Genomic DNA, 144,179 nt, shown 5'->3' on the forward strand with positions numbered 1-144,179 from the left:
TTATGTCTATTGCTTTAGAAAGCGCTAGATTGCGGCGAATTCATTGCGATTGATGGTTTAGTCGGTAATAGCAAACACACAAAGCAACTGAGCACCGCGACGATCGAATTTGACATTGTTTTATAGGCACCATCAGATGGTAGCGTCAGCTGCGTTAGGGGGGGGGGGATGTGGTGTATAAAACGGGAAAGGGGGTTTAATGGGTATGCGAAATGCTATTCTCCAGGAAGGGAAAAGACTCGCATAGCCAAAGGGGAGAGGGAGGGAAAGATGTGGATTGAGATGGGTTGAATAAAATATTTTAGCAGTTACTAGGGGAAAGCGCCAATCAAATCATTTGTAGGGTAGAGAGAGGGGGGGAGAGCAAAGCGTTGCTAACACACGGCTAAAACATTGTTCAAAGTAAAGGTTCAATAAAACGCTCAAGTGCCAACAGTCGCTCAATCGCTCTCAACATTCGGTCAATTGCACAAGTACAGCTCGTCGCCGCTTCGCGGCGACGAGCTGAACCTGTGTAACATGTCGCGCCGCCGCGAAGCGGCGGCGAGACTTGTGTTTTACAGCCGCAGTTCCGCAGTTCTGCCACAACACAGTTACGTTCACTGGGGTTTTGCATCATTGTCATGTCGCAAACGTGTGACTAGATCTTTACCGGTTTCCGAATTGCGCGCGGCACTTAGAGGCGGTCTGAAATCTCAGTCACATGCGCAAACTCGAGCACTGCACGGAATATGACCCGCGCCCGTTGCTTGCCACCAGTAGGAAATAGCAGTTCCTTTGTCGTGGACGCCTGTGCCCCTGTCGCCCTTACCGAAGCTAGTAATGTTTTCCGTGCTTTCTCGTATTCCGGGCAGTGCCATAGTTTGTGATCGATGTCTTCAACGTCCCCGCACGCAGTGCAGTCAGCACTGCTTCTCTGAGACGTCCTTCCAAAGCGATGCAATGTCTTCCTCGTGAACGCGCTATTAGTTCGGAGGCGATGCAAAAACGTTGCGTCTTTCCGCGTCAGTTTAGAGGTTGGGACTGGTACAGGACCTTCTCCATTGACTGTTCCGGGATCGGGGTGTCTTTTCCTGAGATCGCGTGCGATGAGAAGGCGCGCCTCGTGGAAGCGTCGCAGGTTGTGCGTGGTAGTCGATATGCTGTGTGCCCTTGTTGCCAGGGTATCTGCACGTTCATTTCCAAGAATTCCGCTGTGGGATGGCACCCACTGAAATACCAGTCTCCATCCGTTGTCCTCTAGCTTTGTTGCTATGTGTGCAGCCTCCTGGGCGATCAAGGGAGCGTGCTCGGGGTTGGCGATGTGAACTAGCGCACTTCGAGAATCGGTTAGTATCACAGCCTTACCGATTTCAGGACATTCCTGCAGTGCCGTAAGTGCCAGAAGAATCGCAACCGTCTCCGCTGTTGTAGAGGACGTCTCGATGTTTAAGAGAACCGCACTTTCAGTTGATATTGCGGGGATCGTGTATGCCGCGGTTGCAGTTCCTCTCTTCTTGTCAACTGAGCCGTCTGTGTAGACCTCAAGATGTTCAACGTATTCATTTTCGAGAGCCACTGCGACAGCTGTGCGGGCGACAGTTGGGTGAATATCTTTTTTCCGAGGCAGGTCTGGAAGTGTTTCACGCACGTCTAGCGGTGAGCGTATGGAGTGTGGGACGTGAAGAATATAAAACTGCAGGGCTTCCGATGTTACGCTGAAATTGTGCAGCTAGTTGACCAAGATGCGACGATGGTGGTTTCAGCAGGTTGGCAAGAAGGTACTGTGCCGACGGGGTCGTGTGCATTCGCACTAGGGAATGCGTTGCCACTCTTTCCTCTCGTAGGATGATTAGCTCTTCTTGTGCCTCCGCGAGCGTTGCCACGTTTTTCGCGTATGGGGGAAGTCCCAAACAGAGTCGTAAAGCGACACGGTGAAAACGTTCGAGCGCGTCTAGCTGGGGTCGCCTGATACTGACGAACGGTAGTGCGTATAGGAGTTTCGATTGGAGAAGACCTTTGTAGAGTGTCAGCAAACCATCCGGTGGGATACCTCTCTGGCCGTATGCACGGAAACTCCGGAGGACGCCCAAGAGCTGTCGACACTGTCCTAAGAGTCTTTTCACTGCCGGCCGCCATGTCGCGAGGTCATCGATTAAAAGGCCCAGGTAGAGGTGGGACCTACTCCTTGCGATTTCTACGCCGTCGAGTGTAATTTTGACGGTCTGTCGCCTGCTCCTGTTGGTGTAGAGGAGAGCGGTCTTTGAAGCAGATAATGTCAGTCCCAGACGAGAAATTTCTTTTGCTGTTTTATCCAGAGCAAACTGAAGAATTTGCCCAGTCATCTGTGCCTGATTGCTTAACCCAACCGTCCAAATTGCGACATCATCCGCATAAATGGCGATGCTTGTCCGCGGCGTAAGTGGATATGTCATTGGCGGAAGCACAGCAGGTAGTGACGCCATTGCCAAATTGAAAAGAAAAGGACTTATCACGCTGCCCTGCGGTACTCCTTGGGTCACATGTCTTGGGGCACTTGTTGTTCCCCGGACGTTTACAATAAGGGTCCTGTTTTGAAGAAATGCACGGATGTAAGCGTAAGCTCTACCTGCGATGCCGAAGAGAGTGAGTTGGTGGAGGATGGTGGCATGAGGTAGAGCGTCGAAAGCCTTGTGGATGTCCAAGAACGCACAGTACATCGTTTTCCCAGCAGCCCGCGCTTCTTCGAAAGATGTTGCTACTTCTCCTATGGCGTCGACCGTAGAGCGATGTGCCCCGAAACCAGACAGTTGGTCAGGAAGTGTCTTGTTGGTGCCAAGTTGCCACGTGAGACGGCGAAGAACGAGGCGCTCAAGGAGTTTACCGACGCAACTTGTCAAAGAGATAGGCCTGTACGATGACAGCAACGCGTGAGGTTTACCAGGCTTCGGGATCGGAATCACATGGGAGACTTTCCAGACATCCGGGAGTTCTGCGGTGCGCCACCCCTTGTTTAGTGCCTCCAGGAGGGCGGGATGGTGACTCTTATCTAAGTTTCGCAGTGCCTGATATGTCACTCCATCAGGTCCAGGAGCGCTGCGCTTCGTGCACTTCCGTAGCGCGTATTCTAGTTCGCCTCTGGTGCAGTCGTTATCTAGCTGCATGGGGGCGCAGGCATCAGACGGGCGAGTTTCTGGCTCTTGGTACCCTGGGGGTAGCGGAATAGCTTTTGAAAATTCATCCGCCAATAGTTCCACCGTTTCCTGCAGAGGCTTTTGAAGTGCAACGGCGAGTCCGGATATGGGGTCTTGAATCTGCTTTGCGGAAGACAACGCCTTTGCTATTTTCCATGCTTTAGAAAGGCCGCCAGACGATCCGAAGGAGGCGCAGAGTTGTCCCCATTGCTTTCGCTGAAGACGAATTGTATGTCGACGAAATTTGGCATCAATCTTGTGGTGAGTATTCCAATCTTTTGTATCTTTTGTTCTTCGTGCCTTTCGTTGAGCTCTCCGGCGCGCGGCGCGGAGGTTCAAGTATACCAGGTCTGGCGCTGGCCTCCAGAGTGGCACCTTTATCGTCCTTGTCGAGAGACTAAGAGCATTGGCGATTGCTATGATTGGATCCTTCAGAGGACCTGCTGCTAGGGCTCTGTCAAGGTGCCGTCGGTACATGTCCCAGTTTGTGACCCTGCATCGTCTGTACTTCGGTTTACTAGCGTTGGGAGATACAATGTTGATAGGAATATGGTCACTGCCCCATGAGTCGGGTTGTCGAGTCCAGTTTGCAGCCACATCCGGTGGGGCAAAGGATAGATCAAGAACACTGTCGTTTACACCTCGGCGAACATATGTTTCTGTGCCGTCGTTTAATGCTTCTAGGTGAAGCGAAGACGTGACACACTCGAGAGATCTGCCTCTTGCAGTAGTTCGCCTGTCACCCCAGGCAGAGTTATGTGCGTTAAAATCACCGCAGAGCATCAAATCGCCAGGGCATTTAAGCGCTACCTTATTTAAATCTCCCGCGTCCCAGCTGTTAGCACGCCCAGGAGCGACATATGCAGAAATTATAGTGAAGAGCTCGCCTCGGACTTCAATCGTGGCAGCTGCAAATTCTGCTTTCTCTGTGGTGAACGATGAAAGATCAACCGGGTTGTGTGCTAGTCCTGCGGTCACAAGGAGCGCTGCTCGAGAACGACCTCCCTTTCGCGCTGGCGTACTGTGGTGAATGACGTAAAGGGAAAACCTGAAATCGCCCGGTCGCGTCATCGGTTCTTGAATGGCCAGGACGTCAGCAGGAGAATGAATCAGGTGCTGTCGTAGGTCGGGAAGACGCCTTCGAAGGCCACGCGCGTTCCATTGGAGGATGGATGGACAGGTTAGGTGGGTATTTCTTCGTCCTTGACGTGCAGCACGCACAGACACTGCCGGGGTCGCTCTGATCGAGTCTTGTGCATGAGAGGACGATGGCACTAACATCCTTCAAAAAGGGGAAGCAGAGCTTGTATCATGGTAGTTAGTGTCGTTGCCCAGGATGTCTTGAGGCTTCTAAGCAGGGTGAGAGCGATATTGACTGCTGCCTTGACTAAAGGAATACATCCTGCAGAGTCCCCGGAACTTGACGGCTTCGCATCCGCCTCCCTTACTTGACGGCGCTGGCGCACAGTTGATAGCTGCAAATCAGACTGAGGTGTCTCGGGGGGTGGTGCTTCCGACACAGCAGGCATTTGTATACCCTGTGATGTTGATCCTTGTCGAACTCCTTGAGATTTTGGTGCCTTGGGCTTAGTTGCCTTGAGAACCGACGCATATGGTGTTGCCAAAGCTGTCTGCTTTTTCGAGTGTTCGTTCTTGTTCCCTGCAATGTCCTTGAAGCCAGAAGCACCAGCCAGCTCTTTCGTAACACTGCTGTCAGCAGGAGTGAACTCAAGCGCCGGAAAAAGTTCCTCGTGTTCTAAGGCTGTCTTGGCAGCGTGAAAGTCCACCGAGTTTGCCTTCGAGTAGGTTTGAATCGTTTCAACCTCTCTTCCTTTCGGACAGGACCGTGCTGTGGCCTCGTGGTTTTGCCCACAGTTCACACATTTCGCCGACAATGACAGACACGTGCTGTCCGTTTGGTCGTGATGTTGTGCGCAGTGTCTACATGTTTTCGGGCGTTTGCAAGCCACATGTTTGTGACCAAAACCAAAGCAATTAAAGCATTGGATTGGTCGGGCCTTGAACGGAGACACCGGGTGGCGCAGATGCCCTAGAAGAACGTAGGATAGGAGTCGGTTTCCACGGAACGTAACTTTTACAGAGCTGGTGTTTCCGAGCCGTCGTACGCTGCCGATCTCTGCATCCGCCCTCAAACTTGAGGTGATACCTTCAATAGAAAGTTCCTTGTCGACGCTATGAATCAGTCCGACAACAGTTGGTCCAGCCAAGGGAGAATAGGAAAGTACAGGAATGCTGCAGAGTGTTGTCATGCTTTGTAACTTCTTGACAGCTTCTCCATTCAGCGCATCAACTGCAATGAGGTTTAGTCGATGGTTAAACCGAACCTCGCGAACGCATTTGGGGAATTCTTTGTCTAGTGCATTTGATACGTTCAGGCTACTGAGATCAGTAAGCACTGTTTCGGCTTTCCCAGGAGCGAATATTACCGTGAGCTCCTCTTTGTCAGGTTTTGGCCGTATAATCGTGTCCGAGCTCGAAGCAGACAGGCTGTTTGTGAGTCGCGTTCTTTTTCTGGTTCGAACTTCGTGCCATATGCCTCCAGCGTCGTTTTCGTGGTCCATGTCGTCAATTTCAGTTGAGGACGATGTCCCCGATAGATCAGAAGAACCAGGTTGTCCTTCCATTGGTGTAATTGAGGGCGCTCCATCTGTTGCATGCTGTGCAGGTGTTATGCTAAGCGCCATATTTTCGACGTCGGTGACGTTTCCTTGGGCCGATGTCATGCCCGGTCACATCTATGGGGAGCAGCGATGGAAGGCTGCAATTCCTTCGAGGTGCGTCTGCTTCTATACGTCGTTTGGGACACTGATATATATATATATATATATATATATATATATATATATATATATATATATATATATATACCTCGTTCGCAAATATTTATAGGTATCTGGAGACTACAAGGCAAAAGAATTATCGAAATTACCGGGAGCGGAAGATTTGGCGTTCCTCATACAAAACACTTCATCGTCGTCGTTTGGGCTGCGTTATGGCTTGAAGAAAAAGGGAGTATAGTCGCACGAACAGCGCGGTAGTGAAAGCAGCGACAACTGATCTCAATGACAACTGCTGGATCGCATTTGCCCGCTCTGCGAATGCGGTCACTGGCGGCCATCTTTAGGTAGAGTTATATTACCTCTAGCCACAGAATAGTACTATGGTGGCGCAATCTACCACCCGTCAGATTGCTGGCGTCGCCACAATCATCCATCTATGCCAGACAGCGTTATGGCAGTTATGGTCGCAGGCTGCCGTGAAAATAGCCGTGGGTGATATTTCGTGCTCGTTTGAAATTGTTCGACGAAACGTATTGTTGAAACCCAGTGTGAACGTTAGCCCGATTTTTGAGGACTCAGCGAAAGTTTCACGAAATCGCAGCACCGGGTAAAAGCAGTACAGCTCGCATCGAAAGCGGATTTGGGCGATGGCGGGGCGCACACACGCTTTTGCGTAGGTTCGGCTCCTCGTGTCTCGTAGCACTAGCAGCACTAGTGCGCCTACGGCAAAGGGGCCCCCCTTTATCGATAGGCCATGCACATCTGCTGGCACGCCTGTGGACAACAGCAGGTTTGTCAAGCCTCGCTGTCGGCCATTACCCGCTCGCTCTATCCACCGTCAGCCGTATCTCACCTGGCTCCTTCTCATCGCCGGGGACGTGCCAACACCACGTACCCCCCAATCCCGGCGCGCGGCCCACCTGCCTCCGCTGTTCCCGCTCGGCGTATGATAATTTGGCGGCATTGCAGTGTGACGGGGGCAATGCATGGCACCACCGCAAATGCGAGGATGTGTCTTTCGCAATGTATTGACGCCTCTCCTCATCAACATCGGAGTGGTTCTGTGCTGCATGCCATCTCTCCAGAGTTGAAGAAACATTAAACGCCGTGCGCGAATGAGCACCTCCGTGGTGCGATTATGTGTTGACAGGTGGTGGTGTGATATTGGTGGTGGTGAAGTTTTGTGCTCCCGAATGCTTAGATACGGATCAAGAGATGCCGTGGATGTGCCCGCGATCATTTGGGGGATTCTCGCGGGTTATTGCTAATCATGAGCAATGTTATTTTTATTTTACAATAGCGGCTCTCACAGGCCGCCAGAAAAAAAAAATTCAGAACAAAAGCTTCAATGGGTTGTGAGATGCGAGTCGTTTCGACGGAAAATAGTAGGGTGTGAACTTCTCGTTCTGGCAATGTTACCACTTGTGCGGCCGAGCCACCGAATCACATTCAAAACAAGCAGGCAGGAACAAGTACCAGCTCAAAGTATAACTGAAATTGTTTAATTGGTTTTAACAAACAGCTAAATTAATAAATTATAATTTATACAGTGCGATCACTAATCACATGTAATAAGGTAGATAAAATCTTGACTAGACTTCTCACTGGCCCAGTAAAATAAATCAGCGTGCGCAACAGAACAAAGTAAATAAAATCTTGACTAGACTTCTCACTGGCCCAGTAAAATCACAGTACGCAAGTTCTTTGACCTGATTTTTGGACCCACACTCTTTTCTGTTAATCGCCTCGCTTGGTGGTGTAGCCTGATCTTCAGGTAGCATGAGGCCGTGAGCTTGGTCAGTCGAACGACACAGTTGTTGTCTGGTTCAGTGTCATACATGTGTTCATCGAGGCCTTTGAAGACCTCTGTCCTCTCTTCAGCAAAGTTGTGAAGAACCGCACATACAATGGCAGCTTCCAGGCGTGGTTGCTGAACCAGCTCCTTGGAGGCGTTGTTGCCGGGTTCCAGTCTCCTGACACACTTCTCTGCACTTTTGCAGATGGCCTGCACACTAGACGAAGGCACGAGCAGTCCGCCCCGGTTTTTTCTTCTCAGGAGCTGGCCACCAGTTCCGCTTTGTTCTTGCAGGGCAGCCAGGCAGTTTGGGCAGGCTACATTTTTTCGCAACATGCGGACAACATAGCCGGCGATGTACTCCACGACATTCTCCACATACAAGGACAGAGTTGTGGCGTTTGAGATGTAAACATAGTCGTGGTCCTCTTCCCCGGGTGAGATCACTAAGCCAAAGCGAGGAGCTACTGCATAGTCCTCCAGCGTTCCTTCATGGTTAGTGCCATCACAGTGGGTTGCCTTCGTGCTCACATGCAATAAGCTGGTCTCATCCTGCACAGTGGAGTTACCCTTCACCGGTTGCACCTCATGGCGCACAAGGAGCCTTTTGTAAGCAGCCCTAAACTGCAGAACCGTGGGATTGTTGTTCCAGCCTCCCTTGCTCCTGATGGCACCAAAAAAAAGTTCAAGGTGATCCTGGCTGCACTTGTAGGTGAGCAGGTACCTCATGAGGGGTTCCGGACCACCCAGCAGTGTCTCCCGGAGGCCTTCAAAGGTTTTCATGGCCACAAGAAATCCCACGAAGGCAGTCTTCCGTCTGGTGAGATAGAGCAGCTGACCTCGAACGTCTTTCAAGCCAAGGATGTACCTGGCTGCTTCTTCGAATGAGGGCTTCCATAGATGCTGTCTACTCATCTTCAAGGGTGCTTTAAAGTTCTTGGCCAGAGGATTTCTCGAATTTATCATGTCAAACAGCTTGTCAAAGATCCTGATGAACTTCATTGTTGCCTCACTGTCGGTGAAGGTTTGGCCCGTGAGATCAGTGCTGCAGAATTCTAAGGCATCAGAAACGCTTGAACTGATCACTTGAGCTGCAAGATTCACCTTCATCTTTTGGCGGTCCCACTCCATATGGGCTGGTCACAGCATGTTGCCGCCCCTCAGACCTTGTTCCTCCTGAAGTTTGTTCAGGCGCTCTATTTACAACGACCTGATGAAGCGTCCATCGGGATCCTTGATCACTTGTTGGGATGCTAGTCCATTACGCAGCAGCTTGAGCATATGACAAATGTCCATTAGAATAAAGACTCTCTGGTCGCTGCTGGCAGGATGTGGGAACCAGGGCCTCATTTCTTCCGGATCTTCCAGCTCAGCCCCGAGTGTTCTGAACATAGTCCAGTTGGATTGGAGCCCGTCACATGTCAAGCAGTAAACAATGACACCGATGTCATGAAGCTTCATTAGGCAAATGTTTACTAAGTTGGCCTTCTCTGCTCCACTCATTCCATTGACCAGGAAATACCCGCAGGGCACCTTCCAGTGGTTGTTTAGAAAAACAATCATCAGCACAAGAGCTTCAGTGGCTTGAGGGCGAACATCCTTACGGGTGTCGCTGCTCTCCTCTGCACCGCCGTCACAGTTCTCATTGTTGTCCCCTGCGATCCCGACGTCTACAAATCCTCTCATCTTTTTCCCATCCCACTGCATGTGCTTTCGGATGCTCATCTCATCCATGAGCAGGGCATAGATAACTTCGTTGCCTTTCTTTGCATTTTCTCTAACAGTGAGCTGCAGAGATTTGAACGCTTCAGCGGTGAACCCAGGCTCGGCATCAATTGAGCTGTACCATGACCGGATTGAAGACGAGTGGGGAAGTGCCAGCTGGAAAGTGTTTCTCGCATACTCGTATACCTTGGTCCAATAGAACTGCAGCGTAAGAGCGAAACTCCTTAGCTCTGGAGGGTACTTTTCTCTAGTCTTCTTCCCCTTGCTGTTTTTCAGCATTCGGACCCGAAGGAAAAATCCATCAATGTAACCCTGTTTGGCAGTCAATGTTTTCTAGTGGACCGCTGACTGTGCCTGACTGTACGTCAAGCATGTCTGATTGGCCAACAGGTTACTCTGACCGACAGTCAAACTCCAGTCAGACCCCGCTTGTCGGCTTTCTGATGGTTTCCTGGTGGCAATCGGCCGCCGCGAAATGCCATCAGGATGTCCTGGTGGTGATTCTGACTGTACATCGATTGTCTCTGACTGTACGTCAGAAAGCTTTGACGTGCAGACAGACGTACGGTCAAAGGACGTAAAGTTCGTTCGGATACCACTATTTCGTCAAATCTATGAATACGAAAAGTAATCTATGCACGAGAAAACGATTTCGGGACGTGAGCCCATAAAACCGCTGACGTTAGAGATATTACACGGAACCGACCGACAACCTTGATCAGAAGCCCGCCGAAGCGCCGTAACCGACACTTCGCACTTCGCTTCGCCCATAGAGGCTTCGCCGAGCTTTCATAAACGATCGCTCTCGACTCGTTTTGTTTGCCCGCTTGCTCCAACCTGTCCATCCTGCCCGGGCTCTACAATGTCTTATGTTTTAGTAGAATTTCTACTCGACAAGACCCAGTCTGTTGTGAGTTCCGACGATGTAAAGGACTTTAGCGGTGTAGTTGAAGACGACAAGGTGTACCAGGTCTACTGGGCCGGTGACGCACGAACAAAAGGATCGTTCTACGACGCGAAAGTGCTCTACATGGCAGGTGAGTAGAACTGAAGTACGTCGAGTGATGTACGAGTGCTTTGCATAACATGCTGAAGTCTTAACTGCATTTGCAACCGAAGAATCTCGTATAAAACGGATGGTGAAATCTAGTTCTCAAGAAGCGGCTTAGCATAGCGGTTAGAGTATCCGATTTGTACGCAAGTGGTCGCGGGTTCGATCCACGGTGGTCCTGCTTTTTTTTTTTCTTTTTTTTTTCTCGAACATTTTGTTTTATTGAGGCATTTGGCGATATTTATGAGTGCGTATAGCTTTACTCTTATATAAATGCTGCCCTTGTTGATGAAATTCCCTTGGCAGTGGCAGTCAGACGTCATCTGATGGACCATCAGATGACGTCTGATGGTCCATCACGTTCCACCAAGGCTGCTGACTGGCAGTCAGTGTCCCAAATTACGTACCTTGATGGAATTTTCAATAGGGGAGGCAGAGTTCCAGTGTGGTGCTTGAAAATGTCGAACGAAGAACATTGGTAGCATCGTTGCTGATGAGCTGCTGCCTCTAGAGGTCCTGGAGGATTTCTTCCCCTTGGGAGACTTTTTGCTTTAACCGCCTTGTAACTTCTTGCGAGTACATTAGTTTTTTTGTCTTTTTTTACAGCCTCGATATGACAAACAATGTCTTCCATCTTTTGCTTTAAGCTGTGTGGACTTCGTACGGCCGCAATGCTCCGATGTCGACGTCGCTGGTTGTACGACGAGGGTGGCGCATGTCGTACCACTAATGCCAGCACCTTCGTCATTTCCGGTTGCACTTGCAGTTTGCTTTGGCCGCCTTTTGGCTTGAGTTTGCTGAGAAAACGTCAAACAACGAATAGGTTTAGTGATTCGAGCATCTTTGAGATGACATGCATGCTTGGTGTTCTATTCTGGTGAAGAAAGCAGATATTTCAATTTGGAATATTTGTGGCAAAATCCCATGTTAGCGATAGCAAGCGTGTAAGGAGACTGGAGCCCGGCAGCAACGCCTCCAAGGGGTTGGTTCAGCAACCACGCCTGGAAGCTGCCATTGTGTCTGTGGTTCTTCACAACCTTGCTGAAGAGAGGACCCAGGTAGGGGTTTCCCCAAGAATAGGTGAGCGGCGTTTAACAACTTCCGGTTCCTTAAGAAATTTTGTTTCACCAGTGACAAGCACAACAATGAGCTGGAAGCCTGTGCACGCATAATTTTGAAACCTCCAGACTGTAGTTTTCAGAACCATGCTTAGACAGGCTTGCAGATTATCGTCGCCGCTTGTCAACAGCTAAACAAAATGTTCTAAGGAACGTGAAGTTGCCAAACGCCGTTCACCTATCGAAATTAGGGGGTGTCTAAATATTTAGGGGGGGAGGGGATTAGGGGGGCCGCATTGAGAATATAGGAATTATTGCAAATTTTAATGGATGGCTTTGTGGTCAACATACCGAGAGGCATTCTTTGCTGACACACTTGTTATTTACATAATTTACAGATAGATATTTACAAACGGGCCAGTCCGAGGGAATGTCTATGTCGGATAAGACGAGCCTGGGTTCCAGCCGGCGTATTCCATCGGAGCTCTGTCTCTTGTGTGTGTGTCGCTCGTGGTGCGAGGCTCCTGCCACGTTCGCTGTGCGTTCGTTGGTGCACGTTGCTGTACGGTGTAGATGGTGTCGCCCGCTTGTTCGCTACATGGGCTCCTCCCCTAGCGAAATAGCGGTGAAAGACGCTGTTTGCGCGCTAGTTGTTAGTGTTTTGGAGAGTGAAGCGGACGTTGCGGGGACAGGCTTGATCGGGTTGAGTTGGATGCGTGATGTCCATCGTGGCAAAGCATCCCACATTCGCAGTGCACGTTGTGCGGCTGTCCGTGTCGTCCGAGCTCAGGATATACGCAGGCTTCAGTCGGTCGATTGAGACATGGTCTTCGCGGTTCGGGTAAGCCAGGGTAAAGTGCTTTTCAACTCTTCCAAGGACCTTGTACGGACCGTCGTATGCTGGTTGTAGGGAGCGTCGCGCAGCATCGTGGCGCACGAAGACGTGAGTGGTGGTTGAAAGGTCGGGGCTCACAAAGAGACTTTGTTGCCGGGTTCGACGTGTGGGTGAAGGACGGAGGGTGGCCATGTGGGAACGGAGCCTTTCCACGTAGTCGAGGGGGTTAGGCAGAGAGCTGGATGGTGAAGCACAGAAAAAGTCGCTTGGTAGGCGAAGCGGGGTGCCGTAAACCAGCTCTGCTGCGCTGCATCCAAGGTCGATCTTAAGCGCAGCTCTGATTCCCAACATGGCGAGCGGAAGATACTCACTCCATGTGGATGGCGTCGTGGCAGTGATAGCTGTTTTGAGCTGCCGATGAAATCTCTCGACGAGTCCATTCGCGCTCGGATGGTATGACGTCGTTGAGATGTGATGGAAACTAAGCAGTTTTGATAGCGTTGCGAACAGGTTGGATTGAAACTGTCTTCCGCGGTCTGTGGTTACAGTTGTAGGAATTCCGAATCTTGCAACCCGAGAAGTGAGGAATGCGTGTGCAACGGCTTCAGCAGTGACATCTGTTAGGGGTAACGCCTCAGGCCATCTGGTGAAGCGATCGATGACGGTGAAGATGTACCGATAACCTTGAGATGGTGGAAGGGGGCCAACGATGTCCATGTGGAGGTGGCTGAACCGTCCGTGGGGAAGCTGAAATGTCGCAGACGGTGAGACAGTATGGCGATGGACTTTGGTTCTCTGGCAGTTGATGCAGGCTCGTGTCCAGCGTCGGACGTCGGAGTTCATTCCAGGCCATACATACCGAGATGAAACAAGTCTTTGTGTTGACTTGATACCAGGGTGTGCCAGGGAATGAAGTATGTTGAAGGCTTGACTTCGAAAATCTCTAGTGAGGTAAGGACGTGGCTGACCGGTTGAAACGTCGCATACCAGTGTTGGTGATGATAAGTCTGTCTGGACGTCCTGGAGCTTCAGTGATTTGGAGGAGGAGCTGAGCAGCGTCTGGAGTTCAGAATCATTTTTCTGGGAAGCTGAGAGGGACGAGTAGTCCAGAGGTGAATGTTCCACAAAAGAGGCATCGATGTGAACGCGGGAAAGAGTATCGGCTACAATGTTTTCTTCTCCTTTGATGACCTGATGTCCGTTGTAAATTCTGATATGAATGCCAGCTGACGAATTTCTCTTGGGGAGTGCGCAGCACTGCGAGAGGCAATGGCGCACGTCAGCGGCTTGTGATCTGTGAGTATGAAGAATCGTCTCCCTTCCAGAAAGTGACGAAAGTGCTTGACAGCGGAGTAGGTGGCAAGTAACTCACGTCCAAAGGTACTGTACTTCACCTTTGTAGGGGACAGTGATTTTGAGTAGAATGCGACGGGGCACCAGCATCCATCAGTCAATTGCTGACAAACTGCGCCGATCGTTGTGTCCGAGGCATTGACCATGATGGAAGTCGGAGCGTCCGATCTGGGATGCGTCAGGAGTACCACGTTGGCTAACTGGTTCTTGATTCTGACAAAGGCTTCCTCGGCTGCGGGGTTCCAGGCTAGGGGTGAAGTCTTCGCCTTGACTCCCGCGAGAAAAGCATTCAGTGGGTGAAGTACAGCAGCGCATCCTTGGAGAAAGCGATGGTAGAAATTGATAAGTCCCAGGAATTCTCTGAGTTATCGCACATTGGTTGGTCGTGGAAAATCTTGGATCGCTTGGACTTTCGACGACAGAGGTTGAATGCCGTCCTTGTCGAGATGGTGTCCCAGAAAGTCCAGTTCGGACACGCCGAATGTGCATTTTTGCACATTGATGGTGACACCGAATTCGTCTAGACGTTCGAAGATCGTTCGGAGATGACATTGGTGCTCTTCAGATGTCTTGCTAAACACCAAAATGTCATCCAAATATGCGAAACAGAATGGAAGGTTTCGCAGTACTTGGTCCATAAAACGCTGGAATGTTTGAGCGGCGTTTCTTAGGCCGAATGGCATCCGCACATATTCAAACAATCCAAAAGGTGTCACAATCGCTGCCTTAGGAATGTCTTCTGGCGCAATTGGGATGTGATGGTAGGCCTTCACGAGATCAAGCTTGGTGAAAATGGCTGCCCCTGCAGTGGCCCCGGAGAAATCCTGAATATGGGGGATGGGATACCGGTCTGGTACCGTGACTTTGTTCAGTGCACGGTAGTCGCCGCATGGACTCCAATCTCGTTTTCTTTTGGACCATGTGCAAGGGGGACGACCAGCTGCTTAATGAAGGCCGGACAATACCAAGCTCGATCATGTGTTCGAACTCGTTCTTTGGGATTGCTAGCTTCTCGGGAGCTAGTCGCCGGGGTCGTGCGAAGACGGGTGGTCCGGTAGTTTCAATGGAGTGGGTAATGGTGTGCTGCGTGGATGCAGCATGGAACGATGGTCGTGTTAGTCTCGGGAAGTGATAGAGAAGGGCTTCCCATTGTGTCGAGGCTGAGGGACATGGCTGGTGAAGTTGAATCTTTTGGTCTCGGACTTCTATTCCCTGGACGTGTAGATGCGTCTGACCATCGCGAAGCTGGTACTGACGCATGTCTACGGTTAGGTTGAAGAACTGTCAGAAGTCCGTGCCAAGGATAGGGTACTTGACATCCGCGACTATGAATATCCATCGGAAAGTCCGTCTTAATCCGAGATCGAGAGTGATGAATTTCTCGCCATAGGTGTTAATAGCTGAGCCATTGGCCGCTGCTAGAGATGTCAAAGGCTGACGGTGTCGGCGCTCCTCCGGAGTTGAAGGATAAACGCAGGTTTCCGCGCCGGTGTCCACGAGGTATCGAATTTTAGTGGTTTTGTCAGTGATGAAGAAAAGACGGCTCTTTTCTGGGATCACCACATTGGCCGTCTTTAACGTGGTGTTCTCGCGTTTCCCATAGAGCAGGGTGGCGAGCAGCTGTTTGCCGCATCACCGAAGTTTTGGTGGTACCAGCAGATGTGGTGTGTTGGGTTTGGAGAGCTTCTGCGTCCAGTGGTTCGGAAGAGCGAGAACGAGGACGAAAGGTGGTCGACGCTCGTAGTTCGGCAATCTGAACCGATAGTTGGTCGACTTTTGATGAGACACGATGGATGATCTCAAAAAGCTTTATGTCGGTGGGGAGAGGTGGAACCTGCTGCATGGGACGCACTTGTTGGGTGGCGTAGAGAGCTGGGGAACCAACCTCCATGATCTTGTCCGCCATGCGTGCTAGCGCTTCCAAGGAGGTTGTGTCGGATGTTGTAAGGATCATGCGCACGTTATTGGAAAGCCTTTGGAGAAAGAGATCGGATGAGTGAATTATCCAGGTTGTCGGCTCTATCTCCTAGCAGCTGCTGCATGCGGCGAAGAAGTTGGGACGGCTTGCGGTCGCCTAGTTCTTCGGCGGTCAGCAACTGTTAAAGCCGTTTCTGCTTGGAGGCGGTAGTACGCTGAATCAACGCGTTCCTTAGGCCATCATAAGGATTTTCTGGAGGAGTGCGAATGAGATCTCTTACGATTCATGTGGTCGCCTGGGGCAGGGCCGTCACGACATAATCAAATTTGGTTCGCTGAGAACTGATGCGGTTGTTGCGGAAAAAGGCGTCCGCGTGAAGGAACCAAAGTTCTGCATCATTTGTCCAAAAATCGGGCAGCTACAGGTGGATGGCGGTAGCGTGTTAAGAAGCGGTAGCAGACCCGGCCGCTGCCTCGCCATCTGATGTTCCGTGGCCGTCGGGGTGGGACATCTCGGAGTCGGAGGAACGTAGTCCAAGGTATCTGGCAGTCCGGGTCACCAATTTGTGGTCAACATACCGAGAGGCATTCTTTGCTGACACACTTGTTATTTACATAATTTACAGATAGATATTTACAAACGGGCCAGTCCGAGAGAATGTCTATGTCGGATAACTCTAGCCTGGGTTCCAGCCGGCGTATTCCATCGGAGCTCTGTCTCATGTGTGTGTCGCTCGTGGTGCGAGGCTCCTGCCACGTTCGCTGTGCGTTCGTTGGTGCACGTTGCTGTACGGTGTAGATGGTGTCGCCCGCTTGTTCGCTACACCTTCATAAAAAATAAGAGGGGGGGTGGTGTACACCCCCCTTAGGGGGTGTGTAGGGAAATCACTGGACCCAGGTCTTCAGAGGCCTCGATGACCACATGTTTGACCCTGAACCAGACAAGAACCATGTCGTCCGACTGACCGACCTCACGGCCTCATGCTACTTGAAGATGAGGCTACACCATCAAGCGAGGCGATTAACAGAACAGAGTGCGGGTCCAAAGATCAGGTCAAAGAACTTGCGCACTGTGATTTTACTGGGCCGTTCAGAAGTTCAGTGAAGATTTTATTTACTTTATTTATTCTGTTCGAATTACACGCGATAAGGGATCGGACTGTATACATTACAATTTACTGGTTTAACTGTTTGTATTGTTCATTAAAACCAATTAAACAATTTATATACTGTTATACTTTGAGCTGCTGCTTGTTCCTGCCTGCCCTGACCCCCCGCCCTCTAAGCGACTGGTAAACCAATTCTACATTCGCAGAAAAATACTCCTATTTTATTGTATTTGTCCCTTTGTCGTCTTAGGTGGGAAGCAGCTGCAACCAATTTCGATATAGCCGGTCGGGTAATTGTTACGCTTGACAACCAACCAAGCTCCTCTTTGGAGGTCGTGATTCAGAGACCATCCTTACTAACTGGACAGTTCAACTATACCAAGGATAATGGCGTGTGCCATTATATTTGAAAGAAACTCTTCAATATATCACTTGATTTTGGACTTGGAGAAAAACTCCTCATATATGGCGTGGAGCCAACAAGGACTGAACGAGAGCCCTTTAGCTTAAGTGATGGGCTCAGCGAGTACACACAATAACTGGACAATTAAGTAACGCATTCATCCATACATATGCTTATTGTGCTGAATCAGCACACTGTACTCCTGTTTGAACAACTTTTCCTGTGAGTAAATACGAATGTTTTGCTGTTACACAAACCTCAAATCTCCCGTTGAATTAGTGACTTTCTGCTACTAAATTTGTTTCACATGAAAGCTCTATTCCCTCTGTGCTGGAGCATGCAAATGCAGTGTGAGAACCATGGTCACAAATGAGCATTGATGCGTTAAACATTGTTAAAAAAAGTCCTTTGATTCATCTACAACTGATATGGCAGGTGGTCATCCATAATGAAGTTGTACCAGGGACAGACTAAAATTGTGTTACCTGCTAATCAATTGCATGAATAGTTTGGACATTGGCGAAAGATATGTCTGAGACAGTGGCATAGCCAGGAATATTTTTAGAGCGCAGCTCTTAGGGGCCCGTTTCCAGCCTGAGCGGCGTCGCCGTTGGCGTCGGCGTCGCCGTCGGCGTCGGCGTCGGCGTCGGCGTCGGCGTCGGCGTCGGCGTAACCGCGCCCCTCCCCCTCCTCCTCCTCCCCCTCCTCCTCCCCACCTCCTCCTCTTCCTCCCCCTCCTTCTCCTCCTCCCCTCATTGTGTAGTATAGTCCGGGTGGGTCACGTGACCTCGGCGGGAGGGGGTCACATGACCCGTTTCCAGCCTCTGCGGCGTCGGCGTCGCCCCTCGTCCTCCTCCCTCTCCACTCCTCCTCCTCCCCCCTCCCCCCCGCCAAGGTCACGTGACCCCGGGGGGTGACTCCCCTCCCCCCGCCGAAGTCACGTGACGGCCCGCCCAAGGTCATGTGATCCCGTCCCCTCGACGTCACGTGACCTCCCGGACCTCCGCCCTCCTCCTCCTCCCCCTCCTCCCCCTCCCCTCATTGTCTCGTATGGTTCGGGAGGGGGTCCACTTGACCGCCTCCCGAACCAAATTATTCCCCCTCCAAATTATTTGTCCTGACTCTATATTTCAGAGCACAGCTCTTACGCGACCCTTTCCGGCTTGAGCGGCAAGGAGGAAAGCAGTACGAAGGTGGAGGACGGGGGGAGGAGAGACGAGGAGGCGGAGGCGAGGGGAAGGGAGGACCTTAAGGACGAGGAGGTGGTAAAGGAGAGGGAGGGGGAGCAGGAGGGGAGGAGGACTAGCAGGCATGATCACGAGGGAGGAGGAGGAATATACCCTCCACTCCTCCTCCTCAAGAGCTGCGCTCCAATTCGGCGTTACAGGAAGTTGTAAACGGCTTTCACTTTTTTTTCTTTTTTTTTGGGGGGGGGGGGGGTGACGGCTGGGATGTCCATGACTTGGGGTGTGGAGAGGGGAAGGGGGTGTCAAAATGCATGTATATATTATAGGGGCAGCTGGATTTCGGGGAGAGGGGGGGGGGGGGGGCTGAAGCCCATTGGCTACGCCCCTGGTCTGCGAGTAGCTTCTTTCAACCCACAGTCACAGAGTGAAACAGGCTTTTTTCAGAGCTCGCTAACCTAGACTTCATAGAAAAGTCTTGTCAGCACACAGTCACTCCTCCCCAATGCGACGTAAAGATTAATTCATTCATATCATCTGCACTCACAAATTTTCATTATTAGTCATTATTCAAACTTGTCCTTATCTCGTTGTATCTTACTAATATATATATTTTTTTATTCTCTATGGTCACGTTGTATGTATGTGGCTTTAAGCTACTGCACACTTACCAAGCTGTTCAATTTATGTTTCGCCTTCGAATGTGCTAGAAGTACTTGAGTGTTGCCATGGCCTCTGTATACATGGCTTGGTTTAGCGTTATAGTCATGTCTCGTTTATATAGACGCTTCCGCCCCCCCCCCCCCCCAAAAAAAGATAAAAAAATAAAATAAAATATATATATATATATATATGTTTTAATAATGAATGTTGTTACTAGTAATGAATCTTTGTAAAAAAAAAACATTATTTAACAACCGTAGCAAAACAAGTACTTCACATTAACGTATTGGGATTTAAAGATTATATTTTTCGAAGCAGGGGTACTATATTACCTTGACGAGGTCTGTAGGCTGGTTGAAGATAGTGGGTATTGCACCTTCCCTTAGGCGCACAGTTTTCCCCGTCCTATCGAAGCATTGTTCTTCAAAGTGGTCAGAGCAGACCACGCTTGTCTCTGAAGGCTCACAGTTCAACCTGCCGACGTTTTCCACCCACAGCTGAAGGGTCGCGGGGTGACTTCGTGGAAACCTTGGGAACAAATGAATATATATATATATATATATATATATATATATATATATATATATTTCTTTTTAAAGAACATATCGCTGCGCGCCAGGATGGCCACAAAACACTGAATACTTACCGACGGTAAGTTCTCGCTTTTTCGCTGTCCAGGTGATTGGAGCAGTGCGCCGCACATGACGGCATAGTCGACCGCGCTCTGAGGGCGATTCCCGCGTCTTCATTTGTACGATGACAGCTGGTTGCACACGACACCAGCTAATACACGGCTCGGAAGTTCCCGCGTTTTGCAATGCACGATTACGATTGGCCAACTAATTGCACACGACACCAGTTGACAAAAAGCTGATTTCGCAAGACACTGACGACGTCCTGTGTGCGCTCTCTGGGTCGAGCGGAGGACGCTCTGGACCTCTGGATTTGACCAGTATGATCCGGAAGAGACATCAATTCACTTCGTTAAACGCATTTTATTCAGAACGCCATAGGCGAATATATCAATCACTCACGGGCACACCGGCACACTAGTTTGTAGAGTGACCCCGCTAAATACAAACACTCGCGAGAATTCCCCAAATGATCGCGAGCACATCCAGGGCTTCTCTTGTCCCGTATCCAATCGTTCGGGATCGCAAGACTTCACCACCAACGAAATCACACCACCAACGATCAACGACGTCGAACCGCGGAGGTTCCCATTCCCGGTACGGCGTCTGCTTTCGATGCGAGCTGCGCTGCTTTCCCCCGGTGCTGCGCTTTCGTGAAACTTTCGCCGGGTCCTCGAAAATGGGGCTACCGTTCACGACGGGTTTCAAGAATCTGCTTCGTCGAACAACTTCAATCAAGCACAAAAAATCACCCACGGCACAACGGCACTGTATACCAAGGTTACCTGTGTACTAAAGTGAAGTTACATTGTACTAGACCCACGGCTATATTTATGGCAGCCTGCCGCCATTGCGCTGTCCGTTATATTACTATGATGGCTAGAGATGATATAACTCTACCTAAAGTTGGCCGCCAGTGACCGCATTCCGGTCCATAGGAGGAGCTGGTCAAACGCGATCCGGCAAATAGACATAGAGATCAGTGGCTGCGACCGTGTGGTAGCTCAAAGCTCTGGTGACGTAACGTATGCACAGGGTGTCTCCTAAAATAATGAGTTTTTTTTCAGAAAGAAAAGGACGGGAACCAGGCCTCACTGAGCGCTCATTATCCGTCGAAATGTAGCGCTAGTGGTCCCAATCAGATGCCGAATTTTCGGAACTAACCGTAACGTTCTAAAGTTCAGTGATTTTCCGTTTTATCGGTAGAATCGGTTTCGGCAGGAATTTCGGATACAACGACCTCAATAGCGCAAGTAACTTAGAATGGGCCCATATTCCCATTGACATTTCCAACAAATCACTTAAAAATTTTCAATAAAAAAACACTTAGCTCTAAAACCTTGGCGTCTGATTCGAACGGCTAATGTTACCTCCGGACGGAGAATTAGAAATTGCACTCCTGGAACGACTTTGAATGTCCCATACGGGGAGCTTATGTACATTAGCTTGTTGTAAAAAAGATATAAAGAGTTGTTTTTTTTTGTTTTTTTTTTTGTACAAGTGGCACTTTTCACTTTACTGCGAAGTTTGAGAACATAGTGATACTGAGGTAAAAGGCAGTCGTGGCATCTGGTGCAATTGCTGTCGGAAAATAGTATGCGACGCATGCTTCAAGGGAACAGTAGAGCTTCGTTGTAATGTTCACGCTTGAGAAAAAATATTGCCGAAATAGTTGCACAGATTGTTGTTGAAGTGCGATAGCATCTCACACTGCCTTGTTTCGCGTAAGCGTTTTTTTTTTCTTTTTCTGAATAATCTGCCTGGGAAGTGCCGTTCAGATTTTAATACCTTCCAACGACGTTCAGGATTTAGTCGGTCGCATTTAAATTCAATTTCACATAGTTTCAACTATATTCTAAAAAAACAAAACAATAATGACCGCCTCCGAAAGCCACATTACAACATCCCCACCTTCGTGCGATAAACTCGTAAAACCTAAACGCCTGTCACAGTATTAAAAAAAAAAAAGAAGGAAATATTGAATGCCGCATAGGTTAGGAGCTCTCATTATTCGTATTATCTTTTATCCGTTGATAACACTATTTTTATAGACAGAATAAAAATGTGGAACATGCCGCTTTCATAATCGTTTTTCGTTTTGTTTGAAATAATGATTGCGTGTGCAAGACAATCTCAACTATGTTCAAAATAACTTGAAATTTCTATTGTAGCCAAAACGAATTTTGCACACGTACATTACGGATGTTCTTTAAACACGAAAAAGAAATAGCGGAGGTTGTCAAGGGGCTAAAAAAAGTCAATCGGGTAGGAATAACCTTAATTCTTCTTCGGCGATATTGTGTGGGCGGGACATGCTGAATAGCATCCTTTAACTTATTATTTCAGGAACTTTATCGAAGTAAAACTATCGTTTTATGGCGAGCTGCTCCTTTCACCACGTTTAATCGCTCTGGAACACCATCATTCGACAAACCTGCAATACTCCAAGACGTAAATTAGCATAAAACACGGTTATTTATAATTACCGAGAAAATCTAATTTTCTCTCCATTCCACACTGACAGGTTGTATTCCCGGTGCTCGCTGAAAGAAAACTATCGGAACATCCAACGTGTGCCCCCGAACCCGGGTGAAGCCTTTTAAGTGATCGCATAAATCATCATTTGGCGGCAGCAGCGGCAGTCGACAGCTGTACTTACTCTGCACTCTTCAACATAGATTCCACAACTTCGGACCTGCCAGGACCCTTTTCGGCAATCAAGATCTCGCCGCGGGACTACGTTTGCTTCGCCGCACGTGTACCATCATCCTAGGCTGCTGACGTGGCTTTTGCGGTGACGTCTGTGTCCCAAGAACTGTGGTTGGCTAATCCACCAGCGCGCCGGCTTCATAAGCGGTGCCCTCAACCACCGGGTCTTCATATATATAATCGCCCCTGATGTTCGGTGAGCGCATTGTGGACGAGATTCTTTCTTCGGCGTCCGAAGTGGACGGTTGCCGCTGAGCTGCGTCCGCTGTCGTCTCGAAGCACGCTGTGTTGTTCCTACTGTCACATCTAACGCCGAAAACCTCGCCAGTACGAGCGTTGAACTTCAGCCTTTTTTTCTGGGGCCTTCTGGGAGACGCCGAACATCGCCCGGTGGCCCGGTCTACCGCAAGCAAGCGCCGCGGGGGGCTCGTGCAGAGCCAACCTCAGCCCCTTGCCGACGACGGAATGTCTGCTGGCCAACCTTCATCCCAAGTTGACAGGCCCACCTACCACCTGGAGCCGGAGCACGTGCCGTCGGGGACTCGTCCGTCTCCCCGACAAGCTCATGAGGTAGCCGAATCTTCGGAGGACGACTCTACCTTCAAGGAAGGCATCTCCGATATGGACGACTCTGAAGGGTCCCAAGACTGGACCGAATCGCGAGGCAAAAAGCGCCGACGGAAAAGTGGCGGCTCGGGCACGTCCGGGACTACTAGCCACAGGCTACTTGAAGAGGGGTTCACCGTCTTGTTCGCCCCCACCACCTCCGACTCGGTTGCGTCGCTCAGTCCATTCAAGTTTACAGAATACGTCGAATGTGCTGCGCCAGGTGCCGTCAAAGAAGTCCGCGTCAACAAGGCAAGGAACTTAATCGCGGTCGAAGCACGGACACCCAAGCTCAAGGGAGTACTCCTGGACCTCAAGGTACTCTGCACCACTCCTGTCCGAGCATTCCTCCCCAGTCCCCCGAACACCTGCATCGGGCTTATCAGGGACGTGGCACTCGGCCTTTCTGACGCTGACATCCGGAACCAGATACGGGCTCCAGTCAAGATCTGGGACGTGCGGCGACTTGGGGAGAAGTCTAAACTCGTGAAGATTGTCTTCCTCGGGAAGACGCGGCCCGACTCCCTCCTCTACGGACTAGTTCGAACTCCGGTCCTGCCTTTCAAGGTAAAAGCCCTGCAGTGTCGGCGGTGCCTCCGTTACGGCCATATATCCGCGGTCTGCAATCGTCCCCAGGCATGCGCACGATGCGGCGCCTCGCACGACGGCGGGTGCGAATCACCCGAACCAAAGTGCATCAACTGTCGTCAGAGCCATGAGGCCACGTCCTCGTCCTGCCCAACCCGACGTCGAGAGGTCGCCATCTCGCGTTACCGCTCAGAAAACAACGCAACGTTCCGGGATGCTCGCGAAGCACTCCGCAACTCCTCATCAGCCAAGTCAGACAAGAATTCACGCAGTGAGCAGGGTAGCACCCCCTCAGACAAGAATGTACCCCAAGACGCGCGTCCTTCCCCGACTGACACTCATGCACCGGCGGTATCATCCCCTACCTGCCAAGAAACCGATGCCACTCCCGGCACCAGCCTCTCAGCCTCCAGCACCACGGTAAAACAGACCTGGGCAGAAACTGTCAAAAGCTCGAAACCATCCAAAGGCCGCGACACCCGAGCTTCTCGACAAGGCGCACCTGTGCCGCCATCTTCAGGCCACACCGAAGCCGCCGCCCCCTTCTCGCCGCATCCCTTCAAGTCCATTGTAACCATGATCTTTGGCGCCGTGCGTGACCTAATCCACATCCTGCCAACATCCTCGTTCCGTAAGTTCCTGGAAGCCGTCCTAGCGCTCGAGGGCATCATAGGGGCGCTGCTCTGAAGCTCGACTGACAGCGGTACCCTTAGCCCCGCTGATGCCTCCCTCAGTGCATCAGTCCCCTGCTAGAGGGCGACGACAGACCCCTGTGGCTCTACAGTGGAACTGTGCAGGTCTGCTGACCAGACTGGTAGATTTGTCCCTCTACCTTCAACAATGGAAGATACCCATTTTAGCTCTTTGCGAAGCTGGTCTCCCAGGAAATCGCAGTATCCCTGGGTATTTTGCTTATAAAAACCCGTCCATACCAAGCTTTCCAAACGGCAGCGCTGCAATTTATATCCAAAAAGCTATCCCTCACCATGTCGTGGATGTCTCTGACCTCTGCACTGTTAACCGGGACCTCGTTGCGGTGCGTGCTGAGATCGCCGGGCGGCGCCTCACTATTATCTCAATTTATGTCCGCCCAGGAGGGGGCGCTGTGGAGGTCGCCGGCTTGGTGGATTCCCTGCGCACCAGGATCACCGATCCGGTTGTGATCTGTGGGGACTGGAACGCTCATCATGCTCTATGGGGTGACACCAGAGAAGATGCAAGGGGCAGGATGCTGGCAGAACAGTTTGTAGAACACAACCTTGTTGTGGCCAACGACGGCTCCCCGACATTTTTCCGGCCACCCTGCACTTTCAGTGCCATCGACGTCACAGCCCATTCACCGGAGATCCCACTGTCTTGGCGGGTTGCAGCCGACACCATGGGCAGTGATCACTTCCCAGTCTTCATCGACATCATAAGCCTACAACGTCCTGGGGTCCACGAGATCTCCGTTATTCACTGGGACCGGTTCCGAGACAACCTAGGGCGATCTACACGACCCCTCCTGGAGGCCATCAGCGACGCGGCGAAAGAAGCCACAATCAAGGCATCCGTACCTACATCCTTCCCTGCACCCGACCTGACCCTTCTAAACCTGTGTGCAGCAAGACGGAGGGCCCAGAGACTTCTGCAACGTAAGGGTGGCGTGACCTTTAAGACCCTCTTTAACAGGATTGACGCTGCCCTACGACGCTATGCCAAAAAATGCTTCAAGCGGCAGTGGGATTTGATCTGCTCTTCGGTGGATGCAACCACACCAGCCCGGCGTATCTGGAGGCTTATGGACAGTCTGTCCGGGAAAAGAATGTACAGCCTCCCATTCGCTTCTCTGGCCCTATGCACGGGAAAGCTACAAGCGGCCCTGGCCGAAGACTTTGCTACTCTCTATGCCGCGGCCGTTTCCCAGCCAAAGCCGCGCTGCCATGCGGATAAAACACCTTTCTGCATGGATGCCCCTTTTACGGAATCCGAACTGAGATCCGCACTGAGAGCCTCCAAGAGACGAAGGGCACCGGGACCAGACGGGGTCACGACGCAAATGTTACAGAACCTGCCAGATTCACGCTTACAGGAACTTCTTTCGTCGTTCAATGATATCTGGGCCTCATCAGAATCTCCAGCGGTTTGGCGACTGGCATGGGTGGTCCCTGTACTCAAGAGTGGCAAACCTGCAGGAGACTTATCGTCCTACCGGCCGGTGTCCCTCACCTCATGCGTTGCCAAGCTCTTCGAGCGGCTGGTACACGCCCGCTTGATCTGGTGGCTGGAGGAACACAACCTACTCCCGTCAAATATAACTGGGTTCAGGTCCCGTCTCTCCGCACAAGACAGTATCCTGGACATTGTCAGTGCAGTGCAGCATGCAGCAGCTAGCCGTAAGTCTACCGTGGCGGCATTCTTCGATATTCAGGCTGCATTCGACAATGTGGAACCGGCATCAGTCCTGGCCCAACTAACCTCTTGGGGTATCACGGGAAGAGTTCAGGGCTTCCTCGAGGGTTTTCTTTCGGACAGATCAATCCAAGTCAAACTGAGCAACACACTCAGCCAGTCAAGACCGGTGCAACGCGGTCTACCCCAGGGCAGCGTCCTGTCGCCTCTACTCTTTAACATCGCCATTGCGGGCCTCCCAGCCGCTCTTCCCAACTCAAGGATCCCGATTGGCATTTCTATGTACGCGGACGACTTATGCATCTGGGTCTCTGGCTTCCGACACCCAACCTTGAGAGCCATAATGCAATCCGCCATAAACAAGATCCAGGCCTTCCTCGAGAACCAAGGTCTTTCAATTTCCGGTCACAAGGCAGCAGCCATGGTCTTCCCAGGAAGGAACCGCCGGTTGCGGGAGGTCAAGCTCCAACTGGACTCGCAGCCCCTGCGCCTTGTATCAAAGCACCGCTTCCTCGGCATTACTCTTCAGAACCGCTGCAAGTGGCACGACCAGATAAAGGCCGTCACGGCTTCCACCATCTCTTCCCGGAACGCTGTGCGCCGGGTCGGAGGGCAGAACTGGGGCAACTCTCCCCGATCCATGCTGACCCTTCATTCTTCTTTGGTGGTGAGCCGACTCATGTATAGCTTACCATACATGGACCTCCTGCCCAGTCAGGCCGACAAACTCGAACGGCTACACCGTGCGGGCCTGCGAACATCGCTAGGCGTTCCCAGAAGCGCCAAAAACGAGAGGGTGTATGAGGAGGCCCGGTCGCTTCCTTTGCACCTCCAAGCCTCCCAACGCCTTTTGCTGCAAGTCATTCGTCTAGGGGAGACTCATCCTGGCCAGTCCCTGATCAAGAGGCTCAGGACCCGAACTCAATCCAAACTCAGCCTCGCCACCAAGACCCTTGCCGCACTTGGATGGGAACCCCCCCAGATAATCAACCCGCACGGCAGGACACGCCCTTGGGAGGCAGGCCTGCAGTTAGCCGAACTCCTACCCGGCGTCCGCAAGAAGGCCAACACGCCCCCTCTGGTTCTCAAAGCAGCTGCACAAGAACAGCTAGCAGCAAGGTACCCTCGGCATCTACACATATACACGGACGGTTCGGTGGACAGGTCTCGGCAAAGCAGCACGGCAGCCTACCACATCCCGGACTTACAAAAAGACTGGAGCGCCCGCACTACTCACATGGTGTCGTCCACGACCGCCGAGCTGCTGGCGATCGCAGAAGCCCTGACTGCGACGAAGTCGCTGCCTCCACAACAAATCGTTGTCCTCACGGACTCACGTGGAGGAATTCAGCGCATACGCAAACCTGGTCCATGCCCCACTGCCAACGAGGTGAGACGGGTAGTCCGCCAGCTTGAAGAACATGGACACTGCATCTCGCTCCAGTGGGTCCCATCCCATGTGGGCCTCCGCGGAAACGAGATTGTGGACCGCATAGCCTTACGTGCCCACGACCTCTCTCCTACACTAAGGGCGCCTCCTAATCCCAAGCGCTACCAGCAAGCCATCCAGGCTTTCTTCTCGGATATTTCCCCCTGGAGCAGCTCAAAGCGGCCACCTTGCCTGACCCAGGGGTTAAAACGGTCCGACGCGACGCTGCTTTTCCGACTTAGAACAGGGAGCGCATACACAGGGAAGCTCCTCCACCGGTTTGGACGCAGAGACACTCCGCTCTGTCAGCGGTGTGCGGTCACAGAGGACGAGGTTCACATAGTCTGGGGCTGCCCTCTTCACGAGGAAGCTCGAAGGACGTTTCTCTCCGCCCTATCCTCACAACACATCCGACCGATGACAGCATCAGACGTAGTTTTCCCTTAAGGTCCCAGGCATAGAAGACGGATCATACAGTCCCTCCTACTGGGTTTCCTACGAGAGACCGGTCTAGCAGAACAACTATGACGCCCTCCTGCTCTTCCGCTAAGTGCCACTAGCCCAGCCCGGACTCGCTAACTGGCTCACTGAGACATGAATGCTGCTGGTTCATTTTGCCTTCCCCCCCCCTCCCCCCCTACTCACCTAGGTCCCATCTTTTCCCCTCCTCCTATCCCAGGGCGGAACAACGCTTGCACTTTTGGCAAAGCTAACCCTGCCTTCCCCACATCACGACACCCCCCCCACCGGGTCTTCATTTGGCGGCAGCAGCGGCAGTCGACAGCTGTACTTACTCTGCACTCTTCAACACAGGTTGGTGCATTAGCTCCTTGCTCTAATTCTCTTTTTCTTGTTTTCCCGCTGCTGCTGCCACAGTGAAATTACATGTCCGCTTTCGAGATGCCTTTCGAAATCGCAAAATTTTTAAAGGACTTCAGGCAAGAAATGCGCGACATGAAGGCAATAATGGAGAAAGAACTTAAAAAAAGAGTACAAGGACCTGAAGAGCTCGATAGTCTTTGTAAATGAGCAGTTTGACGAAATGTCAAAGCGTTGCACAAAAATCGAGAGGGAAAACGCGGCACTAAAGAAAGCAAACGCTGCACTTTCTACGGAAAATGCTGCGCTTTTTGAGGAGTCTGCATCGCTCAAGCAACAAGTGGTTGGCTTAGAGCAAAGACTAACTAATCTCGTACAGTATTCGAGGAACCGAAACATTGAGATCAAGGGCCTTCCACTTGCTGAAAACGAAAATCTACCCAAAATCCTAAAACAACTCGGCGATGTCGTCAGCGAACAGGTCGCTGACACTGACATCGACGCTTGCCATCGCTTTCTGAGGAAAGACGGAGGCTGCCCGAACCTTGTCGTTCAATTTCATTCGCGAGCAAAACGGGACGCGTTGATCGAAAAGGCTCGAAAAAAGCGAGTTTCTACCTCTGACTTAGGCCTCTCAGGCCGGTCTCCCGTCTACGTAAATGACCACCTATGCCCTGTTATCAAACAACTGCTCGGTCAGACCATCGCACGAAAGAACGAGAAACACTGGAAGTACGCCTGGTCAGGGAACGGCCAGGTCTTTGCAAGGAAAACAGACACATCACGTGTACTACGTGTCACTTGCGTTCAGGATCTAGATAAGATTGAGTAGATGTTGGCCTCAAACATCGTCCTTGATGCGGTGAACTGATATGTCTGACAGTGTGCTATCCCCATCTGACGTAACGGATCTCTATCGATCTAAGAAAAAGTGCACATCTTTTTTTCATTTGAACGCACAGTCTGCTCGCAGTAAGGGCGATGACTTGCAGGCACTGTTTTCTTGTTTTGGTTTTTGTTTTGACGTTGTGATGCTATCCGAAACGTTGTATCAGCAGGACTCTGAATTTATTAAGATACCTGGTTACGATACCCAATGCCTGAACCGCTTTGTCAAGAGGGGTGGTGGTGTACTACTGTTGATAAAAGATACTTTACGCTTCGACATAGTTCAAGATTTCACCAAAATAACAGATGATTTTGAAATCTTAACCGTTATTTGCGATCGAAATGTATTTGCTGTACTATACCGCCCCCCCCCCCCCCCCCCCCGGAAGACTCGTATCTACTTTTCTGGCATTTCTGGATGACTTCTTGACTTGGGTTAATCAAAATAACTACAATGTGGTTTTAGGTGGCGATATTAACATTAACATGTTGGACGCGACAACATCACAGTGTGAACTGGTAAGATTATTAGAGTCAAATGCTTGCATTAGAACCATTAGAGCGCCCACTCGCATTCAGAATGGTTCCGCGACGCTGCTTGACGTTTGTATTACAAACATAGATGCTGAGAAAGTGCTCTCCGGTGTGATAGCTGCTGATGTCAGTGATCACTTGCCCATTTTTGTTATAACGTATCAGGATTCAATAATAAAATCATCTAAAGAAATTCACCACGTGACATTTCAAGATATCAATCCACTTACATTAGACAAATTTTGCAACGAGCTATCACACACTCTTAGAAAAAAGGGTCAGTATAGTCCTCCCTAAAGGGAGGAACGCTCTTGACACATATGTTCCTTCAGAAAGGGAGAAACTTTCGTCCCTTAAGCAGGGGAAGAAAAGTTCCTCCGTCGACTGCATCTCATTATGGCGACCACGAATCGAGCAAATCGAGCTCGGTAAGGCTTAACGAGAACACTAAGTCTATTGCACGAAGCGAGAGGAGGAGGAAATAAAAACGTAACACGAGCTTTCCGCGAACTGTATTTATTTCCGAAATTTCTTTACCCCTGCAGGTAAAGAAACTTACGTTTCGAAAGCATGCAGTCACTCAGTCTTCTCATCGTCAGCACTGCGATGCTCAACGGAGACAACCGGCACTCAGTTCGCACACTTTATGTCCTACCTTTGCTATTCCTCGAGCCACAATTCCTTCGTCAACCGTTGCGTCAACCGCACATCACGGAGGAGTGAAAATCATTCGCCCGCAAAACCAAAAGCCGCTCTCAAAAAAAAAAAGCAAATCCGAAGCAACCTCTTGGCTTATCTCACTCAGCACGGTAACACGAAATTATGGCGTAGCCGCGTAGCGTAAAAGGATGTTAAATCGCTTGCCACCAGATGGCAGGGTCAAGCAGAGTAATCGCACGTAGCTAGGCTGGGTGGCGCTAGGTACCGCCCAATTCATGTTTTACAAAAAATATCTTTATTTCCTTACGCCACAATTGCGTTTCCTTTTCTTCGGACCTCTAACACATGTAGACACGTTGCGCACACTACAAACATCAGGTCAACATATATTGAACGCATACACAGGCATCGCACATACTAACATCAATACAACAGCACACTACCCCGATCACTGCTACCGAGCCCTGCGTTTCCGTCTTTTATAGTGGTCGTTTTGAACGTACGGAATTTTTCGGTGACTCCCTAAGCAAAAAAAAATATTCCGAACATGTTCATTTTTTTTTAGCAATGTCATACATCTGAGGCTATCTTTAATGGCTCAGGGGATGAATCTCTTATTAAAAAGAAGACGCTCGATCATGCCATAATTATTTGAAAGCCAATAAATCGAGCCGCTCCAATGTGGTTCCAAGCCATGAGTTTGTTTTCCCGCATGGCCCTTCGTAGCCAGTATTTATATTGTAGTGTTCGTTTTTCTATTTGTGCTGTTCGCTCAAAGCTGCAATTGCCGTCTTGAATTAATCTCTGTAGAGCGGATATCCACTCAGCTGGAAGTGATGCTTCACGGGCACAGAAATCGCTTTTCGATCAACTTGAATGCAGTCAAAGCCACGACTTCCGACAACTGTTAAGTGTACGGAGCTGCGCCGTTGCGAGCTCGAAAACTTCTAGCGCTCATCCCAGCGCGCCACTTAGAGGGCAGTTTCTACAGGAACCGTAATATATTTAAACAGTAAAATAAAGAATAGCGTTTTTGTTTTTTTTCGATTTTGCCTGTCTTTTTTTTTTTTTTTTGCTAATCTTCTATTATAAATATACGTACTTTCCGTCATACTTTCGTAGTGTTGTCTTTTCCCCAGAGCGCAATCGCTCTCGGGGACCGACAGTCACATTGGCCACTGTACGATAGGAGCTTACCTTTCAGACCAGCGTTCCAACATGACTATCCACACGTCGATCGACTGCACCTAATTCCTCAAGTGGTTTTAAACTCTTTAATGTAAAGCGGAATGTCATCCTGCGACACCCCGGCCTTTCCGATAACGGCCCGACCAGCGGCATCAATGCCCCACAGTTTACGTCATCTCATCTTGTTGTTACACCACTGATACGCGAACACACGGTCACATCGGCGATAATTCCAGACTTCTGTTCACAACCCACAACAGTGCCATCACGATGTCGCTGACACGGAGAAATACAGAACCACTTTGACGATGTTGCTGACACGCAGAAGAATCACGTTGAACGCCGGTTGGCACTCGGCACGGGACAACGGAACCGAACTCAGCACGGAAGGCACCCAGGCAGCCGGCAGGAAAACCTGCCTTCCTTGGACGCAGTTCCCGCGATTTCCATAACGTCGAAAACGTCGACACAGTTCCTCGTGGTTTCGCTGCTGTAGTTCCGTGTGTGTCCCGCAAATTGGAGACGGCCGTCTTACCCAGTGTATGTAGCGCTGCTGGCACTGCTCCGGAACTTCGCTGTTTCTAGCGGCTTCGTTAGCTCGTTTGATAAAATTAGTGGTAAAAACGTCAATGCAACCGAAATGTTCTGCACGTTTGGACTAGAAGACGGAATTACAGGCGGCCTTCGGTGCCGCTGATGCTCAATCAACTCAACATTAATTTATTAAACAACGTGCGCGATGTGCTCGAAAAACGAAACCGAAAGAAGATGGGTCGGGAGGGCGAAAGCTTCCTCCGGTCTGCCTGGAGGAGGAAAACGTCTCGGAGAATAATAAGGACTTTAATTTTCCCTTCATCGGTCTGGGTTTGTTTATGTGTGTTTTGGTAAACAAAAAAAAAAAAAAAAAAAACTTTACAAAAAAGAAAAAAAAGATTAGCTGGGAAGTACTATATAGCAAAAATAACCCTGAGGACGCCTACGACACGTTTTTTTCTTTATTTAAGCCAGCTTATATGAAGTTATTTCGGTACAAAACATCAAAAAATAAAAAGGCGCGAAAGCCTTGGATAACAAATAATTTATTAAAACTTATAAAACAAAAAGATGCACTTTTCAAACGATTTTTAGAGACAAGAAGTTCAGAGGATCTACATGCATTTAAAGTGTTTCGAAATAAAGTGACTGGTTTCGTCAGACACGCTAAAAGAAATTATTTTCATTACCTTTTCAACGCCGAAATAATGAAACGTAGTGATGTTATGTGGCAAAGACCCCCCCCCCCCTCCAAAAAAAAAAAAAAAAAAGAAGAAAAAAAAAATTATTTGACTAAAACTAAACAAAACTGGTATTCTCTACTCTGCACACAACTCTGGTCTGCTAACCGCGCACCCTCGGGCTTGCGCAACAACCGAAAGATGGCAGCAGCCCGGTCGGCGGCTAACGGCAGCTCCGCAACCACCCGGTCGCTTCAAAAGACGACAACTTTTTCTTTTTTTTAATAATAAACGGCGCGCCCTTTTTGGTGCTGCAATGATCAGTGCATGCTTTCTTTTTGTTACCAATAAAACCCATTAAATAGACACAACATAAAAATGCGATAGTTCGTGGAGTAATCTCAGCTAATAGTTGTCTGCTTTTGGTGCGACCATGCGGCTGCTGAGCTGAAGCCGCCGTAGGAAAGGCTCCGTAAGCAGCCGGGGTCGCTGCCACCTTCTGTCGGTTGTTGCGCCAGTCGGAGAGTGTGCGGTTAGCGGCCGTGCGTCGTAGGCAGCAAACACACCCAGTTATGGTGTTTATTCTTACTCCTATTTATTCAGGCAGGTTCTTTTTTTTTTATTTTTTGTTCAGTGCGTCTATCACCTTTAGGCACCACTGTGGTAAATTATAGCACGATACGTTGGCAAACCGATTTATGCGGTCACTTTAAATGGTTCACTTTAATTCAAAAACACGCAATACATCCAAGCACATAAAACAAAAGAGCATTGTGCCAGTTTAGGAAATATGAAATGCCTCAACAGTCTACAGCCTTCCACTTCTGGAGTGCATTGCCCTAAAGAGCCTGGGTGATAAAAGAAACGAATCTTGGAGACAAAACGGCAGGAGTATTTATCTTCTGTATCCGTTATTACATAAGAAAATGTTAGAGAAATCTTAGCGATACAAAACTATGTTTGCAACTTGGCAACGATTCGAGTAAGCCACGTGCTGAATTTATACATAAGAATAGACAACTCAAAGACTACTTTGAAGTATTCAATAACCGAACCTGTCGTAATTAACTACGTATTTTAATGTTGTACGAAATATTCGCGATAAAGCAATCCGAGCAGCTCCAACTTATTTGGGTGGCGACGAATCCTTACCGAATCAATATCTAGTTGCATTAATAACTTGAAAGAAGGAAGGAATGTCCCACTTTCTTGTCGTATATTTGTCACAGGGCTTCACCGAAAAAATGCAATTGAAGCCCTATTGAAAAAGGCCAATATGAAGTCGGCTTATTGGAAATATTGTATTCCAATGAAGATGATGGAAACCAATAAAAACGTATTGTTATCCGATTAACCCAATAAGCACGATGGGAATTCATATCGGAGCGCAATATCCCGATATAGTATGCGGTTATTGGTATACAACAGGATATTGGAGCACAATATCCCGATATAACTTGCGGTTATTGGTATACAACACGACATCGGAGCACAATAACCCGATATAATACACGGTTATTGGAATAGAATACGACATCGCGTGCATATTGGTGACCGACATGGACATACTGTACGGCCACACGATATACAAATATCGGTCGTCGATCATGGGACCAAAGGAGAATACAATATGATATCGTGCGCAAAAATCTCAGAACGCGGATACCAAGTTACCTACATGAATTACGTTGGCATATCCACACGGCAATACGCGAGAAATATATTGGGTGTGGATACACACATAGTATAAACGTTCTGCGTTGCGAACACATTAACATTGATCGACAGTGCAAGTATATACAGCTGTTAGTACGGCACACAGTACACACAGCCTCGCGCGTTTGAAACTAGACAACCACCAAACCATTCAGAATAACTATAGCCGGAACACCCGCCGCGACCTACCTTTTAATGGCAAAGCCCAATAACGACGTGCTCATTGGAGTGATTGTTTTCCAAAAAATGTTTATTGCAGTTGTAATGCAACAAAAGTTGATCGCCAAACGATAAACCCAACGTACCGGGATACAATTCGATGTTGCAACACAACATCGCAATACAACAAGAAACCATCGGTGTTGAGACACAACCACCAGACCGAATACGATATCAATACGAAGTTACCGACGGCGAGAAACACAACATCAAACACGATATGTTCGAAGTTACCGGTGTTGGGACCGAATCGAACACGATACGTGGCAATGTCGGTTCGCACGATAAAATAATGAGCGTGAATAGGTTTGACAGGTCACGTGCATGTAGTTGCTTCTTACGCGCACATTTATCGATATTGACCCACCTTTCTGGGTAATCCTACGTGGTACACAAAATCCACGACGACATGCGAGCACATTTCACCCACCACTTTTCGTCGCCTGTTTCGCGAGATTCACACACTGTACAAAAAACGATGTGAAAAATACGTGCATTTGCGCCATCAAACGATACGTTACAGCCTCGTTTTTCGAGAAGATAGTTTCCATCGCCAACCCGCGCGCGCGCGCGCAAGCTCGCGCTTTGGAAGCAGTTTGAACTTCGAACTGTTCGAACTGTTCGAACTTCAAAGGGAGCGAGCCCGGCGAGCCTGGCGAGCCCGCGAGTCGGCGTGCTGCCGAGCCAGCAGAGCGGCCGAGAGAGCTGAGAGAGCCGAGAAGCCGAGCATGCGCAGTGCGCAGCGGGCGGGCTGGGCGGGCGTCGGTTGCGCGACCCGGCTGACCCGGCGACCCGGCCAGCCGACGCCGTCGCGCTGCCGGCGGGATTGGCGTTCGTCGCACTCTATGCTCGTGGGCATCGAGCGAAACCTACACACTTTCAATTGCTTCGAAAGGTACGTATACACGACTTTATTACTTGCAGCATTTAGTGCTTTGGTGTACGCGGATCAAAGTAAACACCGAAGGACAGAAAGGAGACGTGAAGTTTTTAAATTGCGGCCTTTTTGAACGCATGTGTCCCCTGTTGAAAACCTCTAGCTGTGCTCTGTTGCAGGCGTCATTTCGACTGCGTGTGCTCCAGTGTAACGTCAGTCACTGTTCACACTCGGCTAGCTTTGCCAGTTTGTTATCTCATGTGCGAAATAGACGTAGAAACCAGCGCCGCGTCTCTTTCGGATACTCAGCCTCCAGCCCCCTTCCTTCCGGCGTGCCAGGCGTGCTTTCTGCCGCGACCGTTCGGCGCATTGGATTCGCGGGCGCGTCAGGCTCGTTCGAAGCTGGTTCGAAGAGGCGTTGTTTGAAGCTGACGAGTCGCCGAAGTGTTACCGGAGTTTCTCTTTAGGAAAGTCGCAATCGACGCTCGGCGGCTCGGCTCTGAGCTCGTACTTTTCTCCTCCCGGGTAGACCATGAGTGCCGATGAACGAATTTGAAAAAAGCGCTAGCGAGTGACTTTGTGACGCCGCCCAACTGTGCTTCTATCAACGGCGCAAAGCAAATAATGTACAGAAAAAACACACAAAAAAAAAACGCGTTTTTTATATTTTGTTGGCCATGTTTCACCTCAACGCAAAGTGAATCGCGGCTGAACGTCGGTTGACTCATTACTGTGCCTAGATTGTAACGGAACCTTTTTGGTGTGATCTTATTCTGATATCGTTATATCTCGCCTTTTCATCTTGGCTGCACATTTCTAGACGACATTCTACACATTGCACTCCTTGTCGACATGTCGCTGGTGCTTGAGACTAATTGGAAGTCACTGTTTGCTCACTCCTTGGTGCACATATTTTATGTTCAACATCAGTTATCTGAAGGAGGCTCCATGAAACCCTGGAATTTGTTTAGAGGTACCTCTACATACTGTATTAGAGTGCTGTTTTGTGTGTTGTAGGTTCGTACAAAACCAAATTGCACTTTGTAATATACCTTATGACTGTTTACTACAATTAAAGTTGCAATGAAGCATTGGCCACGAGGGGTAACTCGGCCAACGTGGCCGACAAATTCCTCGCATAATTTTCTCCGTGGGTCATTTTGGATGTTGACAAATTTTCTTGTGAATAATGAGTGTTATGCACATATGTTTCTTCTACTTTTCAGACAGGTACATCAGTTAGATAAACCCCAGCAAAGGCAGCAAGAGAGTCTCATAGGGTCACACCTAGGATAACGGCATTCTCGTCTGAGTCCTGGGTCTTCTCACCGAACTTCACTGAACATAATGGTACATTTCCTTTCCTTAACTTTCTGGGAGCCAAGGGTGAAAGACTAGGCAGAGGGCATGACAGGCGGTCGGCGGAGAAGTCACGAGCTGGAGCGAGACAGTGCGTGCTGAGCGAGGCTGGAGCTGGGCAGGAACATCGGAGCCGGGCTGCCTGGCCTGGCCCATGCCGAACCCTGGAGCGGTCCACCAGCGAGGTTCGAAGTCCGGCCCGGTAGAAACGGCGAGTCCTGGCCATCTAGCCTAGGCCATGACGATGCCGGGGTGATTCCACAGCGAGACTCGGGCAGTGATAGCCCGGGACAGCCAGTCTACGCAGCGCTGGCGTGGAAAGGACGATCCGCAGGCCTGTACACTGACTCCGACTGTGAGCTCTGATCGACGGGCGACAACAAGGGTCGGCGTGCCTGGACTGCCGGCTCCGAACGACGGGCAACCGTGAGGTACAGTCAACTTATTCGCTGTCTTCTCGTTGCTGTATGTCACTCCCTGGGTGACAGACGGAGCGCATACCTATTGGGCGGTGATTATTAGTCGCTAAGCGAACTCCATAAAGAAACCAACATTAAAATGGAAAATCCAACGTGGGGCTCGTTCGCTATGCCTCTGCTTCTAGTCGTCCCCAGGGAGTCTCACGGATTCGTTAAGCGGGTTGTTCACTAACGCTAACGATGCCCGTTGAGACAAATATGTTGGAATTTTGGCGACTTGTCTCACGGCAGAGCTCAGCAGGTGTCTCCTCGAATCGAGTACCTAAAGGGCTCGAAGAACGAGGTTGCAGACCCGCTTTCTCGGGTACCCCAGATTAGCGGTTGGAAAGAGACGGGGAGCGCGTTTAAGATGTAAGAAAGTTGTCCTCAGAGGCAGAGGAGAGTCACGGCATGTTCGCTGGAAGGCAGGATAACGAGTGGCTGGAGGGGAAACAGCCAGGACTCATTGCAGATTTAGGATTTAGGCTTGGGGTGATGCGGTAGGCACGTAAGCGCTTGTCGAGGCCTGGAGTACAGATGGGTTTTTGTCAGTGGGTGTTGGAAAGATTGCAGAAATGGCAGTTGACACTGGGAACACTGGCAGACAAGATTGTCAGCGGGTGTCGGGTAAACTGGCGGAAATTGCGGTTGGCACCTGGAATGCTGGCAGGCGAGTTAATGAGCACTATTATTTGTAACTGCTGGGCCAAGACGGCTAGTTGCTTTGCGTCAGTCCGACAATCGACGAAGGGCGGAGGGACGACTCTCCCTTGAGGGGGGTCGTTCCAAGAAAGCTACGAAATGATTTATAAGATTCTTTCTCGACTTCACTCTGGCCGGTCGTGGCAGTGACAGCAAGACTTTTAATAAGTTATGTCGCGTCACGACCTGGCCGGGGATGCGGCGGTAGACATTTAGGTGGCTTGTAGCTGTCCAGCTTTCCTTGAGGTGTGAACGGTTGAAGCAGGCTTGCTCGCTGAGCGTGAGCGGTGGAAGCGAGCCTAAGGCCCACTTCAGGCGGGGCAATTTCCCCCAACAACTTAACGTCGCAACACCAGCAACACGGGCCGCCTGCGTTCACACGCTGCAACTGAATTGCTATGACTTGCCATCATCATGAATTTGGATTTTTCTTGCACTATATAGACGCACAACTACGTGCTAAAAACGTGTTTTTATATCTTTGAGTGGCGTTGAGAATACTCACTCATGTTTCTGAAAAAGTTTATTTCCAAAATGATCCATTTCAAACCAGGACCAAGTCTTCAGCTGTCATCCTCACCACCACAGGGGTGTCATGTGAAAATATTGCGTCCCTGATTGGCTGCTGCCGCTGCAAACTTCTCCAGTTTGTTAGAGTTGCTTGTCTGTTTTGAGCCGAACCTGATCTCAGAAATTCGTGCTGATCTGGGAAAACCTAGGGAACAACCCGCCAGCAACCTCAAAATTTCTAGAAACGTTGCCCCGTCTGAAGTGGTCCTTAGGGAACTGAAATCAAGGGCAGTGGAGCTCTGGGTTCAAACCCACCTGGAGATGTTTCTTTTCTTTTTGCCTTTTTTTAGTATACTGTTAACGGCTTCATTTTCGCGGGCTCTAATTTTTGCGATCGGGCCAAAGCTGAAAATTTGAAATTATTCGCGGGTTCTAATTTTCGCGAACCGAGCTTAGCTTCCGTAGTGTTCACGTATTGCTCAAGTTGTTCGCGGGACGTATTTTTCGCATTTGTAGGCGATTCGCGAAATTCGCGAAAATTAGTTTCTCGGAAAAATTTAGTCGTTTACAGTATATATATATATATATATATATATATATATATATATATTTATTTATTTATATTTATAAATAATACTTTTTTTTAAGTTTTAACGTATAGACGCATAATTTACACACTAAGTCACATTCAGAAGTGCTTTTATTCACACACTGGCTCCCTAGTGCTTGCAATAGCTTCTTGCTGAGCTATTGCAAGCTCTGCAAGGGGAGGGGCATCTTCCCACCGTTTGCAGGCTGTAAAGCTGTGGCTTGCACAGCTCAAGCAGGTCGCAGCTCGCACACTGGCTCCATCATCAAGCATAGGGGCTGCATGAGTTGCGCCACACCGTAAGGCTATATACGGTCGGGTCACAGCACCTGGCACCATTCGTCCCTGTGCTCGGCTATGGTATGGTAGCATGGTCAGGGCATGAAGCAGTGGTACAACTTGGAAATGCTCATCTTCATCACATTTGAAGCACATTTTTTTATTACTTTTGTGTCGAGTTGTCAGCATTTTAAGGGTGAGGAAGCAAGCAGCAGCGAGAGCAAGAAAAGAATTGAAAGCCGCTCTTCATGAGAACTTATTACGAGCACTATTAAGCCGTGGAGTATTCTTAAAACGCTTCTAAAGTTGAATTAGCATATAAATTATGTGCTAGTGCCTCAAAAAAAAAAGTTAACTAAAATTAATAAGGATAAAAATATACACCAGGAGGACTTAAACTAGAACTACACAGTCTGTAAATTTGAAATTTGACACCATAAACCACTTGGCCACCACACAATTTTATTTTTAGGTCGTTTATCGAGGTATATAAATTTCGTTTGCAGCTGTCGGCTGCAAAAGAGATAGCCTTATTTTCATTTACTTTACTATTCCCATCAAATATGGCAAGTGACCAAGAATAGAAACTCATTTGTCGGCCGAGGCACTGTACTTGCATCAAGGCAAACTAGTCTGGCTTGGTAGGCTTATATTTTGTTTCATCACCCGTTTAGGATTCTGTTGTCGCTCATCAAAAGAAAAAAAACTAAGTCTGACTTATTCTGGTTTGCAGGTACCCTTGGCAGTAAACTCTGCTAAGTGGGGCAAAATATGTATTATACATTTTTTAGCAAATATGCATTGTTTTAGCAAAATGAGCTACACTTTTTGACTAAGGTGAAACAGAACGAGCCTCTCCACCTCGGTCTGTTTTCATCTCTCGCAGACACTATTTCCTGCCCTTTGTGGTTTGTATCAGACTTTTGTGTCTCTGTCCGGCCAAAGCATCTGTGTTAGACTCAGACTGGTTTCTTTAGGATATGTGCAGGTAATCTTCGCAGCAAATGGCTGCCAATCAGGAACACAAGTTTGTTCTCGGCCACCAAGAGCAAGTATATTCAAGGTGAGCTATTACCCGCCTGTATGAGTTTTGTGTTTCATTCCTCTTGGATGTCATTTCCTATGTGTTCTGGTCTTGCATTATACTTCGTTTCAGCTTCCGTCCGAGCGCAGCCAAAGGCTGAGGGACGGTTCGCAACTTCGAGAAGAGCATTCCTACGCACTACAAAGTAGTTCTCAAAAATAATTTCTTTTAAAATAACTGTTTGGGCGTAAAAACTGCACAATGTTCCAGATGTGTACTGCTGAAAATGATTTGCAACTAAAGGAATCAAATCCCTGAAGTTTATGTTTCTATTAATATATGTAAATGCATGTGGTTTGGGGAAAACATGTATATCCGCTGGCAACACGGCTGCAGCGCCCGGTTTTTCTCTGATTTCGTTCCCGTAATCGCGGAATCATGTGCTTCGCTGCTTTCCTCATCGATGATCAAATCGCTTCAAAACGCCCTTCGCAAAGGCACGTTTGGGCGTCAGGCGCGAGAAGTCGTGCTGAATGTCTACTTTCGAATTCGGCAGGAGGCTCCGGCCGCGTTGTACCGCGAATGCGTTGTAAACAAGCAAAGCGTCCGGGCCACAACAATTCAGATATGCGGCGAAATCAGGGCACCCCTTTACCTGCCGATCACATTGAACGCCGAGAAGCTGGTGCAAATGACTGCGCCTCGAGCCCTGGTATATCCAAACAATGCAAGGAAACGTCAAAGGCCGTGTCATCGGGGACCTTGCAACGTGTACTCACACTCGAAACTATGCCGAACAGGTGGAAAGCTCGGACACAAATGCCAGCGGCCAGCCTACGTACTGACATCCCCTGTGACTAAGTTTCAGAACGTGAAAAGGCACTTTTTAAACCGTCGCAGACTATACAGTTGGTACACCCGTAGCAGACGAAATACTCGGCGAGAGCGGGCGGCGCGGCGCGGCCGACCGGCGGCGCAGCGGAGTGATACAAAAGTGCAGGCGAGATCGCGTGACCTCTTGCCGGCGTGTGATTGGCTCCGGCCACACGTAGCTTTGGCTGCGCTCGGACGGAAGCTGAAACAAAGTATAGTATTTTGTTGTGTCTCTTCTGCAAAAACACCCAAATTTGACTAAGACCGGGTCTTTCTTATACATGCAGGTCTTGGTGGCGAGCACCAGCCAATCAAGGCCAGAAGTTTGCTCTTTGCCGCTCATGGCAAATGTTTTCAAGGTGAGTGATTGATGCCTATCTGAGTTGTGTGTTTTATTCCTCACAGACACTCTATTTCCTGTCTTTATAGTGGTCTTGTGTCAGGCTTTTGCGTCTCTGTCTTTTCCAAAGCATGTGTGTTAGACTAAGACTGGGTTCTTTAGGATATGTGCAGGTATTCTTCGCAGCAAATGGCTGCCAATCAGGAACACGAGTTTGTTCTCGGCCACCAAGAGCAAGTATTTTCAAGGCGAGCTATTGCCCGCCTATATCAGTGATGTGATGGCTGCGCCAATTGCGCCAAACTGCGCCAAGGGGCTAACCCTGCTACATCCTGCTACATTTTGCCAAAATATGGGTAATCTGCGCCAAAGGACCAATTTTGGTCGCTTTTCAAAACTGAAACTAAACTAAGTACCGTAACTGAGCATGCATGAGCTAGGCGGCGCAAACGGCCGCCCGACACAAAATACCCTGCATCAATCGTCCATGGTTTTTTGCATGGTTTTTTCCGCCATGCCGTCTCTCCTTTCATGTCTCGTCGTCTCGTAAACGTAAGTCTCGTCTCGCTTTTTTTTTTAACGATAGTTGTCGGCGTGTGTGTGTGTGCTGCGACGCTAGCGCGCTGGGTACCAGCCATGACGTGACGCTGTGAAACGAAACTATGTTTCGGCGCGGCGGGAGTTACTTTTTGAGCTGAAGCTCTCGCTCCTGAAATCAACGGCCGCAAGACGTTGGAGATATGGAGCTTCCTAAACTGAAACATAAGGACCGCCGCATGTTCATCAAGGTTCATGTTCTTGTTTAAAACATACGCTGCTACAAAATCCCTCTCTAGCTCAAAGACTGCTGTGTCGAAGTATTGATTACCTAGGTTTCTCTTGGTGGGCTTTCTTTCGAGAGGGACCCCGGTACGTGAAAAATGTGTCGCGAAGAAAAGTTGAAGTGAGCTGAAGCAAAGAAGGGAATGTCTTCACGCTGAACCCACAGAGCGCGCTTGTTTGTCTCGAGTTCAGTCGTTGTACAAAGCGACCCTGGCTCGCGATGTCTTGCATCAATGCGCTCAGGTTCTTTTTTTCTGTGTTTATCTCATACCTCACCTGCCGGCCTTGCAAGCACGCGGCGCTGGACTCTTTTTTGTCGCATGCTGTGCAGTTACATTTTGCATAGACTTTTGGCAACCAGTTGGCGGCAGAGCGGAGAGGCATGGTTTCGGTTTCGATCGAACAGCCGTTTCGCTCGCGCGACGAAGCAAGTGACCTGCAAGCCTGCAGGAGTTGCCCTCACGTGCATGTGAACCAACGATGCGAACATAATTGCACAACAGAGGCACCAGCCGGGACGCTTGCAATTCATTGTTTTACATTTAATTAGTTTTGACGAAAATCTGGCAGTCGGCAACTAGTAAAAAGGTGGCAAGCAGTTTTTCGGAATTGCTTGGCAATGCCTACAGCACTGTACACTTGTGGGATGTCGCAATATTTCTTTGGAGACATAGAAATTGGACATTCATTACTACCCTAAACTAAAGCAAAGCTTGCTCCAGCCTTGCAGAAGGTTTCGAAAAGCAAAAAGAAATGTGTCATGTCATTGGCATTTCAGTTACATCTTGAAATACTCCCAGGTGGCCGAACTTCACCATAATTGGTTTATTTCGGCGAGCATGATTCTCTTCGCATGTCCAGCATTTAAAACAAATATTTTTATTTTTATTAGAATATCTGCTTTAAAAGCTACTTCTGCTGCTCCAAAACACTGTTTTGGCTGCTCCAAAGGCCACTTTTTCTGCTCCAAAACGGCTTAGGCCAATCACATCACTGCTATATGAGTTTCAGCATTTGTCAAGGAGCGCAAAAATCACAACCCGGGGGTTGGCCATTGCAAAAATGTTGACTCAGAAGCGCATAGGGAGGAAGCTTTACAAAGGTATCCACCTGCCTCTACAAGTGAAACCGAAACTAAGAATCTGGGTTCCATTTGAAAAAAAAATTGTCAGCCCGAATTAACTCAAGGCGGCACGGAGCAAACAAGCCATGGTACGAGTAGGCTTGGTTCAGGCTTTTGTAGGGGTGGTCGATGACTTGGTGTTCTCTAAAAAGTTATCTTTTTCTAAAAGTGTGGTGGCCGAATATTCGGGGATGGGCATTGAGTCAGGATCTTAAGGTAAAAATTTCATCCACATGCCGGGATTCATGTGCCTTGTCCCCCTAGCTAGGGGGACAAGGCCTTCAAAATTTTAGGTTCGCAAAAGGGGCGCGTCAGTATTGACGTCTCATTTTACGTCAGGCCTTTCATTTTAAAACTCCCTATGAATGACATGGCTAAAATTCGTTTGGGTGCACTTCCTCCCAGCAAGAATATGGTTCTGTCTCTAAAGGTCTAATCTGATGTTGACTGCACCTCAGGTCTCCACCGACGATTCATCAGGACGAGACCCAACCGGGACACTAGGGAGGAACGGCTTAAGCGAGGGAGGCTACATATACGACAGCTTCTTGCGGACAAGAAACGAAAATAGATAGATGGTAAGTGTTTCAATTGCTAAGCCTTTTGGCGTGCACATTATGTTTGTTATGATTGAAGATTCCTGCAGAGTTCAATTTCAACTATTGTTAAATACCGAGCATGCGCTCAGATCGCAGAAGCACCTACCATCTGATTCGAAACGATCCGCAACTAATCAAAGGGCATACCAGACACCCATCCATCTGTTTTCAGCAATGCTCAAAATATTAAAAGAGCACATCAAGCACCAGGTGCTTTAGCGTCTTTGCCACAATGGTTCCAGTTGCAGAGCTGACAGACCTGTGACTGGCACAAGCCATGGCATGGCCTTTGGGAACCAGGGAATCGAGATTAAAGAAGTAGCGCAGAAATTGGAGGCGGGTGGTGAAGGTGAGCAGAGTTAATGGAAAACAAGGATGAAGGGGGTCCGTCGCATGAGGCATCTATGTCCCGTGCATGTAATTTGAATGTGCTGTAGGCAACTACTCGAAAAAAATTGTTACTTGTACCTAACTAATCAAAAATCTCACTTGCAGTTTCCACGGCCCACAAGCCAGCAGGTGCCAGTTCGCTCTTGTTCAAAGGTGAGGATTCCAAATTTTCTAGTTTGCTCTGAAGCAGCAATACTGAAGCCAAACAAGCGGTACGGCATATTTAATTGACGGAACTTAGAACGACTGGGGACGCTTTCACTGAAGCTTGTTTTGCTGCAATACACACTTGTATTGCAGCAAAACAAGCTTCAGTGAAAGCGTCCCCAGTCGTTCTGAGCTCCGTCAATTAAATATGCCGTATCGCTTGTCTGTCTGGCTTCAGTGTTGCTGTAGGCGACAAAACATGTGCCCAGTTTTGTCAGTCACAAGAGGCATATTATGTCACGCACATGTAATTTTGATTTTATCTGGCTTAGTGTGCTGTAGGTGGCTGGTCAAAGAAATTGGTACTTGGACGCAGCTAATCGCAAATCTTTCTGACAGTTTCAAAGGCTTAAGAGCCAGCAGGTCCCAGTTTGCTTCTCCTCAGAGGTGAGAATTCCAGATTCCCGAAGCAGGAATACTGAAGCCAGACGACCGGTACAGCATTTTTAATTGACAGAGCTCGGAACGACTGGGGGCTCGTGCATTGAAGCTTATTTTTCTGTAATACACGCAAGCGACATTGACGTATGCCCAGTTACGTTGCAAGAGGTTATCTATGTCCTGCGCATGTAATTGTTTTAATCTTTTCGACTTAGTGTACTTGGCTTATTGCGGAGAAGGCGCCGTGTAACCGAGCTTTCGGTTGGACATCAAAAGATCCCCAGGTGGTCGAAATTAATCCTCAGTCCTTCGCTGGGGCGTGCCAGATGCCCGTCGTAGGTTTGGCACGTAAAACCCCCAAATTTGACTTTTAGTGTACTTTAAGGGGCTACTCAATGTAATTGCTACTTGAACGCAACTAATCGCAAATCTCTCTTTCAGTTCCCATGGCCTACAAGCAAGCAAGCACCAGTTTGTTTTTCCTCAAAGCTGAGTATTCCAGATACTTTAGTTAGGTGCAAAGCAGGAACTGTGAAGCCAGACGAGCCGATAGGGTTATTTAATTGACGGAGCTCAGAATGATCCGTGGCAGTGGAATGGAAGCTTATTTTTCCACAATCAAACGCAGACATAATTTTGAATCTATCCGGCTTAGTGAAGGATTGCTACTTGTTGCGAACTAATCACAAATTTTTATTTTGCAGTTTCTATATTGCTACAGCTAGCAGGTGCTGCTTTCATTAAAAGGTGAGGATTTCACATTCTGTTTTCAAACAGCAAGTTTTTGAATGAGGGTCCTCAACAATTAACTTTTTTTTGCAGTAAATGCCAGATCCTCCAGTTCAGGAATATGTTAAATATATTTGGTATGGATAAGCCCAGTGTTTTGCTTCTTTATTCATAATTTGGCAACAAGAACACTTTTTATTTTATCACTCAGAAATACACACAAGAAGAGACTGCGTTGCAAAGAAATGTCGTGCTGAACGTGATATTCCAACTCGCATATAGTTTTATTGGTAGCCGATATAATATATTGGATTCCAATATCCATAATACGCTGAGTATATTGGAATCGTAAACCCTTATTGGATCCCCATACGACACATGGGGATCCAATAAGGGTTTATACGGTATTGGATTCCAATATTTTTAGCGTATTATGGATATTGGAATCCCATAACAAATCCTTATTGTAATACAATACAATAGATGTAATGTTTTCCAATACACTGTCTATATTGTATTGCAATACAATAAAAAGATATTGTTTACCAATATCCATAATACGCTGTTTATATTGGGGTTTTCCAATAGGGGGTGCTCAAAACGTTTACTTAGATATTACACGCGGTACATCGGCAGAAGTTTTAATGTTTCTTGAAGGGATCCAGTTTCAGAGTCACGCTTTAAAAAAAAGTCGAAACAAATGATCGTTTAATAATTCATCACAAGTTCTCTCTTTTATTAGTTTTATTGATAAACCTAGTCGCGAACAATGATTATTTTAAACACTGAAACTGCAATATGACGTAGCAATAAGGTGATTGGTAGGAAAATTAGTCAAGTTGCGTTGATTAGTATATTTATTGTAGCGCTTACCCCCATGTAATTTCCGCCGTGAAACAAAACTATGGCAAAAGAAGGAATTGATATAAACAGATTTTTTCAGTATGTTTTAGTTAAAAAATAAGACAAGTTATAAATAAAATGCACAGAGGGAACATTTCATTGAAATTTATTTACTAATTGCAGAAGCTCATTAGTGTTTATTTACGGAATCCTCCATACCCATTAATTAATCTGTCACCACATCATATTTATTTTTTCGTATTTGTGGCTGTATATTAGATAGAAAGCACTCGTCACAAACATTTACTTATGTCTGTGTACCTCCGGTATCGTCAATAGAAGCTCCGGTCATGTAGGACGTTTTAGGGCTGCACATGAAAAGAATTGTTTCCGAGATTTCGACTGGCTCTGCGATACGCCGCATGGGAATCAGTGCCGCTAGCCTATTGATTATAGTTTCGTTTCCGTACTTCTTAATCATGGGAGTGTTGGTAAGGCCGGGCAGAATCGCGTTGACCCGAATTCCCTTGGTCGCCAGCTCAAGGGCGACGGACTTGGTGAACGCAATGACACCACCCTTGGAGGCTGTGTAGGCTCCGAGTCCTGGAAAGCCACCCTTGCCAAGTATGCTCGCAATGTTCACAATAGCTGCTCCTGTTACATTCCGTGATAGCATGTGCCTCACCGCTTCTTTGGTCACCAAAAATGTACCCTGCAAGCAAAAAAGGCTGCATTCGATTCTGCGGTTGCCATGCGATGAAACAAGTCTATTACGACCTATTTTTACTTTAACAGCCAGGCATATTACGAGTATTAATATGTGTTTATGTATATAAAAAATAGAAATGAAGCAAAATAAATGATATCACTAAACACATCCCGATACAGTACAATTTAACAGCCTTAATATTTTTATCTCCAGATTTATCTCCTCGCTAGCAAGCTATCTCACGACAGCAAAAATATATAGTGTATTCACCTTGTTTTGGAGTCGCGCGCAAAAAATAATTATAGTACGATAACCCTCCATTTGATATATATAAGTTTATTTATTCATTGCTGATAACTACTCAAGATCTGCGACAGCTACGCGATGATATTAAAGACGATCTAAATAAATATTCGTCAGTGCTGTGGGATTTAACTATGAACACCTATATACGTACCTACTCAAGACTCTAAAAAAAAAAAGAAAGGTTTATTAGAAACAAACGAAAATTAGTCAATGGTTGTTCAGAACAGAAAGACATTGTATATACTATTTCTGATAAATGTGTGATAAAGGGTTGTGTGAAGATTAGGGGCAAAACGAGCGTGGTGGTAACAGTAATTAAACATGAGGAAGATGTATAGAAAGGGGGGACGACAGCAAAAGGGGGGGAGGGACAACGTTGTCCGTCCCGCCTTTCTATGTATCTTCCTCATGTTTAAATAGTTGTGTGAAGATCTGGGAAATTTATCTTAAATTTGCGTCACCCGCTTTTTATTTCATCCGTTTAGCCTAAAAAATACGGTTGACCTACAAAAGAAAAAGACTGAAACTCCCTTGTTATTAACAAGATTATATCTGAATTTCTAAAAAAAAGACATTCCCAAAAAATTAAAATATATTTCTACCTTTGTAAGGATATCTGGTCGTAAGAATTACTGCATATGACCGGGAAATAGGTGGGATTATGTCTCACTACTGTGTCACACATATTACTTCACATACCCGTTTGGTTAACCGACTTTCCTCCTAAGAGTTCACAGTGCACACTATTTATTCTGATGCAGTCAGTGTTACTCAATTCATTAATTATTTGATTAATACAAGTTTGCAATATACGAAAGGAAAATTTTATAAACTTTCTAGACTCAAACGTCGAGACAAGCCTGGATATATAATACAGAAATGTCAAAAAGGGTCTGCAATTGCTCGTGCTGTCAGCACTCATGGTGAGTCAATCGAAGCAAACGCAGAATAAAATATTATAAAACTTGTAAAGCAGCTCGACGTCAATATGGGTAAGTTATGAAAACTTTATCATAACATGCCGGATGTCATTCAACATCAAGCTGGGGCTTCATCTTGTTTGCATTCATCAATTACATGCCTTTTATAGACGTTTTACCCAACAGTTCGCTTGGTGGATGATTTTGTAGTATCAAATTACTAACCCCTGGCATTAAGCCTACTCCAAGGGCGAGTAAACATGTCTCAGTTTCATCGCTGTGATAGCAATATATGTCATGGACAAAAGCATTGCCAGGATTGAGGGACGCGTTTTAATCATTAAGTTACGTACTCGGTTGCTTAACTCTCGGAAACTCACAAGATTTGCATGCATGTTTTGGTCAAGAAAAGTTAGACAAAAAAAAATATGCAGGGTTTCCAAAAAGAAAGTTCAGTCGCTATGCCTCTATCGCTGTATTTCTGCCCTTAACAAATGTTAAGGTAAGACGCACCTGTCGTTACAAAATAGGGCGGATTATGATAAGACGTGCAATTAAAGTTGCTTCCTGCTCTTATCCACTCGAGGCGCATGTTCAACATTGATCTACAGGGTCGAGAAAGGTAAACACTGCTTTTTAGCCCGCATGAAAAACTACGCATCGCGGAAAGCTTAATGTTCTCTAGAATGTGACGCAAGAAATATAGGCCAGATTGAAAACGTTTGAGATAATGAAATTGCGTGGATCAAAAGATAAAATAAATAAGTACTGATTTCTACGAACCGACCACTCCGGAGAAATTGGGAACAATCGCGTCTGCTTTGCGTCGCATCACACAGATGGCGCATCACTCCGTCAGTGTCAGAGCCGTTTATACAGAGAGTTTGGCCTTCCTAACGAGGTTTTTACAGCCTGGTAACCACACCCGCCTAGTCTGGCAACAGGGGGATGACTACTTTGGTCCGCCATTTTGTGACTCTGATTAATAGCAACCCTATGCGATTTCTGAGGAATAAGGAAGACGAAGAAGTAACGCCATTCTATATTATTCAAAATCCGCTGATTCTAGCGCGCAAACAGCTCCGCCCCATTAGCAAAACTCTCTCAGTATACACGGCTCTGGTCCGTTTCCGAGGTCAGTGTCGGAATCGCTGGTTTTGGTTTTGACGCCAAGATGTAATCATTGTCCAATACGTATCACGTATAGAACAACGTTTTCGTTTCACCGCCAATACCACAGCTAAACCCAATGGCTCTGACTCACACGAAGTCGTGGCGCCATCTATCAAATGCGATGCGAAGCAGCCGCGATTGTTCCACTTTTCTCCGAGGTCGTCGCCTGCTCGTAAAGATAACTCCTGATTTTTTTTATCCCTTTTGAAGTTGATGATATCAAACTTTCTCCATCTGGATTATATTACTCGCGTCTCCTTCTGGCGAACTTTGAGCTTTCTGCCTTTCTGCACGCGTAGTTTATTCATGCGGCCTGAATATCCGGGCTTACCTTTCTCGATCGAACCCTGCATACCTGGCAGGAGCAGGCGGAGAGTATTCTTATACAAAATGTAATTGTAAGGAAAACGTTAATTCCAAAATGATTTGTTTGAAATAAGAGAATATTCAATGTACAGAGCACGACACTGTTAGCGCGAACAAGCGATCGCCGGTTTTTCTCGTTTTTCCACGGAAAGAGCTCACTTAGTTCCATATTGTAAGCGATAAAATTTCGTGCTCCCTAATACTATTTAAAACTAAAATTAAAAAATGCGCCGATGTAGTGTTTGCGCTAACAGTGTCGCGATGTGTACATTTAGTGTAGATACAAAAGACAAGGATCTGACAAATTAACCGCATAGAACATCATTGTTATAAGGACTGAAGGCTTATTTTCGCTAGCGAACATGATTCGATATTGATGGAGTACCGTTGAAAGATCAGAACGATGTAACGTTAACAGTACTCGAAGCACAACAGGTGAAGTCCGGCACAAAGGAACGTTTCTATAAATGTAGTTCCCATAAAAATTTGATTTAGTAACCACCCCTGATTTTACCTAAAACGTAGTTGTATGGAGTATAGTAAACATGTTTGAAACAGTGCACTCTATCTACAGCGCTAATAAACCAGATTTGATGGCTAATTGAAAGAACCAAATAATACGGGGTTTGAACGTAACAAGCTCAGATTTTGTACAAATGTCGCCGTAGAATGCGTATCAGCTGCATATAAATCACATTGCATAAACTTACGCGAGTAAAAAGTTAGTAATCACGAACTTCAAATCTCTACCTACGGGGTCCGTAGGTAAATAGGGACAGGCGGCGAAACATAAGATTGAAGGTGGCTACTACGGGCGCTTCTCTTAAACTTGCTTATATTGAGTTTTAGTACCGAGTTTTGTTATTTGGTATAGAGCGAACGCGAGCGCTATGCATTTGGGTTAGAATTTTGTGCTCCTCGCTGCGCGCGCACGTCGTTGCTACTCGCCAATCCAAGACCGCGTTCCAAGAGCGCACGTGCTGTGCGGAACACAACCCCGACGCAAACTCACACTTCTTGCGTTCGCGTGTATATACAGTGCTAAATCTAATCTTCCGTACACAAGCAAACGCAGGCGCTGTCCGTTTGCGATGCGTGTTCCTCATCGCGCATGCCCGGAGCTGAAATTGCGTTTTGAATTGGCGCATTGCGACCAAGCGCATGCGCATTGTGGAGCACGAAACACTAAGGCAAACGCACACCTTTTGCGCTTGCTTCTGTACTGAACAATAAAACTCTCTACTAGAAGACGGCAGTTCTGAGCTAAAAGTGATGCGTTCTTTTTCTGAGTGGATTGTCAGTGCATGTTATTTTTTTGTTTGTTTGTTCTGCCTATAAAATATAAAACAATTAGAACCAAAAAAAAGTATTAGTTTTAGAATTTTGTCGACATTTTTTTTTTTTTTTTGCATGCCGTCGCTTGCTTTGCACTGTCGTTGTTACCGCGTCTATATCTTCTTTTTTGTCTGCAACTTCCATTTATGCTGTTTTGCGGTGAAAGTGAGCTTCATTGTATTAAACAGCCAATGGGCGAGTCGAGGTCGAGTTCTGGTACGGGAAGTGGCACAGTACAAAAGAGGACCGCCGACGTTTTAGGGCAGAGTTTCGGAGGACACCTCTGGGCTCCTCTACAAGTTACGCAGGGTGAGGCGCCTCAGCGAGGAAGGAAACCTCCAACACAAACCACCGACAAACGCGGCGTGATCACCGAAGCTGACACTCAAATATGCGGTACACGGTTCTTTTTCCGCCGACCCCCAGCCAGTGGAGTAGCCAGGAATTTTTTTAAGGCGGGGTGGGGGGGGGGGGGTGAAATAGCTAGGTTGTGCATTACTTCGGAAGCAGAGAGGAGTAGGAGTGTCAAAATGCAATTGTACATTACAGGGTCGGCTGGATTTCCGGCGGGGGGGAGGGGGGGGACTGAGCCCCCCCCCCCCCCCCCCCCCCGGCTACGCCCATGCCCTCAAGTGTCTCACGCGGAGGCGACTACCGAGATCTCTCGGCTGTTGCGGCAATCAGCCGCCTTTTGTTAGCAGACGGACGAGGTGGGAAGAGATTCGAAGTGATTGATTTCTAACGCTTTACTCTGGTATTTTTTCAGCGAAATGCTCAACCATCAATGGCCAAGTCTGTACATAGTTTTAGCTAGACACGTTCAGAAAATGATTTATGCGGTCCCTCAAACAGCCATGGATCCCCTTGGCTCACCTTCTAAAACTGGAGGAGGACAGACGCTACTTAAGGAAGGGTTCGTGCTTAACTTTGTAAAAGATAAGCCACATATCTCTACTGTTTCAACCCGCAATCATGTAGCAATTACGCAAAAATACAAATCATTTTAAATTCCAGCCTCCAGTATAGGAGGATAATTTAGGTGGATCAGTTTCATTAGAACTACATCAAACTAATATCGCGGTTTAGAAAGCACCGAAGGGTAATTGGGAAGGCATTCATGAGCAAAGATACAAATTTTCAACGCACACCTCTTATAACAAAAGATAGAAACCTCGTTTGGCATACCATTTTTTTTTTTGTTAGTGACACCTATAGCTTTCATTACTCTGATACTCAAGACAACTGATTCTTTTTTTTTTTTTTTACCGAAAGCAGAGATTCGTTGGATGTTGCGAATGTCAGATTGGCGTAGATAGAGCTGGTTCCGATTCCAAGGTGTCAACCATCAAGTGATGTAGGGGGAAGAATTCAAGAAATTTCAAATTATTATATTCAAAAATGTTTAATTGGGAGAATTTAGTTTTACAACCTAGACACAACTAATTATTTGCGCGGAATTTTGGGGATTACGGCATGATTGACACTAGATAAAGCGTCCAAGCCCACACCAAAATCTCAATTGTTCGCGTGTCTGCGGCATTTTGGGGCTTCTAGGGTCCACCACGTTTTTCTCTGACTAAAACAAGCCTATCAAAAAAAGTCTGGCTCATAGCACGTGGTAAACGTCCACCCAGTGAGTGGCATGCAAACAAAACCAAGACCTCTTTACCCCTTAACAAACACTACAGCAATCCTTGGAGATTCGGTGCGTTCGTTGCTCGCAGGAGCCAAGCCGCGACTGTAGACGAATCAAATGACTTGAGTATCGAGTGACAGAAGCCTCGTTTGCATGAAAGTGACTTCAGCGCATCAACTCCACTCGTTCTTCGAACGAAGCCGACGCGGCACATTTACATGAATGCGCACCAAGCCCTACACGAAGGTGGCGCCACGCCATGTCAAGGCTCGAAGTTATGCAGTTCCGGCACCAGCCGCACCACATTTTCCGGTGCATCGCACGTGGAGGCCTTTCGACGCGTTCAGTGAACGTAAAAATCGTGCCCGCTATCTTCGGTGCTGTGGAAGAAGTTATGAGACGGAAGAAACTTCAAAACCCAAGCGTTCGGGGCTCCAGGCCGGGCCGCCGGGTCACTCTGGACCAGATGCCACGTGTGTGCGCACGCTTTGAAAACGCCTCCGCGCTTCGCCGCGCCAGACCTCGCCGATCGCGACCGGACCAACCGGACCCCGAGTCCGAGAGGCTCCTGCGCAGCCAGGAATGGCACCGAGGTAGGAGCTGCTTGTTCTACGCTACCATGCAGTGCTCTACAGTGCTCGGAGCTCTCGGTGGCGTTCGTGCTTGCGCCGAAGAATTTGGGACCCCTTCGGACGCGGAAGTCGTACTTCGCAAGGCTTGGACGGGGGCCGCCGTCACAGAGCAGCTCCGCTATATTCCACTTACTTATGATGGCAATAAAAGCTCTCCTTTGTTCTCGGGAAAAAATTGCGGGCGACCATACGGGACCATAAGCGCCGCCGACGAGGTTGGCCGCCCCTTGTTGTCAGCTGTTCACTCGCTCCCGCAGCGAGCTCCTTCCCGTAATCCTCCACGTTCCAAAATGTGATGCGACCTCCGTTTACACGGGCTGAATGAATGCGCACTCGCCACCTCGACCCATCGCTACTTGAATGCGATGCGCTTTCTTTGCGCATTATGCCGTTTACATGACCGCATTGAATGCGACAACTGGATTCGATGAGACTAAGTCGCATTCATGTAGATGCGGCTAGAGACGACGGCGACCAGCCGTCGTCTCTGTCCACTCCTTCCCCTCCACCACTCCCTAGACCTGATCATACCATAGCGTAAATCGTCCGTGCAAGAATCTCCCGGCCTCCTCCTCTCTACAGGGAAACGGGCCAAAGCGATCGCCGTTGATTCTGATCCTTACACCGACGAAGCACTTGAGGTCTTGAAGCCAACACACGTTCGCGACTATGCAGTTCTTAGAGATACTCCCGTTAGCGGTAACTTGAAGGGCATTACAGTAATTAAATATTAAACTTACGTGGTATCACACATTCACATATAATCATAAGTGTGTATATTGAGCAAAATAGTTTTCTATGTTTTTTCTTTATAACACTACTAAACCCGTGAGGTATTCGGCAAAAAGTACAACGGGAAGTCAGCTCAGTGATTCACCTTTAGGTTGGTGTTGATTACATCGTCGAATATCTCTTCACCCAGATTTACGAGCGGAGTTATACAATGTAGAATCCCAGCACTGTTGACCACAATGCTGATGTTCATTTCATATGCATTTTCAGCGCATTCGACGAGATCTTTGACTGAAGTCGAATTTCGAACATCTACGTAAAGGGCCTTGTGGTTAAGTTGTCCGTCTGCAAGTGAAAGTAAGTTTACTGAGCAATTAAATCAATCAATAATTAATTTAAAGAAATATACAGGATGTTCAAAATGAATTCAAACAGTTTTTGTTTTTAATGCTTTCAAGGTAGAGTAATGCGGCCTGCGCGGATAAGTTATACGACCAGGACTGCATGATATAGGTGGCTAATCGTTTAAAAACGTTCGGCTAATAAACTATTGCCACACGCGTCACTGTGTGAGTAGAGGTTATAGAATAGTTCGGTGAATCTATGCAATATGTTTTAGGACTGTGGAAAGCTCAACGTCTTGCGTTCGTGATTTTGTATCGGTACTCCGCGGTGTGACTCGCGTGAAACCCTTTTAGCCATGCCTTATTAGACTTTAGTCGGCAAGCATGTTTTTTTTAATTGTATGGCATTGAATATAGTTAATGTCCAAATCTGGGAATAAAAAAAAAATATACGCGGAGGAATGGTTTCTATGCTTGCCTTTCAGGCGGAGGCCCCAGTTTCAATTCCTGAGAACAGACGGTTCTCGTATTTTTATATATTTGTTTTTAATTTAGCGTATTTGTGATCGACGTACGAATCTTTTACACGCCGAACGTTCTACGCTGAATGAACCAGAAACTCACGCGGGTGCAAGAGGCGCTCCGCGTGGCGGTCGGATGTCAGTCTATGCCAAACACCGCCACGCCAAGACCTGATAGAAAACAAAGCCGGGGTGCTGAGTGAGATGGCGTCATCAGCGACGGCCGACGCTGGACAGAGATTGGACACGAGTACTGGGTCAATGTACGGCTTCGAGTTTAGTTTGAGCCGAACAGCCCTAACCAAGAGAGTTATTATGACATGGCATAGCGTTTGAATGTCCTTGGTCTCCCGTCAGGGTTCTTGCTACGGTTCTCAGTCCTTTAGAGACCTGCCAATGAACGGAATGAGAAAAAAACGAACCAACAAAAGCAGAGTAACATTTTTTTGTTATATAAACAGAATGTTCAAAAATACTCTACCTATATCTTACCACACATATTTGGACAAATATCATGACGTGGCTCACTCTTTTGCATGCTCTCCCGAAAAAAAAAATGTTGCCTTCAGTGTTTTCAGTCATTCCATCGTAAGCTCAAAAAAGCGGTCAGTCACCAGAGACGTTCCTTCCTAACCCCCATCTCGAAGGACGTCTCTCCGTCCTTTGCGAAGCGTCATGCCGTTTCCTCGATACGGGTACAAGTTTGTGGCGAGTGACGGTCTCGCTGACGCATAATGGAATGACTGAGAACCCCGGCTGCAACCGTTATTAAAGGGCCCCTGAAAAGAAGAAAAAAGTTTTTCAAAAACAGTCTGGTTGAGACACGCGTGTCAAAAAATGAATTTTACGCGAAAAAAAAAATTTTTTAGAGCAATATTGACTGCGCCAGACGCAATTTAGTCGGCAGTCACCTCCTTTCCACTTTTCTCTCTCTCGGCATCTCGGGCGCGTGGAGGAGAGGTAGTCCCCGCCTCTTCGTAGTGGATCGGCTTGGCTGCTTTCCTGGCTTGGCTGCGCCCCGCACGAGAGCCATTGCTACTTCCTCCAGCTGGCCGTGTTCCAAAATTGACTCTATCTTACCCCAGGGTGAGGGTTTTGTACTCTTGGCGTTCTAAAGCCTACCCGCGTACAGCGTTTTTCAATATGTGCTGTCACGTGATACGATCCGCCGGAGAAACTCGGAACCATTTGGAGATTTGGAACACAGCCCCTGGCCGGCTGTCTGCCGGTCGAACGACATACCGCATCGTATCGTGTACGTACCGTGGTCACCGTGGTCGTACACACAGTACATAGTCGTCGCGGTGGACCCCGACCTGAAGCGTCGGTTGCTTCAACGCTGCCAGCAGCTGGGCCTTCGTCCGTACGAGGACACGCCTCGCCAGCCGGAAGGCGTCCGCTCCGATCGCCGCGAGGCACCCGCTTCGCCGCGGCGAAGCGGGTGCCTCGACGAGTTCGTCCGAGCCGCACGATCCTTCAAGCCGCCGCGAGGACACGCAGTGGTAACTGATTTTTCTTTTTTTTTATTAAACGTTGAGTGCGGTGCCGCGTGCCTCACTAAACTCTTTACGGGAACCACGGGAACCGACATCTAAACAAACATTGGCACTGGCGCGCGCCAGAAAACAAACAAAAGATGAGGTAAACGGGACACACGAATCGCGCAAAGAAGAGCAGAAAAACAGAAACCTGTCACCCCGCGCCACTTCCTAAGTACTTACTATGACTGACTAACTAACACAAGCAACAAGCCCTCTTCAGAACGCGAAACGCGAAGACGGCGACCACGACAGAAAACAAAATGGCGAAGCTTTTGTTTGTTGTTTTGTTGTGGTATCCGAACGGAAGTTACGATTTTGTAAAACGTTTGTAAACAATTGCGGCATTCATACGATGGATTGTTTCTTAAACCTAAAAATATGTAATTCAAAAGGCGATTTAAAAAAATCACGAAGATTTTAAAACCAACATCTAAGCTGTCACTCATTCTATTGGCCAATGAGAAGCTGAGTTGAATGACCATCGCTACCAATGAGAAGCCGAGCTGAATGACCATGGAATTTGCGCGCAAAACTTCAAATAAATCTATCGCCGTCAATATTGCTCTAAAAAATTTTTTTTTCGCGTAAAATTCATTTTTTGACACGCGTGTTCCAACCAGACTGTTTAAAAAAAACTTTTTTTTTCTTTTCAGGGTCCCTTTAAGGAAGGCATTCAAATGACTCCGCCATGTTATAATAAGCCTCGCCTTCAAACCCGCGTATGCGCGCGATAAGAATAGAAGATTGTAGCATAACAACTGTCGCTTCACACCTGTTCCCGTTAGCATATGGGTGAGCCTCGTGCTCAAAATCCTGGTTCCTGGACTCAATCTTTTTTGAGGGAACTTGGAATTTTGTTGTTTCTTCTCAATTTATGCACTTATCGCCCTACCGCGCATGCGCACTCGTATCGTGTAATTGAAAGGGTTTTTGCTGGGAAGGTCGAGGAGAAAAGAAATGTAATCGCATGAATTAGGAGAAGACGCAAAGACGTCAACAAAAGTATAATGTGTTTATCGTTTTGATTGACGGGTTAATCTTCTATATTCTTCTGAGAGGAGAATAGCGACGCCTATGCAAATCCGAAAGGCACAAAAGAGGATCCTCATAAGAGGGGAGCTCCTTCTTGCCCTCGTCTCTAGTGGTCATCGGAGCTCTTTAAATGGCGTGACGTGCAACCCATGTACAGGCACTCTACATGGTAAATGGACGGATGTCACTGAACCGTTTGAATCGGGCGATATCTTGCGCCACCAATAGCCCTATATTCCGTTTTACCTTGCGTCCGTCCGCAGCGGACGCTACGGGTCATCCCAACCAATCCAGTTCTGTAGACTTAGCACGTTCTTAGACTTAGCATGCTCTCCTTGCGGCACGTCGCTTTCTCTAAAAGCTAGCGTAAACTAGGGCGACCTTAGATTGGCTTCGATGGTTCATAACATCCACTGAGGCCGGACGAAAAAAGTGAAAGCCGTTTACAACTCCCTGTAACGCCGAATTGGAGCGCAGGTCTTGAGGAGGAGGAGGGAAGGGTACTGAGGGGAGGGTACACCCCTCCACCTTCTCCTCCTCCTCCCCTCATTCTTTAATATGCTCCGGGGGGGTCACTTGACCTCGGGGAGGCGTGACCTGGGGGGTCACGTGACCTTGGGGTGTCACGTGGGGGTCACTTTGGGGGGTCACGTGACCTTGAGGTGACCTTGGGAGGGGTCACGGGACCTTGGGGGTCACGTGGCCTCGAGGGGTCACGTGACCTGGAGGGGACACGTGACCTGGAGGGGTCACGTGACCTTGGGGGAGGGGACCACGTGACCTCGGGGGTCACGTGACCTTGGGGTGACCTTGAGGGTCACGTGACGTTCAGGGGGTCACGTGACCTTGGGAGGGGTCACGTGACCTCGGGGTTTCACGTGACCTGGAGGGGTCACGTGACCTTGGGGTGACCTTGGGGGTCACGTGACCTTAGGATGACCTTGGTTACGCCGACGGCGACGGCGACGCCTCTCAAGCCGGAAACGGGCGCCTAAGAGCTGCGCTCTAAAATAAAAAGGGGGCATTACACCTCGCTCGACGCAGCGGCGAGCGACGGATTGTCGGGAGCTGTAGTTTCATTATCGCTGTTGCTATTATTTTCACCATAATTTGCCATGTTATGAACGTAACAAGCGACAGAAGCTTTACAGTTCACAGATCTGGCTGCGGGTGGCGCAAGATTCTACACATTCAAAGTCACGATGCGCGTGCCTTACGGGTTTCTGTCGAGTGCATCCAAGAACATGGAAGCATGACTGCTTTGTTCGAGAAACAAGAAATAACTACATTCTGCAGAAATAACTTGTTGGTGTGCTCTTCTCAAAGCAACTGCTTCATTATGATCCTACACATGTCATTGAGGACTATCTCGCCATATGAACGGCGTAACAGAGCAGAGGTTTTCGCGAGCGGCACTGATATTCGACGAATGAAATTATTTAAAAAATAAAATACTAGAAATTAGGGGAGTCTAATAAATATATTCTGTCAATCACTATGTCATTCAAATTTTAATCTCGTATATTCTCGCACCCCTAGTATTTATCTGAGTGGTGTTTGCATCAGAAAGCGGATAACATATGTACAGTGTTTTCCGGGCAATAGCCCGCAACAGCCCATTTAACCCTAAAACGACAGTTTTTGCTTAGATTGTCTACACCCAGTGCATATAGTCCGCACGCCGTGCATAGTTCGCACCATGCAATTAGTCGGACACGACATTCTTTTCATACACTGCACACCTTGAACAAAGTCTGCTTTCTAAGCTGACAAAAAAGCTTGTATTATACATAAATCACGATTAACACATTTCATTCACAAAATTTGCTACGTCTCGTCATAACGAACGATCTTAAGAAAACAAAATTCCTATATTCCGCTCGCGTAGGTAGTCCCCAAAGCATGAAATTTCAATTTTAAAAAATCTATAGTCTGCGGACTATAACCCCAAATATACGGTAACAACAGTGCGTTTTCATAAAAAAATATTAACCTTTAGTTTTTTTTTAGCTCACTTCAACGGCACGTGAAAAAAGAAATACAGCCCTCGTATTAGTTTCAGTACTTGCATCATGCGTCATTGGTCCTGATATCCCAATTCTCCTTTTCGGATATTTGTAAGTAACCTGGTGTTATGGACTGAGATGTACAAGGTTTGTTTATATATATGAAACGCCTGATGTTGCGAAGAAACGTACCACTGGGTGTGATTTGCTGCTTTTGATACCTTATGATCCTGGTGTGAAAAAAAAACCCAAACAGCAAACAAACATTCCACACACAAAATTAGCGTATGCAGTTAATATGATCATACGTACTTGGAAGCATACCGACGGTTTCTTGTCCTCCGGTTCTGTTTATATCAGCTACGATTACGGTGACATTTTCCCGAGCGAGTCCCATAGCAACACTCCGCCCAATGCCACTGGCCGCACCAGTTACAAGCGCCTGTCGACCGCCTAATTCGAGTGACGATGTTCCAGCATCGTTCATTGGCTTTCCGACATCTGGGTCGCTGTCACGAAAATCAATATCACTGCTTGACATACTTCCAGTAGCTAAGCAGCCAAAGAAAAGGAAGCAGGCAAGTTTATGGTTATTTAACATGCTGCTATTTTGAAAGAAACGTGGACAAGTGTCTGGGAGTAATGCCGCCAGGTTATATACACCGATAATTTTCTTTAATTTTTTTATATTTCATTCAAACGTGTGCGCAAAACAAAAACAAACATAAATTCTTATCGAATATCCGATGTATCGCAAATGCCAATAGAGGTTTTTGCGCCCACGTGTTTTTCGCGGAAATTATACGAAATCTTGCTTTCACGGAGCAGCTGCGAGGCTTTAAGTGTACATACGCAACAAAAACAGATGACGACGTTGCATTTCCCTTGCGGCAACTCGCCTCGGTAATTGACATGCCGCGAACACGTTGATTCAACATGTAGTTAAATGTAGTAAGGTGGTAGGCTGGACGAGTTAGTAAACGTTAAATATGATGAAAAATTGCGCACGAAGAGACAAGTACAAAAGATAAAGGAACAGAGAACAAACAAACAAATTTATCGTTAGTCGTCTTATACAGCAGGAATTTAGTCCGCGAGAAGATGGCGACATTGTTACCCAGTGTAGATGATCAATTTAGAAAGTGCAGCGCGGCTGCTAGCCTGGGGTCTTAAACGTGTACGACGCCGTAGGGATACGCAACGGCACGCCGGTACCATGCTCATCCAGTTCGAAAAGGGCAGAGTTGTGGATTGATTGTGGGACCCCTGGGTTCTGCAACGCTAGCTTTCGGACCACGAGCTCCGAGCACACTCGGCCACCGAACTCCCTGAACACAACATATACAGGCGCGTACTCATAACTCTGATATAATATGTGAAGAAGAGAAGATGAGTTACTCATAACAGAGAACACCGGCACCAGTGGAAACACAGTTCAGTCGCAAGGATCGTTACTAGAGGGGTCACTTTGGGAACTCGAGCGACATCAGCGGAGGAGCGCGCTCCGCAGCGGTAGCTGGCGAAATGGTTGCGGTGCCGTCGCTGTGAAATTAAAGCCCCTTGATAAAGGCATTTCCTACAAGTAGCGCCGACCAGTGTTGCAAAAACGTGCTAGACACGTGCCAAGAGTGGACACATATCAAGGTTCCTTATGGCAGTTCAGTTCTCACTACGCAGCGTTGAGTGATCCACCAAACGTAGGTGCTCATGTCTGTTCGGGGGATGTCATCGTCGTCTGCTTCGGGTCCATTTGTAACAGTCACACCATAGGTGGTGACAGAACTGGCTGCAGCCCGAGCTCCGCTTCGATCGGTGGGGGCCTTCGGTTTGTTGCTCTTCGTCGTTGGTCCCAAGAGATGTGCGGGGACATTAGGGAACAGACATGGTACAGCAACTTTTTAATGCCCATTGGCGCTTGGCTTTAAAACCTTATTCTTTTTACCTCGGAAATAAGCTGCTACGTCTTTCTATATAAGTAAGTGGGTAAGTATGCTGCTCAGTTTCCTGGTTCCGTCATGGCCTACGCCAACCAGCGACGGGAATACTGTCATCGGCTGCAACATTACATCATTTACTTCCGTGGAACCTGCTGGAAAAACGTACTCGTCATCAGAAGCCTACTCTTTGTGGGTTTGCCGAAAACGTATCCACTGCGGAGCCACTTCCTACTGTGCATTAAAAAAAAAAAAAAACACCCTGTATATATATATATAGAGTGGTGACTTTAGGGCACTATTACGCTTCTCACGCGCACAAAGTACTTCTGAAAATTTCTGATTTAGTGGTTTTCGATGACGCTGAGCAAGTTTATAATTGGAACCAAATGTCTATTTTCATTATTTAAAAAGTTAATTAACGAATTTAAATTAATTAGCCGACTGATCGTTACGATTAGCCCCTTAAGTATGTCCCCCTGGCCGTGTAACTCACCTGCACAAGCGGCATAAGTGTAACTTTCACGGCTGTTTTTAAACAAACCATCACCTCCCCGCGTAGTATACCGATGTATAAAAAATTTGAGAGACACCCTCGTACATTCGCGCACAACGCGCGCCCAGTCTTCGGGGTGCAGCCCATGTGGGAAACCTAAGTGCAACGTGTGCCCCCACATGGTGACGACTGATACTGCCAGGAGTACGAAATCCAACTTTAGCATGAAAATTCACGGAGATCTCCGGTGCTGCAGTCCATATGTCGTCTACCTTCTCGACTGTCAGGTGTGTAAGATGCAGTACGTAGGACAAACCATGAGAGCATTGAATGAAAGGTTTAATAATCACAGATCCCACTCCACCAAAGTGCCCAGCCTTCCACTTTCCAAACATCTAACACAACCAAACCACTCATTCGATAAACTTTCTGTAACGTTGCTTCAATCTGCCTTTAAATCAAATCTAGAACGCGAACTGAAAGAAGTCCACCTGATCTATAAGTTTGATGCTGTAAAATATGGAATTAAAGAAAGTCCTGGGACACCCACTTGTGTTCAGCTGTTGTGAATGTGTTGTGCGAAGATTTATTTCACACTGCGATTTTTGGTCAACTTCCGAGTATAATAGTGGTGCCCCATTGTCGCGGATGACGTATGAGCCGTTTGCGGCGGGACTCGCGCTTTATCTCTGGGAGCGCCGGTTCTGCCAGCCGACGACGCGGAGCCTCCCCGGGGCAGTGCGGCGCAGCTTGGCGCTTACCCATACCGGACAGTAGTTTTCTGCGACGAGTTGGTCGCCTTAAAGGGGTACGGAAACAAAAATTTAAATATTCAAATTTTGTTCGGAAATGAGTCAAGCATGACGGATAATAACCGTAAATGATAATCGCACGTTTGTATTTTGAACGATTGGCTATAGTTTTCGTTCCAAACGGTGCACTCGAGCAAGCGCTTGAAGAGAAGCGAACGGACAGCGCGATGCGTCATGGGATATCCGGCGCAAACAAAAACAGAAAAAAAACGATTCCCCGCCAACGAGGTAGAGGGGCTCAGAGCGATAAACCGGGGTTCCGGTCTGCACTCGAAAGTGACCCCCATAAGGCGGCTGCCATTGTACGCAAATTTGACCACACGTCACATGACCAAACCAAATACGTGACGTCACAGGAAAGATGGCAGCGCCCATGCAGCGGCTGGCCCCAGCTGGGCCGGAGCTTGTCGGATGCTTTGTTGGTTGTCGTTCGTCTCGGCGAGTTGATTTCAGACGCGGAAGCCGTCATATGAAGCCGGTCGAAAGCGAGTTCAGAGCTCAGCGTGGTGTTTGACGTAGGTATAACGTGAAAATACGGAGGAACGGTGTGCATTTCGCTGGTGACCGACCGGGATATTGCCACGGAAGAGTCAACCTGACCTACGTTGCTCAGACCTCGGATTGATTCGGATACCGCTAGGATAAAATTTAAGGCGACATTTCTGTGCTCTCGTTGACCATCGGAATCTTCGATGTTTGCAGTGAAGCGTGAGCAATATATTTGGAAACACAGTTTAGCGATGGAAATTGCGTGAGTCGTGCTTGGCGGTGTGCAATCGTGGTGCAGCTTCGATCAAATGACCGAGGGCTCACTTCGGTTGTGCGGCGCACCGGAAGGCTGCCTTGAAGCTGGTAGTTCCCGTGCCGTGCTGAATGATGCTGTGCTGCTTACAAATTGTTCCGGCGTAGAAGTGCACTTTCACGGAGCACAGGTGTGCGGCGCACCGAAGAGCTGCCTTCAAGCTGGTAGTTCCTGTGCCATGCTTTAGGTGATACTGTGCTGCTTCCGAAATTGTTCCGGCGTTGACGTGCACTTTCACGGAGCACAGGTGTTGCAGTTATTATTGATCCCGCTGGTCTGTCGCACGTTTCGTCAACACAAACGTTTCATCCACACTCGTTACGCGAATTGCAAGCTGTCCGGACATTTCATCGAGCGTGTTACGTACCCAGCTCACGCCGCTTTGTGGCAACAGTCTGCAGTGGCTCATTACCAGAAAAGTGGTCCCACATCCATTTCAGTTCAGTTCGTCCACGGCAGTCGCCAAACCCCAAAGGAGAGGATTTATTCGGACAGAATGCCACTAAAGCAATGCAGCTTCTTCAGTGGTCAGGATAGATTCTCTTCTGCGAGTTTTGTTATACTGTCACGGATCCTTGTTCCGGTCCTATCTTCTATCAATATTCACTATTCTGGGACACTGCAGGTCATGCTCAGCTGTAATCGCATGTTCTGGTGGAGGTGCTGGGCACCCATAGCCCTTCACTCTGTGTGAACCCGGCGGCTCTTCAGCCGAGTTACTCGATAATGGGACACGGCTGGCGGACTATCCTGCGTCTTATACCCCCGTCGAGCCGTAAGCAAAGTCCTGACCCGAGCCTGGCAGAACAGCCGCAAGACGACCGAATACCACAAGGAGTAACCTCGGAAATACACCACGAAGCACCTGAAATCCGAGCCAGTTGCTGCTACCAGGAAAAACCACCGGAATTCGGTCTCCTGTCAGAAAATCCGAAGCTGACTAAGCCAACAATGACAAACCTGTAGCAGCAAACCGTGTCCCCTCCCACCATTGTTTGCATGCCCGTCGCAAATCACACTCCGACGCTTTTTCACGCAAGCTGTATGAAGACGTCAAGGACTGGATTGAACAATATGACAGTGTCGCCCGCCACATTGGGTGGACAGACAACTAGCTCCTGCAGAACCTATACTTCTCGTGGAAGAAACTGCCGGCGCTGGTCTGAGAACCATGGATCCTCCTTAACGTCATGGGAAGTTTGCAAGATCGAGCTGAAGCGCGCATTCGTCAGCCACCATCAACGAGAGAGAGCCGCATTCTTGATTCTGTCCAGGACACTGCCCCAACGAGAGCGCCACCGCACTCGTGGAGGATGTTTTGCGCTTGATCGAGCGCCCACGCCCACGCCGACCTTGAGGCTACAGAAGACAAGAACCTAAGAATCCCATGCCCCTCACGTGAGGGACAACACCTTCGGCAGCCTTGTCCGCAACCCCCAACAACAGTCGAAGTGTTCATATCACCGAGGCTTCCAACATGGAATGTGCACTGCATGCCCGAGCCTGCCACTATCAACAACTTCCCGGCGTCTCGACACTCGAGTTGTCCAGCTACTACTTCGACGCCAGCCTCCCAGGCATCCACGACATCATCCACGACGTTGTCTGGGAGGAGATCAGGAAGCTACTTTCTGCCATCAGTTGCCCGGCTTTTATTTTGATTGCCGAGATTGTTTTGGAACAAGTTTGACAGGTATTTCAACCGAGACTTCTGCGAGCGAAGCGGCATCTGACAAACCAAGGGCAACTTACGCCACAATGGCACGACGACCGCCACCGGCTGCCCCTTAGTATTCAATGCCAATTCAATGAGACACTCTGACGCCGAAGCATTCCCGACATCGTGTGTAGGTCTGTGCTCAACAAAGTACACCGAGGAAAACGTAGGTGATGCGAATGTGCGACCGAAAACCACTTTGCTACCAGTGCATGAAACCGACCTTGTCTACCAAAGCAGCCCGTACCAATGAATTGGTCTGCGAGGGTTCGTGCCAAACGACCCTCGATTACGTCTCGAGGAGCGACCACGGGAGATTAAGAATTACCTTCGGCGACCTTTGTCCCCGATGCCGAAGGTGCTGAATCGAAGATTCTGAATCCCTGATTACCCCGAAGCTCCTCATGTCCATCACCTCAACAAGAGGTAAGCACGACAAAGCAGGTGAGCGGCGATGCAGTGACAGTGGATTTGGTGTCGGTTGTCGTCCAAGGACAATACCTAAAAATTTGCTGACATCAATTTTCTGTGTCCACTCCACGAAGCACACAATTTCCAACTTTGAGGGAGAATGCCCCTGAGTGACTTGAAGGAATAGAAGGGTTGGTTGCTCTCAAAGGTGAACTGCAAGCATCACCAGACTTGGATAGCAAACAAAAATTGTTGCCAGCTGTCAACGGTACAGCAAAAGGCACAGCCACGTAAGCAATACATGCCCGAGCTTGCTGCATTGATGACGAAAACTACCAGGAAAATTTTCGGATTAGAAGCCAGCCCTGCAGCTTCAGTGCATCAGACGTCAGTGGCCGCACATGACGTATGATTACAAGACAGCATCAGTCGGTCAAAGTTGCCACTCGACCAAACTGAACACCGACGTGCCAGGAGCGTCATCCGACAACAAGGTCCACAGGTACTACGACTGAACGCCTGACACGAGACTGTCACAAAAAGAACTCGTTATGGAACCATTTCCTAAGAATCAATAATTATGTAATCAAGTGGAAATAAACATATTTGATACACTAACCAGATAAACATATGTCCGCTTGCCTTCATGCCTTGAGAGTCTACACACCGAGAATTGTGTCCACTGCACGCTCTGGACCTTACGAGGACACTCGCATCTCTGACCCTTCAATATTAATTAAAGGGTCATACCAGACTGGCGAACTTCTTGCAAGGGGCTGCACTCGTTCAACATTTCCTGAACATGTGGTGCATTCGAAAACCAACTCCAGTGATCTGAAAATGTTATTTATTAGTTTATTCCTTCCAGGAGCCTTCGTAGGCATTGCAGAGAGGATACTTAAAACTACACACATGATAATAGCATTAAAGCACACTGCTGTAACTTGTTAATTGGAAAAACAAACACACCTCTGAGCATATAGTTTAATAGTATGTGTTGATGCATTGTTATACAGCATGACACTTCCTATATGTATGACACAATAGACCCTTTGCAGAACCTTATCAAGCAACACAACTGTCACCATTTTTTTTCGGCGTAAAGCACACGAATGGGCCCCCGTTCACGTTGAATGCGAATGCAGCATTCGAGTCCAATACGTGCTGAGCCGAATTCACAGGGATGGCGGACATAACATTCTTGTCGAACAAATGCCCAAAGTCTGAAAGCCTGGGGTAATTACAGTAGTAGCTACTGTAATTTGTTTCATCGGAATTTGGCAGACGGCAAAGGCCTCGGTGAGTCAATACACACATTGGAGAGAGGCACATTACAACATATCACCAGAGTGCTCGTCTGCACAGATTTGTCACACACCTTCGCTCCGTCTCTCTGATTGGCTCGAGGGGGCTGTGGCGGTTGGCCTTTTCCAAGTTACGGTGATGCGAAGTATAGACAGCCCACACTTTTAAAAAGAGTCTATTGAAGAGACCGAAAGGAATGGTAGTCAACATTTTTCAACAAGACTGCTCTTCAGGCAAGGGATGAACACAAATATGAATCATCTTATCCAGGTAATTAGAACAATTAAATAATTGACAGACTAATACAATGCACTCTTGATGAAAAAGAGTATAGCTGCAATAAATCCTACAAAACAGAAAAAATGCGCAGTTAATCGATGCATGCACCAAAACAGTTGTTCTTATAGCAAGTCGAATAGCTTTGAAGCAGGTGCCTGCAACGATTTATTCTTCCCCATACTCAATAAAACGCCATCCTCGTAGCTAAAAATAAGGGTGCACTTCGCACTCACACACACACAAAAAAAAGGAAGAAAAGCGATCGAATGTAGAATCGTGGATTAGCACAAAAGAATCGCAGGAGCTTTCTCGCTAAACGTTGCTATGGTTGTTCGGTTACGGAGGGCTGAAACAACTTCCCTTAGGCCCTAACGCGACTTATACATTTCGCGTAGATTCTCAGATATTTCAACGTTCAAACAAAGCTAAGAGAATGCGAAAATTTCATGTTAAAAGCACTCAAAGTTCTATCAGTCCTCGGACACATCCCGGAATCCGAGCACCGGTACGGCGATGCAGAGCTGATGCTGTCTCACAGGCGTTAATATCCAGATGATCCAGAGCGATCTTGCGCCAAAACGGTATAAAGTCTCATTCCTTCATATTTTCACATTATACCTGCGTCAGCGAGCACGAAGAAGCCCGAAGTCGTCGGAAAGCAGCTGCACATCACGGCTACCGCGCACCGAACAAACTCGCATCCGCCAGCTCTGGGCGCTGCCATCTTACCTGTGACGTCACGGCTCTTGGGAGGTCACGTGACGAGTGGTCACATTTGCGTAAAATACGGCGGCAACCGGACTTCCGGTTTATCACTCTAAGCCCCTCTACCTCGTTGTTCCCCGCGTTCGTGACGTAGCAAGGCTGGAGAGATTATGAGCTTTGCGCTTGGTGGCGTTGTCAGCGTTGTGGTGGTGTCAATAGCTTCACCGCGTTACAACCGAGCCGTTCGAAGTACCCATGGGGAGACGAGCGTGTGGCTGGCCCAAGCAGCACGTAGTTTCCACAACACTGTCAGCTTAGGACTGAACGAGGTGGGGAAAGCAACTTTTGTTCGAGTTTTGAGCGACGGGCTAATCTTCTAGGGAGAGAATGGCTGTTTCCGGTTGCACGAACGAGGGTCCGAGAAAGAGGGGAGTCCTTCCTTTCCGTTTTCTTGGACCGTTTGGTACAATGCGCGATTTGTGAGTTGAGGAGGAAAGTTAAGAAGGAAAACGTTGAAATGCCGAAGAGCGGCGCTGCTCCAAAGGAATATGCTACGTCACGACTACGTAGCAGATTCCACAACGTTGCTAGACTACCTCCCAAATAGGCTCCGCATGCATCCACCAGGTGCACATTGAAGATCGTTTATTTAGCTTTAAAATTAGTTTTCTTGTGCTTTTCAACGGAAGACTGGTGTTTTTGAGGTGAGGGTGCAACATGCAACATATTAAAGCTAGAAAATGAGCGCTAAAATCTTGTTTCCCTACCCCATAATGGTCCCCCCGTTTTACATTCTCTCTCAAAATTTCATGCCCTTCATTCATCATATTCCGTGACTGCCGTGTGCAATGCACAGGGTGATCGTGGGCGCCCTTGACGAGACTTAACTGGAGGGGGCCGCGACGGGGCGATCGTTGTCCGGAGTTGGCCCGCGGCGGGCAATTACGAGTGTGCCCGGTTCGGATCGCCCGCCTTTGTGCCCTGCGTGCCACACGAGGTCGTGGATGACACTGGTCTCGTCCATGTTTTGCGTTTGCTGTTTGAATTTTTATTTTTATCTTTTTATCTTTGTATTTTATGTATTTTTTTGTTTTTTGGTTTTCTTGCTTCTGCGATATTTCGCTCGATATTTGATGTCTCACTTTTCAAGTCCCGCTTGAGGAAGAAGGGTCCCCCTTCGAAACGTCGCGGTTTTTGTATGACTTATACATGTTGAATTAAACCTTTCCAGTTTGTTTACCCTCGGTGGCTTCTACTTCTATAAAAATACGCCTACAGCCTACTTAGCCCCCAAGATGTCATATGTATATATATGTATATATATATATATATTCAGTGGTGAACTACGCGAATCGACATGTGTTCCAGATGTCGCCCCCCAACATCAGATATACTTCCGAGGCCTATGCTCGCAAGTAGCCTCAAATACGTCAGTGCACGAGGCCCGTATTTCAATCGGCACTTGAGAGAAAATGGCGGCGCAGCACTGTACTGAGCGGCCTTTAGAAGTGAATGGCGGCGAACCACACTCTCAAGGCACGTGTCTTACGCGTTTTGACTACAATCGTTGGCCTTACTTGTAAGCGTGAGTTTTATTAAGAAACTGTTACCCTAGGGCCACCACAGCGCCACCTCTCGCGTGTTGTATAAAAGTTCGCCACGCTGGGACGCTAGTTTTAAAACTGACCCCGCTAGTCACGCTGGTCTAAACGAACTGACTGCAAAAAAACGTCTTTTTCACTCAAAGCCACCGACGGTTCACTAATACGGCGATCGGCCAAACCCAAGACGGTAAACCTCTCGAGAAACTTGGGTGTTTGTTTTTCTTCCAACGGCACAATTTTGAGGATTTGTCTGAAGATGTGAACGCGTCCAGCTCTTACAATGTACAGAAAGGTAAGCATGCAAGCAATATTTATTTTCACCAATATTGCGCTGGGGGCATCAGACAAAACGCTTCGATGAGGTAGCTTGTCCGGGTCTGGTGCCCCTGCACTCACAAGGCATGGTAAAAACAATAACTTCTATGCACTACACTTTGTCTAAATAAAATAAACGCATACATCCTTTTTTGCTGAACAGTGAATGCCATTGTGGTCTATAACGAGCTTGTTGAGTAATGTAGGCAGGTTATGCACTATAGTTTGCAGTGCATAACTTGTACGAATATGAGGTACATTCCAGAACTCTCTGCGTCTGACAAGGATCGACGACTCACGTTTTGTCAGGTGGGATATATTAGACAAAAGGGAAATAAACTCATCGGTCGAAAATAAATAACAACATACCAAGCGGCACTCGCATACACTGGCAATCTTCATGACGGTGAATTTACGAAATAATGGTTCGGTATGACTGTCGTAACGCACATTTGCAACAAAACGCAGAATTTCTTTAGTAGAATCGTAAGTTTATTAAAAAAATTTTTGATTGTTGTGCCCCAAACCAAATGACAATATATAGATTGTGAGCTAAAGAGAGCATAATAAATTTGCGTTAATATTTACAGGCAGCAAGGAGCGACAGTGATATACTATTCTAAAAACTTTTGACGGTTTCATAACTAAGTATTGGATGTGGTTATCCCATTGCACATGTTCTAAAAAATGACACCTAGCATTTTGTGCTATTTAACTTTTTCAATCTGGTCGGTGATAATCTCTAGAGGATAATTACTAATAACGTGCTTGTTTACAGGTGTAAACAAAATAGCTTTAGATTTTGCAGTATTTATTTTAAGACCATTTATTGTTGACCACGAAATAAACTTTTCCAGAACTAAGTTTCCCCTGAGTATAGTTCGTCCATATTCGATGCAGATAGAAATATACTCGTGTCGTCTGCATACACCATAAAGCGTGCTTGGTTGCGAGTACTGACTTGATCGTTTATATACACATTGACCAGCAGAGGGCCGAGTATGCTGCCTTGGGGCACACCAAACTTCAAGATTTGCAAAGAGGAAATATGATCATTCACTGAGCCGCGTTGCTTACGATGTTCTAAATATGAATGAATAATTATGAAAGGCGTGCCACGTATGCTATAACACGAAAGTTTATCAAGGAGCGTTGAATGGTTAAGCAAGTCAAACGGTTTACTAAGATCAATAAATATTCCCATTGTCAGCCGGTTGCATTCTATAGTGTGTAATATTATTTCTTTCTGCGAAATCAAAGCGCTTTCCGTGAATTTTCCTTTGCGATATCCGAGCTGGGAGTCAGTTAGCACTGATTTCTGGGCGAAAAATTTGTCTAAACGATATAATATAATTTTTTCCAGCCCTTTGAAAAATGTTGAAAGAACCGAGATTGGTCTGTAATTTGTAACTAAACTTATGTCTCCACCTTCATGCAAAACTTAAACTTTCGCAAGTTTCATGTTATTCGGAAATTGGCCACTCGACAAGGCTAAGTATATATATACCAAGAGTGGGCCACTACATCGAATGCGACATTAGCGGGCTTTATTTGCATATCGTCCATGTCATAGCTTTTACTGTTAATCAGTTTCATAAATATACGGATCACTTCCAGTCCTCTGTCGGTTGCAGAAAAATTGCGTCTGCTACACGGTGCGAGATCAGCGAGGAAGCATGCTCATTGTACACGCTAGAAGGCAAGTTAGGTGAATGTCCGTTAAAGAGCACATAGAGTTGCATTCCGGACACGCTTTCACCAGAAAGTGAAAGTTCGTCTTTGAACTCTTCTGCTTGCTGCGTTGAAGTACTTCGTTTATCAACTGCCAAACAATCGCAGGACGCGTCTTGTGAGCATGGTCAAAAATGACGTTTGTGATATTCGATTTTTGATCTTTTTTAGTGCAGATGTGAGTTGATTGCGACAGTACATGAAAACTGCATGGTCACCGTCACCTTTTAAACAGAGGTACGCCTTATATAAGCGATTATTTTTTCTTATTATTGTTAAACTAGATGGCGTGACCCATGGCTTTCTTGTTCGTTTTTTTTAGCAGTAACCGTCTTATATGGAAACGATGCGATGTATATTAATTGCCTTCAAAATATTTATGAAGTCATCATATGCTTCGTTCACGCATTACTTTGAGACGACAGAAGTCCCCTCTGTTTGCATGACTGTGATTTGAAAAGACTGCAGTTGGCAGTCGGTTATCATTTGGAAAGTTACGAGTATATCGAAGCTCCCCAATAAATCACGGGTTTTAAAAAAATGGTAAATGATCGCTTATGGCACTACTAATAGTACCTGCACTGCTAACTAAATTATTTATATTGGTAATAAAACGTCTATGCAACTTGCCGTACAACGCGTAATTCGTGTTGGGTATACAATCACATGGCAAAAACAACTACTAATGAGTATACTACTCTCTCGTGAGGAAAGAGAAGAGGTTTTCGAACTATTTAAATTTACTTCACCGCCCAGAACAAGAAAGCAGTTATACAAGGATATAAAATCAAGATACCTCTGAAGAAAAGACGAAAAGAAGTATTAAAGTTATCAGCTGGCGGTCGAGACTTTACAGATAGCAGCTGACGTCCGTGCTTCACAGTTTCGATTTCATAGTCGTCTGTAATTTCGGCAAAAGGCATCGGGTATTTCGCATCTAATATCCTGTCGAACATAAAAACAAACAATTCCCCTTTGTTTTCCGCTTCGACTAGTGAAGAGGTGATTGTAACCCGGCACGATAAGGACATCGTCATCTGCTACGTACCATGTTTTCGAAAGCATCACCACTTGAAACGAAATACAGAGTTGATCCAAAGAAGTGATGAAATTATCACTTTTACATTTCAAAGAACGGACATTTAAATATATCGCCGCGCGCAGGGCTGAGAAAGCAACGCTCGATCACGAACCTCCAGAAAGTTCTCGTTTATTCTTGTTCCAGACGTAACTTCTATCGTTTATCTCTGCTTTTGTTGTTCCAGAAAGTGCGCGTTCATTCTCGCCCCGAGCGCGCTACGCTCGAACCTTCTCCGCCGAATCTCCAAGATAGCGACTCACCTTAGGCAAGAGGCCCCCCGCGACCTTGTCGAGTCAGTTTCGCCCCAGGGTTCGACTCTGCTGCTACGCCGACTTCGACGCCCGCGACGCTCTGTTATTATCTTTTGTACCCTTTTATTTTTGGCACAAATTCGCCACATTAAACGTTTATTTATTCCTGCTTATTTCTTGTTTATTGGTCACCACCCGTGACATTTTGTTGGAGGTGCGGGGTAACCGCATGCCCGTGCAGCGCTCCCCTCCGAGTTTCCGTAGTACAAGTCCGAACTCAGCCTGCCGAGGACCGAGCAAAGACCAGATCGAGACCCGATCCAGTCGCCGCACCCAAGGTCTACCCCCGGAACACCCACTTCTGCCACCCCGGACCAGGCAGCCAACGAGGCCGACGATGAACAACCAGTCGTCGCAAAACCCTTGCCGCCGCCGCCGTCATATAGCCTCCCCTCGCACCCCGGACTCCGACGCCATTCCACGGGGAGGTCCACGAGGACGTTGAAGATTGGCTGCAACATTACGAACGAGTTGCTCGCCATAACGCATGGACTCCGGAGCAGTGCCTTCAGAACGTCTACTTCGCTCTAAAAGGCACGGCACGCACTTGGTTCGAGAACCACGAAGCGTCGATTTCGTCCTTGCAAGACTTCCAGGCGGAGCTTCGACGCACTTTTGCAAGCCAGCCGCGACATCAGCGGGCCGAAGAACTTCTTCAAGCAAGAAGCCAAGAATCAAACGAGGGCGTCAAAAGTTTCGTCGAGGACGTTCTCCGCCTCATGAACCGCGCCGACCCAAACGCTCCTGAAGAGAAGAAGCTGCGGTTCCTGATGCGAGGAGTGAAAGAGACCATCTTCGGGGGCTTTGTGCGGAACCCGCCTATCACCGACCGAGACTTCATCACCGAGGCAACTAACATCGAACGTGCCCTTCAAGCACGCGTCTCCCACTATCAGAGACTTCCTGGCTTCGGTGCTCCCTCGCCGTACAGCAGCAACACCCCGGACATACGCGAGATCTTCCGGGACGTCGTCCGGGAGGAAATCAAGAAGCTCCTGCCTGCTATCCACCAGCCTGCTTCGGTGTCAACAGCCGAAGTTGTCCGCGAGGAGGTCCAGCGGGCATTCCAACCTGAAGCTCCTGCCAGCGTACCAGCACCCAAGGAGCCCTCTTTGACCTACGCCGCAATAGCTCAGAAACCAGCGCCAGCTGCCCAGCAGTATTCGACGCCACCTCGACGTGTACTACAAGAGCCACAAACCTTCCGACGTGTGGAAGGGCAACCCGAGTTATTCCGCACTGAACAAATGTCGCCAAGGAAGACGGATGTGTGGCGCACGGCCGATCAACGACCGCCGTGCTATCACAGCGGCGAGGCCGATCGTGTGTACCGCCGATGCCCATACCGACGACTCGGGCTGCGCGGATTCCACCCAAACGACCCGCGCCCCCGGTATGGTGAACGCCCTCGGGAGATCGACGAGTACCTGCGACGACCTCAGTCCCTCGAGCCTGTGTCCCGCCGAGAGTTCCGATCGCCTTCGCCACGACGTCCAGCTTCGCCGATGCATCGACCCCGACGTGAAAGCTTGTCGCCCCTCGCTCCTCGCCGGGGAAACTAGGCGCGGCAACCCCTGGAAGTGGAGTTGCCGAAGACGACCGACGTAAAGAGCCTCCAAGAACGACGGAGCGCTCCCACTCTCCCGACGCTACGCAGCACAACGACGCTCCTGCTTCGGTGTCCAACAACCTAAACGTTGTTATCGACGGCCTCGACTCGTCGGCACTCGTGGACACCGGAGCAGACTACTCAGTCTTGAGTGGGAGACTTTCCCGCCGCCTTCGAAAGGTCATTACGCCGTGGGATGGACCACAAATAAGAACCGCCGGAGGACACCTGATCACACCAGTCGGGAGATGCACCGCTCGCGTTGAGATTCACGGCGAAACATGCCTTGTGAACTTCGTCGTTCTGCAAGACTGCTCGAGGGACGTCATTCTCGGAATGGACTTTCTGTGTGAATACGGCGCCATCATCGACCTTGCGGAGAACAAGCTGACGCTTCGGAAGCCTGTCCCATCGGTGGAAAATACCAAACCGACGTTAGCTGCAGTGCGAGCCATCGCCAGCCACGTAAACCTGCCGCTGCTGTCGAGTGTCTTTGTGCCCGTCGGGACCGAAAGAGCCACCTGCGGTGTAGGACTGCTGAAAGGAAGCGTCCAACTTTTCCTCGGACGAGGGATTGGCATTGCAAGAGGCGTAACCGAGCTCCAGGACGGGCGTACCGTAGCCCGTGTCACCAACTTCCGGCAAGAGTCGGAGCACCTTACAAAGGGTACAGCTGTGGGCTACGTCGAGGAAATTCAAGACTCAGCCGCGATCGCCGTGATCTCAGAAGACGCCTCTCCGACGCAGAACAAGACAATCACGTCCTCAGAGCTCGACATCGACCCGTCCCTCCCAGTCACAGAACGACGGCAACATATGACCTTCTCGCCGAGTTCAGTGAGTGCTTCTCCGCGTCGTCGAAGGTGCGCCGAACGACGGTTGCGAAACATCGGATAATTACCGATGACGACGCACTCCCTGTGCTTCGGCCGCCGTACAGGGTCTCCGTGAAAGAAAGGGAAGCCATCCAGCAGCAGGTACAAGAAATGCTCGACGAAGACATTGTCCAGCCCTCAAGCAGTCCGTGGGCTTCACCAGTAGTCCTGGTGAAAAAGAAAGACGGGACTCTTCGGTTCTGCGTGGACTATCGCCGACTGAACGCCGTAACAAAAAAGGACGTCTACCCGCTGCCACGCATCGACGACACCCTGGACCGGCTGCGTTACCCCCGATACTTTTCGTCGATGTACTTGAAGAGCGGGTACTGGCAGATTGAGGTCGACGAACGAAGATCATGGGAAGACAGCCTTCGTCACGCCGGATGGACTGTATGAGATTAAAGTAATGCCGTTCGGGCTGTGCACAGCGCCGGCAAACTTCCGGCGCGTTATGGACACCGTCCTTGCCGGCTTGAAATGGCAAAGCTGTCTCGTCTGCCTCGACGATGTTGTGGTGTTCGCAAGTGAATTCGACGAGCACCTGAGGCGACTGCGAGCCGTGCTACAGGCCTTCAAGGCTGCTGGGCTGACCCTCAAGCCTTCCAAGTGTCGGTTCGCCTGTGGTGAGCTGAGATTCTTGGGCCACGTCGTGAGTGCTCAGGGTGTAAGCCCTGATCCCACAAAGACGTCCGCTGTCGCCGAGTTCCCGAAGCCATCAGACAAGAAAACCGTTCGAAGATTGCTTGGGCTGTGCGCCTATTACAGACGTTTCGTTCGTGACTTTGCGCAAATTTCTGCACCGCTGACGCATCTGACGAAAGACGACGTGCAGTTCCAGTGGGGAGAGGAGCAACAGCAAGCTTTCGGGGAACTCAAGCGAAGGCTCCAGTCGCCCCCTATCCTCGGACATTTTGACCAGTCGGCGGAGACTGAAATCCACACGGACGCCAGCAATACCGGTCTCGGTGCAGTACTCGTTCAGCGACAAGAAGGGGCAGAGAGAGTAATCGCTTACGCAAGCCGGGCGGTCTCTAATGGCGGAACAAAATTATTCAACGACCGACAACAAATGTCTTGCTGTCGTCTGCGCGATAACCAAGTTCCGCCCGTACTTGTATGGGATCCCGTTTCGCGTGGCCACAGACCACCACGCCCTCTGCTGGCTCGCAAACCTCAAGGATCCGTCCGGACGCCTCGCCCGCTGGAGCCTTCGACTGCAGGAATTCGACGTATCCATTGTGCATAAGTCCGGCTGTTCTATACTCGTCCCCCATAGAAATTGTAAGCACTTTCACAACCCTAGGTGTTTTGTTTTCAAATCACATGTCTTAGTCTCAGCACATTGATTATATTATTTCAAAAGTAGCTGGTGTCATCTGCATGTTATATCGACACCGTTCTATCCTCCCGCAAAGTGTTAAGTTGCTCTTGTATAACACTTTATTTTTAACACATTTAAACTACTGTCATCTAATATGGGGCACCACGACAAAAAGAAATCTTTATAGAATATTTTTATGCAAAAAAGGGGGATAAGACTTGTGTGCAGTGTACCTTATGACTTTCACACGGACCTAATTTTTGTTACTCTGGGGATAATAAAAATACATTAATATTACAAATACAGACTTGCCATGAAATAAAAACAAGAATATACCAAGAGACAAAGGTTCTTATTTGACTTGGCTTCCCTCAGAAAAAAACCGCAAACGCATACCCTTCGTCACCCTGACCCTTGGATAATACATACATCGCGTACTGACTACGGCCTTCAGATGGTTAGAAAAACCCTGCCCACATTGCTCAACATTTTCTCGCATTCCAATGTTGACATAGTATCTTTCACCCTACGTGAGATCCGTGAATATTTTCTTTGAAATAATGTCGTGTTCACTTTTTGTATTTTGTAAGTCCATTTTCTTTATTGTTGTGTGTGGCTGATATCTTGTTGACATTTTCGGCCCAGTGTTTGCTTTTCTTCCTTTTTTTATTCCTGTTTTGCATTGGTGGACTCCTTTGCTTTGTACAATTTTTGACACCGCTGTGTTCCTGTGAGGGGGATGGGGACCAGTCAAGCTCCTTGTAAGCTTCTTTCCCCAGCTCCCACCATATATACATGTATATGGTAAATAAACTATTATTGTTACAGGAAACCCGGTTGTCGTAGCTTTTCCTTCTACTCCTAAAAATACGTATGTGATGCTTCTGTGCCTATGAAGAAAAATATATTAAGCTTTTCTGAAGGTAGTGTAGAAGCATGCTGTGGGCAGAGTAAAAGCATTCGGGGTAGAATCATGTTACGCTTCCACACTGAATGTTACTTCGTTCAATGCCCTTCTACTCTGAACGCTATGCAGTTCCGGCTCTGAAGATATCAACGGCCGCGTTGAAAAGGTCTAAACTACGCTGCACTGTTCACACACACGCAAGAAAAATAATAATAAAACAGGAAAGATCGCAAAGCATCTGCTATCCGGAACATATTTTCCGTTTATTGCTACCCTGTTCGTTTGTTAACCTATCTGCTATCCCGAACATGTTTTCCGTGGTTTGCTACCCTGTTTGTTTGTTAAGCTACGTCACTTGTTTTGAATCTCCCATGATGTAATGCGTTCTTCGGAGGCCCTTGAGGGGAATAAAATGAAAGGAAATGAAATGAATGAGCGCCGCAGCTTTCACAAACTATCGCGAGTAGCCTTGGCAATGTGACTTCCTGTAATGCGTTTCACTTTTCGTTCGACTTTCTTAGACTCAAGGATCCGTTCGAAGAAGTCAAGCAGTCCTACGAACGCATCGCATTGCGCTAGTTTTCAGCACTGAAGCAGTAGCTGGCAGAAGCCTTTTGTTCCTCAGTCGTTGGTGAAACCCCAACGAAGATAAGAAAAAACTCTAAAATAAAATGGAAGACGTTTACAAATCGCTGCAATGCCAAATTCGAGCTCAACTCTTTGAGGAGGAGGAGAGGAGGGTATGCAGCGGAGATATGCCCCTCGCTCCTCCTACGTACCCTCTCCTCCTCCCCTCCTCGTCTCCTATTCCTCCCCTTTCTCCATCCCCTCCTCTCCCCTCCCCCCAATTCAGTTGCCCCGCTAAATGTAGCGGGAAAATGAAGTTACATGACTTTGCGTCACGTCACCGTTGAACAAACAGTTTTTCCGCAAGATTTAGCGGGAAAATTGACGTCACGTGACCTCAACACCAATTCGATTCTACGCTGAATTTAGCTGGAAACTGAATTGGTGTTGAGGTTACATGACGTCAATTTTCCAGCTAAATCTAGCGGAAAGGCTGAATTTGTCCACTAGATCTAGAAGAGAAAGTGAAATTTTAGACTAAATCTAACGGAAAAGCCGAATTCCCCCGCTGAACTTTACAGGGAATCGAATTGGTGTTGAGGTCACGTAGCGGGGAATTGAATTGGTGCCGAGTTCACGTGACGTCAATTTTCGCTCTAAATCTAGCGGAGAATCTGATTTTGTCCGCTAAATCTAGTGGAGAAACTGAATTTCCCCGCTAAATTTAGCAGGCAGTTTAATTGGTGTTGAGGTCACGTGACGAAAATTTTGCCGCTGAATCTAGCGCGGCTACACCGACGCCATCTCAACCCAGAAACGGGCACCAAGATATGCGCTCTAAAAACGGCAATCTCTTGCGAAGACGGTGGACGTATGTTGTACACCTGAAACCGCCGGGCCATGTTTTGACCTAATCCAACGTTCAAGTAGACAATATACATAACAAAAATATTAAAATAATCGCTCGCCAAGAACGTCGGACATAAGAGCAATGATAATATGATAGTTCGTACTAATAGCCCCTTCGAGATACGGGGATCTAGATCTGGTCAATGGACCCTTTCCAAAGTTCTGTACCATCTGGAGGCACAAAAAGCAGTTTCACTGTTGGCAATCTAATGACGGTCTTGAAACTGTGTTTGATCGAGAACCGCCAACTTCGCACGTAAATGGCAGAGGAAAATTCGTTCTTTAATCACCACTTAATTCTCTCTTTATTTGTTTTCCTTTCCATAGCGGGAAAGTAAAAACTGGCCAGTCTAAAGCAGCAGATTCTAAGCCCTTCGATTATATTCTCGAAATCTATAGGCCTTAAAGCCAAACTTGCGCAAAAACATTGACTGGAGAATACTCCTAAATAAACACTTACGTAGCCGTTACGTCTAATTCGTGGATCGAATTGTACATACGTCTCGAACGTACCTGTCTTATGCAGCCTCCGCTTGATGGTATCTTGAACATCTCCCCGTTATATGCATTATAAAGGCATCCATCAGTTTGCCACAGATGTCATACATGATATAATGATATTGACCGAAATTGTCAGGCTGAATCTTGAACGGGTTTATTCCAAAAAAGTTCATCGGATCGGCTTAATCCAGTTGTTTATCACGGCAATCAAAAGTAACTTTCTGAGCGTGATACTTCACCCCTCCCGGCTACCCATGTGCATAGGTCGGCATTTTAAGCTGTCCTCACTCAAACTCACGATCACTATTTTTTCCTCAATCAGGACTCACGCCCACTCACGATCACGATTTATTCAAAATAGGGTCATCACCCGGACTCACTCTCACGGTTCAACACAAAACCAAAACTCACTCGCCGTCATCATCGCGGTCGTCACGGTCACATATCATCACGGTCATCACGCTCACAGGTCATCACAAATCATCAGACTCACAGGCCATCAGACTCACAGGTCATCACACTGACAGGTCCTCACGGTCCTCACGCTCACAGGTCATCACGGTCCTCGCACTGACAGGTCCTCACACTCACAGCTCTACACGGTCCTCACACTCACAGGTCCTTACGGTTCTCACGCTCACACAGGCCCTCACGGCCCTCACACTCACAGGCCATCACGGTCCTCGCACTCACAGGTCCTCACACTCACAACTCCTCGCGGTCCTCACACTCACAAGTCCTCACGGTCCTCGCACTCGCACAGGTCCTCACGGTCCTCACACTCACAGGTCATCACGGTCCTCGCACTCACAGGTCCTCACACTCACAGCTCCTCATGGTCCTCACACCTCACAGGTCCTCACGGTCCTCACACTCACACAGGTCTTCACGCTCATCTTACCCACAGGTCCTCACACTCACAGGTCCTCACGGTTACAGGTTGCTTTCATTGTATTTCTTTTGTTCCTCGCGAGCCGTTAGTCTGTCTCCACGAGAGTCGTGGGACGGGGAAACTACCCCAAAACATTGAACTTCTGAACCGCTTATCCAATTTGAAAGAAATGTACTACGTTTATGTTTATGCTCCGCACATTTCTACAAAATCTCGTTCACCCTGATTAGTTACGAAAATAACTAAATGCAAGCTGACGAAATTGGGTGTGTTGAACTTTTGCCTGCTGACAAGGGCAGCGGAAAAACACAAACGCGCCTTCCGACAGGTTACACAGACAACGTAGCAGTGATTAGAGCATCGCCTCGCTGCGCATACCTCGCTCATTTGTACACAAATGAACGATTAATACATATATCATCCCCGTTTCTTTTTTTGTGAGCCACTCACACGTAATTCTACGGAAGTTTATGCAGCATATATATAATAAACATATGCACTGACCAAATTTTTTTTACCTTTTTTTTTTTTGGGGGGGGGGGGTGGTATTGTTGGGTAGGGTGACGTCCGTCTGGTTTGAAATCTCCCCATAATCCCTGTTGGATGTGTTCGGTGAGGGGTTCCGCAGTTCTGTGGTGTCCGTCAGTCGTATGCTGTTCTATGAGCAGAGACCGTTGGAGGCCGAGTTTTCCTTCTCACTCGAGCTACTTCTGCTTTTGTTGATCGACCGTGGTTGCCGCACTAGGCTGCGATTTAAGGAATCATCAGCCGACATTGTTTTTCAGTCATCTCGGCCTTTATAAAATACTGTCAGCATTTATTATCTTGATACGTGCAGCCGTCCTTGGATTGGTTTCATTTAGATTGGTTTGGCATGGCTTTGCTTAATTTGGTTTGGAGTGGATCGGGGGTTTGGGGTTTGGGGTCGTCTCCGTGTGTCTCTTTGTCGCGCTCTCGATCACGTAGGGTGCGCCACTTTTTATGTGGCAAGCCCCGCCATTCTTGGCGCGCAGTTCATCGAACAAATTTTTATAGACAGATCGTTTCATTGACACTGCGATGTTTTATCGGCAGACCGTTTCTTCGACATTCGATGCTTGACAGAGTTTGCTACATCTCGTCGACACGTCTTTTTTTTCTTTTTTACTCGGACGTCTAGACGACATTACTCTTTCTCTCTTTTTCATCGACGCGGCTTCTTGGCGTCTCGCGTTCTTCGCATGTTCGCAGCGCACTACCGTGGTGTCCGCTACGGACAGGGCGCAGGTGGCGCAAGCTCAAATGCTCCTCACTCTTTGTACGCAGTGCGCTGTGCGCTTACTTTGCTGGAGTGGTGCGTGCGGCGAGGCGTTCTTTTGGATACTTTTGGCTGTACGGGTGCGTGCTCGGCCTGTCTAGCGGCTATTTGTTTACGTAAGGAGCGTGCCCTATGAAGCTGAGGCTCAGCACTCGACAGCCAGACGGCCGGACGTAATTGTTGCTTTCTGTCGTGCTCTTTGCTGCGTGCACACTCGAAGCTCGCGAGATGCATAATCGTTCCAAACTTTTTCTAAAGGAGTGTTTCTCGACGCGGTGGTGGCCTCGTATACCATTCTTTTCTTTTTTTGTAGAATTATGTAAGGCTTATTTTGTGCCCAGCAATGCACACAAAATACCAAAACTGATGTTTTGTATTCTCGTCTTGCAAGTTTTCCGAAAAAGGTAGTGACGTAGAGGTTAACCTGTCGGTTTCGGTAGTCTTTAAGAGTCGATGAACAAGGTATTTACATTGTTGTAGTGTGTAGAGTGGGAGCTGGCGGAGATCCATCGCCTACGTCGTCTTCTTTGCCATTGGGCAGCTGACCGATTCTACGTGCTGGAGCTCTCGCTGGAAGCGTAATCCTATTTATATAGTGCTCAACAGTGCTCATCCGTGTGTACTGTAGTAAACATTTCAGGCCGACATATCAATAGTTTCTTGTTATCAACCAGGAAAACGGAATATCTGTAAACACCTCCCGACAAAAAAATGAAAACCAGAGCTCGCCGTTCGCTTTGACCAATAGACCGATCTCACACGCTCTCACGGCTACCACAATGACAATTGTGGTAGCCGTGAAACGCGAACTTAATCGCGCCGCCGCTTTGCGGCGGCGCGACAGACCTGTGTGACTCATATGAGTCTGAAAGAGACACAACTACCAGCTAGATTGCGCGCGTCGCTGTTTCCCATGAGCTATGATCTGCCCAACGCTCTACATTTCCTCTCCAACTTTTCCCTCACATACGTTGATTGATTGACACCCTTCCGCATATTTGCGGTCAACTATTTTTAACAAACCCCTCTCTCATCTTTCTTTCCCCCTTCCTGGAGGATAACAATCTGCATAGGCATTAAACCCTTTTTCCCGTTTTATACAACCCCCTCCCCCCTCACCAACCGTCTGGAGCGTGCGTGACGCAGCCATATATATAGTTGTACTTCACAGGAGGCAGTGGTAGTGCACGAGACGGCTCGTGATCGACACTCGCAAGCCTAGACCGGCGTCGACCCTCGTGCGGAAAAACTACACTTCCCGCAATGCACTGCGCCGGAGGAGGCGTAGCGAAACTGGCGGTGGGTCGGTCTAGTACCTCATGCCCGGTTCACACATCTGCGTTCCGAGCGAAAGAAACAACACGAACGACATCACACCGGGACGATTCTGTTCGCATAACAGAACGTGACAGAGATGGCAAAGAGCAGCTTTATCAAGCAATCATGTGTCACGGTGGTCGCGGTGTCATGTCGTTCGTGTCGTTTCTGTCGTTCCTCTAGATCGGAACGCAGATGTGTGAACCGGCCTTTACGAGCCTACTCTGATGTTACGCTTGAACGTCACAGAAAATAGGTCTTCCCGCCTTTTCGAGGCGTCGCCACGGGTACGAATACTAGCGGGGTCTGTTTAAGAGATTTGTTCCGCACACAAGCGTCAGCACAGGTTATGAGTTATGACTAGGGATGCCGCGAACTTCTTTCGAACCGAAGGTTCGATGATCGATTCAAGCGGTTCGAAATATTTCCAATTTTAGAACTTTACATATCGAAAAATTCGACGGAAATTGAATTTTCGAACTTGTTAAACTAAGAAGTTCGACGCTTTTAGAAATTTCGAACTTTACACGTTCAGAAACGCAATGTTTTTCGAACCTTCGAACTTTTTACGCTAAAAAGTTAGATCCTTCTCGAACTTATTACGCTGCAAATTGGATGCTTGTCAAACTTGCGAACTTGATAGACTAAAAAATCGATGATTTTCGAACTTTCGAATTTCTTCCACTAAAATGGTTGAAGCTTTTCGAACTTTGGAACTCCCTACGCTAAGAAATTCGATCATTTTCGAACTTTCGAACTTGACGGTGACAGCGCAGGGAAAACCAATCTCAAACCAGACACTCAGGAAGACAAGCATACGCGCTTGTCTTCCTGAGTGTCTGGTGTGAGGTTGGTTTTCCCTGCGCTGTCACCGTCAAGTATGGTTCACCAACTCGCCCAAGCATCCATCCTATCAAAGAAATTTCGAATTTATTTATCTAAACAATTCGAAAATTTTCGAACTTTCGATTCCTGAAAAGTCAAAAGTTCGAAGAACTTCAAACTTTTAGGGTAAAAGTTTCAAGTTCGTCGAACTTCGAAAGACGGGCGGGCGGTTTCATTTGGATTCAAGCCGTACAATGTATATTCGTAATTTCTTTTATCAAATTTCGACATGCGGTGCCGCATTCCTTGCGAAAGACAATGCCGTTTATTTCAATCATCTGGCATGCTTGGTTTTAAAGAAATAATTTCCCGAAGGAGCAAGCAAGGACGACGGGTTTTTGACAATTGTCGTTCGTTCCATATTTGAAGCACGTTATAGCCGAAGCTCTGTATGGTACAGATGTTAAACTTTTTAAGACTTATCTATCTATAGCCTAGGTAAGTGTCGTCTTTAGGTAAGAATATTGCTGTTCAAGATTAATTTCGAAGAAATGTCCAAATATGTATCTACGGGCGATTATGCCCTAAACTTAGTAATTGTTTTCGTCTCGCATTTGAATTAACACCACAGACAGTACATATTATTGCCATCTGCAGAATACAAAATGATGCATTTATTGTTTTTCACGTTGAGGAATAAATTAACTCATGAGGGAAGGTTTGCAATACTGTTCAAGTTCAGCACGTCATTAAAAAAAATCATTTTTAGTTTTTTTTTTGTCGTTTTATGTTTTTGGAACGTGTTTCTTTTAGCCTGTACACATTTTGGTAGGAGAAACTTGTTTCGTAGTTCTGGGCCTCTGAATCTGCAAGAATACAGCACTTCCGGCGGATTCTTGATAGTTTCTTTTTCCTCGCCAGCTTCTTATTTCCGCATTTATTGTTATGTTTCATTTTATTATTACTATTGGCATAGTTATATAGGTTGCAAAGACATAGCTTTGAACTTCCGAACCACTGAGCATGTGACGAGTAGTGACGAGTTTCTAACAACGACCATCTACGCGATCTTTTATCCTGTGAAGGACGACAGTAGCTATACATATGCATAAATAATTTCAGATTAAAATAAGCTCGACCACAGCGTCTTTCCCCGTATTGTTTTCTTTAACAGTCGAAAATCCCCCCCCCCTTTTTTTTTTGTCCCCAGTTTTTACTTTTCTGACGTCACTGGCATGGTAGAACGCTCCTCGACCTCGAGTTGTGTCGACTTTTGTGCGTTTTGCTCGGTGTTTCTTCCGTCCCGGAAAATAAGCATCTAGAGCAATTACAAACTGAAAAATTGCCAAGGTGCAGGCGAGCTGGTGTATGTTGATCGTGATGCAAAATCCTGAGACTGAAAATGAAATTTGAAAGAAAAAGTGTAAGAAGACAGAAAAAAGGGGACAGGACAGCCTCTCAAACTCGACGTTGTCCTGAGCTAGCTGAGTTTGAGACGTTCTCCTCTCGTTTTTCTGTCTTCGTACAATTTTTCTTTCAAAGTTCATTCCATCATGGTTTTGCATCATGTGCAAACTAATATTACTATATGCCAGCGTCACTCGGGCGGCGTTCGATCGGATTACTATCAGCGTGCAAGGGGGTAGGGAGGCAGTTTGCCAGATCGCTTCAAGCTTTTCTGAGCCTCTAACACCTGCCTTCCCTGGCCGTTTCATACTGGATGAGTATCGACTGTATCGTTAAGCATTGCGTTCATGTGATCACTACTGCGTGATGCACGTTAATTATCCCCCCCCCCCCCCCCACCCCCGGGCTGGCGGTCACAATCACTGTTCTATGGTCACACGTCGCTCTGCACTGGCAAATATTCCAGTACATCCGGGACACTCGTCGTCTCATTTAATTGCCTGACCAACTTCGCACAGTCTAAATATCACAACCGAGCTTTTCTAAACCTGATTTCATGAAAACCACTGAGGCGTGAAAACAATATTTGAAACTGAAACTGTGGAGGAACATGAAAACCCGACTTCGAACTATGCGCACTTGGACTTTAAAGAAATTCGAAACCTTCTAAGTTATTTTCGAGTTTAGCCTTAAAAGAAAATTGAAACCTTCGAACTTTAGAACTTTGTGCAGAAATAAATTCGAAATCTTCAAATTTATCGAACTTTATGTCTATAAAAATTTGAAACGTTCGAATTTTTCGAAATTCAGATCCAAAGAAAATCGAAGTCTTCAAATTTTCGAAATTCAGATTTAAAGAAGTTCGAAATGTTCGAAGTTTTTTAACTTTAGATCATAAGAAGTTTTAAAATTTTCGAATCTCTCGAATTTCAAGTTCGGAAAGTTGGAAATCTTCGAATTTCTCGAATAACAAGTAAAGAAATATTCAAAACAATCGAATCCGAATTTTAAGAAACCGTAAAAGCTTGGAACTTTTTGGTTGCGAAACTCCACGGTGTTTGAAAGTTGCAAACATTTCGAATTCGAACCTCGGTACTGTTGAAAATATCGAAATATTTCGATTTCGAACCTCAATTCGGTTCGAAAATATCGAAACCTTTCGAATTCGAACCTAGGGTGGTTCGCGGCATCCCTCGTTATGACTTTGACAAGATTGCCTGAAGCTTATTCCAATTGTAAAATAAAATATCGAAGGTGCACGTGTCTTCACGGTCCTTTTAAGTGTGCGTGCTTGCACGACATGAAGTGCCACAGCTTTGAGACCACAATAGCTTACGCGGGCACAATCAAAATTGAACTGGTCGGTGTTCTTAAACACCATACTTAACATTATTTCGCGCATTTAGTTCCCGGAAGTTAGCAGCACATTCGGGAAGTTGAAGTTGAGTGGCATTCTTTTTTTCATAACTGGCAGAAAGTATGACAAACGGTTTTTCTAGTCATTTGGTTGCACATTCACAAGAAAGATTATAATTTATGTTACATAATTGTCAAACCCGCGTCGTTTCTGCAGCCATCGGTTCAAGACAGGTTTTCTGTAGCTCGGTTGACAAGTATTCATTCAACGCAGTAGCGTACTTGAAGTCTTCAACGACCCGCTGATCAATCTTGCCCTGTGCTACACCATTGTAAAATTTCATTACGGGCTTGAATCATCGCAAAATGTGTCATAGGCCTTCAAGCGATAAGAAGTGTTTTAGAATTTAATCAATTTAATTGTGAAAAGCTGATTCTCAAATATATTATTTTTGTTTTACAAGAAATTTTTACCACCCTCTGAGTACGCATACATTCAACCATAATAACGTAAAAACGCAGCATGAGTAAACAACGGGCAAGGGGAGCACAGCGTACGTCATGCACGAAGTCCGAGAAGCCCGGGCAATTGGCGCCTCGCAGTCGCGCCCAGCCGGAGCGCCGGCAACCCGGCCGTGGCCGTGGGGCAGGCGCCGCGACGTTGCGGCGCCGCGCGCCGCCGTCCTCTACTTCTCAGTGTAAGCGGGCACACGGCACACGGCGAATTCTACGCATCCCGTGGAGCCAGTAAATTCATTGGAGTGAGACAGGTGGGCGACCCCGGTCGCACGGGGACTGCGGGCGGGCGCGTTTAGGAACCGCGTGTGAACGTGGCATTTCGGATCGGCGTGAGCCTTTTTGGAACCGTTTTTCGTAAAAGTAAGTCTCAACTTCACGTCTCCGTGACCTCACCGGGTTCCTGTGACATCTCGCCTACTCGTAGAGTTTCCCCAAAAAATTAACGTCGCCACTGCTGCGTGAAAGACTGCCACAGTCGCGAAGGTGACTCAAGCGTCAAACTTTACCGCTTCCCTTCGAGATTTTGGGAAGCGACACGGCGACACTAGTGGATTACTGTAGTGCGACGCACCAAGTAAGTGAATTTTACATTAATTGTTCAATTGAACGAAAATACGTGTGCAGGTTTGGAAAGTGGTCTGACAAATTCGTTTTGCAGACAACTCGGCAAAATTACATATTAAACAAGTTGTTTTACGAGTCTCTGAGACAGCCACATAGAGAAATACGGTGGGAAAAATCGGGCCGATTGTTGGGCTTCGCTGTGTAATCGAGGATCAGGCGATCAGGCCTTCAGGCGAGATGCCCGTTGCCCCGTTCCGGTACTCGTAGTTCTAAGCGTGCATTTGGTTGCGACCCCGTGAGCCGCTCGGCACGCGCGGTCGCAAACCAAAACCTTCCAAACCCGCAAGTTTTCAAATAGTGGATTTTCGTAGAAAAAATGTTTTGTTTGTTTCGGCTACAAAATTTAATCCTGAGTCTGGCAACAAATGTGACGGCGTGCAAAAAATAGGACGCAAAAGGTTTTCTTTTGAAAAAGCTCATGCGAAGCGTAAATATCCTTCTCACGTGCACTTTGTTGCCTGTCGCCTTTTTACACCAGGCTTGTGTACTGTTCTCTAGCATGCAGAGTTCGGTTCTAATTATCCACATTTTATTCTACACTCTAAGAAAAAGTCGAGCCCGCGGGGATTAACGACAGCATATGGTCCTTGATCTTGCATTTGCACCCCGAAGAGACCATCCGTTCCGATCTAGGTACCGTGTGCAAAGCGTGGGGACTATCTGCGTTCGACTGGGACTATCTGAAAGGTGAACGGGAGTATTAGCAGCAGTTAGACTCGCCACGCCACGGTGCTTTTCCATCCCTTAGTCCCTGAAACTATGGCACCATAGCCCTAATTTTGCATTGCCCAGCCGAACTCGATCGTCCGAAGTGTTCACCAAAATTCGTAGAAAGCTTTGAAAATTCCAATTCCTTAAATGTGCAACGATCATTGACGCTTGCCTTCGCGCTACGTGTGAATGCTTGATGTATATATGAACCGTATATGAGTGATTCCTCCAAGCGACGCGACGAAGCAACGCGACAGGGCCCGCTATCGATCGGCCCGTCGAAACCGCATGCAAGCAACGCACGTCGCGATGAGCAGCAGCGACGGGCGAAGTTTTCATGAAGTCCTTTTCTCTACTGCTAAGGAAACAAGTGGAAATGCTTTTCGAGACCTTGGATTTTTTCGAACTAGATGGCTTCCAAGAGGCGAGTCAGCTGCTCAGAGAGCGCACAGCTCGCTCTCCAAGCTTTTGCTACGCTTGCGCAACGCGACCGCCGCTGCGACGTTCCCGTGCCGCCGTGCGAGTCGTTCCCGCGCCGCCGTGCGTCGGGTCTTTCAAAGCAGGAGCGAGCTTGTGACTCCGTGTGCCTGTCTATATCGGAGGTTTCTTGACCGTTTCTGGAGCGTTTCATACGACCCCAACGTCGTGTTCAAGTTCAAGCTACTTCTACGGCCTACTGTCTCTAGAGCTGTGTGTAAAGGTTGCCAATGTTCGTGGGAAATTTTCATGCCTGAGTGAAACGAGTCGGCTTGTCTAGCATTCTTGAACAAACACTTCATCAACGCGATCTCGAAATCATAATTCTCTTATGCTGTATCGTTGCTGAAAGGACATCACTCTATCATATGTAGCAAAATAGTGTTGTGAGATTTCTACATGTTCTTGAAGATTCTGTGTGTGTATGATGGCGTTTCCGGGGCTCGTCACTTTGTCTTCCATTCAGCCCTGTGTGCCTCGTCTCAGGAGAACATTAGATAAATTTTTACAAGCATGCCACGCGTCGACTTGTGCCACCTTTTCATACTTAGCAGTATGTATATACTTCTGATGTTGCTATTATTAGCTGCATAAGCCTCTTTCATGGGTGGTTAGCTAACGCTCATAACAAATGCTTGTTTACATCGCTCTATGGTTTGGAACTCAAGATCAAATCCCAACTACCACTGGCCTGCCTTGGAAACAGTGTTTCAAGAACCTACGTTTTTGACAAACCAACGTCAGGGTTCCTACTCGTAGCTCCTAATTCAGTGACTTCACAATTATCGATATGGCCTCGGCTGCTGCCATTGCCATCCTGCAAGCACAGGGCAGATAATAGGTTTCTGTCTTTGAACATAATAATCAAAATGGCGATAAGACATGTACATGTTTTCATATATCTCTAGCTTTTGTTTTTTTCTGTGAGCATCTTTGAACTCAATCACCTTTTAGTACCATGAGAAGGTGCAGTGATTGCTCTGCTCATCACGCACCACACACTGCTTCATTCACACAGACCCCTGACACTACCTCGGATAAATACTCGCTCAGCTGTTGACTGATTGTTAGTTCTAAAACAACGCTCATCCGCTCCACCCGCCTCCACCAGCTACAAATTGTCCTACTGCTCCTTTTTGAAGGGGACATATCGACAAATCCCGGACCACATATTACTTCCCCCCCCCTCGCAACCGAGCCATTTACTACAATGTCGCTGCTTTGCAGTATAATTGGTGCAGTACCTGGCTCCATCGCAAGTGCGAACTGCTCTCGATGCACTCCTACATTCATCTCATGTCGACATCTGAAGTGTGGTACTGTGGTATCTGTCATTTTCCGGCATTCGACGATGCCGTGTTTTTAACACCATTCAGTGCTGCATCCGAACCTACCCCTCCAGTGGCTGTCAGCACATGGAAAAAATGAAAAAGAGCCTCCATCTGATTTCCCAACCTCAGATCTGTCAAGAACAAAAAGCCCGAGTTCTGTGTAGTCACTGAGTTCCATCCCGAAACAATACTTGCAATATGTGGGACTTTGCTGGGCAACTCTATCTGCGGCAGTCGGCTCGTCAATCTCGCTTGGTTTACTGTCTACAAACAAGACTAACGGATCTGGCAGTGGAGTTATCGTCGCCGTACCATTCTCAATTAATTCCCCTAGAAGACACGACCTGGATGGAGACCAACTTGAGGCCATTTTTGTGGACCTCCACTCCAAAGAGTACATTTCGATGTCGCATACCTGCCCCCAGCACAAAGTCAAAAAGCTGCAGTTTGCTGCAGTCAGCACGTCCTCTGTCGCCCCCTCGAAAAAAGTACTCCAACGCGCTCGTGGCTGGACACTTCAATGCCCACATTAACTGGTCAGACACAAGTACACCTGTGCCCTCTGAGCCATCAGACTCTCTCCCACTTAGTCTGCAGGGATACACTCGGACTTATCCAAGTATGAAACGAACCAAGTTACAGCACCAGCAACAACTACACTTCCTTTCTTGATCTAATGTTTTTTGCTAACCTCACACTCATCTCAAATTGTTTTACAGAACCCAGCCTCATGGGCTCTTACTACAAAGCAGTTATAACGGACACAACACCAGCTGCCTAGATTCAGACCCCGTACCAGACGCCTCCACCACTTCGCAAAACTCAATACTAAATGCCTCAATGCGCTTATACACCTCGCCCCTTAGAGCATGATATTCTAAGACAACCCCACAGACTCCTATGACACATGGCTAGACTTCATGCACATCATTGCAGCCAAATGCATCCCCATTATAGTGTCAAGAACAAACCCCGGGTGCCATGGATCCCAAAAACAAATACTGATCGAAGCTCGAATAAAATGTCAACTGCTTGTGCAGGCAAAGAAAAACAAACTACCACACTACACTTGAGGCAGTGCACACCCTCCAGAGACACTTGGAGATACGCATAAAGGCCCGTTCACACTCTTGCAACCGAGTACGACCGAGAGAGACCAAACCGGTTTTTAAGCCTCTTGCGATCTCTTAGGACCAGCTCCGCTCAGCGCATTCGGTCTCAAGAAGTCTTTCTCGGTCGTACTCGGTTGCAAGAGTGTGAACGCGCCTTAAGACAGTCGCACTGGGACTATGCTTTGATCAGCACTGTGATCAGCTAACTCTCACTGCCAGTGATCTGTTTCGAAGCCTAAATGGGACATCGGTGTGCATTCACACAACTTGGGCCACTCTGAGGATCACAATAGCGTGTGTCAGCACTGTGAGCAGCTAACTCTCACCGTCAGTGATCTGTTACGAAGCATAAACGGAACGCCTGTGGCCATTCACATGACCGAGGCCACTCTAAGAATCACAGTAATGTGTGTCAGCACCGTGAGCAGCTAACTATCACTGCCAGTGATCTGTTTCGAAGCCTAAACGGGTAGTAGATGTCCATTCACACAACTGAGGCCACTCTGAGAATAACAGTAATGTGTGTCAGCACTGTGAGTGGCTAACTATCACTGCCAATGATCTGTTTCGAAGCATAATTACAGGACGTCCGTGGCCATTCACATGACTGAGGCCACTTTGAGTATCACAATAATGTGTAAGAACTATGAGCGGCTAACTCTCACTGGCAGTGATCTGTTTCAAAGCATAAACGGGACATCAGTGTCCGTTCACATGACTGAGGCCACTCTGAAAATCACAATAGCGTGTGTCAGCACTGTAAGCAGCTAACTCTCACTGCCAGTAATCTGTTTCGAAGCATAAACGGAACGTCTGTGGTCATTCACATGACCGAGGCCACTCTAAGAATCACAATAACGTGTGTCAGCACTGTGAGCGGCTAACTCTCGCTGCCAATGATCTGTTTCGAAGCATAATTACGGGACGTCTGTGGTCATTTACACGACTAAAGGCCCATCCAAAGAGGACACTTACAAAATCATGAGGCGATAAGACTCCGACATAAAACGAGCGGCACTCCGTTTCCGTCTGTTGCTTTTTTTTTGCCGAGGGGAAAGTTTCCTCTGTCAAGTCTCGCCCGTGTACTCCATGGGAGTCTTGAGGATGCCCATCACGTGGGTCCAGACAGCCACTCACAAGCTCTGTTGGTTGTCAATCAATCACTCAAGGCCTCCACTGCTCTCCCGAAAACAAGAAGGGCTGTGCTCTAAATCTTATCCCATGTAGATCCACGCTTCTCTTCTGCGGGTCGTGCCATGTGATAACACAGACGGAGCAATGCTGGACGCGGGTAGTAGGTCTTCAAATGCAAAGATACAAAACCCTTACACTGGAGCAAGATCGAATAAATTTCGGAACACTAACAAGGATACGAGGGCTCAACAGAACTGATAGACAGCATTCGCAGACGGCATGTGACGTCAAGACCAGGGGTGGATCCAGAGGGGGGGGGGGGGTCCGGATGTCCTGACCCCCTCCCTTGATTTCTGAATCTGTAAAATTTGGGGCGTAAAACGAAGGAGAGGGGGAAAGGGTTCCTAAACACATGGTACGCTGACCAACACCTGAACCCCCCTCAGGAAATTCCTGCATCCGCCCCTGGTCAAGACTGACGAGCACTGAGGCCGCCGAAAAGTGGAGGAAGCGAGGAAAAAGTTGCGGCGTTTGCTTGGTGCCGTTCGAACGGACATCAGAATGCCAGACTGCTGGACGCAATTCAACTTCCACAATTTTTGACGGAGTTGTGTTGCCTCACAATTTCGAAGCATGAACGGAATGGCTGTGGCTGAGGATCACAATAACATGTGTCAACACTGTGGACAGTGAACACTCGATCACTGCCAGTGATCCGTTTCGAAGCATAAATGGGACGCCTGTGGCCATTCACATGACTGAGGCCACCCTGGAAATAACAATAACTCGTGTTAACACAGTGGAGAGCAAAATCCCAGCTCTAGTGCTCTGTTTCGAAGCATAATAGGGACGTCGAAAGCTTCCATGAAGTCGACGGCCATTATGACTCTTGGGTCGCGCTTCGGTGAATTGGCTAACACCTCGTGGTGGATGAGGAGCAGGCAGTGCCCTGTGCGCCGAGGTGTGGTCTGAAGGGGTGTGGCATAGATTTTCTAAATTTTGGAGGTGCCATTGTGCTCACTTGAAATATATCGTAGAAACAGCACCAATTGCTTTACGTGAGGGAAAGTCTGCTACAACATTGATGAAGGTTGGGTGAGAGGACCGAGATCTGTGGAATGGCAATGCCGGTGACTAGGCCTGATTCAATCAGACTTAAGCTTGATATCGTCAGTCTTGCAGGAACGCTATGATGAAGTGAAGCAGTCCTCCATAGAGGCCTTAGTTTTAAGCCCCCCAGACTAGTGCAATGTAGAGGATCAAATCAAACCTTTTTAGAGCAGATAAGAACTACAATGCACAGACTGGGGCCAGACTTGTTGCCGAGGGCAGTGGTGTGAAGTAATGAAAGGCCGTTTTTCAGTGCTTGGACGACTTTTGGAACTGGTTTAGATTGAATGGAGGCGTTTCTCGGTTTTGTGATGCTGTGGTTTGTACCAGGCGTAATCCTCTTTTTCGTTGGTGCTGATGTAGTGCCCCCGTCAGCTGGCCCAGAGGTCAAATATATACTGTCATGATTTGGGGTCCCTAGCTTCTCGCACCCGGATCAAGTGAGTTGCCTCCTGGAAGGCGAGGGGATGTACTGTTGGAGCGAATTCATCATAGGATACATCTAATGGATGCTGAGAAGTTATTCCATATGGCGAATCATCCAGAGCCCTTTGAAGGCTGAGGTCGTAAGACTTGCAACGAGATCACATAGGAGTGGTCGCTTCCCACTGTCAGTGTGCACTCGCCGTGCCCCTCGGCTTAAGGAGCCCCACATTAACCCTTAACTCTCAAGCCCGAGCCCGCTGTGCTCGTCATAATTTTGCACCAATAATGCCAATAACAAGTCCTTGTCCAGTCCAAAAACTTTTAAATTTGCCTGATGGAGACGAACCAGATGCTCCGTACCCGATTTCAGGTTGTGAACTTTAACAGCAGAGGGAAGTAAAATCCACTAGTTTTATCTTTTTGTTTATAGAGTGCATTTTGTCTAGCAATGAGTTTCTAAAAATAATGCAAGTTGCAATGGTGTTGAAGCAACGCGGCTCGGAAACAGGTTTTTTGTGCGGTGGCACTGTTTCATCAAACAACATTTCCCCGACAGTTTGTTTCATCAACACTGCGACATTTTATGAACACATTGTTTTATCGACGTATCTTGCAATGTTTCGTCGACGACTTTTTTTTTTTTTTTTTTGGTTAAGGGTGCGCCAGTGGCGTCACAAGGGGGGGGGAGGGGCTGATCGCCCCGGGTGCAGCGCTCAAGGGGGCATCGCGGGGGGGGGGGGGGGGGGAAAGGGGGGTTGGGAATCGCAGTGGGGAGGGGGGTGTCCCAGCAGGCTACTGCCCCGGGTGCTGCTGACCCTCGGGACGCCACTGGGGTGCGCTGGTCTGTTGGTGAGCAAGGGTACAGGTACATGGACGGGTGCGAGACCACCCGTACACACTGCTGCGAAGTGGCTTGCACGGGTGGGTTGGGCGAGTTCACATTTTTGTAATGAACTGCCGCAGACTGTCGCTGCGAAGCGTCGTGAACTGGGTGGGTTGGATAGTTTAATACATACCCGAGTGATAAACGCACAACGAAATGTTCCTTCAGCGTGCAATTTGCGTATCGATGAAACTTGACAGCACGGTGTGGTAGTGTTGATGAAACGATCAGTGTCAATGAAACGATCAGTGTCGATGAAATGTGTCACTAACACAACAGGGACCCTTTTTACTGATGATTCTATGGAAGCTCTAAAAATGAGGACTGCAAAGTTTCCTCCAAGAAGAAGTTTGATATGTTTTCTACATGAGTCCGACTTTGCCAAGTAGACCCGAAGGACCATGGCGGACTTTCAAGAGCTCTTTCGCGGCCATGGCCTGATGTAATGCAGAGATGAACATACATCAGAAACGTAATTAGATAGTTCGAGCCTTGGAGCAACACTATTTTCTGTTCACTTGGTTTAATTCCCTTTTCTTTTAAGTCTCCTCTATCTATTGTGTCATTGTCGTTGTTTGATTACGACACATACATTCGGATCAAGATCAGGACGTCTGGGTATTCGGTAGGTTTTTGAATTTTTGAGTTAAATAAATATTTCGCATATAAGAAAGCCACAATTCATGAATTAAAGGGAAGCTGCCCTTGCAATCAATTTTTATTGACATACTTTTCAGCTGTTAGAAATTATTAAACCAATGCTGCAATCGAATTGTGTGGACAAAATTTTCCGTCTGAAGTAATTGGAAAAGTTGGTGCGTGTTTGCCAGAAATACCTTAGGCCGCAACGCGAGTGGGGGTGCACGCGTCACATACCCGGGTTTCGAAGCATAAACATACAACTGACAGGACCTCTGAGAGCAAGCGGAATGTTTACTGCCACATTTATTCTTTCACATATGTACAATGTCTCTGAACAGACCACAGCAACTTCACTCAAGTGCAAACCTTACAGTACTTCCCATCTGGGCACAACTTCACTCTCATTGTATAAATCTAAAGCACAGTGAAGCGTGCCATCTTCTTCAGCCTTCACGAGTTTCAGCTCGCTAGACTTGCGCACCTGATAGCAAAACCTGTGCCGATCAAAACCTTCGTTCGTTAGCAATTCAATCAAAATGAATAGCTTGCGTTCGGCAACATACAGAGCTTCCACTCTACAGAAGTGTGGCTCGGCATCCTGGGAAGGTTTCACCAGGACAGTACCACACCGGTACTCACGGTGGTCGAGTGACGCACGCGACACCTGGCGCGCACTCAGTGGCAGGACTCCTTGAGCGCAAGGAGGTAGAGCGCTCTGCTCAACTGGCTTGCCAGATGGGGTCACGAGGTCAGAATCAAATGAAAACTCCTTCAGCTGGTGACTCAGCATCAGCTGATGCCGTGTTGACAGGGTTCGAGTGATGTTGCGGAAGTTTTTGACGCGCGAGGCGAGGCTCTTAAAATATTGATGCTTGGCCTCAAATCTCATTGACCAAAACTGTGGCAGCGGTCCAAGTTCTCGAATCAATCTGGCGTAATGCACCAGGTAGTGCATCGTGGGAGTTATGGCTGCAGCACCATATCGCTGTGCAAAGTCCACGAGAAAGGCCTGCACAGTCGTCTCTAAGTACGGAAGGTACTCGCATGGTATTACCGTAGCAAAGACGATGTCCACAATCTCGCGGAACTGCAGATATAACTCCCAGTCCGCATCACCTTCTGGGACCAGGTCCCCAAGAATCAGACCCAGGAGTCTGAGAAGGCACCACTTTTCAGAAGCAGTGCCCTTCAGGTTCGCTTTGCTTGTCAGAAAGGACCTAGTCATTGCAACAGGCTTGTTCTTTTTGTCATTCCATCCGTACTCGAATGAAGCTATGTAATCCAAATCGCTGTATGCCAGCGTGCCCCCCTGAACTAATGCCTTCAAAACTTGTCGGAGAATGCACTCAAACCCCCCTTCCAAAATGTCATGCATCAGGTCGGGAGGCAACTGACGCGTGACGTCGAAGTAGGGCAGTTCCAACAGTATGGAGCGTTCAGTGACACCATAAAGTTTCTTGTTGGCGATCGGGTTAATAGCAATGGCTTGCAGGTGCTGCTCATGTGCCTGAGCTGAACGCAGGGCACAGGAATTCTCAGTTGTGACCTCTAGCAGACTTTTAGATGCCGCCATACAAAAGCGGCATACCCTGCCCTGACTAAAACAGCATGAAAACCCTCCAAGGCGGTTCATGGACAGATTGTCTCCACACACGCATAGCACAAACACTTGTGCATTGCGCACTGCTCCTCCGCTCGTGAACGTAAGCCCAGATGAGTGCAGTTCCTTAAGATCACTGATGAATGGCTTCAGAATGACGTCCAAGCCATACTGCTGTACATCTTCATACTTCACAAGGAGCACCAGGTAGATGGATCTCAGCTGTGACCTGTGCCCTGGATGCAGGTTCAACAAGGTGAAATACACGGCGAGCAGCTTATGCACGCCCCGTTTCGCTCCTAGGGGGTTACATATCTCTACCTCGTCGCTGTATAGCATCAGAAAAATGGTGTACTGCACTCCTTCCGAAATAAGATCCCTGAAATCTTGGAACAGGAGCCCATCAGTGAAGTCGGCATACACCTTCGGGTCGTCACGGCGCAGTTGTGGTGTGTAGATTTGGGCAGCGATGTCAGGAACCTCGCACAGCTTTGCAAGTAGTGTCGGGACTGGTACATAGTGGTAGCAGCCCCCTTCAGTACCGAGATCACATTTTACTGGCTCGACATATGGAAAATGTGTCTTTGCATATTGTTCTCTCATGTGTTTGCTTTGTATCCCCTCAAAAAGGCGGGGCAGGAACGAACATTCCAACAGTGAGGTGGCATCTGGGGACAGAGCAGACGCATCAATCTTGGCTGCGATTTCAGCAGCATATGCCCTGATGATGCGCTCAAAAACAAGTTGCAGATTGCCGAAGATTTTTTCGGCCACAGTGTGTGCCAGTTTGTGGTTTTCAGTTGTGTTGAAAAAGAAGTTCCAAATAGCAGCTTTGGCTTCTGTCACAAAATCGCTGAACTCTTCTCTTTCTGGAGATCCGCTGCTTGGTTGCGGCTGGGGCGCTTGTGGCATTTCAGCATCGTCACTCAGAACCCCTTGGTCAGTGGCTGGGCAGTCCTGGATTTCATTTCTTCGGTCGCGGTCGAAGGCACTTCCAGTGCTTTCCAGCAGATCCCTGTGACACCGATAAAGGTGAGTTTTGTACGATGAAAACCGGTTGTAGCTACTTGTGCAACCGGCGATTCCACAATATACTGTGAAGTTGTCGTCACCGCCATGAACGACTCCGATGTGGTTGACCACCTTCGTGAACTGTTCAGAAAAGTATGGGCACCTTGGACAGTATCTTATTACCATTTTTCTTTACGGAACAATAAGCAACTTGTGAACGACACGTTAGTAAACCATGGTATTTGGTTTCGACGCGAAGGCACGTTGTCGAGTACTATTACAGTAGTTCACTGTAGTAACATTCAGCACTATTCACACCATGATACCACAGTGTTGCCAGACGGCCCCACAAAAAACCGCCAAATCGCTGGGGAGTATAGCCCAAATATAGCCAAAGCCAAATATAGCCTAACTAGCCATCCTTATCCATAAAAAAAGCATAGCCAAAACTAAAAACAATTATTTTAAAGCCCTTTACTGTCAATTTTCACGTGCATACAAGACACGTTGCATTTTCTTTTTCAACCCTCAGGTGCACCACACTTTGTGCACATTATGTCCCTTATGAAGGTTTCAAAAATTTGTTTCGGAAGGATAAAGATCCGTGCAGCACTGACCCTTCCTTTGTAGGTTTTCAGAAATACAGAACAAACAAAGACAGCTTTATTGTGAAGTCCGGGAGATATGATCATACAGTAAAAGAACAAAATACAGAAGGAGAACAGTAAGAACACTGTTTCAAACCAGAACCCCAATATCTAACACGGACACCCGTCTCATTTTCTTTGTGTAGAATATGAGTGTCCCCCATTCCCGTTCACTGTGCTTTGTTGGGGTGGGCGACGACTGGAAGGTAGTCAATTGTTTAGCGGTGAAGCTGCGGACTTCTCATTCTTAGGAACTTGGGTGCCTAAGGATTCTCAAATATGGGCATCAAAGCAGCGTTTGGAAAGTTCAGTCTAGGTTCAGGTAGAAGATGTGCTACCGGGCCTGTGGTAATAGTGCAATTTGTTTGGTTAGCTCCACTGCACTGTGGGAAGACCGCTTGAACTCTGCAAGCATTGCCTCTGCGCATTGTGAAAACCCCGAAGTTTGAAACCAATTTCTCCTTCCTCTCTCTCCTCTCGAATGGACGAAACAGGAACAATTTTCTTTGAAGCCGATAAGAAGTTTGAAAATTAACTAGTCGAACCTGAGGTTTCGACAAAGGTTTGCAGTACCTTTAGAAATAGCCCAAAATAGCCACATACCCAACAACAAAATTTTGATGCCAACTAGAAGAAAATGTAGCCCAATTTGGCTCTATATAGCCCAATTTGGCAACACTGCGCGGACGGTCACGGCCCTGGGTTTCGCAGGCGACGATGGAAGGACGGTTGAGAAAAGGATTACAGTGACGAAGAGACAATTAGAATGACGAAAATAATCCCTGAAGAAGGGGAACGAGAGTGACAAAGGACCAACATGAATCTCCATTCGTCATTATTGTCCAGCTCGCTTGCACCTTTGCATTTAATCGCTTTATAATTAAGACGATTAGAAGATTGGTGGAAATTATTTAGGGAAAATTGAATGATGGACAACTAACCAGCACCGCTGGGAACAGGCGGGACAGAGGAAAATTGGGACTCCCTCCCGCGTGGCTCCGGCCCAAAGTCTCTCCCAGTGGGTCCGGTGCTGGGGTAACGCCGAAAAGGTTTGACCAGAGGAAAATTGGCGACTCCCTAGCCGGGGGGAAAAAGCAGAAGAATGATGTTTAGTTTTTTTTTTTTTTGCCCGATCCCTTGAAGGTTATCCTGGTGATATCCCACACTGCCTGGTGATAGTTAGGGGGTTGAAAAGGCGGGAGAAATCACGTTTTTGTCTTTTTAGACTTAAACTAGGTGGCGCAAGCTACCGCCCGTTACAAAGGGTATAGCCGTTAACATTTATCCATCCGCTAGCCGAAACTGGAGCCAAAATCTGATTGACTAGCAAGATAGCGAAAATGTTTTCTTATATTATTTTTGATTATGCAGTATTGAATTGGTACAATGTAACAAAGCAAAAACGCCTTATGACCCACAATTTTGTAATAAAAACATCACCACGAAAAACTAAACTTATCCAGTCCACGTGCAAGCCGCGGCTTGCGCGGCTTGCACGTGCGTGCTGAGACCAACGGTTGTGCGCCCGTAGCCCTACCGCCCTACATCCGGAAGCGACAACAAAAAAGGATCGGCGCGCGGTTTCCACAACGGCTGCGTGGCTGCTTTGTGGTTCAAAGCGAAAGCAGGGAACTACGTTGCTACGTTGGTTGGACTTTCTCGGTGTTCCCGCATCACCCTATCTTTTCCAAGTTCGGCGACGGTTTCCTCAGCTGTGGAGACCTCAGTTAACGAGCGTGGCTGGCGTGGCTTAACGCGGAAGTGGTGCAATGAGCGCGATTGAGTGCTTGGTGTCGTACGGCGCACACAAGATGGTTGTCGTTGTTGACGGAGAGCATTAGCGCGCCGATTTAATTCGGACCCTTGCTGGCAATGTGCTGTTCCATGGAGTGGACCTGCAAACAAGCCACATCCAGGTGAGCTCACTTACGTCATTTGTGCTTTGTGCGGGGTCAGCGTGGGACCGGGCAGCACTTGTATAAGAGTGCGGTACGATGAAGAACGAACTTGAAGCTCCGAATTTAGCACGCGCTCATGGCCATTCTCCGCGTGCACGCTTTTGTAACCAAGGCTACAAAGCTCTCGCTGGAAGTGGAGCTTTAGTACGTTCTTAAACTTTGTGGCAATGAAGTCAAAGCTATGTGCGATCACGCAACTTGAGCGCCGATTAAGACTGTGCAGGGGCTATCCTCTCGTCGGATTCGCGGCAGAAAGTTGCCCGCGAGAATCTGCGTCTCCAACTAAGCAAACGGCACCAAGCGTTTGAAATGCCAAGCCTGGGTCTCGCGCTAGTGCGCCCTTCTACATCAAATTGTTTGGTCAAGCACATGCTTTTAGGCCCTCTCTAAACTGCTTCGTGATTTCTCCACCACATGACCGAACAGTTTATGTAAAGAGGCGCATTAGCACGAGACCCTCGCTAGACATCTTGGCATTTCAAGCGCTTGGTGCCTTTTGCTGAGTTGGAGCTCGCCCGTTCGATGCTCATTGAAATCGAAACGGGTTCATGCGTGGATCGAATACAGGATCACTAAACTTTTCAGCGCTAGCCCTTTCTACGTGTTCTGAGCTGTTGGAAGTAATCTTATGACTATGCCCACAGTGTAATTTTTCTTTTGTAAAAATTTACGCTGAACTACACACCGGCTCACTGAAAATTTCCGTTCATATTTTTTGAACCAAGTAATGTCGTGTTCTTAAACTTTAGCATTTTGTACAGGCAGCTAGCGTCAGGGTATGGCGGAGGAGTATCAGCTTTCTGCGATGCATCACCACTTGTGACCAGGAGGCCGTTTTAGGATATGGATACGTGTAGGCCCGTCAAAGATTTTTGTGAAGTGTTCTCTGGTTTTACTTGTGCATACCTTAGGTTACGTGTGTTGACAGTGATGCCGATAACTTTCCTTTCATTCTTTTGTCGCACAAGGTATACCATCCTCGGTATAAAACAGATGTGGACCTCATGGAGGGCACGATCCTCGAGGATGCAGCGCTGGTAACCATTTCTTTGGATGAGTCACAGTTCAGGTGGGTAAAAATGCTTGCAAAGACTGAAGCAGTCAGGCATGTGTGCTTCAAGTGCTGTTATCAGGACTGACAACAACGATGCCTCTGCAAGAAAATGTTCAAGACTGTCTGTGTAGCATAATTGGGCTCAACTTGTTTTTGACATCATGTATAGATGCTGGCTTTTAGCAGTTAAAACCGAGTCTTCTAGGTAGAAACAATGCAGCTATAGTTGTTTGCACTTTTGACATGTTTTGGTTTCCCTGTGGGATAAAAGATAACATATGCACGTGTCTGTGTGAACAAGTTATGACCTAAAATTTGGTTCCTGCACTTCAAAACAAATTAAATGAAGGGCATTCTTGTATTCAAAATTGTTCAGTGTTTTTTTTTCTTCTTTATTTTAACTGAAGCGAATATGTTTTATTTTATATATCTAGAATCATGGATGTCGTCATTCAAGAGGACTCTGCACCATCGAAAGCTCCGTCGAAAGCTCCATCGGAATACAGGTTTCCAAAAGTGCCATTGGACATTGCGCAGGCATTACAAAAACACACGAGGGGGCAGTACCTGCCTTGCCGATCGAGGATCATTCAGTGGCTCTTCCACGACCTGTGCCTCTACGACCTGTAAGTTCAAGTTGGGACTGACTGAACTAACTCCTAATTTTTAGTAGCTCAAATGAGCACATGTGCATTTTTTTTATTCTTTAGACAGCTCTTTGACAAATCAATACAAATCCAATCTTCATATTTTGGCTCTCTGACAGGAAACACTGGGCACGCTTCTTTCTTCATCATAAATGGTGATTAATGCTCCTATTCATTGATTTTTCCAATTGATGGCACTATGTCTCTCCTTTACTTGTGCAGGTACCCGGATAAGCTATATGCCGAGGCCGCAAGGTGCCTTGTGGAAAACTTCCCAACTCTGAAGGACACCACAGGATCTGGTTTTGTGAGTAACTAGATGCAATTTCACTTTAATTATTAGCCTGCACTCATTTAAACAAATGTGTACGAAGTACTCACCAAACATTTAAAGGACACATGCGAAGGAAAAAAACTTTTTTTTAAACGGCTTACATGGAAAAAGGATGTCATAAAACGATTTTACAACGAAGAAAAAGTGATTGGCGCTTACACTAGGTGCTGGGAGTCCCCATCTAAAGGCGCGTTCACACTCTTGCAACCGAGTACGACCGAGAAAGACTTCTTGGGACCGGATGCACTGAGCGGAGCTGGTCCTAAGAGATCGCAAGAGGCTTAAAAACCGGTTTGGTCTCTCTCGGTCGCACTCGGTTGCAAGAGTGCGAACGGGCCTTTAGAGTGCATGCAAGGGCTCTAGCCGCTAGGAAATGGCTATACACCCCGTGCGGGACCTATAGGGGGCGCTTTGAAAACCGCACGCAGCGGTACTTGCACTGCGGCTGGAGGCAGTACAGAGAGTCGTAGCAGAAGACTTTGGCTCTTTGCTTCGGAAGCTATGGCGGCGCGAGTGCCCGTGGCAGGAACATTAGTCCTTCGAGCTGGTTTTAAAGATATTATAGTGGGATCGCTCTTCCGCGATGCCACACAAAGAAAGGCAAAAAACTTAATTAAAGTTTTTTGCCGAACGGTTTGCTATGGCGACGTCAGTCTTTAAGGCCAAATGTGTGCGTCTCGCAAGAAGCTTCATAATTATTTAGTTATAGCCCCTTCCCCTTGCAAACTTGGAGCGCTCGCAGATTCAGAACTTCGAGCATCCAGTCGCGAGCAATCTCAGCGGCACACGCAGCAGCCAAGCGGAGATGCTCTGTCCAGCGTCGCCGTCACCGCCTGCCTCGCTGCCAGCCGAGACCTCCGACGCTCAGATGCCCCGCGATCGGAAAGCCGTCCCGGGTGAGGGCGGTTTTATCCGAAATGCAAAACATACCGCTTGATTCTACAGCCTTTGACTCTTCCCACGAAATAATAACCAAGGATGCTCAGCGCTCTCGTGTACGTATACGCGCATGTTGATTCCAGCTTCGGGTACTTGGCGCGAACGTCACCACAGACGGCGGTCGGCATGGTCGGCACCGCTTAGTCGACATTCGAACAGCTTGTAAAAAAGACACATCCAACTGATGTTGTCATATCGGAAAGTACTGCTATCGGAACCGGCGCTATCGCTGTCGTGTAGCTGTGACAGAAACGGCATAGAAATCAAAACCAATGTATTGCGAGTGGCTGCAAATCAAACTTCACGCGTGCGAGCGTATGCGCCGTCGCTATATAGCGAGCACCTCCCAACCGCTCCCTGCACTTCACCTCTTTCGGGCAGAGCGGTTCGAGTTGCACAGCGAGCGCCCGACCGTCTCCAGATCTGCAAGTGACACAGACACACATCGCTCGCGATTTGCAAGGGCCACAGGGATCCGCTTGGCAAGCGCGCCGAGCGCTCCGGATTTGCAAGGGGAAGGGGCTATTAGGTTGTCACGCCTTCATGCTCAGAAAGTGATTGGTGCTTACACAGTACCCGTGTACTTGCAAAACGTTAAATCCTTTTAGATTTACTGATGACCCAGATGCAACCGCGGCGTTCCTATGTTGTGACCGCGGCTTCGGTTCATGACGATTTGCAGTAGAGTCGCCGCGTCTCACGCAATGCTTCACTTAAATTTGTCGCTGCAGTGTAACAACCTCTTTCTTTGTTTATCTTGCTTGCCAAAACGTAAGCCTGATTTACACATGCATGTTCGAAGCGACCAAAGCGACTACGAACAACAAAAACTGGCTGGAGTGACGAGCCTAGCAATGCTCCAAGCTCGTCGTTCCGGTCGTTCCTAATTGCGGTCGGGTCGAACGTGCATGTGTGAATTAAGCTTTGAACTTTGGCATGCACTTCTATCATTACAGGGTCCGCACAGTGCACTTATGCGGGCCGCAAAGCCGGGCTTTGTTTTTTCCGGCAGACCCTGTAGTTTTAATAGCCCTGCTACTCTTCGTTGTACCTTCATTCTACCAAGTACTCGTAGCGCTGCGGTGCCGCAAAGTTTTTTTATGTGATTAATATCCTAGCTAACTCAATCCACTTTTTAATTGTCCTAGCAAATAAAATAAAACCTGCACAGCTCTGGCTGTCCTTGCATTGTATTCCCAAATTTTGTAAATCTGGCATTTTTATAGTGAGAAAGCTCAGGGGTAGACTCATTACAATGTTCCCTCAATTTTGTTGAGTATTAAAATTTCTTGCATGCATGTTTCTTTTCTCTTCAGCTAGACGACAGAAGGAACATCACGCAAACTCACTGCACTTGTAGAGGTGGTGTCTCAGGGCAGTGCAAGCATTCAGAAGCAATGATTATGTATTACTGCTGCATACCTGCCAACTCTTTCGAATTTTTCGTAAAATGTACAAATTGGTACTAATTTTACGATTTTACGAATCTTGCTTTACATCTTACAAAAAAAAAAAAATTTAACATCTTTTTTTGTATAATTGTTCCTGGCGGTATCTTGCACCACCACAAGAGGGCGATACGTACCGTCCATGGCAGCGTCGTGGTTTTTACTATCTGTCTATCCGGTGGTCATGTATCCAAAACCAATCCAAAGCCCAAAGCCTTTGTTCGTGTGTTCGACAGCGCTTGTTGGTTCGGCGTGTTCAGATGTGGTTGGGCGTTTCTGTTTCGGCCAGTTTCGAGGCGAGGAGTGCGGCCTCTGTGTTTGTTGCACATGTAATCGTAGCATTCCCCTGGTCGCGGGGGCTTCGCGGCTCAATGGCGAACTCCAAACCTCAAAAGAGGTACTTTCAGGTGTTCATGAAGCCCTACACGGTAAAATTCCCGTGCCTCGTGCCGTATAAAAAGGGAGAGAAGTTTGGATTCTGTAACACGTGCATGTGTGATGTAAGCGTTTCGCACGGTGGCAAGGCTGACATTAAGCTGCACATCGTTTCGCGTAAACCTCCCGGCGGCGGCGGAAGTTTTACGAATTTGAAAGTTCACAGGTTGGCAGGTATGCCGCTGCTGAATGCTTTTACATATTCAGCAGCGCGGATTACTGCCATACGACAAATTCTTTCATTGCATTTTTCCGAAAACAGTGTACTGTTGTTGCTGCCCGACAAAGCGCAGACGAGTTGAGAAACTGTGAAACTACGTCCCCGTGGGGCATGACGTGTACCTGTTGGTACAACCTACCACGCAGCAATTCATGATACCAATTAACAGCGCATTAACGACGCAGTGGCGGCTCCGCGGCGGCAGAATTGGTATGGCAACGGCAGCGGCACGGCGAGGTTTCCCTCTACTAGGATTCTCGAAGCCTATCTTCTCTGACAGCTGCGTGGCGGCACATCAGCTGCCGTACATGGAGTGTATGGACGTTTAAGGGATGGGGGAAGGTTCTACGCTTTCAAACATGGCGGCCTCAGTGAATGGCGGAGATGAGGGTTCTGCGGCTGAACCGAATTTATTGATGAAACTATCGCATTTACAAAACGAAGTTGGAAGATATGTAATAACGTCAAATGGGTTTCAGCGGCATAGTTTCATGCAAATGGTCTTTAATAGCTTGGTTAGGTGAAGTCCTCTTATTCAGTGTGTTGCTAGAATGTGATATTATGGTAGATATGTTTCTTAATACATGCCCATGTGAGATGTGATGTGCTGTACACAAGAGATACCATTTTGCCAGGATTATTTTTAAACAAGCTCTCTGAAATTCTTTTTTGTGGGTACATCCAGGACTCCTGGCGCGTTGCCATGCGATATAAAGCAAAACGTGAACGGTCAAAGCTGCGGATGCAGGACAACACTGAAAAGCAGGCTTCACCTTGGAATCAGCCGCGGGCATCGAGGGACCCTAACCCAAAGCGGGTGACGAGGCCTGGGACGGTAGGAGAGATTGTTTCATGGAGACTCTTTTCTATTTTAATGGGGCACTAAAGTGCTTTCTTTACATCCTCGTTTTATGGTCACCAAGGTAGAAGAAGCATCCCAAAATATCTAAAATTACTAACATGTGCGGCCAATTTGCATATTAAAAAAAGTGATCAAAGATCCTGACACCCTTGACACAGAATGACTGACGGCGCTCGTCAGCTACTCGCAAGTGATGGGTTCCCACGTGGAGTCATGACCATAAAACGAGGTTTCAAAACGCACTTTAGTGCCCCTTCAAGAATTAGTAAGCCTTGATACTAATTTTTTTTACTTTTGTGTAATATATGTCAGAACATAGTGCTGCCAGCACATGGAGAGGATGCCGAAAGCCTGCAGGGCCATATCATCAACATGGAAAAAGAACTGCGAAAAGCAAATCCAAATGTCGCCTATGTTTCTGACTCCATGTCGAGGACACTTGCTACACGGCGGGCATGGATAACCACTGATCACCCAAGTGTGGCAGCCATTGCTGCAAAATACCCTGCTTTTGAACATAGCAGTTTTGTAAGTATTATTGAAGGTAGGATTTTAAAAGGGCTGTGCAACTATTTTAACATTAAAAAGAATTCTTAGTTTGTAATTTTTAGATTGTTTTACCTTGTCAAGTGATAGAAGTAGCTTCTCTTTCCTCGGAAATAATGCCATAACTTTGAGGAATCGAAAAATGAAAACGGACTATTTCTCTATCTGCATTCGCAACGTGGCGGCAGTGTGAAACATGTAGCACTGCATTACTGAGGGATGATGTTATAAGTGTCCTCTCTGTTGGGATGGTGGCACCATCTCCTTGTGTTGACTAAAACCATGTTCTACGCTCTTTTGCCTGTCGTGCGACCTTGACGTCAGTGGTGCTCATATCTTACTTGCGTCACTACCACGGGAACCGGACGTCTCCTCGAAATTAAAAAAGCGTCTTACGTTTGAATCTTTTTTTTTTTTAATGAAAATTTGGGCTTGTAGGAAAAAAAACTGTTTTCTATTCTAGAGATGGTGAAGACTAACTCCCAGGCTTAACGTCCCAAAGTTCGAAAATTGTTGCACAGACCCTTTAAACGGGCACTGAAGACCGTTTTGAGATCCTCATTTTGTGGTCATAACTAGGGTTTGGTGTTTTCTGTTCAAAGCGATAAAAGTATGCCGAATTAACTTTCGGAAATTCGGTTGATCCAGTCTTCCTGTGTCAAGTTTGCTCTTGTCCTCTCAAGATAGAGTCTCAACTGCTGGCATTGTATTTTATTCCTTTGATTTTTTCTCAAAGAGAGAGAGGGCAGGTCATCTTGTCTGATCTAATTCAGGTTGTATTGTAGGGGACACCGAAAAAAAACACGCTACTACCTAGCACACACCATCACGCTTCCACTTTGGTTAAAGGAAATTCAGTTTGCTGCTGTACGAGCATGTTGCCAGTAAAAACTAAGCAGCTTTGGCAGTCCTCAAAATGGGAAGGAAGAGAAGGCATGCCAAAAATAATCATTGTCTAGAACAGCACATAGAGTCTGCGCACCACATCAAAGTGAAAACTACACTGTCCTAATTTGTTTAAGGAAAATTGAAAATACAGCAACAGATAAAATAGTTAAGTGCCTAATGTACTGCACTTTAGATGGACAAGCATAAAAAGAGTGTATTTCATCATTACATATTCATCGACAAAAACCGGTTAACTTGCATCTGTAATATACTTACCAATAAAAACCAGAAACATCATTTAGAAAAAAAAAAAGAACAAAAGTATGCCGAATTTCAGAGGAAAAAAAAGAAAAAACGCAGAACCCTAATCATAACTTAATATAAGAAGCATCCTTTAAAACCCGAAATTACATTCATGCATGGCCGATTGCCTTATTAAAAAAAAGTGATCAAAGATTGCGACAGTTACCGTTGTTGGGGACAGACACATGGTGCTACCAAACCTTCCTGAATATGGTCGAACGACGGACAGTGCTCGGCAGCCAGCTGCGAGCGATGGGTTCCCGCCGTCCACACCGGAACCTATCGCTTGCAGCTGGCTGATGAGCATTGTCCGTCGTTCAACCATATTCAGCAAGGTTTCGTAGCACCATGTGTCCGTCTGCAACAACGGTAACTCACAGTCTTTGATCACTTCATTAATAAGGCGATCCGCCGCGTGTGAATGTAATTGCGGGTTTTTTAGGACGCTTAGAACTCGTAGACCGAGTTATGATCATAAAAGCACTTTAGTGCCCCTTTAAGTGTTCCAGAAACACAGTTCACTTGCCTTGACATCTTTTCTTTTTTAATACAGTTGCAGCAAGAGTTTACTGCTGTGACAAGCAAGCCAATGGAGGTCAGCTTGGCGGCCTGCCTGCCCGAGAGCTGCCTGCGGATCTTGGATGCCGCTAGGAAGAAGCGACACCTGTGTAGCTTTTTCGAGGATCTGGATCGACGGGTCGCACAAGGGGACAAAGGCCCGGAAGATGGTAGGACTTGATGGTTCAAATAACTTGGGGTTGATAAGATGAATACTGCAGGAAGGCTACAATGCTCAGTCTTCCTGTGCTTAATCTTTGTTTAGATAGATTAGGTAGAAAGGAGAGAAATGTACTATTTGGGCGTGTTGGTTGCTTTTATACACTTAGAAAGAGGAGACACATAAGGGATGACACAGACAGGGCAATCTTTCACCTTTGACTACATTTCTTTTAGACTTCAAGCACGGCGTACAACCATTCTGTGGGAAGAAGATAATGGGTAAATGCTTGGGGGAAGGGGGCGCAAAACGATTGCAAGCCAGGAGGAATGCGAAGGTATGGACACGAATAACGCTGCTTTGGATTCCTAACATGCAATTTTTATTCACGGGGGAAAATGCCCTGGCTGCGCTCCTAATTTCGCTGCCATGACGAATTTGGGGAGCCACTGCAAGTTTGTCAGAGAAATAATCTAGGCTTTTTGGATGTTGACTGAGCCCACAGAATATTAGGTTCCCCACCCATCTCTCTATAGACGTTGAGCATTGAAAAACACGGTAAGACAATGAGTTCAGCAGAGTCTACTACACAGACGCCCCTTCTCGCTGTAATTCCCATCTGCCCCCCCGCCCTTTCCGCTTAGAAGCATCTTTGTATGCCAATCCTTTTGCCCCCCCCCCCCCCCCCCCCCTCTGACTTAAAGGGGCCCTGCAATCATATTTAGGCGTTTACCTTTTTTGTGGTTTCCAGGTCTCTTGGGGTTCGGGCAAGCCAGCAGGCACGGAGAGAGTAACTAAATATCAGTGCGTCATATTTTAACCGGACGACGCGGAACCTCCACCACCGACGAGGGCGACTCGCGTTGGCGAAAGCGCGCGATATCTGACGTCTTTGGTCCTGGGCTTACTACTGGTCAGAACCGCTAAAATCTTTTTTTTAGTCGAGATACAAAATATAAGTGTCGCGAACCGTTTCAGTTATGTATGAAAGTAGTTTTTGTTCTGTAAATGAGATCAGAAAAGAAAAAAATGCAGTTTATAAAGTACGGAAACACGAAATGACCCGTCGACATACCCTCCACCAAGCGGCGAAAAAAACGGCGCATACTAGAAAGGGCTATTGCGACGAGGCGCCGACGAACGGCGTGCGTAGAAAGGTCCCGGATGTACGCGGCGGCGCTGTGGTCGAGGATCCGACCGGTTCCGAGCGTTCAGAAGGCTTTCGGCGCCGGCTTTGCTGGCGGTTTTGCCATTTGGCGGTATGGCAGCGCGAAGTGGCTCCCGTTCTGCACTGATATTTACCCCGTGTTTGCTGTCGTTTGTGGCCAATGAAGTGTTATGCCGAATTAGTCTTTAATCGTGCAGCAAATGCAATGCGAGCCGCCCTGACCGCCTGCTTCATACAGCCTATCCAACGCGCGCTTTAGTGGCGCCCTCTCGAGCCGTCGACATGGAGTGCGGCAGCCGTGAGCGCTCGATGAGCTCACTATCCCTCCTCTAGTTCACGGCCGCTCAAGCCAGGACCTACTACGTTATGAAGGAGGTTATTTTTTGCTTGTTTTTCTGATTCTAATTTGCCTAAAACTTTTAAACTAAAGCGAAATTTGAGAAAAGAAAAGTTTCATTAAGTTTCTACGTTCAGTGCGCTCAGGATCGGTGCGAAATAAAAATCAGTCAAAAAGTTGTTGCAGGGCCCCTTTAAGCATTTTCCTATTTTCTTTTTCCCATGGAGTGGGGCACCATGCTTGATAAATGTAGTTAAAGTTGAAAGATGGTCCCATCTGTGTCGTCCCCTATTCATTTCCTTTTTCTAGTTGTTTGAGAGAAATGTTGCATGTGCTCTGTAATAGTTTGTTATCTAGTCTCAATAGTATTAAGTTTCAGCCAACATGCCTTATTCGCGTTGAGACCTAGACTTAGCTGTCTAGGTCTCAACCTAGACAGCCTTCAATCTGTCTAGGACAACCTAGACAGATTGAAGGCGATGGAAGCGTGCTCTTGCTTGTCTATGGTTTCCTATGAGGCATGTGGTAATCAGGGTGTCTACCAATCTGGAAAACCTGGAATTCTCAGGGACTTTTGATCATCTGGAGAAGTCAGGGAATTATCAGGGAAGTTAGAAAGTTGGCTACCGTATTTATTCGAATCTAGGCCGGCTCCGATTCTAAGCTGACCCCAGAAAGTTTGAAGCCAGCAAAAACAAAAAAAAAAACTGGCCTCGAATGTAGGCCGAGCCAAAAGACGAGGACACCATTCACAAAAATGAGACATTTATTGGACATGAAGATGTTCAATCTTCATGTTCACCGGATTATGAAGAGGCTGTGGTGACGGCCTTTCACCGGACCACGAAAAGGCCGTGGCGACGGCCTTTCGTGGTCCGGTGAAATCCATCCTCGTTGCGGCGCACTCAAATATCCTCTCCCGTTGCCTCCTCCAACGACGGACAGTTCTTTCATCCTTGCTGAAGTCCCGCCCGGCTTCAACGTTCGACGACAACTCTGCGGCTGAAACAACTTTTCTTTTAAAAGCGGAACTATTATGGCAAAAAAACGCCACGCCGCACGCAGGCGTGCGGCGTGGCGTTTCAAGTATCAATGCAGGTGATACTTGATAGTGGTGGTACTTGATAACTCCCTATCTACTTAAGTGGCTACTGGCTCGGCTAGTAATGGCTACAATACTTTCTTTTCTAGGTGGTGCCAGCTGCGCGCTACTTTAATTTTCCTTGGAAATTGGCACATGTTTCAAAAACCTCGAATCTAAGCTGACACTAGAGTTTGATGTATTGGTATTGGAAAAGACTATCGGCCTAGATTCGAATAAATACGGTAAATCAGGAAAAATTACCAGTGAAAGTGGCGTGGCAGTCTGGATTGAAGGCGATGGTTATGCATCGGCACAGCCATGCTAAATAATGTTTCCCAGAGTTTGTCAGGGAGCTTTATCAAAATAGTCGGGAAGAAATTTGGAAAAGTCAGGAAATTTGAACTCAGTAATTTGGTAGACACCCTGGGTAATTCCCTTATGTCCACAAAGCAGCTGAGTTCCAGGCATTTACACTAAAAACACGGAAAAGGGTACAATGCACAAGCTCTTAGCTTGAAGGGTTGATTTCAATGCACAAGCACGTGCATTACATTCGGGCCTACCTCAGCCTCGACCTCAGGTCTGTAGCATTCTAGTAGCTAAGAGCAAAACCTAGTTTCCGAGTAAGAGTAAAATAGATAGTTGTACGCCTTTTCATCATATCAGCCATGATGCTTGTATATCGAAGAGAGTAGAGGTTTTCATATTCTGAGGCAGCATAAGCCAGAAATATTCTTAAGCAACCTTCTGGTTCAGGAGCATGACCTGCTCATACTTTGTGCTGTGTTTTGCCATTTTGTGACTTGTAGAGCCAATGTCCTTGAGCCATTTTATGTTTTCGTGGGCAGTTTGTACTAAACGTCATCATGGCCTTTATCATTACAGAAGTTTTGACAACGGCTGCTCTTTATGTATTGCCGTCGTTGGTTAAGGAGAGAAGCTCTGCCTTTCTCTACCCACATGTAAGTTTCAGGGACCAATCTTGTTCTTCACAGTTTATAATGTAATTGCAGCTTTTTAAATGACTTTGAAGCAGTCTATATACATTCTTACCTGGCTCTTATAAGGCGGCACTAAATTTCTTTTTATGGTGGTAACTTCATCTACACACTCTAAGGTTTTAAAAACCCTGAATTGTGTTGTGTGGGAATATTTATGCAGCGCGGTTTTTGTCTGCATTCAAGTGTTGCGACATGTCTCGCACTGTAGATTAGAAATTTAGCCAAAGCAGTACAACCGCCAGCCTGGGGTCTTTACGTACGTAATGCAGTAGTGAAACACGAACGTGTGCCGGTACGATGCTCATCCAGATTGAAGCGGGTAGGGGTAGGGACTGAACCCAGGATCCCTGGATTCTGCAGCGCAAGCTTTCGCTACACATACTCCTAGCTGCGACACGGTGCGCTAGGCCACCGATCCCCCCTTAAAAACCTTGGAATTGCAATAATCTGTGGCTTATTCCCATATTCATACCTGCCAACTCTTCTGAGTTTCCGAATTTTGCTTCAAATCTTACGAAAACATTTTTTATTTATTTTTTTTAATTCGTTGTTGGCAGTATCTTGCACCACCACAAGAGGGCGATAGGTACTGTCCACGGCAGCGTCGTGGTCCTTACCGTCTTTACTATCCGTGTATCCGGTGGCCACGGATCGGTCCACAGGTTGGCAGGTATGCATATTAGAAAGGTGACCAAACATCGTTACACGCCCCTTGTTCTGAGATATATTGCAGAGTGAAGTTGCCAAGAAAAAGGGAGCTCCTCGACTAATTGAAAGCAATAGCCTGCGGTTACCCATTTTATGACCTTGCCACACATTTTTTTATCAAGTTGACAGCTCATCATCAGAAGGTCTCTGTTGTAGATACAGTCTTTTGGGCATTGTGTCCAAGGTTGGCTTAAGGGTTAAATCTGTCTTCTTTTGGGGGACTGGATTTTGTGTGTTAAGTGACCAGCCGTTCGAAGAAAATGTTTCGATAACTATGTATGAGGGCAGTTTCAAAATTTCAGAGCAAACAATGACCTAGATTTATATTGTAATTAGAGTTCTAGCTGGTTGCAGTGATTATATGTAGTGGCCATAGCTCTGAAACATTACGCGTTACTTGGACAAATAGTGTCGTATTTCTCGGCTTTACATTGTCATGCTCTAGGCATATACGTTTAGTGTCCAGATCGTCACAATTTCAAATGGCATTTTCATACTCCCCATGCCTGCACTGATCACTGAACAAGCACATTTGAACTTTAATATGCATGTACATGGTAACTGAATAAAGAAACAATTTGTTTTCCAGAACAATATTATCCCCCAAAAAATTATTTTGAGTTAGAAAGCGAATAACGTGTGCCGAATTCAACAGAACTGAAAACGCTAAACCCATGTATATTGCATCGGACGCTGTAGGAATATTTAGGATCCATTTGAGAACTCAAAATGCCAAAAATATTAGAAGAATTACTATAGCACATTGAATTTCAATGCTGTGTGTCCTCACTTCCTACTCTTCTTACTGCTGTTATATTTTTTTTTTGCATTTATCTCTGCATTTTTACTTAGGTGCTTGCATTAATTTTTATGTCTGGTGTAGTAAGTGCTTTGGAAGTGTACATATATGATTTTATGTAATCCTGCTTTTTTGCACCATGCAGATTTGGTAAATTATTCACAAAATGTGTGCATCTTAAAATTTTGAGCTCTGCGAAACCGGAACACACCTATCTTTGTCTTGCACTGCTGTAAGCTGCGGCAAACCATGACATTATATCCATGGTGACCGTAGCTGACTTGACATGGCATTAGTAAAAAAGAGAGCGTGGTAGTGGTAGCAGAGGAATGTCATAATGCACCTTGCACTACATTGTTGTGCTCAGTGCGCAAGAGCTTAGGGCACGTAGAGTGGTAGGTCATATTGCGGAACCCAGGGAGACATTGTTCAATTTCTGTCTATTTTAATCTGAATGAGTATCATACTGGCATTTGTTTGTGTATCTACTATGTGAGCGTGTTCTCAATCCTATGTTAGCAGTCTTACTGTGCTCACCAAATCACCCATCTACTGCAGAGAACTTATCTGGCCCTTTTTCAGGGCTGACTAACTTCATGTTGTCTAAACATCTGCGCAACACAACTTTTTGGGTGGAATGCTTGGCACTTTGTCTCACTTATACAATAACATAATTACAAAAGAAAATTCAGAATTTGGAAATGTGTGCCATGCTATTTGTTAATATAATGCTTATTTTTTTACATTTCTTTAGGACCCAGACGCACTTCAAGCGTACCCAGCAGTGAGCTATGAGGAGAACGTCTATGAGTCGTCATCGTTCGTTGTGACCGTGGATGGACTTCATGTTAAGGAAGACTCGCTGCTGGCTGCAATTACAACCATGACTGCCATGTATTGGGTGTTCAATATGGAATTTAGTACAAGAGCCTCCAAGACAATGCAGTTAATGTCACATGTGTTTGGGGTTAATTCTGGCATCCCAGCTAGCCCTTTGGTGCGGGTGGCCATAGGTATTCTTTGTGGCTAGGTTATCCCACCGGCAGCTGTACACCTTTAAAGGTTTCTTTTTTATGAATTTCAGGCCAAATTTTAATGAGAAAACTTTCCACCACAGAGCAAAGAGGTTGATCTAATTTTTCTATCTAAAACAATTAAGGTGGGAGGCTGGTCTTTAACTTTTCGTTTTTTATTTTTCATTTATCGGGCTGAAATTTAGTAACTTATGTATTTCTGAGTGGTGATTTCAAATAAGCAATTAGTTTTCAGATAGCTTCACTAGATTTTGAGTTATTAATAAATTTATCATTTTAACTAGGTCCTCCTTACGGGCCGTTACCATAAAATTGTCAGAATATATCATAAATATCTATAGAATTGCATTGACCAAGACATGTTTTGTGTGGTGATGCTATTTTAAGCCAGATTTAATGATAATCGGTAAAAAACATTTGCAATCAAGTTGCACAAAACGGGAGGCTCTATCTTTTTGAGACTAATTAATTAAAATTATTGTATGAGCTATAAAGCAACAAAAATAGCATCACCGCACAAAACATCACTTGGTGATTTCAATTCTATAAATATGACTGATATATTCTGAAGAATTTTACGGTAACGGCCTGTAAGCAGGACCTAATTAAAATGACAAATTTATTGATAACTCAGGATCTACTAAAGCTACCTGAAAACTAATTGCATATTTGAAATCACCACTCAGAAATACATCCGTATACTAAGTTTTAGCACGATAAATGAAAAATAAAAAAACATGAAGTTAAAGACCAGTTTTCCCCCTTAATAATGTTTGGAATAAAAAGGTGTTCAGCGTTTTGATCAATTTGCTTTTTAATTAACAAAGCTACAAGCATAAATCAATTAAGAAACTTGGGCATCACCGAAATTACTAAATCTTTGTACTTCAAAAAGATGCAACATGCATGCCACATTTTACAGTATCCAGAAGAAAATGTGCTCTATGAAAGCACCTTAAATTTACGCTTTAATGATACTTTTTTCAGGACGTTGTAAGAATGCTATGCACGCATACCTTTGTAAAGTGAGGCAGTTTAGTGGTATTGCATTATACGTAACGAGCTTTTAATTTTCATTTAAGTATGCTCTTATTTTTGTTATTTAAAAGTTAATTATTTGTAAATAATTAACTACCTTTATATTCCCTAGGCTATTCATTTTCCTACGTTTGGCCTTATGACATCAGCCTTTTGCTGTGGGTGCATAGTTCTGGTGGGAACAATTTGGCCTGCACTTTCTGAAGCACTTTGTAGTTTTATACTTCATCTTGTTTCCAGAATTTCCATTTCACTATTTTTATTTTTTTATTTACTTATATCATTGTCTCCTGATGTTCCAGAATGTCATTTTATTCTTTTCACACCACATGTGCAATGTTTTTTGTTAAGAATTTAAACTTGCAAAGGCTCTGAACTAGTGCTGTGCTTTGTAGCACACTGTGATAGAATTCGGGCTCACTGTACTAATTTTGTAATTTTTTTTAATGTTTTGAACTGCAGTTCTTGACTTTGCATCATGCATAAGGAAGGCATGAGGAATTCCATCTTCTTAATTTGTTTTTTATCAATGTCAGATTACATCATGTTTTATGTGTTTTACATCAGATGTGCATTGTTTTTGTTTAGAATTCAAGCTTACCTATAGTCTGATCTATAGTCATTGACAGGTTAAGAACCCAGTACAAGCCCCCCCCCCCCCCCCCCCCCCCCCTTTCCTAAAGCTGTCTAGTCTTATCACCTCAGCGCAGCAATTGCTGGAGATGGTTCGAGGAGGGACTCACCTCCTCTCCAGCATTTGCTCAAGTGGTGTAGAGCTTTGCGGGGCAGCTTGTCCTGGGTTCTCAACCTGTCCCTGACTATAGTGCCGTGCCTGCAGTGCACCCTGTGATAGAACTCCAGCCCACTGCCACTTTCTTTGTCTTTTGTTTACTTGTTTTACTTATTGGATGTGTTCGTAATTTTCATTTTCACAGTTAGCTTTTACTTTTTTTTATTTTCTTATATCAGTCTCTCTTAATGCCCCAGAATAAGTCATATTTTATGTTTTTTCACCCCATATGTGCAGTGTTTTTTCTTTAGATTTCAAACTTGAACGGGCTGAATTAACTGGTGCATGCTGTGATACAACTGAAGCTCACTGTACTACTTGCATTGTATTTTGTTACATGTTTTTAACAGCAGGTCTCAAATAAAGGTGTGATTGACTTGAGCTGCAAACTGAAAAACCATCGAGGCAACAGGAGTGCATCTTCAAGCGTACAGCTTGTCCTAGGGGACAAAAAGCAAGGGCTCAAATATTTGTCCCTATAGAACAAATGTAATGGATTAACATTTACTCCTTCGGGATTAATATTTAGTCCTGTGGGACTGAATGTGTGGGATTAACATTTAGTCCTAGGGGTCTAAGGGGTGGGTGCATGTGTTAGTCCTAGAGGACTAAACGGAAGGGCACTACTGTTAGTCCCAGGGGTCTAAATGCAAGAGCGCAACAGTTAGTCCTAGGGGTCTAAGTGGTGGGTGCATCTGTTAGTCCTAAGGGACTAAATGGAAGGGCGCTACTGTTAGTCCCGTGCAACAGGTAGTCCTAGGGGGACCAACTGTGAGGGACTATCCTTAAGGGTGCAACATTTGCTCCCATCCCCGTTAGTCCCCAAGGGGACTAATGGTAGTGTCAGCGCATTTACTCCCCGAAGGGACTAAATCACGCTCCCTTTTTTTCTTATAGTGTAGTGTCATGGGGGCGTCGGGAGAAGAAGAGGACGACCGAGCGAGGCGCGAGCGGGGGCCAGCCGGCGAGGAAAGAGGAAGAGCGTGCTGCACGAGGCTGGGGCCGGGCAGGAACGATAGGGCCGTTCTGGCTGGTCCGGCCCATGTCGATCCCCGGAGTATTCCACCAGCGAGGTTCGGATCAGGACTGGCGGAAATGGCGAGCCCTTGCTATACCGTCCTAGGCCATGACGGTCCAGGAGTGGTTGTGCAGTGAGACTCTGACTGTGATAGCCCGGAACAGCTAGCCAGCCAACGCAGCGCTGGCGTGGGAAAGACGATCCGCAGGCCTGGACACGGACTCCGACTGCGAGCTATGAAGGACGGGCAACAACTATAGTTGTTGCCTGTCGTTCACATTTTATGTTGCCCGCCGACCATATATGGTCGGCGGGTCCGACTGCCGGCTCTCGAAGACGGGCAACCGTGAAGTGCAGTAAACCCATTCGCTGCCTTCTCAAACCGATCGGGCGGCGATTATTATAGAGCGACCCCACAAGTGGTGAAGACAACTCAAACCGGTGTTCAAATGACAACCCTTAGCGAAAAACCGGGGCTCTTAGAGTATACTTTATTTGCACTTCCAGAAGTATGCTTGTTGCTCTAAATTGGCCGGTTTTTAGTATACTTCTGACGCACTTCAAAGTAGCATTTCGCCATACTTTTAGTATACTTCTAAGCATACCTGTAAGAGGCATTTTAGTATACTTCTTACGCACTTCAAAAGTAACATTTCGCTATACTTTTAGGATACTTCTAAGCATGCCTGTAAGAGGCATTTTAGTACACTTCTTACGCACTTCAGAAGTAACATTTCGCCATCCTTTTAGGATACTTCTTCTAGTACACTTCTGAGCAGAATTTTAGTATGCTTTTATGCAGGCCTTTAGTACTATAAATTGTACCCCGGATTAAATTTGGAAGCAGGCTTTCAAATATAATCGGGGGTACACTTAATAGAACTTTTAAAGCATTTCACCAATTTATTCCTGACCAATTCCAGATAAGAAAAGTAGAAAATTATATTGATTTAGCAATTGCAGTGGTTTGCAGTTATCGAAACTGAAATGCATTATGTTACAGGCTAGTTCAAAGTGATGACAAATTAAAGTAAGAACTTTTTATTAGACAAATATTTTTTTCAATAGAATGAACACATGTTGCCTACAACAAACACTTACGATGGAACAAAAAACGTAATACTTTTAGTGGCTTACAAATATCACAGATGCACTTAAAGCTTCATAAACAAGCTCTTATTAGAAGAAAAAAATAATTATAAACTATCATGCTGAAGAAAAACGAGCAAAAATAGTATTGCACCTGTTAATATAAAACCTACAATATTTATCATCTACCATGACTGAAGTAACATCACCTACATGACTGAAGTAAAATGAATGAAAAAAGTTAATGCACTTGTTAAATAAAATCCAAATTAATCGCTAATCAGATTTAAGAGAAAAAAAAAGCCAATGCGCAAAATAAATGAAAATGAAAGCTAATTTTTTTTTTTTTTCATTCTGCAGTTTTCTTTTGCGTGTTGGAGGCTTTGTTTTGAGTGTAGGAAGCATTGCTGCACTTCCTTCACAGGTATTCTTTCACGGACTTCCGAGTTTCTCCAGGGAATTGGCAGTAACAAAAGCTGAAAAGAGAAGACAATAGACAATTAAGGAACTTGCCTTAAGACTCCATATTTACTTAATACTACTTAAAATTATACTTCAGGTCCACATAATTTTAGAAAATTTCACAAAAAGAAACCAACAACAAAAAGTTAATCATCTAAATATATTGAGCACGGGGACCAATGACTATGTTTATTGGCAACTGTGAAATATTGCTGCTGTGAAATAATGTAAAACAAGGCATTTCGTCAATTTGCAATGCATTAAAGGGATCATGAAACAAGTTTACTGTGGAAACAGTCTGGAGCTCGTTACTTTTATTTCTTTTACCTTATCACAAGTACGAGAAAACACACCGTGATCCCTCAAAATGTCGCGAGTGCACTGCGTAATCAGAAAGGAAAAAAGGGTCCATTTTTCATCATGCAGCTTATGGTGGCCACAGGAACTACTGTCTTGGCGCCAATATTGGTTGAGTTTGCGGGTTGAGCAGGTATCTGCCCAATTTGAAGCTAAGGTTTTTATAAAAGTTGTCATTCACTCATTTGGCCCCCAATTCATGTCACACGCACGTGACCTGGAAAGGACTCTAAAGGTTGAGGGGCCCCCCAAGCTTAAGTCTATTTAATTTTTTTTAATAAAACTAGTGCACCTTGGAAAAAATTGTTTTCTGATCTTCACTGCACATGCGATGGTGAGATACTGCCACACTTACTTGGCCGAAGTCTGGGGACTATTTCATAACCCCTTTAAAAGCCTGCAAACATAACATTCTTTGTGACAGTGACTCTCAAACTTTCTGACATCAGCGAACAAAAATTTACTAATGTTATTGTTAGCCGAGGAGCCCCTTTCACTCTTGGCATTGTTGCAATTGAGTGTATGACAATGGTATAGGAACGATTGAGGAAGTTCAGGTGCTGAAAGAACCCTCAGTATACTGTACTAGGAACCCTGTTCGAGAACCAGTGCCTCAGGATATTTGGCTAGAAAGTCGGAGATAGCGTAGCTAGACAATAATTTTAAACACACAGATGACCACATTTTTTTAATTTTGATTCTGACATCTATTTTATATTATAATTCAGGGTTTACTGATATAAAACCAACTGAGGCCATACTGTACCAAACAATTACTTTAAAAACAACTGAACAAGCTGAAAGTTTTTGAAAGATTCAGGAGCCTAAAGCTGGTGTAAACAGTCAGCTATCTTCAGAAATTGTACACAAAAGTAAACAATACTGAAGTTTCGTTAAGTTTAATCGCTGATATAAATCGACGATCAAAATTAAGCAGAAGGAACATCAGAGTGAATTATAATCTAGGCAAAAATTAAAGTATGCTAGAACTGGGGCACATTATTGGAAACCAGAGGTGTAGCGCAAGACGTAATGACACAAAAAGACAAATACCTCCCCCAACATAAGCCAAAAAGAAACAACCATCCATGAGTACCGAGACACAAGTCCAATGGTGACCAGACAAAAGCTCACCGGACAGAAGCTCACCCGTTTTTTTCTTAGACCCACACAATAGCTCACCCCCTTTTTTTTGGCTACCCGGTGAGTCACGAGCTGGGCCAAAGTGCGGACGCAATGGACATTGCACTATTTTTAGAAGAAGTGGTACCCCATCTCATGCAACGGTGTCGACAGGTAAGCCATAACAGGCACAGAAGCAACGATTTGGGACAAAAATTTAGGTCACCAAAATGAGTGGAGCTGAAGCTGATAAGATCAATCTGGGTTGACTCAAGGTATGCCACAACCGTCTGGAAAATATTTGCAAGGGGCTCCAGGTACACCGAGATCTACCAAGACTGCTGGAAACAGCCTGTACGGGACTGCATTTCCTTCTAACCAATCGAAAAACTTGTTTCCAGTCTAATCAACAAACCATGTGCCTATCAGATTCAATTCATTGTTGTGTTTTAGTGTAGCACGCATGCACCTAAGTTGTCTGCACTCGTGTTAAGACCAACATGAAATTTTAACGTGGTGAGCTTTTGACCAGTGAGCTTCTGTCTGGTGAGCTTTTGTCCAAGATTTAAGTCCAATATATGTCAAGAGTAAACTTAGTATTTGTTCCTGTTAAGTTTGATTGCAATAGTGCCTTGCCATTTCCTCTTTACGGCAATTTACTCACCTATCAAGTCCTTAACTCCCTTTTTAGGAAGCTTTCCCTTCATTGCCGACCCCGTAAGGCAGCAGTTTGTCAGGGCCTCAGTTTCAAATACCATGACCGCGAGTTCCTGAACGTAAATGGATGGCTGCTTCGAGTCGACATGCTTCAACTGCGCTTCAGGAAGCGCAATGTCTCCAAAGGTTATCTGAAACATAAAAATAGAACCAAATACGGTCATTCCATCCATATGAATGCCTTTTAGATGAGCGCATGTGCACGAATGGCCGTGACATGCTGGTGGTAAGGAAGTGTTTGATGAAGAGAGCTAGCTAATAGTAAAGAGGGTAATAAGGCTAGTTTGAACATTTACTATATAAAGTCCACTGGTCAGGCTAGTCACCATCACATTGGCGCAAAGCATTTTTGTTTAATAGGGCGATTGATGCCTCACTCACACGCTTTTTTCCTTCTTCCCAAATTTCATATGCTTCATGCAGTTCTCTGCTTGTTCTGTCATTGTATTTGCGAGAATCTTAACATAATGCAATACCGGGGAACAGAGGCATCTGCTGCAGTGAATGGCAAGGTGGCCAGACAGGCTGGCTGGCGTGGCAGCCACATGCTCACGGGCAGGGTCATTCCCACATCTGGCCCATATACACTGCCCCTCACAATATTGGTATCTGATACACAACGCCCAAAACACACCCAGCAATTTTATCCTTGTGTTTTATGCTGCAAGGCTAAGACAGCGGGGCTTGGGCCTGTTGATTCTGTGGCAAAGCCAAGCCATCCTATTGTGTGCCGAAGACATCACAGTAGTGCGGTACCGCTGACCGACTTCCTTGAATTGTGTGACACTGAGTGTACATACCTGCCAACCTGTGGAATTTCAAATTCATAAAAGTCGCGCGGCTGCGGCCGGGGGGGGGGGGGAGGGGGGGGGGTTACGCGAAGCGATGTGCAGCTTAATGTCAGCCTGGCCAGCGTGCGAAACGCTTACATCACACGTGTACGTGCTACACAATCCAAACTTCTCTTGCTTTTTGGGCGGCATGAAGCACGGAAATTTCGACGTGTAGGACTTCAGGAACACCTGAAAGTACCTCTTTTGAGGTTTCGAGTTCGGCATTGCGCCGCGAAGCCACAGTGACAAGGAGAATGCTACAGTTACACGTGCAACAAACACAGACGCCATACTTTTTGCCTCGAAACTGGCCGAAACAACGAGGCCCCAGCAACGTCTGAACACGCCGAACCAACTTGCACCTGTGCACCGCCGAACACACGAAAAAAGGCTTTGAGCTTTGGATTGGTTTTCGATTCGTGGCCACCGGATAGACGGATAGTAAAAACCACGACGCTGCTGTGGACGGTACCCATCGCCCTCTTGTGGCAATACAAGATACCTCCAACAACGGAGTTACAAAAACAACAACAAAAAAAATAAAAAAAATTTTTTGTAAGATTTGAAGCAAGATTCGTAAAATCGTAAAATTAGTCCCAATTTGTACATTTTACGAAAAATTCGGAAGAGTTGGCAGGTATGAGTGTAAGTATGGTACCACATCTGGTCTCACATTGGGCCTCTCACGAGCAGGCTTGTTTATGCCTCAACTTTATTTAACAAGCTTTTTGGCGACCTGAATTATACACATCTGCAGGTAGCTTGCTTCTGGATAAACAAACCCACTCGTGAGAGGTCCAATGTAAGACCAGCTGTGATACCATACCCTCAGTTTCACACAATTAAGGAAAGTCGGTCAGCGCCACCGCATTCCTGTGGTGTCCTTGGCATCCAATAAGATGGCTCGGCTCTGCCACAGAATCAACATCATAGAGCAGCCGTCTGAGCCTTGCAGCATAAAACACAATAATAAATTTGTGGATGCATGAATGAACGTGCCCATGAGCACGTGGCTGCCACGTGAGCTAGCCTGTCTGGCCACCTCGCCATTCACTGCAGCAAATGCCCCTGTTCCTTGGTGTTGCACGATGTTAAGATTCTTGCCGGATACAGTGCCAAAACAAGCAGAGAACTGCATGAGGAATATGATATTTAGGAAAAAGGAAAAGAGTGTGTAAGTGGGGCATCAATTGCACTATTAAACAAAAATGCTTCGCGCGAAGTGATGATGACTAGGCTGGCCGAAGAGGCCTACATAGTAAATTGTCTTTCCAAATAAACAACAGTTGCGAGTGTGCCAAGGCTAATAGTAATCAATATTATTGATTACTATTAGCTATATTCCTAACAGCCATGCAAGTGTCCCTTTAAGAGAACATGCACATGGACTGTAGTAGGTGCCTCCAACTATAATTACGCTTCACTCTGTGATTGCAGCCTCCGGAAGTTCTGAATTGGCAATCTTGCAGCATGCAGCAGTCGACTGAGGAAGTGTTATCGAAGCTGAAGAAAACATCCGCTGTCGAGCACATTCCAGGCTTGATCTGCGTCGTTTATTAAAGCAGTTTTCTGATTGTTTTTTTTTATTTTGAAAATGCTAGTCCTTAAAGGCAACGCCCAGAAATTTTTAAGAAACTTCTACACATTATGCGATCGAGAATGAAATGTGTCCCACAGTGGATACAGTAAAACCCCAATTATGCGTCCCCGGTTTATGCACAACTGGACGAGTCAGCAGAAACTCACTGATTTCTTTTGAAGTTCCAATGTGATAATAAAGATTGATTGGCACCTCTATTACACAATTTCTAGGTTACATTCATAGTTGCATGAGGGTTCTAGCTTCTTCAGATTCCAGCAGATTATCAGCTTAAAGGCTGTGTGGAAGTTCTGTATGTCTTTGACCCGTAACTGTTGTTTTTTGGATTATCCAATGTTGTCGCGCAGTCTCCTGAAAGTCACATAATCGAGGCACCACTATATCCTCCAGCTTTGAAAACTCCTCAACCGATTGAATGCTGCGCGCCCTACAGTGGCTGAATGAGAACTTCCGCTGGCCGCATTCGTGGAGTGTGGCAGCATCACTCGGAAAATCATCGAAAGATAGTGGTGAACCTAATACACTATTTCCATCCAGTTCCCAGAATTTAGAAGGCGTGCGTAGAGGCAATGAGGGATATATCTGTTGCAAAAATTGTTCCCTGGGTTCTAACTGAATTATATTTAGGTTATGAAAATGATCAGAAGAAAGCAGTCCTGACATTGTTGGGATGGCCTAAGCCTGCATGAACAGACACCCCATATACAGCATCTAATTAAAAAAAATAACCTTTTAAAAAAGAGGACGGGTCTGCTGAAACCTTGCAAACCACGAACAAAGCAAATCACTGAGATTTAAGGACACGACAGAAACAGAGACAACACAAGACAATTCAGAAATGAAACCAACAATACGGTTAGCGCTGTTTGAAGAACCATTACCTTTCTATGCTTCAACATTGCTAAGCTTCTTCCATAGATTCCAATGCTTACCTCTTCGCACATCCTGGTGGAATGTGGAAACTTAGGCCTCACATTATAAGGTCAGTAAGTATAGCTATGGTTCTAATAGTTGAACCTCTCTAATAGGCACATTTTTTGCTAGAACATATGGTTCGTTCACACTTTTAAAAAGCAGTCTTGCTGCCGACCGAATTTGGTCACCAAAAAAAGCCCGAACTGTTCAGGCTTAGCAGAATGGACAATTGGGCGAGTTTACGGTAGAGATCATTATAACTTACAGTGCGACTAGGACAAAGAGAGACAGAGGAGAAAACACAGGCCAAGCGCTTAACGAGCAACTGATTCGATTGAAAAGGAAATACATATGATGATGCTGCTGCTCGTCCAATCATGCCCCTCCGTGGTCCTGGCGCTTTTTCTTTCACTTAACACGATACCAGCCGAATTATCCGAGATACAAAAAGCCGATCTCGCTCTTTATCAAAGTCACTGTGGGCTGGCTCACACACAAGGATCCGTTTTGTGTTATGTAGTACGTCTGCATCATTTCTCGGGGTAGTTTCTGGTTGTGTCGGAACATCACTGTCGTGTTGTTCAAAAGGGGTTGGCATCCGCAATCCCGGCAATGCATTGTGAGATGTGTGTGAGCGGTTCCTTTCATAGAACTGTGGTGTTTTCGTAGTCTTATGTTGAGGCAACTCCCAGTTTGTCCTATGTAGGCACGCCCGCAGGAAAACGGGATCTTGTAGACCACACCTTTTATGCAGGCGACAAACTGCATTCCGTGTTTGATGCTGCAGCGGCTGTGAGATGTAGGATCGTCATTTCTCGCACGTTTGTTGACTGTGGAGCACACAGATCTAAGCTTGTGGCGGGCGGAAAAAACAACATTCACATTGTATCTCGTGGCAGCTTTCTTGAGTCCGTGGGAAAGACGGTGGATGTACGGTATGACTGAAGTTTTCCTTTTCTCTTTCTGCTCGAGGTCACATTGCTCGATCTCTGGATCTGTTTTAAGGTATTTCACGATTTTTTCGCAAGCTGAAGTAATGACCGAATTAGGATACCCCGAATCCTTGAACCGTTGAATTTGGGACATGAAGCTGGAACTCAATTTGTGGATGCATGTGCTTGTTAAATCTGTCCTCAGACAGGAAAATGCGATGCCTTGTGTGACGAGTTTGGAGTGGGCTGAAGTCCACATTCATCGGATGGCAGGACAAGGTGTACCTACAGAAGTCCGGAGTATGCATAGGGTCGACGGTAGCCTCTGTGCTCAGTAACATCTTCCTAATCAAGATCCATCGGGATCTGGAACCTTGCTTGGAGAAAAACACCAAAAAAGTGTTTAGGTACGTAGACGATTATTTGGTCTTCGTTGAGAGGGCTAATTTCCATCAGAAGCTTGATGATGTGCTGAAGATCTTCACGAAAAAAAGGCAAGGACTTCGATTCACCTATGAAGCCCGAAAAAAGAACCTTATTGAGTTCCTGGATCTCCGCATCAAAGAGGGGGATGATCATGTTTGCTGGTGTTACAGTCCCAGAACAGCAAAGGCTCTTCTAAACTTTCAGTCAGCCCACTCTAAACTCGTCAAACAAGGCATCGCATTTCCCTGTCTGAGGACAGCTTTAACAAGCACATGCATCCACAAATTGAGTTCCCACTTCATTTCCAAAATTCAACGGCTCAAGGATTTGGGGTATCTTAATTCGGTCATTACTTCAACTTGCGAAAAAATCGTGAAATACCTTAAAACAGATCCAGAGATCGAGCAATGTGACCTCGAGCAGAAAGAGAAAAGGGAAACTTCAGTCATACCATACATCCACCGCCTTTCCCACGGACTCAAGAAAGCTGCCTCGAGATACAATGTGAATGTTGATTTTTCCGCCTGTCACAATCTCGGCTCTGTGTGCTCCACAGTCAACAAACGTGCGAGAAATGACGATCCGACATCTCAGCCGCAGCAGCATCAAACACGGAATGCAGTTTGTCGCCTGCATAAAAGGTGTGGTCTATAAGATCCCGTTTTCCTGCGGGCGTGCCTACATAGGACAAACTGGGCGTTGCCTCAAGATAAGACTACAAGAACACCACAGTTCTACAAAAGGAACCGCTCACACACATCTCGCGATGCATTGCCGGGATTGCGGATGCCAACCCTTTTTTAACAACACGACAGTGATGTTCCGACACAACCAAAAACTACCCCGAGAAATGATGGAGACATACTACATAACACAAAACGGATCTCTGTGTGTGAGCCAGCCCACAGTGACTTTGATGAAGAGCGAGATCGGCTTTTCGGATCTCGGATAACTCGGCTGGTATCGTGTTGAGTAAAAGAAGAAGCGCCAGGGCCACGGAGGGGCATGCCTGCCTGAGCAGCAGCAGCATCATATGTATTTTCTTTTCAATAGAATCAGTTGCCAGTTCAGCGCTTGTCCTGTGTTTTCTCCTCTGTCTGTCTTTGTCCTAGTCGCACTGTAAGTTATAATGTTGAGGCTTACTACTCCCTGCCGTTCCCATAGGATGTATCTGGGAAATCAGTTTCCTTAGTACAACCCTGCCGTGCCAGTGTGCGTCGGCGGAGGAAGTTAGGAGGTCAACTTTTGACAAACACCATGCATTACTTTGAGTAGGTTACCTATGCTCATTGCTCAGTGACAACCAAGAAATATGCGAGCACCGAACGAAAGCTGTCCACAGCACGGGGTCTGATTTTCGTCTTGGCGAGAGTGAAGGAGCTAAAAGACTGTTTGCAAATATGTTGCCTGTCAGTGCGAGAAAAAGAAGAGTTTGGGAAGTCAACGCACTGGATTTTCTGTGACCAAAAGGGGGACCGAGCAGAGCACAGATTTAAGATTAATAATTAGTGAAGCATCATCAATCAGGTGCGACTTGTGTTCTCACCGAATGGGCAGTCAAGGCTGACATGACACTCGTGTTCAATCCGCGCTTCACACTGACTCCTTTTAGGTAACATGGAAAATCGGTGCTAAAACCTCAAGTTCGTCTAAATTGTGTTGGTTTCGCCTGCCATGAAGTGTCAATCACCGACGAAAACAGAACAAAAAAGACATTGATGTATCGTCTGCTAAACGAGATTTAAAATGATTTGTGAACGTCTGCTATATCACAAAGGATGCAATAGACCTTTTTTAAAAGCTGCATCTACCTACCCTGGCACCAAAAGGCAGTGTGCTGTCGCAAACCAACTGTAGCTGAGGACAGAAAAGGCCGAGCAAGACAAGGAAGGCAAGCGGCAAGGCCATTGCAAGCTGAGGAGGCATGTGACAGAGCCTTGCACGAGACATCCTCGCGCCGCCGAAATTCATTTTCTTGCTGCACATAAGCTGACATTCCCTGGTGTGACATATGGCAATAGAATTCCTGCCTTTTGTTCTAATTAAAAAGTTTTCTCCAGCAAAAAAGAAAAAAAAAGTTTAAAAAGGTCTTTGATCGATTCGCTTGCCACAGGATATTCCACAGAGTTCTGACACCCAGCGTCAAAAGTCTGCGATTGTGGTTCGAGCATCAAAATAATCTGATCAAATTTTGACGCCCAGCGTCAAAATTTCGTGTGAATGAGCCATTACGGTTAGGAAAAAGACAAGATAAAAGATTCACACCTTTAACTGCGATGTGAAGAAAAAAAATTGTTACATGCCATATTCTACACAATATCCTCTTGAACCACAGGGCCTGCCACTCCACGAGTCTCCATAGCCGCAACAAGGGGTGGCACACCTGCCGGTAGGAAGCATCAAATTATAAGAAAATTACTGGTTCAACAGTCAACACTGAAATCACAGGCGCTTTGAAGTTACACACATGTGACACCTGGTTTAACATTAAGGAAAATTAAAAGTGCACACGATTAAAGCAAACACTGCACCAAACTTGCTCCTAGACTTCAAACTTTTAATATGAATGGTGGGAAAGCATGAAGCTGTGAAATCCAAGCCTGAAATCCCATGCTGGACATGTGTATACTCACCATAAACAAACCATTTGTGAAATTATCCGAGCCCTTTAACTTGCACTAGAAATATTGCTCTCCCTTCAGACTGCTTCGCCACCCCAATACCCCTCAAATCTCATTCCCTGATCTTAGTCAGCTCAGTTCAGTGGCTGTCACTTTTATTTTCAAAATTTCTCTCCTAGTGCACATTCAGTATTTTTGTGCATATTTCACTGCTTTCGACACGGGCACTCACTGTCAACACGCCGCTTCACAAACCGCTCCCAAATCGAGTAAGAATGCTGCTGCCACTCTATATCATACTATGAGTGGCCCCATTTCACCTATGTACAGCTGCAACTTTAAAGAGAAATGCACAAGCTATTCCTGTAGGGAGAACAGCAAATTGAGGCATGAAAATTGACACTGTGTGTAAACATAGAGACAGTCAAACTCCAAACCCAAGCAGGGTCAGCTCTCTCATCACGATTCAGTGCTTTACCATCACAGATATTGCCTACCCTGATTTTGAAAAAGTCTCTCCTGTATCAGCATTCAGTTTAACGAAAAAAACTTACAGAATCACAAAGAATGGTAGCAGCAGTAGTACTCATTTTGGGATATGAAGAAGCTTGTTGACCATTTAACGCAGGGAATTAAAGCAAAGTGTAGATAAGAGAAATGTTTTAAACTTTATTTTTTTGCTTTGTATACATCTTTGTAAGTATGGCCTATGGGCGCCGCCATCTTGCTCACTGGGGGGTACTTAGGTACACTGTGGGCAGCGCCATAATCTGACTACGTCTTTTTCTCAAGGCATCGTAATTAGGTTATGGCGCAGCTCACGCGCTCTCCAGCTAGGAAGATGGCGGTGCCCAGGGGACGTACCTGCAAATGTGTATATGTAATCGATCACTAAAGTCATTTTTGGTGCAAATGAACTTCTAAGCAAAAAATCTTTTAGGTTGCAAATTTGCGACATCGAGCAGTTAGGCCTGGACAAATAGGTTATACTGTTTCACCTTACATCCGGATGCAGAGGACGCTACGTTACAACCTCGACCTCCTGTGCTCTGGCCTCGGCCGCCCTAGCCTCAGCGTCCCCCAGTCAGGTCGGTCCTGGTCTCAACCTGCTCCATGCTGGCTTCAGCCTCGGTGGCCCTGCCCTGGTTTCGGCCTCGTTGGCCCAGGCTTTGACCTTATTAGCCCTGGCTTCGGCCCCGGTCTGAGGCTCACTGGCCCTGGTCTTGACATTGTTGGCCCAGGTCTCGCCCTCCTTTATCCGGGACTCCTTGGACCTAGCAGAGGCCTCTTCAGCAGAGGCCAGGGCAGGTACAGCGAAGACAGGTCCTCGAGCTTGTGATGCAACGTCCTCAGGATCCCCAGAAGATGCACGGAGCTATAAACAGAAAATATAAGCAGTAATGATAGATTATCAGAGTTGTACAACAAAGTATAACATTGGAAGTCCTAAGCAACTGCTTCCCAGAAGTGACCTCTGACTGACCCGCAAAGTTGCATTCCCGTTGCCACCAACTTTTTCTAATGCTGAGGAAAATAACATCATATGTCATCTGCCCTCACAGTGCAAAGGTTACTGAAACAGTATACCTAGTCTCCAATTACTTCAGCATTCTGAACAGCTTGCAGTTTGCATGAATAAATAATTGATAAGTACACTTGAAAAAGCAATAATGACATTGATTAAAATATATCTAACCAAGCACCAAAATGGCAACATTATATAAATCTAATGCGCTCTCCATAAAGCTAACACTTTCTAACAAAAATGTTGTTATACATACCCTGTGACCTTTCAGCTCCTGGCGAAGCTTTTTGAGAAGCTTGTCCTCCACAGTGTCTTTTTTTTTTCTTGTGGGCTGCTTGTTCTGCAACGAGTGATTTCAAGAAAAAAAAATCAGCAAGTTTTTGCAAAATTTCGAAAGACGTTGCGAACGTCGCTCTTGAAGCCGCAGGATCACAGCGTGGTTCATGTTCCGAAGTTCCGCGATTATAAGCTGCGCCGTTGTAAACTCATTTCCTTGACGTCACACTTCGAGCAGAAGAAGCTCTTGTGGAAAAAATAATCAGCGACGGACTCACCCGGTATGTGTCCGCCGGAGCATCATCTCGTAGAGTGCGAATCGTCATCATCGGGGAACACCATCTGTAGTTCTTCAGCCCATTTCGACCAAGTTTCCAGTCGCTTCCCGGTCGTTGGATGCCACTCAAGCCGTCCCGCTCACCTTCGATGAAGCAACAGCGAGCGTTATTTCATCGCTCCACCCGGACTGCGTTGCGCCGCCACCGTGTTGATATGCGCCTCCCAGTCCCGCGCACTTCACGGCGCTCGCTGCCGACGACGAGTCAGAGAAGGCGGGAATGGACGCCGTCAAGTCTGGCATCGCGGTCACCGATGCGAAGCCCGGTTGCGACGCCAGGGTCCGTACGAGCTCACGGTCCGCGGCCATGGCTGTGCTTTCTCGTCGAGTCAACGGGAACACTGAACGGCCTCTCGTCGGTGGCGGAAACAATGGACGCGCACCACCGCCCGCGAAGAAGACTCACGTTCGTCGGCGTGAACGTGGCTGTCGCAGCCACCACTGTTCCGGGAAGGCTCAGCGGTAATCCCACTTCGGAATGCTAAAGTTTTCGAAGTAACATCATCGAACGTTCATAAAAAAAACTGGTTTATTTAAAGACAACAAAACTGACGGCTGATCAATCCGGCACCATCTGGATGATTGTATGGGTATGGATACTACTGCGGCACCTTGCAACGCACTTTGTAACGGGCGGTAGCTTGCGCCACCTAGCTTAAGTCTAAAAAGCGACGTATTTGCAAACGTGGTCGGTCACGCTCGCGACTGATAGAAATACCAAGAACTCAAACGCGTCACGACAGCAACAGACCCCAAATGATTCGAATTTTAACACTGCAATGAAACCACGCGGAGCTCTCAGACGCAGACACGATGAAGCTTGTTTTTTCTGCGTCGACGAAACTCAGGAGCATCGATTTCGCGACCCGGTGCACCACTACACAAACTGCACTGCTTTATAATCCGACTGAGAACTATCGACGACAGAAGATTGCTCGTCGATGTTGGTGGGGCAAATAACACGTAGCACTGATGATTAAACGATGGCATCACAGACGTAGTCGGTCATGCTCACATATTTGTTGATTGTCCCCAAGCAATCACTTTCTTTGTACGCGGTGTTCGGATTCATCCGCCAAGCTCCTGACTTTTGCGGGTTGCGATGTGATATCAGCCTCCCGAAGCTGGTGGATCAAACGGTAATAGCGTATCTCACTCGCTGTTGCAGGCTGCTCACCGCGTCCGTGTAACCAGAACGAACTGGAAACGACAACAACTACGCTGAGACTGCAGCGGCTACCTTTCATATTCCTGAAGATATCAACTAAACGTACCTTTCACAGTTTTTCTTGCGCTCTTGTGAGGGGTAACCACTGCGTCAACGCAACTATTGTTGTCGTTTCCAGGCGGCTCATTTCTTGATCGCCACGCCGGGAAGCTACGCGTCCACAGCGTGTGCGCAACTTATAATGGTCACTACACTCATTCTGGGACGGTGCAATCGCAGACGTAGTCGGTCACGCCTGCCACCGGAACGCTGAGAACTTGATCAGGGGGCTCACGTACAGCACTGAAACGCCACAGCGCTCGAAACAACGCGAGCTGCTGACGCCATTTCATAACACAGACACAGCGACGAAGCACAATGTTGTCCTCATTTCATGGTGAGCGCAGCTAAGCATACTCGGTGCATGCTCTGATTATCCTTTCAGCGCACTTCCATAGTAAACTTTTCGTTCACTAAAAGAAACCTTAGAGAGGCAACTGATAAGTCACTGCACGAATACTTACAAGATCCTTCCAGCTTACTTCCATAACGTTCTTCTAGTGCACTAAAAGGTACCCAGAGCAGGCTACTAGTAAGACGCTTCGCATGAACTTAGAGGCTACTTAGGTCTTAGCTAGTTTACTAAAAGTATACTATTACAGTACTTACTTCAAGCATACTAAGAAAGGACACTAATAGTACAAGCCTACTTCTGGCTAGCATCCTTTAAGGACAATTTTAGTATACTTCTTGAGAATGAGTATCTTAAAAGACCGTAAAGTATACTTAAAGTAACCTAGTTTTCGCTAAGGGAACTCTAGATTATGCTCCAAACATAAAATAAACAGGGACATGGCGCGCACGTGCACACAGGAACTGCTGCAATTAGGGTCGCCGCCGCTCGCCACGGCCTGACGGGCAGACTGGCCGCCCCATTAACAGAGGCACCTCCGCTTGTGGTGCTGAATGCAGCCAGAGGTCGGCATTTTAGGTCGCCCTCACTCACCCTCACCCTCACAGCCACACTCACCTAAGCCCCTCACTCACCCTCACAGCTACACTCACCTTCAGCCCCTCACTCACCCTCACCCTCACAGTCACACTCACCTTCAGCCCTTCACTCACCCTCACTGAACCTCACGGCCCTCACGCACTCACCGCCTTCACGACCCTCACGCCCCTCACGGCCCTCACGCCCCTCACCGCCCTCATGGCCCTCACGCCCCTCACTCACTCATGGCCCTCACGAAACTCACCGCCCTCACGGTCCTCACCGCCCTCACGGCCCTCACGCACTCATAGCCCTCACGCCCCTCACCGCCCTCACCGCCCTCACGCCATTCACCGCCCTCACGCCACTCACCGCCCTCACGCCCCTCACCGCCCTTGCGGCCCTCACCGCCCTTGCGGCCCTCACACCCCTCACGCCCCTCACGCACTGATGGCCCTCACGCCACTCAGGCCAGCTTCAGATGGGGCAATTTCGCCCAGAAACTTTACGTCGCAACACTAGCAACACGGGCCGCCCGCGATCATACGCAGCAACCAATTGCTGCAATTTGCCATCGTCATCATAAAATCTTATTTTTCTTGCACTATTTAGACACAATTACGCTTTATAAACGTGTTTTTGTGCATTTAAATCTCGTTAAGAATACTAATGAACCTTTCTGAAACAGTTTATTTCCAAAAAACGATCGATTTCAAACCAGAACCAAGTCTTTCGGTGTCATCATCACCGGCACGAGGTATCACGTGAAACTTTTGCGTCCCTGATTGGATGCAGCCGCTTCAAACGTATTCGATTTGCTTCGAGTTGCTTGCTTATTTCGAGCCGGACCCGATCTCGGCAATTGCTCTATCTGAAGGGGGCCTCACGTAGTCACCGCTCTCACGCACTCATGGCCCTCACACACCTCATGCACTCACCACCCTCTTGGCCCTCACGACCCTCACGCCTCTCATGCCACTCACTGCCCTCACGCACTCATGGCCCTCACACCCCTCACGCACTCACCGCCCTCACTTCCCTCACCGCCCTCACGGCCCTCACCGCCCTCACGGCCCTCACGGCCCTCACGGCCCTCACGGCCCTCACCGCCCTCACCGCCCTCACGGCCCTCACCGCCCTCACGGCCCTCACAGCCCTCACGGCCCTCACTCACCCTCACACTCATGAATTTTCCTGGTTCAGCAACTCACTCACCCTCACCTCACCTGTGAGGATGAGGGTGAGCGAGGGTGAGTGAGAGCCCTCATGAGTGAGGTTTGCCGAGGTATGAATGCAGCACTCTCGTGGCTCCGCCTGGCCATTGCTGACTGGATATCATGCGCTTGTGCTATCTTGCCCCAAACGACACATAAAAGCACGATATCGCACAATGTAAAACATCTCACTCGAAGCTTTGATCTATCATGACACCGCCTTCGTTGCACTTTTTGAGTGTTAACTCATATGCGAAAAGTACGGTGAGGTGTGCGGAAAGATGAAATTGTTTGTTCGATTGGGTGATGATGAGGATCATGCGAGTCACTTAATTTTGTCGCAGCCGTGCGAACGGTAAAATTGTTTGTTCGATTCGGTGATGATGAGAATCATGCGAGTCACTTAATTTTGTCGCAGCCGTGCGAACGGTATAGTTGACGCGATCATAAAATCCTATGCGCACCGGCACCAACTTGGCAATAGGAGCCGAAATCCACACGAACCTTTCTATGCCACAGAGAGAGGAGCGCTAACCGTTTGGAGCGCTACACCAACTCCGACGTTACCGCACCGCCCCGAGGCGCCGTCAGTCCGTTGGCGTCTCGCCGTCTGCCGAGAAGCGAAGAGCGAACGCCGAGGAGAGACGAGAGCGACCCCCCCCCCCCCCTCCCCCATACTCCCTCTGCATTCCACAGCGGGTTGAGACAATGCAGAGGGCGCTGGCAAGGAGGAGCCTGAAAGAGCAAGCACACCCCTCCCCCCCTTTTCCTCTTCCACCTTCCACAGGACCCAGCGCGCTTACATGGCGGAGGAGCAGGCGAGCAACACCCAAACCAACCCTGAGCCCCACACAGTAGTTGCGAAGCGGGAGTCTCCTTGCTCACTAAGATGGCCCGGCAGCTCTCACGTCATCAGGCAGACTAATGCAACCACCGGACTCATATCTGCCCTAACCGCTCATTCACACTGGAAGCGGATATGCGTTCGCAAAGCGGTTGCGAACGCGGTTGTATAAAGATCCAGTGCAACTGCACGCGCACTCGATGACATCAAGTGCGCGTGCAATTGTACTGGATCTTTATATTACAACCGCGTTCGCAACCGCTTTGCGAACGCGGATCCGCTTCCAGTGTGAATGAGCGGTAAGACCCACGTCTTGATCCAGTCTCATGCTCATGCTCATGACTAGCCCACCTCCAAACATTCATGCTCATGAGCCTTGAAACTCACAGTCACACTCAAGAGATCGCAAAACTCACGCTCATGAGTACTTCACTTAGTACTCAAGCTCACACTCACACTCATGAATCCTCAGAACTCACGCTCATCAGTTTTCAGAACTCACGCTCAAACTCATGAGTTCTCTGGACTCAAACTCACATTTAATGGTTTTCAGAACTTACGATCAAACTCACGCTGATGTGTTCGCATGACCCGCACTCACATTCACACTCATGAGTTCACATAACTTACAATCACACTCACACTTACACTCATGAATTCACATAACACACGATCCCACTCACACTCACGCTCACAATTTTTCGAGACTCCCGGCCTCACTCACGATCATCTCAAATCTGACGGTGAGCGTGAGTGATCGCACTCATGAGTGAGAATGCCGAGGTATGCCCATGTGATGAGAGCTGTTGTGTACATTTTTATATTTGTATGTCGACAGCCACCTAGAGTCAATACAGGTGGTTCTTCAGAAAATGCTCTATGTAATTTGCGTTCAGCGAGGCACGAACTTCATTGACGGAAGGCATCTTCAACCAAATAGGCGCTCGCGTGTAGATTTACGTTCTGGGAGACAATTTGATCTATCTCTAATATGGGCAAGGGCAAATGTGAGGCAGAGAGGGCGTGTCGAAATGTTAAAAGCACTACCGATCACCAAGCTAATGAGATAGATACTCTTCTTAAAGAGTGAGTGTTTTTTGTGTGGCTCACTGGTGTGGGTAAAATATGATCTTGTATTTACAACCGCGTCAGGATAAACTATTACCTTCTTGATATTTGTCACTTAAAGTGTGTCCTAATTAGACTTTATAGAAGTCTATATTTAACGTTTTTTAGTAAAAATTCTATCGCAAGGTTTATTTGAGAAGTTATGTCGTTTATGAAAACTTTGAAGAAACTTCAATATTACACAAGAATCGAAAAACTGTGAATCGAAAAACGGGAACGACTGGACCAAAATTATAGAATTATCTCCGCCTTATCTAAAAGTGCAGAGGGGTTTTACAACATAATTATTTTGAAAACAATATTTAAAAAAAAAGATATTATTTGTAGTCTTTGTTTTTTTGCTTGATAATTAAATTAAAGCGTAATCCAGTTTGTTGTGACTGCTTTAAGATATATTGCCGCGCGCGCATCATATTATATATACAAAATGATATATTTGATATCAATTCACGTTTTATAAGAAACGACTATCATATACTGCTGCTAATAAGAAATCAAGCTATAAAAAGGAATTTTAGAAAATTCGATTTTAAATTTGGCAGATTTTTTAGATGTTCGTTTATTCAAATGTGTGCAACGAGTTTGATTTATTCTATATATATATATATATATATATATATATATATATATTACTGAACTTTTAATAATTGAAAGGAGGTAGATATAAAATTTATTGTGTTGTCAAGATTATTCAAATATAACAAATAGCATTCATAAAAATGTTCCAGACTTTGCTAGAAATCGTTAAGTAACATAGATCAGCATTTTTTGAGCATATTATTCGAAAGTATAAAAGTTTTTCCATTTATAAAACCTAATGTAATGTATCTTGACAGTGTCACCAAAAAATTTTATTTTAAGAGAAGAGAAAGCAGGAAGCGGGTAAAACCTGCAAATTATGGCCGAGGGGAAGAAACAGTAGTTTTCGCCTCAGCTCCATCAATAGTCGAGAAAAAAAACACATAAACAACAAAAAATTCCTCCATGCCTGCCCTTTACGCTGTTCTTCATTTTAAGAACGCTCCAAAAGCATAATTTTTTGGGCCAAATTTCGACATTTGATTCTGAAGCCCGGTTTGAATTGAGATAACAACACCTATAACATGCCAGTTCTGATGCCCTACACTTATTACCCGTTAACTGCTGCCGCGCCGAATTGGTGCCGAACTCACTTCCGGATCTTAAACTAATTTTATTACTTTAAATATCTGAAATATGATATGCACATAAATATTCAAACAATATCTCCTGTTTTTATGTATTTTTGAATATTAGATTGATGACTGACATTCACGTTGTATCACGTTTATAAGTGAACTTTTTGGCAGATATAATTCAGTTGGGCATTTTTGTTTTTGCTCAGAAAGTATGCAACAATACTTGTAGTCGAGAAATATCAGCAATAGAACTCCTCACTGACCATTTTTAAGACCCTTGTTGGTTCTAAAAATCAAGGGACGAGCACACTGATGAATGGCGGTTACCATTCAAAACATTGCGATAATGTGAAACGTGATTGCCTGCGTTCAAATATATATTTTAGTTCTTCCTTACTACGTCATTATTCGACAGTGATTCTAGCGCGGAATCCAGCTCACTTCCGCCAAAATTGGAATAGTTCTGGGACGTCGACATTTAACTTGCTGTAAGATATCAATTCCCCCTGCATTTGTAAAGTATTAGGAGTTAATATATGTATTATTATACAGTGTTCGTTGCTCACCTGTAGTTCATTTGTCTTTATAATAACGGCGGAATGAAAACTCCACCCCGCCACAAGCGCATCGCCGCGGACCTTTGCGGGTAAGCGCTTTACGCAATTTCAGACACAAAAGAATTCTGTGTATTCACCAGCCTAAACTGTCGTTTAGCCTGTTTCACAGCTGGCTGCTGTGAGACCAGTGCAGTGGCAAAAAATATGCAGAAAGCTAACATGTGGCTATGTCTCTAGGATAATTTCCAGGACATGCTTATGCTTCGGAAAGAAGTGCACTGATTAAACTGGCTTTCAACTCACGATGTGTATTGCGACCTAAATGTGGCGGCCAAGCATGTTAGTGCACCGTAGATCGGAGCACGTAGAGTGACACCTCGCCATCTAGAACCCAGAAATCCTGGATTCAATCCACGTACCTCTCCGTTTCGATAGAAATGAGCATCGTACCGGCTTGCGGTCGTGTAGCACTAGTGCGTGGGGCATGTTAAAGACCCCAGGCTAGCAGTGGTACATAACTGGCTACATTTCACATTTATCACTCTAACCCAGCACTTCGAACATCATTATTTTCAGAACCATCATAGATACCGCCGCGTACCGATCATCCACTAAAAGTAGGGATCTCCTACTGCATAACCTTCACCTTTTATGCCGCCTCCTACCCCTGACCTCTGTCGACTGGAATCGCCTTTCCGCATCCGTAGTCTCACTTACTGACGCTACTGGTTTTAAAATCGCGAACAGATATGTTCTGAATAATATTCCATAGCGATTCTGTACCTTGTGTTTTGTTCTCATTGTTTAATATGTATTGATGTAAAATTCCACTCCTCTCTGTAATGCCTTCGAGCCCTGAGAGTATAATAAATTAAATCAATGAAATATAGCGCAAACGAGTGTTGTCGGAACTGAGCCGGAGACCGCCCTTACTCTCTAAATACAAGAACGTCAAATATTGTATTGTCACAATCAGGGGTGGCCAGCAAGTATTTCAAATAATGTGAATTACATATTTAAAATGCCTTGTATCATTTGCATATTGTCTTTAATGACATGGAAAGAAATGCATCTGTCGATAGTAGTTAAGTACAGCGAATTTTGTAATTCTAAAATTTTACTCCAAACACGAACCGTTTGGCCACTGTTTGTCGCAATAAAATACTCTTCTGACACTCTTCGCACGTCTTTTTTATTTTTTATTTTTTTTTCTACAGATGTGACATTTCGGACAGACTATGAGAAAAGACTGCGTTGCCTGAATTACAACCTTAAAATTAAGCTCGCACAGATGACAATGTTTCTTCCAAATGTACCCAGCTATGATTTGCCAAAAAAAAAAAACGTTTATTTTCAGGTCTCATAATTTAATTTTAATAACTTGATGCCTGACATAGTGTATAGACTTCACCTTTTTCTATAGGGACACGGTCTTTTTACTCCGGGTTAAATGTAAGCCTTAGATGTTACACTATGGGCACAAAAGTATTTGTAAAATAATTTCTAGATGATAAAATTGCCTTCATTGTATCTGTGTTTTGTATTTAAATACTTTCGTGAAAAGTGTAATATGTTATGTAGTTAAATACCTTCCTATAATTTCTTTTGTATTTTAGGATTTATACAATTCTGTAAGTATTATGCCCACCCCTATTAACGACAATCTGGGAACCATAGGAATTAACAATAGGATTCCCACGGTTTATTCGGGTGGGTTCTACTGCACACCTCCATCAAATGTTGCAACGATGTGCGACTGGCGGCAAATGACGAATAGCTGCTTCCTCAATGAGATAGATATATTTTACTGAAGCCCGGTCGTGCCCGCGGGGTGATGGCGGATAGTCAGGCGCGCCACCGCCCCATCATCGTCGCTTTCTTCATTGCAATATTAAGAAAATGACTCCCGTCAGACAAACATTTATTGAGCTACATCGATAAAATTAAATTTTATCATTCCAAGAGACAATAAAAGCACATTCGGAACGCGAGAAGTGAGTGACAGACTGGCAACACATTACTGTTAATTGGTATTTTCTTTCACTACTACCCAGTCACGTAGTTTTAATTTTCGCCAATGCGGGTGTAAACGAACAACACATATTATTACGGCGAACGAGTTAAAATATTAGTGATACGTAAATATCAGTTCGAATCGATCAGGGCAGTGTAATCCCTAGCTTTGTCACCGTTGAGAAACCCGGTTGTCGTGGCTTTCCCCTCTACTCCGAAAACTATTCATGTGTTGCTTGTAAGGTTATAAAGAAAAACATATTAAGCATCTTTGAAGGTAGGGTAGAAGCATGCTATGTGCAGAGTGAAAGCACTCGGGGTTGAATCATGTTACGCTTCTACCCTGAGTGTTATTTAGTTCGATGCCCTTCTTTTCTGAACCCTATGCAGTTCCGGCTCTGAAGATATGAACGGCCGCATTGAAAAGGTCCAAATACGTATCACTATGCACAAAAAGAAAGAAAACAGGAAAGGCCGCAAAGCATCTGCTATCCGGAACATGTTTTCCCTGTTTTGCTGCCCGGTTTGTATGTTAGCCTACGTAACTTCTTTTCAATCTCCCTTCATGTAATAGGTCCTTCGGACGCCCTTAAGGTCAATACAATGAAACGAAATGAAATCAAATGAAATAAATAAGTGTTGCAGCTTTCTCAAAATTTACGCGACTAGCATTCACAATATGATTTCATGCGATCCGTTTCACTTGTGGCGTCATTTTCCCCGCTATATGTAGCGGGGAAAATGACGCCACATGACTTGGTGTCACGTCACCAATGAACAAATGTAGTTTCTCCACTAGATTTAGCAGGAAAATTGACTTATCGATTATATTCTCGAAATCTAAAGGGCTTAGAGCCAAACTTTCGCTAAAAAATTGATTGGAGAATACTCCTAAATAAACACTTACGTAGCCGTTATGTCTAATTCGTGCATACTTCACACCTCCCGGCTACCCATGGGATGAGAGCTATTGTGTGTATATTTATATTTTTATGTCGACAGCCGCCTAGATTAAGTTAGCATGGTTATGACGGCTCCACCTAGAGTGAATACAGGTGGTTCTGCAGAAAATACTCCATGTAATTTGCGTTCAACTATGCATGAATTTATTGACGCAAGGCATCCTCAGCCAAATAGGCGCTCGCGAGTACACTTACGTTCGGGGAGACAATTTGATTTATCTCTTATTTGGGCAAGCTCAAGTGTGAGGCAGAGAGGACGTGTCGAAATGTTAAAAGCACTACCGATTACCAAGCTAATGAGATAGATACTCTTCATAAAGAGTGAGTATTTTTCGTGTGGCTCACTGGTGTGTGTAAAATATGATCTTGTTTTTACAACCGCATCAGGCTAAACTATTACTTTTCTTGATTTGTCACTCAAATTGTGTCATAATTAAACTTTAAAGAAGTCTAGATTGAACATTTCTTTTAGTAAAAATTGTATAGCAATGTTTATTAGAGAAATTACGTCCTTTATCAAAACTTTGAAGAATATTCAAGATTGCACAAGAATCGGAAAATCGTGAGTCGAAAAACGTAACCGACTGGTCCAAAATTACGAAATTATCTCCGCCTTATTTTGGCTCAAAGTGCCGAAGGGTTTTACAATATTTTGAAAACAATATTTAAAAAAGATATTGCGCGCCATCGCCCCATCGTCGTCGTTTTCTTCATCGCAATATTAAGAAAATATCTCCCGTCTGACAAACATTTATAGGGCAAAGTCGGTAATATTACATTTTAGCATTCCAAGAGACAATAAAAGCACAATCAGAACGCGACAAGTGAAAGACTGGCAAAACAATGTTGTTAATAGGTATTTTCTTACACTACTAACCCGTCACGTTGTTTTCATATTCGTAATGCGGTCTAAAATAACAACACATATCACCACGGCGAACTAGTTAAAATATTAGTGATACGTGAATATCAGTTCGAATCGATCAGAGCAGTGTCATCCCTAGCTTGAACACTGTTAAGAAACCCGGTTGTTGTGACTTTCCCTTCTACTCCGAAAACTATGCATGTGATGCTTCTCTGGTTATGAATAAAAACATATTAAGCGTCTCTGAAGCTAGGGTGGAAGGATTCTATTGGTAGAGTGGAAGCATTCGGGGTAGAATCTTATTAAGCTTCAACCCTGAATGTTATTTAGTTCGATGCCCTTCTTCTCTGAACGCTATGCAGTTCCGGCTCTGAAGGTATCAACGGCCGCGTTGAAAAGGTCAAACTACGCGGCACTATGCACAAAAAGAAAGAAAACAGGAAAGGCCGCAAAGCATCTGCTATCCGGAACATATTTTCCGTGTTTTGCTACCCTGTTTGTATGTTGGCCAACGTAACTTGTTGTGAATCTCTCTTCATGTAATAGGTCCTTCGGAAGCCCTTAAGGTCAATGCAAAGACATGAAATGAAATGAAATGGAATCAGATGAAATTAAACAAATTAGTGTCGCGTCTTTCTCAAACTATCGCGAGTAGCATTTTCAATATCACTTCATTTGATCCATTTCACTTTGTGTTCGACTTTCTTCGACTCAAGGATCCGTTCGAGCCAGTCAAGCAGTCCCACGAACGTATCGCATTGGGTTAGTATTCAGCACTGAAGCAGTAGCTTGCAGGCACATTTTGTTCCTCGGCCGTAGGTGATACCCCAACGAAGATAATATTAATAAAAATAAAATGAGAGACATTTACTAATCGCTGTGATGCCAAATTTGAGCTCCGCTTTTTGAGGAGAAGGGGAGGAGGGTATGCCCCTAATCCTCCTACGTGCCCTCTCCTTCTCCTCCTCTTCCCCCCTCCCCTGCTCTCCCGTTCTCCTTCAATTCAATCTCCCTGCTACATGTAGCGGGGAAAATGACGCCACATGACTTGGTGTCCCGTCACCAATGAACAAAAGTAGTTTCTCCGCTAGATCTAGCGGGAAAATTGACGTCACGTGAACTCAACACAAAATCAATTCTCCGCTGAATGTAGCTCGAACTTAAATTGGTGTTGAGATGACACGACA

General features: G+C 46.6%; 5 protein-coding genes across 5 annotated transcripts; 3 read left to right on the forward strand and 2 right to left on the reverse strand.

Moving 5' to 3' along the window:
- Nucleotides 1-22,756: 22,756 nt before the first annotated feature.
- On the forward strand, nucleotides 22,757-24,374 carry LOC120844042. Its single transcript, XM_040215633.2, has one exon. It carries the CDS (start codon nucleotides 22,853-22,855, stop codon nucleotides 24,266-24,268), a length of 1,416 nt encoding a protein of 471 aa, XP_040071567.1. The 5' UTR covers nucleotides 22,757-22,852; the 3' UTR covers nucleotides 24,269-24,374.
- Nucleotides 24,375-47,051: 22,677 nt separating this feature from the next.
- Nucleotides 47,052-60,598, reverse strand: LOC115317636 ((3R)-3-hydroxyacyl-CoA dehydrogenase-like). The gene is made up of 3 exons (XM_029977290.2): nucleotides 60,310-60,598; nucleotides 54,699-54,898; nucleotides 47,052-47,456 (listed from the first exon to the last, which is right to left on the reverse strand). Exons 1-3 carry the CDS (start codon nucleotides 60,596-60,598, stop codon nucleotides 47,052-47,054), a joined length of 894 nt encoding a protein of 297 aa, XP_029833150.2.
- A 1,879-nt stretch (nucleotides 60,599-62,477) lies between these two features.
- Nucleotides 62,478-62,996, forward strand: LOC120844035 (the record flags this gene model as incomplete). The annotated part of the gene is made up of 1 exon (XM_040215623.1): nucleotides 62,478-62,996. A coding segment is annotated over one exon (519 nt), but the record flags the coding sequence as incomplete, so codon positions are not given.
- A 33,626-nt stretch (nucleotides 62,997-96,622) lies between these two features.
- On the reverse strand, nucleotides 96,623-99,052 carry LOC120844036. Its single transcript, XM_040215624.1, has one exon. The coding sequence runs from the start codon at nucleotides 99,050-99,052 to the stop codon at nucleotides 96,623-96,625; it is 2,430 nt and encodes an 809-aa protein (XP_040071558.1).
- Nucleotides 99,053-109,736: 10,684 nt separating this feature from the next.
- LOC120844037 lies at nucleotides 109,737-115,992 on the forward strand. The gene is made up of 3 exons (XM_040215625.1): nucleotides 109,737-109,875; nucleotides 113,340-113,416; nucleotides 115,717-115,992. The coding sequence occupies exons 1-3, from the start codon at nucleotides 109,737-109,739 to the stop codon at nucleotides 115,990-115,992; spliced, it is 492 nt and encodes a 163-aa protein (XP_040071559.1).
- Nucleotides 115,993-144,179: the final 28,187 nt, after the last annotated feature.

This window comes from Ixodes scapularis, unplaced genomic scaffold, assembly GCF_016920785.2.
Source record: "Ixodes scapularis isolate PalLabHiFi unplaced genomic scaffold, ASM1692078v2 PGA_scaffold5__190_contigs__length_132052651, whole genome shotgun sequence".
NCBI classification, from domain to species: Eukaryota; Metazoa; Arthropoda; class Arachnida; order Ixodida; family Ixodidae; genus Ixodes; species Ixodes scapularis.

Coding starts and splice junctions, on each gene's coding strand:
- LOC120844042 (XM_040215633.2), top strand. CDS start 22,853: ATGTCTGCTGGCCAACCTTCATCCCAAGTTGACAGGCCCACCTACCAC.
- LOC115317636 (XM_029977290.2), bottom strand. CDS start 60,598: ATGTTAAATAACCATAAACTTGCCTGCTTCCTTTTCTTTGGCTGCTTA. Junction 54,899..60,309: donor AACCGTCGGTATGCTTCCAA/GTACGTATGATC, acceptor TTTCACTTGCAG/ACGGACAACTTAACCACAAG. Junction 47,457..54,698: donor TAATCAACACCAACCTAAAG/GTGAATCACTGA, acceptor TTTTGCTTGCAG/GGTACATTTTTGGTGACCAA.
- LOC120844037 (XM_040215625.1), top strand. CDS start 109,737: ATGGAGGTCAGCTTGGCGGCCTGCCTGCCCGAGAGCTGCCTGCGGATC. Junction 109,876..113,339: donor GGACAAAGGCCCGGAAGATG/GTAGGACTTGAT, acceptor TTATCATTACAG/AAGTTTTGACAACGGCTGCT. Junction 113,417..115,716: donor CTGCCTTTCTCTACCCACAT/GTAAGTTTCAGG, acceptor ACATTTCTTTAG/GACCCAGACGCACTTCAAGC.
- LOC120844036 (XM_040215624.1), bottom strand. CDS start 99,052: ATGGTAATAAGATACTGTCCAAGGTGCCCATACTTTTCTGAACAGTTC.